The 121,896-nt window shown below is 47.2% G+C and overlaps 2 protein-coding genes and 1 non-coding gene across 5 annotated transcripts; all 3 read left to right on the top strand.

Annotated features, from left to right (window-relative positions):
• The first annotated feature begins 13,587 nt into the window (after positions 1–13,587).
• LOC140453999 (left-right determination factor 2-like) lies at positions 13,588–23,626 on the top strand. Its single transcript, XM_072548916.1, has 4 exons — positions 13,588–13,855; positions 17,738–17,981; positions 19,371–19,607; positions 23,283–23,626. Exons 1-4 carry the CDS (start codon positions 13,588–13,590, stop codon positions 23,611–23,613), a joined length of 1,080 nt encoding a protein of 359 aa, XP_072405017.1. The 3' UTR covers positions 23,614–23,626.
• Positions 18,105–18,187, top strand: trnas-gcu (transfer RNA serine (anticodon GCU)). Its single transcript has one exon. It is a non-coding gene; the product is annotated as a tRNA-Ser (tRNA).
• A 23,093-nt stretch (positions 23,627–46,719) lies between the features above and the next one.
• Positions 46,720–112,763, top strand: LOC140456880 (CSC1-like protein 2). Of its 3 annotated transcripts, none has more exons than XM_072550791.1 (23): positions 46,720–46,882; positions 52,391–52,543; positions 57,772–57,851; positions 59,185–59,254; positions 60,160–60,197; positions 63,868–64,010; positions 65,512–65,563; positions 69,633–69,741; positions 73,693–73,763; positions 77,098–77,178; positions 79,673–79,796; positions 80,802–80,935; positions 86,349–86,486; positions 88,733–88,886; positions 92,124–92,230; positions 96,615–96,701; positions 100,134–100,199; positions 102,122–102,284; positions 103,796–103,901; positions 105,069–105,236; positions 105,751–105,863; positions 106,908–106,970; positions 111,999–112,763. In XM_072550791.1, exons 1-23 carry the CDS (start codon positions 46,784–46,786, stop codon positions 112,182–112,184), a joined length of 2,505 nt encoding a protein of 834 aa, XP_072406892.1. In that variant the 5' UTR covers positions 46,720–46,783; the 3' UTR covers positions 112,185–112,763. The 3 variants fall into 3 exon arrangements, with proteins under 3 accessions (XP_072406892.1, XP_072406906.1, XP_072406898.1); XM_072550797.1 differs by having other exon boundaries at positions 46,794–46,882; positions 52,360–52,543; XM_072550805.1 differs by lacking the exon at positions 52,391–52,543.
• Positions 112,764–121,896: the final 9,133 nt, after the last annotated feature.

Raw genomic sequence — 121,896 nt, forward strand, 5'->3', positions numbered from 1 at the left:
AACATTCAAAGATATGGGACAGGTGTAGGAAATTGGGATTAGTAGACAAAAAAACGGCAGATGCTGGAATCCAAGGTAGACAAGCAGGAGGTTGGAAGAACACAGGAAGCCTGGCAGCATCAGGAGGTTCAGAAGTTGACATTTTGAGTGTAACCCTTCTTCTTCAGGACTTTAGTTATGTCATGCAGTCTCAATGGGTTGAATATCCTTGTTTCTGCTGCAGGATTCTATGACTTTATGACTCCATGATGTCCTCAAAGTTGGCACAGTAATCGCTCAACGTTCGTGTCACCCGGGCACGGTTCCTCTGAATGTTTGCTGCGGCATGTTCAATTGTCCTTTCGTGGCTATACATCGAGAGGCTTCAGGGGTTAAAGCTCACTCATCTGGCTAAGGCCTTACTTTTCAGACTTGAGAGCAAATTATAGAGTCATAGAGTCATAGAGCACAGAAACCGGCCCTTCAGTCCAACTCATCCATGCCAACAGACATCTCAATCTGACCTAGTCCCATGTGCTAGCAATTGGCTCATATCTGTCTAAATCTTTCCTATTCACATACCCATCCCTTTAATGTCTTTTAAATGTTGTAATTGTACCAGCCTAGACCATTTCCTCTGGCAGCTCTTTCCATACATGATCCACCCTCTGTGTGAAAAAGGTTGCCCCTCAGGATGATGGGGGTCATCTGTTTGGAACTTACAGATCTCTGAACGGCCTAGACAGAGTGGACATTGGGAAGATGTTTCCACTGACAGGGGCCTCATTCCTGATGAAGGGTTTATGCCCAAACCATCGATTCTCTTGCTCCTCAGATGCTGCCTGACCTGCCCTGCTGTGCTTTTCCAGCACCACACTTTTCGACTCTGATCTCCAGCGTCTGCAGCCCTCACTTTCTCCTAGGGCCCAGGGGCACAGCATAAGAGTAAAAGAAAGACCCTTTAGAATGGAAAAAAGGAGAAACTTCTTCAGCCAGACGGTGGTGAATCTATGGAATTCATTGCCATAGAAGGCTGTGGGGGCCAGCTCATTGAGTATATTCAAAACAGAGGTAGTTAAGTTCTTAATTGCCAAAGGGATCAATGGTTACAGAGAGAAAATGGGAAAATGGGGTTGAAAAATCGATCAGCCATGTTTGAATGGGCCAAATGGCCTAGTTTCTGCTCCTGTGTCTTATGGTCTTATGGTCTCAGGTCCCTTTTAAATCTTCCCCCTCCCATCTTAAACCTGTGCCCTCTAGTTTTGGATTCCTCCACCCATAGAAAAAGATCTTGGCTATTCAAGAGTTCACATTACCAAAGATGAGGTGCCAGAGGGCCTAAAATATGTGAAGGTAGGACAGCTCAATGGTTAGCACTGATGCCTCACAGCGTCCGGGACCCAGGTTCGATTGCAGCCTCGGGCGACTGTCTGTGTGGAGTTTGCACGTTCTCCCCCGTGTCTGCGTGGGTTTCCTCCGGGTGCTGCGGTTTCCTCTGTCAGCTGAAGATGTGCAGGTCAGGGTGGATTGGCAATGGGAAATTGTTCCCCCATTGTTCAGGGATGTGTGGATTGGCTATGGAAAATGCAGGATTACAGGGATAGGGTTGGTGGGGGCGATGGGTCTGGGTGGGATGCTCTTTGGAGGGCCACTATGAAATTATTGGGCTGAATGGCCTGCTTCCATACTGTAGAGATTCTACAAAATCCGGAGTTTCCTAGAACTTTGTGGGAGGCGGGGGAGGAGATTGCAGGGCCCGTTACTGAGATGTTTGTATCATTGACAGCCGCGGGTGATTGGACAGTGGCTAATAGAACATAGAACATAGAACATAGAAGAATACAGCGCAGTACAGGCCCTTCGGCCCTCGATGTTGCGCCGATCAAAGCCCACCTAACCTACACTAACCCACTATCCTCCATATGCCTATCCAATGCCCGCTTAAATACCCATAAAGAGGGAGAGTCCACCACTGCTACTGGCAGGGCATTCCATAATGTGGTGCCATTATTTAAGAAAGGCTGTCAGGAAAAGCCAGGGAACTACAGACCAGTGAGCTGCACATCAGTGGTGGGTAAGTTGTTGGGGGGGGGGGGGATTCTGAGAGACTGGATTGACATGCATCTGGAAAGGCAAGGACTGATTGGAGATAGTCAACATGGCTTTGTGTGTGGGAAATCATGCCTCACTAACTGGATTCAGTTTTACGAAGAGGTGACAAGGAAGATGGGAGACAGCTGAGAGGTAGACATTATCCATAAGGACTACAGCAAAGTATTTGACAAGGTTCTACATGGTAGACTGATTAGAAAGATTAGACCGCCTGGGTTCCGGGGAGCTAGCCAGTTCAATTCAAAATTGACTGGAAGGTAGAAGACAGAGGATGGTGGTGGAGGGTTGCTTTTCAGACTGGAAGTCTGTAACCAGCAGTGTGCCAAAAGGATTGGTGCTGGGTCTACTGCTTTTTGTCATTTATACAAATGGTTTGATTGTGAACATAAGAGGTATGGTTAGTAGGTTTGCAGATGACACCAAAATTGGAGGTGTAGTGGACAGTGAAGAAGGTTACCTCAGATTACAACAGGATCTCGATCAGATGGGCCAATGGGCTGAGCAGTGGCAGATGGAGTTTAATTCAGATAAATGTGAGGTACTGCATTTTGGAAAAGCAAATCTTAGCAGGACTTATACACTTAATGGTAAGGTCCTAGGGAGTGCTGCTGAACAAAGAGACCTTGGAGTGCAGGTTCATAGCTCCTTGAAAGTGGAGTCGCAGGTAGATAGGATAGTGAAGAAGGCGTTTGGTATGCTTTCCTTTATTGGTCAGAGTATTGAGTGCAGGAGTTGGGAGTCATTTTGCAGTTGTACAGGGCATTGTTTAAGCCACTTTTGCAATACTGCATTTAATTCTGATATCCCTGCTATAGGAAGGATGTTGTTCAACTTGAGAGGGGACAGAAAAGACTGACAAAGGATGTTGCTCGGGTTAGAAGGCTTGAGCTACAGGGAGAGATTGAACAGGCTGAGGCTGCTTTCCCTGGAGGCTGAGGGGTGACCTTACAGAGGTTTATAAAATCATGAGGGGCATGGGTAGGGAAATATTCAGCTGACCGTGCAGTGCCATCACTGAGGGAACATTGTCTCAGGTTCAGTGCTGAGTTTCAATGGGACATTAAGCCCAGGCATTACCTGCCATCCCAGGTGGAGGTAAAAGATCAAGGTACTGAGATATTCTTCTTGTTTCGGAACTAATATCACTGGCAGGCCACCGCAGAGAATGGCTACTTCTGATCTATGTTCATACATTTAGAGTTTTGCAAGAGGACGGAGTATGTCTCTCTTCACCTTTGTAGGAAGATGAGGGAATCAGAATGTTATTGAAATGTTGGTGTTCAGAAAGACCTGGGAATCCTTCCACACGAAACACAAAAGAAGTTACAGTAAAGCTCCAACAAGCAATCAGAAAGGCAGGTGGAGTGTTGGCCTTTAAAGCAAGGAGAGGAAAAGTAAGGAAGCCCTTGCTGTAAATGTATAAAGCTTTGATGTAATCTCATCTGGAAGACAGTGTGCACAGATTTAGTCTCTATGCCTGAGGAAAGATATTCTTGTTTGAGGGGCGTGTTGAGGGTGGAATGGGGTGAAGAGGGAGATACAATGAATGCTCACTGGGTTAGTTCCTGGGGTAAGATAGTTGTCCAATTGGGGAGAGATTGGGGCATCTATTGGCATGAAGAAAAGTGTGAGGTGATTTTAATGGACCACCACAGACTCTGAGAGGGTTTCACGGGGTCGATGGGAAAAGACTGCATCCCCCTGGCAGGGGCGTCAAGAGCCAGAGGTCATAGTTTCAGGGTTTGGCCACTCAGCACTGATATGAAAAGAAATTTCTTTAGCGGATTGTGTCTTTCAGTTGCAAAGTACATTCAAGTAGGTTAGCTATTTGGCCCCGAAGAGAATCAAGGGATAAAGTGATTGGGTGAGAAATCGAATTTGAGGTCAAGCATCAGCCTCACTCTCACCTAAAGGCATCCCCACCTTAATTCATTTGTTCTAATGTTCTTACGTTTATCTCCAAACAACTGTGGCTCAGTGGTTAGCATTGCTGCCTCACAGCGCCGGTGAAATGGGTTCGGTTCCATCCTTGAGCGACTGTCTGAGTGGAGTTTGCACAATCTCCCCTTGTCTGTGTGGGTTTCCAAAGATGTGCAGTTTAGGTGGATTGGCCATGCTGAATTACCCCACACGATAGCTGGGTTAAGGGTAGTAATTGTGGTTTTACAGGGATAAGGTGGGATGCTGTTTGAAGGGTCAGTGCAGACTCAATGGGCTGAATGGTCTCTATCTGCCCTTTAGGGATTATATGATTTTGTCAGTAGAATAGGTGCTCCCATCAGCTGTGGAAGCTTGGTATGTGTGATTTGGCTGTTGTGTCTCCTCATTACAACTACCCCTGTGCTTCACAAAGTATTTAACTGACTGTAAGGTGTTGAGGATGTGAAAGCTACTACAGAAGTGTAATTTCATTACCCCTTCTTCCTGTAAAAGTGGCTGACCTCAGGAATCAGAGGAAAGGGCCTATTTTCCTGAGGAAGCTTCCTTCCTCTGTTGTTCCGAGCTCTCTGCTGCTAAGATGGAAGCTTCATCTTGTCTCGGTCCACCGGTGGATCCATAGACTCCCGCCAGTCATTGGACTCGAACAACCCGGGCCTACGTTCTCAGAATTTTAGTCAAGAAACTGACTGGCTTCCATGAAAGGCAGTGGAGGCTGGGAACAGGGATTGTGCTCCTTGGGGTAGTTACACTATTGGCCTCACAACCTTGACTATGCCATCAAACAAAACATTGATGTTTATCTTTAACATTTCACGTGCCCTGATTTCCAGATTTCTACCATGTTTCAGGTGAGGAAGTACTTACTGATTTCACTCCCCAAAAAAAACAGGCTAGGCAAACTGAAAGATTACTCCCCTCCTCTCCCTATTCTGGATTCTCCCACCTGAAGAAGTGGTTTATCTCGATTTACCCTGAGATAGAATTAGGGTTAGGGTTTGGATTAGGATCAGGATTAGGATTAAGATTAGGGTTAGGGTTAGGGTTAGGATTTGGATTAAGGTTAGAATTAGGATTCGAGTTGCGGCTAGGATTAGAATCAGGATTAGGGTTAGGGTTAGGGTTAGGATTTGGATTAGGGTTAAATTTGGCATTAGGTTAGGGTTAGGATTAGGATTAGGGTTAGGGTAAGGTTAGGATTTGGATTAGGGCTGGGGCTAGGATTAGAATCAGGATTAGGATTAGGGTTAGGGTTAGGGTTAGGGTTAGGATTTGGATTAGGGTTAAATTTGGCATTAGGTTAGGGTTAGGATTAGGATTAGGGTTAGGGTAAGGTTAGGATTTGGATTAGGGCTGGGGCTAGGATTAGAATCAGGATTAGGATTAGGGTTAGGGTTAGGATTTGGATTAGAGTTAAATTTGGCATTAGGTTAGGATTAGGATCAAGGTTAGGATTAGGATTAGCATCAAGGTTGGGGTCAGGGTTAGGATTTGGGAAAAGGTTAAGGTTAGGGTTAGGATTTGGGTTAGGGTTAGGGTTGGGCTCTACGATGCTGTAAACCCTTTCATAATAGCTCTCAAGATTCTAAGCACTAAAGGAAGCCAATGCTGTTCATCCGTCTGTATCATTTAACACCTTTAACCCTGGGTAAAATTCTGACCAATATCATTTTAGTGAGGGGCGTGTGCAGAACTGAATGGAAACAACTCCTCAAAGAGCACTACAGGACAATACAGCGCTATGAAAATTCACCAGGGCCTTCATAATAATTAACTGGAACGGTACCCGCATCCGCCACTTTTTGGGAAGTTCATTCACGCACGAACCACTCTCTGTGTAAAAAAACATTGCTCCCCATGTCTCTTTTACATCTTTGTCCTTTCACCTTAAAAATATGCCCCTAGTCTTGAAATCCTGCACCCCAGGGTAAAGACACTTGCCTTTCATCTTATCAATGCTCCTCGTGATTTTATAAATGTCTAGAAGGTCACCCCTCAACCTCCTACACTCCACTGAGAAAAAGCTCTGCCTCTCTTTATAACTCATAGAGTGAGAGTCATACCCTTTGGTCTGACCAGTCCATGCCAAACATAATTCCAAACTAAACTAGTCCAACTTGCCTGCTCCTGGCCCATATCCCTCCAAACCTTTCCTATTCGTGTCTCCATCCAAATGTCGTTTAAATATAATTGTACCCACATCCACCACTTCCTCAGGAGGTTCATTCCACACGTGAGTCACCGTCTGTGTAAAACGTTTGCCTCTCGTGTCTTTTTTACATCTCTCTCTCCTTAAAAACACCCCCCTTGAACTTCCCCATTTTCGGGAAAAGAGAACTACCATTAACTCTGTCTATACCTCTCTCATTATTTTATAAACTGTCACCTCTCAACCTCCAGTGAAGAAAGTCCCAGCCCATCCAGCCTTTCCTTATAACTCAAACCCTCCACTCCCGGCAATATTCTGGTTAATCTCATCTGAATCCTCTCCAGGTTAATAATAAATAGTTCGATATTCTGTGGAGCCAGCTCCCCCTTGTCTCTGGGGAAGTGACCAGACTGAGGAGGGGTGGGGAGTGTTTGCAGAAGTGGTTGGAGGGTAAGCTCCTGGGCGGACAGGGGATTTCATTTCCGCTTCACATCAGGCCAGTGGGAACTCCGGACGGTGTGAATCATGAAGAGGTAGCTTTTCGAGCGCTCTCCCCTCACAGTCAGCAGGCTTGGCCTCGAGGGATCAAGGTGAGATTTGCACAAACACTTTCCTCTGTCGGTTGCCTGTTCGAAGGGGGTGGGCGCTCCGCATCTTTAATAGATACGGAGGAAGCTGAGGGTTTCACCTCACTGCTGGAAGGCTGAAGGTGTCAGGTGTGACTCCTTCCCCACCAAGAAGCAGCCAGCTTCCCCCTCAACACCTTTCTCAAATCAAGAGAGCACCACGCGGGGGACTTAAGAAGTACAAATGCATTCATGAATAAACATGGCTTTGGGAGGCCAGTTGGCCTCATCTCAGTAGATCTCAGGTTTAAGAAATCAAAGTGTGCCCACTGACAAATAGCTTCATTTACTTTTCCTGCCCTCACCTCCCTACCCCATTTCCTTCCACTTATTACCTGAAAGTACTTCTTTCTAATCAAGGAATCGCACAATCAAGAAAGCAGATCAAATGTTATCGTTCATTATTCATTCAACTCCTCTTGTAATAATGTGCCCCAGTTATACAGGCCAATACATCTCATATAATGTCTACATTATTTAAGGAGGTGGTTCAGAAAAGGCTTACTAGATTGATAGCTGGAATGAGTTTTATGAGGAATGATTGAATCATAGAATCCATACAAAGTGGAAACAGGCCATCTGGGTAATCCAAGATGGAAGACGGGAAAAAGTTGTGGTTGTAAGAGCTGCTCCTTTTCTGAGGTATTTTCAGTATTGGAGCTGATCTCCTCGAATTCTAAGAGCAGAAATTACTGTTTGATGAGCTGTTGACAATTACAACATTTAAAAGGCATCTGAATAGGAAGGGTTTCGAGGGATATGGGCCAATGCGACCAGATTTAGATAGGATATCTGGTCAGCATAGATAAGTTGGACCAAAGGGTCTGTTTCTGTACTGTATGACCCTCCAAAGAGCATCCTACCCAATCTGTAACCCTGCCTTTCCCATAGTCAATCCACCTAACCTGCACATCCCTGAAACCCTGCATTTCCCATGGCCAATCCACCTAACCTGCACATCTCTGGACACTATGGGCAACTTAGCTTGGCCAACCCACTTAACCCGCACAGCTTTGGATCGGAGGAGGAAACCCATGCAGACGCTGGGAGAAAGTAAAAACTCCACACAGTCACCCAAGGCTGGAATCGAACCCCTGGTCCCTGGTGCTGTGAGGCAGCAGTGCTAACCATTGAGCCACTGTGGAGTTTGGACAGGGTGGACTTGTTTGCTGTGGAGTTTAGAAGAGTGAGGATGATTTCATAGAAGGTCCTGAGTGTTCCTGACCAGGTGGATGTGGAAAGGATGTTCCCTCTTGTGGGTCAGTCCTGAACCAGGGGGCATCCTTTCAGCACCAGGAGGACATGAAATTCTTTCCTTCGGATGGTTGTGCAACATTTAGAATTAGAATCCCTACAGTACGGGAACAGGCCCTTCGGTCCAACAAGTCCACTCCGACCCTCCAGGGAGTGGCCCACCCAGACCCATTCCCTTATCCTATATATTTTCCCCTGACCAATGCACCTAACCTACACACCACTATTGGCAATTTAGCATGGCCAATTGACCTAACCTGCACCTCTTTGGCTTGTGGGAGGAAATCAGAACACCCTGGGGAAACACATGCAGATGCAGGGAGAACATACAAACTCCACACAGATGGTGACCCGAGGCTGGAATCGAACCTGAGGCCCTGGTGTTGTGAGGCAGCGGTGCTAACCAATGAGCCACCGTGCCGTCTCATTGTAGCTCTTTGCCTGGGAGGTTGGTGGGGTTTTTGAACACCTTAAAGCCAGAGGGGGGTTGATTATCATAGAATCATAGAGGTGTACAGCACGGAAACAGACCCTTTGGTCCATTTGTCCATGCCGACCAGATATCCCAACCCAATCTAGTCCCACCTGCCAGCACCTGGCCCATATTCCTCCAAACCCTTCCTATTCATATACCAATCAAATGCCTTTTAAATGTTGCAATTGTACCAGCCTCCACCACATCCTCTGGCAACTCATTCCATACACGTACCACACTCTATGTGAAAAAAATTGCCCCTTAGGTTTCTTTTATATCTTTCCCCTCTCACCCTAAACCTATGCCCTCTAGTTCTGGACTCCCCCACCCCAGGGAAGAGACTTTATGTATTTATCCTATCCATACCTCTCATAATTTTATAAACCTCTATAAGGTCACCCCACAACCTCCCGATGCTCCAGGAAAAACAACCCTAGCTTATTCAACCTCTCCCTATAGCTCAGATCCTCCAACCCTGGCAACATCCTTGTAAATCTTTTCTGAACCCTGTCAAGTTTCACAACATCTTTCCGATAGGAAGGAGACCAGAATTGCATGCAATATTTCAACAGTGGCCTAACCAATGTCCTGTACAGCCGCAACATGACCTCCCAACTCCTGCACTCAATACTCTGACCAATAAAGGAAAGCATACCAAACGCCTTCTTCACTACCCTATCTACCTGTGACTCCACTTTCAAGGAGCGATGAACCTGCACCCCAAGGTCTCTTTGTTCAGCAACACTCCCTAGGACCTTACCATTAAGTGTATAATTCCTGCTAAGATTTGCTTTCCCAGAATGCAGCACCTCACATTTATCTTGTCAGGCCGGGGAATTGAGGGTTATTGAGAGCGAACAAGAGTGTGGAATTCAAGGCACGAGCATGACCTTATTAAAAGGCAGAGCAGGCTCGAGGGGCCGAATGGCCTAATTCTGCTTCTGGTTTGGTTTATTCTAACTGAGATTCAGCTGCTAACCCACTGACTAAACCTAGACACTGAAAGTTTTGGCTACTCCTCACCCACACCCTAGCTGAACATTGTATACTGATTATCCACGAGTTGAATAAGCCATCTAATTTAGCTCCTTAACCTGGTTTACCCGTTGCCAAGTGCTGAATAAATTTGCATGCTGTTTTGTCTGTGAAATTGTACCCCAATAGCGAGGAATCAGGACTCAATCAACCCTTGTCTCAGTGAGTAACACTATCACCAAAAGGTAAGAGGACCGTGGATTTAGGTCCCACACCAAAGAGACATGCCAGCGGTGTCCATTCAGTCCTGAGGGAGTGCTGGACTCTCAGATAAGCTGTTCTCATTCCTGAAGAAGGGCTGATGCCCGAAACGTCGATTCTCCTATTCCTTGGATGCTGCCTGACCTGCTGCGCTCTTCCAGCAACACATTTTCAGCTCATTTATGAAATGCTAAACCTTGGCTCCACCAATCCCTGAGGTAGACACAAGCATTCCCAAAGGATTAATTAAAGGAGAGCAGGAATGCTCTGCCTCGATTTGCTGGCCAACTTGGAGCCCTCAATTAGCATCCCCATTATAATTGAAAATATCCATGTAAACATGTCACACTGTATTTATTCTATTCCACCACCACAAGTGGCGTCATTTGCTGGTCTCCCAATTCATAGACTCTCAGAATCCCTACAGTGTGGAAACAGGCTGTTTGGCCCATCGAGTTCACACTGACCCTGGGAAGAGCATCCCACCCAGACCCACCCTGCACTTCCCATGGCTAACCCACCCAATGGCAAATCCCCGGACACTATGAATAATTTAACATGGCCAATCCACCCTAACCTGCAAATCTTTGGACTCTGAGAGGAAACCCACCCAGACACGGTGAGAATATGCAAACTCCACACAGACAGTTGCCCGACACTCGAATTGAACTTGGGTCCCTGGCAACTGGAATTCCTCAACTGATGCTGCAGACAAATATCTATCCTCTACCTAGCTGCCCTGTAAACTTATGCTTAAATTTATAAACTAATTTAAACTGGAAGCATGTTATTTGCACCTAATGACAGGTGTGGCAGCCTATAGAGTGATGTCCATAAGGAGATACGACAGAAAGATTGGTCATAGAGGTAAGTTTTAAGGAGCATATTGACCGAGAGATGGATGGGTTTGGGGAGGGAGTTAGGAGCCCAGGTACCATTGTGAATGTGGAATGATTAAAATTAGGTGTGCAATGTTGTTATTCCTCATTCTCAGGTGTACGTTTCAAAAGTCTCTTTTCCAATCGTGCCAGTGCCTTGTACTCATACATTTCTCATCCACTGCCTACAATAGATCATTTGCCTATATTCATTATCTGATATATTTCCGTCACTGCACAACATGACAGTCTGACCTTCATAAATAGTGAAATTTACATTCTACAAGTGATTAGAATTGCCTGGATTTAGATAGCAACCAACTACATAGCTGACCGCAGGGTAAGAGTGAGCTGAGAGCACTCACTCTGCTTATTCCTGTCAAGAACACAAGAAGTCAAATTTTCTTGCAAATTCTGTATTATTCAAGTCAAGTGCTTGGTTACTTTCTTTAAAAAGTTTTGTTTGGAGTAAAAGGACCAAGTGCATAAGAACATTTTTGAACCATTCGGCCCCTCAGTAACTTAATGCTTGATCTTCCAACTCAACTGCACCCATCCACACTGTCACCTTCAACCTTAATTCCTTTAGTAAAAACACATGTATGAGAGTCACCGAGGCTTACAGCATGGAAACAGGCCCTTTGGCCATTCTTGTTCATGTTACCCTCTGTGTCTTTCTCTCTTTGTCTTTGTTTATGACACTTTGATCTTTGACTATAAATTCTGTGTCCTACCATCCTGCCCCACTAGCTACCTGGAGGAGAAAGTGAGGACTGCAGATGCTGGAGATCAGAGCTGAAAATGTGTTGCTGAAAAAGCGCAGCAGGTCAGGCAGCATCAAAGGAGCAGGAGAATCGACGTTTCGGGAAGGGCTTATGCCCGAAACGTCGATTCTCCTGCTCCGTGGATGCTGCCTGACCTGCTGCCCTTTTCCAGCAACACATTTTCAGCTCTGATTTTAACCTTGTCCACCTCAGTCCAACGCTGGCACCTCCACATGTTTGTTTATTGACTGAGCATCCATCGAGAATTCCCGAATGCGAAGCCGTCTAGTTTGTCCTGACATGATTAAGTTTGAATTAAACTCGAGGCCTTTTTTTCTTGTAACCCTGCCGCTCGGATTTGTTTCCATTTGCAACAGAGCTTCCTGAATAATAATTGTATTGGAGTCTTGTTCGTTGCCAATTTCAGGGTTTGTCACTGTGAACCTTTACCTGGTGACTTACCTTCCAGAAGGGGACAGATGGATTGTAGCCACATGGGCAAACTGTCTTGCTACCCCACTCCTGTCCAAATTGAGGATGAGTTGGGGGGGAGGGGGGTGGCTGGCTCCATGAATGTTGGCGCTGCCACTTCACACTCTCCTGCCTTTCCAGTCAGTCCCAGCTGGTCAGCGGAGATTCTTGTGACCATTTTACTCAGGCCTCAGGGGTATTTGAAATTCCCAATCCCAACTGAGTGCCAAGTCCATGCTCTTCCATCACCTTTGTGTCCACTGGCCTACTCTGGCTCCCTGTCTGGCAATGTCTCCGTTTTAAAATTCCGACTCGTGTCCTCAAGTCCCTTCATCGCCTCAATCGTCCTTATCCTTATAATGTCTGCCAGCCCACATCCCCATCCCAAACCCACATTGCCTCCATCACCTCCAACCTCCAAACTATTGGTGCTCCTCCAGTTCTGGCCTCTTGAGCATCCTCCAATTTTGACCCTTCAGTTTGAGGGGGGGTCTTCAGTCGTCCAGGCCCTGACCTCTGGAGTTCCCTCCCTACAGCTCATCAACCTTCTACACCTCTGTCCTCCAGTAAGATGCTAACCTCAAAACGTAGCTTTTGGTTGCTTGCCTCCTAATTGCATCATCGTTAGGTGACGCAATTTTGTTCTGTCTGATTGACGCTCTTGTTAAGGGCCTTGGGGGAGTGACGATTCACCATGTTAGAGATGCTATATTAATGTGGGTTGTTGTTGGTTTGACACACGGCCTACCAGCGACACAACCTAGGCGAGTCCACAAGTCAGTAAAGAGCGTCCTTTACTACCTCCTCGCCCCCCAGCTAAAATCTGAAAAATAGCTGGCGGTACTCAGCAGGTCAGGCAGCATCTGAGGAGGGAGAAGTGGGTGGAATCATTCAGATCAATGACCATCTAGCAGCCTTGAGCTTTAGTTTCCTTTCAGATGGCATCAATGTTTTACTCTTGCATCACTTTGAGTCATAGAGACGTACAGCAAGGAAACAGACCCTTGGGCCCAACCCGTCCATGCTGACCAGATATTCCAACCTAATCTAGTCCAGCACTTGGCCCATATCCCTCCAAACCCTTCCTATTCATATACCCACCCAGATGCCTTTTAAATGCTGTAATTGTACCAGCCTCCACCACTTCCTCTGGCAGCTCATTCCACACTCTCTTTGATAAGAGAGGGGGGAAATAGTCATCTTAATGGAGAAAGATTGCTTATTTTTAAAGAAAAAAGCTTTAAAAACCATCGGGGGCATTTTAAAAATAAATCTGTTTGAGAATTCAGCCTGGTTAATCTTCTTCAGTGAAAATTTGAACAGAGGCGTGTGATTAAGTTAATACTGAAGGATCTTCACAGAGAAGGTGAGAACTGTCAATCATTGGGTTTTAAGTGGGCAGTGTTGCGATGTTAAGTCTCCTGGCTCTTTGATGTCCCAGAGTCTCCTTTCAGTTTTTGTGTATCCACTGCTGTCTAGACTAGAGAGCACCCGCCCTTTTAAAGGCCAGTGCATCCTGCTCTCGCTCAGTCAGTCAGTGTCCAAATCCAACACTGAGTCTGTGCATCTCAGGAGCTGTGCCAGATTAGGCTGAGGTGGGGGCGAAGTCCACTCTCTCTCTCTCTCTACACCCGTGAGTGCTTAAAGGACAGTCCTGCTCGGTTTGAATAGGATGGTCAAAGGCTGGACAATGTTGTCCTTCGGAATGTTGCTCGGCTGTGTCCTGTGGCCAGTGCTAGCCGATGGGAACCAGCATCACCGACATGTCGAGGAGGTCAAAGCTGCCATGCTCAGGAAACTGGGACTGACCGAGGCTCCACGCCTCATCAAGAGAGACCTGGAGAACACTGTGGTGCCGGCCCATGTCAGGAACAAATACATCTCCATGCTGAAACTGTACAAGGACAAGGAGAGGAAGCGCAGAGCCCTGCCCAGTTTGGCTGGCATCTTACGGGGGGTGCCAGGAAATTCCGGTAAATTGTCTCTAATTACTTGTATGCTATACCCTGCCTCTGCATCGTCCCTTTATCTAGTAGGGGCCCACTGGTGAAGGGAGGGTTGACTCAGCTTTGCAAATCAACATTCCTGATGAAGGGCTTTTGCCCAAAACGTTGATTTCACTGCTCGTTGGATGCTGCCTGAACTGCTGTGCTCTTCCAGCACCACTAATCCAGTATCAGCTTTGCAAATGACAACGCCTGATTATTTTTATTTCCCCCCCCTTAAGAAGTTGCAGGAAACACAGTAGCAGGTCTGTGCACAGCAAGATCCCAGGCCAACAGCAATTTAACTCGGGGCTGGGAGAAATGCCAAAAATTAAACATATTGTGAAGGAATACCGGGGAGAGCCTTAAAATAAAAAAAAAAGTTGCTGGAAAAGCTCAGCAGGTCTGGCAGCATCTGTGCAGAGAGGTCAAGGATGAAGGTTTCGGCTCTGGTGACCCTTCCTCAGAGTTGATAATAGCGAGGAAAATGTCAAGTTAGGTAGGGTGGGGGTAAACGGTAGGTGAGGACAGAGCCCAGGGAGAGAGAAGAGCAGTTGGACAGATAAAGGAGAGTCTTTCTTAAGAATTTTCTACATCCACCTAACCAGGCAAAGTTCATCTGAAAGACAGCATCTCCTGCTATGTGCAGCACTTTGTCTGCATTGCACCTTTAGGGATTTGAAATCCCTGACCAGAGTTAATGTGTGTACTCTTGGAGAGGGAAGTGCATGCTGAAAGTTTGCAACCTTAGGCTGAGAAGCTGAGGCGGTACAGGACTGAGGGTGCTCAATTTCACCCTGTCCTTCAGTGTAGCACAGCTCGCCAGCTGAGATAGCTGATCTTGTAACCTTTAAAAACAATTTTTTTCCCCAGGTTGTCAATGTCCTGAGTTGATTTAAATTGTCACTTGCAGTAACAGTGTTGAGAGTGTGGTGCTGGAAAAGCGCAGCAGGTCAGGCAGCATCCGAGGAGCAGGAGAATCGACGTTTCGGGCCAGAGCCCTTCATCAGGAATAAGGGCTTTTGCCCGAAACGTCGATTCTCCTGCTCCTTGGATGCTGCCTGACCTGCTGTGCTTTTCCAGCACCACACTCTCAACATGGATCTCCAGCATCTGCAGTCCTCACTTTCTTCTGGTTGCAGTAACAGGTTCACACTTGAATGTTAAAATGCATTCAGCCCCACCTTCCTGCTGCTTAGGGTAATTCTAGGCTGTACCTAACAACGAGGTTTCATTTTTATTGCATTCTGATCAAATTGCCCAGAAAATTTGTCAACTAAATGAAGCCTCCACTGGTGAAAGTTAAAGGTCCCATACCAGGTTCATCCCAGTCCAACACCAATACCTCCATATCATGTCCTCTGGTGAAGAGAGAGTTGATTCATGTGGGGCTGGGAGTCTGTGTAGTAATCTCCTGCTATCCCCCCCCCCCCCCCCCACGGTTCACTTCAGAACACTCAGTCTAGGCATCACAGAGTTTATTTTCTTGTCAGTTGTTGTTGTTGTTGCCATGTGTAAATCTAATCAGTTACTAATAAACGTGTCCCACACGCCCAGCCTCAACCTTGTCTGAAAAGGCTTTACAATGATAGCTGCAAATTGTTAGTGATTCACACAGACTGACCGCATTACAAAGGGCTTCAGCACTGTCTGGGAATGCACAGTGAACACCCAGATTTTAACATGATGAAGTCTTCAGGACAGGAGGCTGGAACAATAAAAGCCAGAAACAAGATTATGGCCTGCCTGTCTCTTTCTCCACCTAACAGAAGGAGATCCCTGGGTCCATTAAAAGCCTGTGAAGGCTCTTGAGAAGAAATATCCAATTTGTCCCATTCCCCTTTGGTACTCCTCAGTCTGATTCACCATTGAAAGTTGTCATTCAATTTGCTTCCTCCACTTGCAATCCCAATTATACGAACTTGCTGAGTAAGAAAATGCTCTTTTTTTAATTCATTCATGTGATATGGGTGTCACTGGCTGGGCCAGCGTTTATTACCCATCCCTAATTGCCCTATGAGAAGGTGATGGTGAGCTGTACTCTTAAACTGCTCCACTCCATGTGCTGTAGGTAGACCCATAATAGAGTCACAGAGTAATACAACGTGGAAAGAGGCCCTTCGGCCCACACTGGTTCATGCTGTCCATGACAACTCAGCTAGTTCCAATTGTCTGCGTTTGGTCCATATCCCTCTAAACCTTCCCCATTCATGTACCTATCCAAATGTTCTTAAATGTTGCTATTGTAGCTGCCTCAGACACTTCCTCTGGCAGCCCATTCCATACATGCACCACTCTCTGTGTGAAGATGTTGCCCCTCAGGTCCTTCTTAAATCTTCCCCCTCTCACCTTAAAATCATGTTGTTAGGGAGGGAATTCCAGGATTTCAGTGACATGAAGGAATGCCGATATATTCCCAAGTCAGGATGGTGAATGCCCTTGGAGGGGAACTTGCAGATGGTGGTGCCCCCATCTATCTGCTGCTCTGGAAGTGGTTCTGAGTTAGATTAGTAGGCACTGACTGGGAATTTTTGGTGTATTTTAAGAACTCTCTGTATCCAACCGTCGCTGCTTTGTGAAGAGCAAACTCAGTTTCTCAACACAACCAAAATCCCTCGATGCTATCATTCTATAAATCCTTTCTGGACCCTCTGTAAATCTTTCCCAGTTGGGATTCCAGCTGTAAATCAACCTGTGATATACTGCTCCAGCCTTGAGTTGCTTTTATAGTCTGTGCCTCTGTTAATAAAACCATGAATCACAGAATCCCTACAGTATGGAAAGAGGCCATTGAGTCTGCATTGAGTCTGAAGAGCATTCCGACTGCACCCAGCTCCTCATCCTGTCCCAGTAACCCAATATTTCCCACGGTCAATCCAGCTAACCTGTACATCTTTGGACTGTGGGAGGAAACCCACACAAACACAGAGAGAATTTTTTTTTTAAGATTACTTACAGTGTGGAAACAGGCCCTTCGGCCCAACAAGCCCACACCGCCCCGCCGAAGCGCAACCCACCCATACCCCTACATTTACCCCTTACCTAACACTACGGGCAATTTAGCACGGCCAATTCACCTGACCTGCACATCTTTGGAATGTGGGAGGAAACTGGAGCACCCGGAGGAAACCCACGCAGACACGGGGAGAACGTGCAAACTCCACACAGTCAGTCGCCTGAGGCGGGAATTGAACCCGGGTCTCTGGCGCTGTGAGGCAGCAGTGCTAACCACTGTGCCACCGTGCCGCCACTGTGCCACTCGAAATCCTATCTTCTTTTGTCTTTGTACTGCCTTCTCCGCTCGTCCTGCCTCCCTCAGCGGTTAGTGAAGATGGTCCCAACCCCAGGTCACTCTGTCCCTCACCCACTTTTCAAACTGTACCACCCAATTATAAACAAGTGATGAAGGCTGTGAAAACTGGGGAAGGGCTATAGGGTGACTCGGGGGCTCAGGGGTTAGCACTGCTGCGTCACAGCACCAGGGTCCCAGGTTCAATTCCAGCCTCAGGTGAGTGTCTGTGTGGAGTTTGCACATTCTCCCCCGTGTCTAAGTGGGTTTCCCCCCCGGGGTGCTCTGATTTCCTTCCACAATCCAAGGATGTGCAGGTCAGGTGGATCGGCTGTGCTAAATTCCCTATAATGTTCTGGGATATGTGGGTTCATCATGGGTCTGGGTGGGACCCTCTTCAGAGGGTCAGTGTGGACCTGGTTCCACATTATTGGGATTCTATGATTCATGAAAGATTCAGATCAGTCACGTGTTGGGATTTGATGGGGGATGGCAGAACGCGTGTGAGGGGGCTGAATGACCTGTTCTAGCTTGTTTTGATATCGCCTTGTTTCATGTTGCTATGCTCTTTGCCTGTCCAGATACAAGGGGAGACATACTCTATTCAGACCCTGCCAGGCAGACACTGGTCTTTGATATGAAGGGGCTGATCCCGGAGAACAGCGAGGTGACCATGGCAGAGCTCAAGCTCTTCAAGAAAGGCGTTCACAAGGAAGATCTGCCCCCCAGGAGGCACAGTCGGCCGGTCAACAACGCCAGGGTCAGTGTGCACTGGGTCAGGATTCTATCGGATGGCAGCAACAGGACCTCACTCATAGACTCCAGGTAAAAACAACATTCATTTCCTGTCTTTCCCTCCTACCTGTCTGCTCTGTCACTTGGATATCACTTCCTACCCCTCGAAGGAGCCATTGTAGGGCAGACTGAGAGTGGTGCCCACTAAATATAGGACGAGGTGGCCGAGTGGTTAAGGCGATGGACTGCTAATCCATTGTGCTCTGCACGCGTGGGTTCGAATCCCATCCTCGCCGGGGTCTTCCACGTGCAAGTACCTCCATTAGGGCGGCACGGTGGCACAGTGGTTAGCACTGCTGCCTCACAGCGCCAGAGACCCGGGTTCAATTCCCGCCTCAGGCGACTGACTGTGTGGAGTTTGCACGTTCTCCCTGTGTCTGCGTGGGTTTCCTCCGGGTGCTCCGGTTTCCTCCCACAGTCCAAAGATGTGCAGGTCAGGTGAATTGGCTATGCTAAATTGCCCGTAGTGTTAGGTAAGGGGTAGATGTAGATGTAGATGTAGGGGTATGGGTGGGTTACGCTTCGGCGGGGCGGTGTGGACTTGTTGGGCCGAAGGGCTGTTTCCACACTGTAAGTAATCTAATCTAAATCCCTACACTGTGGAACCAGGCCATTTGGCCGATCAAGTCCATACTAACCCTCCAAAGAGCACCTTACCCACTACTCCCTCCATCCCTGCATTCCCCATGGCTAATCCACCTAGCTGTACGTCCTTGGGCATTATGGGAAATTTGGCGTGGCCAATCCACCTAACCTGCACATCTTTGGTCCATGGGAGGAAATCCACACAGACATGGGGAGAATGTGCAAACTCCATACAGACTGAGGGTGGAATTGAACCCAGGTCCCTGTCCCTATGAGGCAGCAGTGCTGACCACTGAGCCACCCACTGCTGGTGAGGATTGCGGAAAGAAGCAGGCAGAAAAAGGACCACAGTCCATCCAGATCTCCTTTCATCACTCTGATATTCACTCCATCCAACAATCATGAAATTATTGATGAGACACAGTGATTAATCTCATTTATCAGGTAATCTAGAACTTAGCCAGACATGAGGTGAGGAAATCTCCCAGTAGTGAGGAGATGGGAGAAATGTTCCCAAGGTCACAAGTACTTCCCAAGCCCTCTAAAGTATTATACACGTTCAATGTTCAAATTATACATGTACTGGCTCCTAAAAAATGTTATAATCTGGGAAGGAATCTTATCTCATTCACATTTGAAAGAATCAGTGAATAGCATACTTTTGGCTGTAACTTCTATGCAACCACGTCCGATATCTCCATGGAGACCATATTTTGGAGATGGACAAAGGCTCCCGGAAGTGCCATTCCTGCAGATTTATGTTGGATTGAAGTGCTGGCTTCTAAGTGTGAATGCAATGCAGTAACACTGTCCTCTCCCCCACCCCCGTGACAGGCTGGTCCCCATTCTCGACTCTGGCTGGAAAATGTTCGACGTCACCCAGGCTGTACACTACTGGCAGAACACTGGGGAGAGGGTGATGTACCTAGAGGTCTGGATAGAAGCTGAGCGACCAGGAAGGCATGCAGCTGAGCTGGCCAGGTTCGTCTCCTTCACCTCCCAGGGGCCAGCTGACCAGGACCTGCGAAAGCCTGAGCTTGTCCTCTACACCCTCAACTTCAGCGAGTATGGGTAAGGCTCCCTCCGCCGAGTTCACCTCATCCAGGTTCACAGCATAAAGCTCTGTGGGGCTATCGCAGGGATTGTAGACTCATGGAGTTATACAGCACAGAAACAGAACCCTCCTTTCAATTCCTTCCTGCCGACCAGATCTTCTAAATTAATTTAGTCCCATTTGCCAACACTTGGCCCATATCCCTCCAAACCCTTCCTATTCATATACCCATCCAGATGCCTTTTAAATGTTGCAATTGTACCAACCTCCACCACTTCCTCTGGCAGCTCATTCCATACACACACTGCTCTCTACTTGAAAAAGTTGCCCTTTTAAATCTTTCATCTCTAATCCTAAACCTATGCCCTCTAGTTTTGGACTCCCCACCCCAGGGAAAAGATCTTCTCTATTTATCCTATTCATGCCCCTCATGATTTTATAAACCTCTATAAGGTCACCCCTCAGCCTCCGACGCTCCAGGGAAAACAGCCCCAGCCTGTTCAGCCTCTCCCTGTAGCTCAAATCCTCCAACCCTGGCAACATCCTTGTAAATCTTTTCTGAACCCTTTCAAGTTTCACCACATCCTTCCTATAGCAGGGAGACCAGAAGTGAGCACAGTACTCCAAAAGTTGCTTAACCAATGCCCCATATAGCCACCACATGACCTCCCAACTCCTGTACTCAATGAACAGACCAATAAGTGTACCAAACCTTTTTCACCTGTCTACTTGCAACTCCAATTTGAGGGAGGGAACATTGATCCCTACATCCCAAGATCTCTGTGTCGAGCAACACTGCCTAGGAGCTCACACTTAAGTGTATAAATGTTGTCCTGATTTGCCTTTCCAAAATGCAGCCCCCTCGCATTTGTCTAAATTAAACTCCACCTGTCAGTCCTTAGCCCATCTGACCAAGGTACTGTTGTACTCTGAGGTAACCTTCATTACTCTCCACTGCGCAACCAATTTTGGAGTCACATGACCTCCCACCATGGGTTGGCGCCCTCTCCATATCCCCAACGGCCAACTGGAAACAGGATCAATTCACATCTCCCGAGTGGGGTCCCTTTCACTCTTTGTTTCCTGTCTGCATGGGTGGCCTGGTGGCTTAGTGGTTAGTACTGCTGCCCCCCAGCTCTGGGAACCTGGGTTCAATTCAAGCCCCAGGTGACTGTCTGTGTGAGATTTTTCCCATTGTCCAAAGATGTATAGGCTAGGTGGGTTAGTGGTGGGAAATGCAGGGTCCCAAGGATGGGGTGCATCTGGGTGGGATGCTCTTCGGAGGGTCGGTGTGGACCATATGGGATAAATGGCCTGATTCCACTCTGCAGGCATTCTATGACAGTGGGAAGGACACTGATTTTTGTTTACCCCCTAGTTGTTTCACTCCTGGTCTACTCACAGCATTGCCCTTAGTTTGTAACTCCTGCAGGCTCCAGGTCAGTCCGGGAGGATTGGCAAATGGATTGTTGGCCTTGATTTCAAAGGGAATGGAGTATAAGAGCAGGGAAGTCTTGCTAAGTCTATACCAGACTACAGCTGGAATACCACGAAGGTCCTTATCTAAGGAAAGGAATGCTGGCATTGAGGCAGCCCAGAGAAAGGCTGTTAGATATGGAGGGACTGTCTTGTGGCTGAATATTCATTGGAATGTGAGAGAGGGAGAGTTGGCCTAATGGAAATGAATTAGATTCTCAGAAGAACTGACAGGGTAGATATGGAACGGTTGCTTCCCCTTGTGAAAAAGGCTGGGACCAGAGGGCATTATCTCAGGATGAGGGAGAGGAGGAGGAATTTCTTTTCTTGGCGGGTAGTGAATCTGTGGAATTCTTTACTGCTGCTGAGGGCTCTAGAGGTCGGATCATTGAGGATGTTCAAGGCTGAGATAGTATTTTAAACGGTAAGGAGTCAGGGTAATGGGGACCAAGTGGAGTTCAGGATTGTCACCTTTGCCATGGGGTGGGTCTGGGTGGGATGCTCTTCAGAGGGTTGGCGTGGTCTCAGAGTGGGGATTATATAATCTAATGATCTCAGTGAGTGGTGGAGCAGACTCGATGGGCTGAATGGCCTACTACTGTTCCTGAGTCATGATTTGGAGGTGCTGGTGTTGGACTGGGGTGTACAAAGTTAAAAATCACACAACCGCACGTTGATAGTCCAACAGGTTTATTTGGAAGCACTAACTTTAGGACCACCTGATGAAGGAGCAGCGCTCCAAAAGCTAGTGCTTCTGAATAAACCCGTTGGATTATAATGTGGAGTTGTGTGATTTTTAAATTTGTAATCTCTGAGTGTTTGTGAAATCCTAGTATACAGAGACTAGTCAACAAGTCAAGTTTGGATAACAATATTAATGCGAAAGTACAGGTTAATATTAATGTATAGGTATTAATGTATATTAGTGGGCGGCACAGTGGCACAGTGGTCAGCACTGCTGCCTCACAGCACCAGAGACCCGGGTTCAATTCCCACCTCAGGCGACTGACTGTGTGGAGTTTGCACGTTCTCCCCGTGTTTGCGTGGGTTTCCTCCGGGTGCTCCGGTTTCCTCCCAAAGTCCAAGAATGTGCGGGTCAGGTGAATTGGCCATGCTAAATTGCCCGTAGTGTTAGATGAAGGGGTAAATGTAGGGGGATGGGTGGGTTGTGCTTCGGCGGGTCGGTGTGGACTTGTTGGGCCGAAGGGCCTGTTTCCACACTGTAAGTAATCTAATCTAATAAGTGTGTGATTACTGCTGGTGTCTATGATTATAAAGTGTGCAGATAATAGTGTACAAGCTCTGAGCATATTTGTGTTTTACACACGCATTGAGAACAGCAGCATAGGGGATTCTGACAGGTATGGAGTTGAAAGTCTCTTTGCTCAGAAAAGGCCCAAAATGTCACGCTGACCTGGATTTCACTGTGTGCTTTCTCCCAAAGCAGATATGGCACAAAATAAATCCAAGTACGTTACACTGTTGGCTGCAACTGTGCAGGGGTGGAGAGTGAGGGCTAGTTGGAGAGGCAGGGGGTAAGAGACACAGAATAAGGGGCACAGGGATCAGAAACTGAGGGATGGGAATCAGGGACTTTAGGGGAAAGGATGTTGAATAGCACTGGTTGGAATTATTTCCTTGACAGTATTCACAGGGAGCAGTCAGTCCAAGTATTTGTGTGGTGTGTTGTGCTGGGAGGGAGAACCATTTTGTTTTCTGTTGTGTGTTGGAGCGTTGGCGGAAGGTCAGTGTCATTGTGACATCAGTGACTGGCAATTCAGAAATGGTATGCTCAAGTCCATCCAGCTCAATAGAAGCAGTCTGTGGGAATGGTCATAAGGCCTAACCCCGTTTGGGGAATAACCTTCAGGAAAGGAAACTTGTCCCCCTTTACCCCTTGTCTAGACTTAAGAAATGTCAGCTTTGGTCTGGCCTCTGAGCTATCTTAAAGTGCAATTGGAAATGGGTATTAAATAGTGGCTTTGCAGGGAATGTCCACATCCCATAATTAATTCATAACTTGTGGGATCAGGCCATTCAGCCCATTGAGTCTACTCTGCCATTCAATGAGATGCTATATGAAAATAAGTGTCAACACACACAACTAATGTTCTTTCCATAAACTGCCACTAAACGTGACATCACTGTTTAAGTCACCCTGTTGTAAAATTACTGACTTTTTTTTAACAAACCCGCTCTTGTCCTTTTCTTTGTAGAGCTGCTGGGGACTGTGGTGGAAGCCGGACCCGAAGGAGTGGATCCTGCTGTAGGCAGGAATACTTCATCAACTTCAGGGAGCTGACCTGGACCCAGTACTGGATCATCGAGCCCCCTGGTTACCAGGCCTTCCACTGTGTGGGGGGCTGCAAGCAGCCACAGTGGCCCTTCGACTACGGAGAGAGGAGCTGCGCAGTGGAGGAGAGTGCCTCGCTGCCTGTGATGTACCTGGTGAAGAAAGGAGACTACACAGAGATCGAAGTGGCTGAGTTCCCCAACATGATCGTTGAGAAATGCAGCTGCTCTATGGATAATATCTCAATGATATAACAGGGACCGCTGGGGGCCAACAGGGCGCTGTGAGCTTGCTCCTGTCCTTTTCTTTGGTTCCCCCATGTCATGAAGGGCTGCAGCTCAGCTTGGTGTGGTGTCTGGAGTTATAAGTAGGCCCAGACCACGAGTCATGAGTAAACCCAGATCAGGAGTCACGTGTAGGCCCAGACCTGGAGTCACGTGTAGGCCCAGACTTGGAATCACGTGTAGGCCCAGACCTGGAGTCACTTGTAGGCCCAGACCTGGAGTCATGTGTAGGCCCAGACCAGGAGTCATGTGGTGGCCCAGACCTGGAGTCACGTGTAGGCCCAGACCTGGAGTCACGTGTAGGCCCAGACTTGGAGTCATGTGTAGGCCCAGACTTGGAATCTTGTGTAGGCCCAGACCTGGAGTCACGTGTAGGCCCAGACTTGGAATCACGTGTAGGCCCAGACCTGGAGTCACGTGTAGGCCCAGACCTGGAGTCATGTGTAGGCCCAGACCAGGAGTCATGTGGTGGCCCAGACTTGGAGTCACATGTAGGCCCAGACCTGGAGTCACGTGCTCGCACAAACCTTTCCGATAAACAAGCATCCTTTCTGACACATTGAGTTTTTAAATCGAGCAGTTTGATGTTCAGTCTTCCTGAAAGCCATCATAAATTAAGTCATAACACCCTTATGTTTTTTAGATATCCCCGATTTAAATTCTCAATCTGCCACATTGTGAGCTGTACTCTCCTTTACCTGGTACCTGGACGCAGCCCAGCCTCATGACCCCGCTCCTGCACCAGTTACCAGGATGGGCAGTAACGACAGCACTGTACGATATGTCTGAGTTCTAACGTACGTTCCCCGTTTGATCAGAGAGCAACCAAAACATTATAAAAGCACTTAAATCATATCAGGATCATTTAAAAGAAGTATCTTTTGTCACTTGGCAAGGATTTGAGAGGGGAAAGGAGGGAGGCATTGACCTTTCTGAGGGTTACAAGGATCATACAATCATGGATCCTCTGCCCCTTCTTCTTCTCCTGGACAATTGAGGGGAAGGATCACACAATTGGACAATGTGGACCCAGAGATTGTGGCCTGTCAGTTAAAACTGTATGAAAACTGAGGATTCCACGGTGATGTTCGTCAGAGAGACAATTCTGCTGCTTTGTGGTGGGAAATATTCCCTGTGTACGGAATCCTGCCTCTCGTTCATTGTGACTCTGTCGAGATTCCAAAACGTGTATGATATTTGTAAATAAAAAATGAAATAAAACTATATATTGAGGTAGTCCCAGTGGGGAGTGTGACGCTGCTCTTTATCATTTCGTTGGTACATTTATCCTCAAGGAAATCATGGATTCAAGTCCCATCCTAGAGACCTCAGCACCTGATGCAGTACTGAGGGAGTCAAAAAGGTGACCCAACAATAAACTTCAAAAGCGAAGTAGATAATTTCTGGAAGATGTTAAGATTTGCAGATTTAAAATAGTCATACAGCACTAATAGATCTCTCGGTCTGAATCAATCCATTATGACCAGATTTCCCAGACTAAACTAATCCTATTTGCCCATACTTGGCCTATATCATTGTAAACCTTCCCTAATCATCTACCTGTCCAAATGTCTTTTAAATGTTATACCTGTACCTGCATCCACACTTCCTCTGGCAATTCATTCCACATTTAAATATTCCTCTTTAAAGTTTCTCCTGTCACTATAAACCTATGCCCTCTAGTTTTGAATCCCATCTGCCCGAGGGAAAAGACCTTTGCTATTCACCTTATCTATTCCCCTCATGATTTTATGAACTTCCTCAACCTTCTATGCTCCAGGGAAAGAAATCCCAGCTCATCCAGCTTCTCCTTACTGCTCTATTGCTGCCTGACCTGTGCTTTTCCAGCACCACTCTAAACTAGACTCTGGTTTCCAGCATCTGCAGTCCTTATTTTTACCTTATTACTCAAACCCTCCAGTCCTGGTAACATCCTTGTAAATTGCCCAGTGTTCAGGTATGTGTAGGTTAAGCGCATTAGTCAGAGGCAAATGTAGAGTAATAGGGTCAGGGCAATGGGTCTGGCTGGGTTCTTAGGCTTAATGGCATGTTTACACACTGTAGGGATACTATGATTTATGTGATGATAAATCATTTCTGCGCCCTTTCCAGTTTAATAACATCCTTCCTATAGCAGGGTGACCAGAATTGTACACAGGCATTCCAAAAGCGGCCTCACCAATCAATGTCCTGTACAACTGACGTCCCAACTCCTAATCTCGATGCACTGACAAATGAAGGCAAATATGAGGAAAGCATGACAAAGATTTAAGAGCTTTCCAGAGCAAATCATAAAATAAAGGGTCAAGGCAGTTGAAATCATGGACACCAATGATGGAATAACTCAAATCAAGATGTTCAGGAGGTAAATGTCAAGCTAGGGAGGGGTGGGGGGTCTGAAGGGGATTACAGAGATAGGGAGGGGTGTGTGTCTGAAGGGGATTACAGAGATAGGGAGGGGTGTGGGTCTGAAGGGGATTACAGAGATAGGGAGGGGTGTTGGTCTGAAGGGGATTACAGAGATAGGGAGGGGTGTTGGTCTGAAGGGGATTACAGAGATAGGGAGGGGTGTGGGTTTGAAGGGGGTTACAGAGATAGGGAGAGAAGTGGGTCTGAAGGGGATTACAGAGATAGGGAGGGGAATGGGTCTGGAGGGGATTACAGAGATAGGGAGGGGGTGGGTCTGGAGGGGATTACAGAGATAGGGAGGGGAGTGTGTCTGGGGGGAATTACAGAGATAGGAAGTGTGTGGGTTGAAGGGGATGACAGAAATAGGGAGGGTAGTGATCTCTAGAGGGTTAGAGAGATAGGGAGGGGAGTGGGTCTGGTGGGGTTACAGAGATAGGGAGGGGAGTGGGTCTGGAGGGGGTTACAGGGATAGGGAGGGGAGTGGGTCTGGAGGGGGTTACAGAGATAGGGAGGGGAGTGGGTCTGGAGGGGATTACAGAGATAGGGAGGGGAGTGGGTCTGGGGGGGGTTACAGGGATAGGGAGGGGAGTGGGTCTGGGGGGGGTTACAGAGATAGGGAGGGGAGTGGGTCTGGGGGGGATTACAGAGATAGGGAGGGGAGTGGGTCTGGGGGGAATTACAGAGATAGGGAGGGGACTGGGTCTGGAGGGGGTTACAGAGATAGGGAGGGGAGTGTGTCTGGGGGGAATTACAGAGATAGGGAGGGGAGTGGGTCTGGAGGGAATTACAGAGATAGGGAGGGGAGTGTGTCTGGGGGGAATTACAGAGATAGGAAGTGTGTGGTTTGAAGGGGATGACAGAAATAGGGAGGGTAGTGATCTGAACAGGGTTAGAGAGATAGGGAGGGGACGGGGTTACAGAGATAGGGAGGGGAGTGGGTCTGGAGGGGATTACAGAGATAGGGAGGGGAGTGGGTCTGGGGGGGATTACAGAGATAGGGAGGGGAGTGGGTCTGGGGGGGATTACAGAGATAGGGAGGGGAGTGGGTCTGGGGGGGGTTACAGAGATAGGGAGGGGAGTGGGTCTGGAGGGGGTTACAGAGATAGGGAGGGGAGTGGGTCTGGAGGGAGTTACAGAGATAAGGAGGGGAGTGGGTCTGGAGGGGATTACAGAGACAGGGAGGGGTGTGGGTCTGGAGGGGGTTACAGAGATAGGGAGGGGAGTGGGTCTGGAGGGGATTACAGAGATAGGGAGGGGTGTGGGTCTGGAGGGAATTACAGAGATAGGGAGGGGAGTGTGTCTGGGGGGAATTACAGAGATAGGAAGTGTGTGGTTTGAAGGGGATGACAGAAATAGGGAGGGTAGTGATCTGAACAGGGTTAGAGAGATAGGGAGGGGACGGGGTTACAGAGATAGGGAGGGGAGTGGGTCTGGAGGGGATTACAGAGATAGGGAGGGGAGTGGGTCTGGGGGGGATTACAGAGATAGGGAGGGGAGTGGGTCTGGGGGGGATTACAGAGATAGGGAGGGGAGTGGGTCTGGGGGGGGTTACAGAGATAGGGAGGGGAGTGGGTCTGGAGGGGGTTACAGAGATAGGGAGGGGAGTGGGTCTGGAGGGAGTTACAGAGATAAGGAGGGGAGTGGGTCTGGAGGGGATTACAGAGACAGGGAGGGGTGTGGGTCTGGAGGGGATTACAGAGATAGGGAGGGGTGTGGGTCTGGGGGGGATTACAGAGATAGGGAGGGGTGTGGGTCTGGGGGGGGTTACAGAGATAGGGAGGGGAGTGGGTCTGGAGGGGGTTACAGAGATAGGGAGGGGAGTGGGTCTGGGGGGGGTTACAGAGATAGGGAGGGGAGTGGGTCTGGAGGGGATTACAGAGATAGGGAGGGGTGTGGGTCTGGGGGGGGTTACAGAGATAGGGAGGGGAGTGGGTCTGGAGGGGGTTACAGAGATAGGGAGGGGAGTGGGTCTGGGGGGGGTTACAGAGATAGGGAGGGGAGTGGGTCTGGAGGGGATTACAGAGATAGGGAGGGGAGTGGGTCTGGAGGGGGTTACAGAGATAGGGAGGGGAGTGGGTCTGGGGGGGGGTTACAGAGATAGGGAGGGGTGTGGGTCTGGAGCGGATTACAGAGATAGGGAGGGGTGTGGGTCTGGAGGGAGTTACAGAGATAGGGAGGGGTGTGGGTCTGGAGGGGGTTACAGAGATAGGGAGGGGAGTGGGTCTGGGGGGGATTACAGAGATAGGGAGGGGAGTGGGTCTGGAGGGGGTTACAGAGATAGGGAGGGGAGTGGGTCTGGAGCGGATTACAGAGATAGGGAGGGGAGTGGGTCTGGAGGGGATTACAGAGATAGGGAGGGGAGTGGGTCTGGAGGGGGTTACAGAGATAGGGAGGGGAGTGGGTCAGGGGGTGGTTACAGAGATAGGGAGGGGAGTGGGTCTGGATGGGATTACAGAGATAGGGAGGGGAGTGGGTCTGGAGGGGATTACGGAGATAGGGAGGGGAGTGGGTCTGGAGGGGATTACAGAGATAGGGAGGGGAGTGGGTCTGGAGGGGATTACAGAGATAGGGAGGGGAGTGGGTCTGGAGGGGGTTACAGAGATAGGGAGGGGAGTGGGTCTGGAGGGGGTTACAGAGGGAGGGGAGTGGGTCTGGAGGGGGTTACAGAGATAGGGAGGGGAGTGGGTCTGGAGGGGGTTACAGAGATAGGGAGGGGAGTGGGTCGGGGGGGATTACAGAGATAGGGAGGGGAGTGGGCCTGGAGGGGATTACAGAGATAGGGAGGGGAGTGGGTCTGGAGGGGGTTACAGAGATAGGGAGGGGAGTGGGTCTGGGGGGGTTACAGAGATAGGGAGGGGAGTGGGTCTGGAGGGGGTTACAGAGATAGGGAGGGGAGTGGGCCTGGAGGGGGTTACAGAGATAGGGAGGGGAGTGGGTCTGGAGGGGGTTACAGAGATAGGGAGGGGAGTGGGTCTGGAGGGGGTTACAGAGGGAGGGGAGTGGGTCTGGAGGGGGTTACAGAGATAGGGAGGGGAGTGGGTCTGGAGGGGGTTACAGAGATAGGGAGGGGAGTGGGTCGGGGGGGATTACAGAGATAGGGAGGGGAGTGGGCCTGGAGGGGATTACAGAGATAGGGAGGGGAGTGGGTCTGGAGGGGGTTACAGAGATAGGGAGGGATGTTGCATGTAGTGACTCTGAATTTTAAAATTTACATAATCCTGAGGACGAATATTCGAAACAAAATAAAACTCCAAATAGTCAATGGATTAGACAATATCTCGGGAAGGAAATGGAAACAACCACTTTAAAGCAATGGGGAAGGTGTAAATTTGACATCATCGTGTGAGCAGTGAGAGATTGAGGAATTCTTTGATGCAGAACATTAAGATAGCAGCATGTGAATAAGACAGACCTTCTTCATCCCCGTTCCCCTTCCCCACCATTTGGCTGTAATTGGCTGAATTTGAAAAGTTATGGATAGTTTTGGGTGAACAAGGTTCCCTCTAATTTAAAACGGGATATTATGGATGCTGAGTCAAACACAGAGAATACTGGAGAAACTACTGGAGGCAGGTCAGGCAGCTTCTGTGGACAGAGAGAGAAAAACAGACTTGAAAGTTTCGAGCCTGGAGCACTGGGTCCAGTTCTGAAAGAAGAGCTGTACCAAACTTGAAACATAAACTCTTTCTCTGCTGCCAGCCCTGCTGAATTTCTCCAGCATTTTCTGGTTTGTCTGAAAATGTGTCCTCCACAGATCCCACAGCTGCAGAAACTCTCATCCAGGGTTTCAGTTGCTGAGTCCACATTATTCCTCGAGCCTTCTGCCATCTGTAGATTTGATCTGATCTGAAACCTTCCTCCCGAGGCAGTCTGCACATTAGCAGGCTTTTGTCAGGGTGACATTAACAGTTGATTAGCATGACTGCATTGAGCAGGAGGAAATGTAATCATTCCTGTGCATAAACATTGTCTCCGTGCTGGACTGAGAGGTCAGTCAATGTGCAGACACTGCTAATGGGCAGACAACATTCTGTCCTCGATGGAAAATGAAAGATAGTGAGATCAGACTTGTAGCTGATTCCCTTCCAGTGTCTCGACTCAATACACGATTGTACTTTCACATCACTGTTAACTGCTGAGCCATCTCATATGGCCACAGAGGTGTCCAGTGTGGAAACAGGCCCTTCAGCCCAATTTGTCCATGCTGTCCAGTTTTCACAACTAAACTAGCCCCACTTGACTTTGTTTGGTCCATATCCATACCTATTCATCCACGTCCATTCCCAAATATTTCCTCAATGATAAAACTGTCGTCACCTCCACCTCTACCTCTGGGCAATCTGGCCCAGACAATCATCACTCTCTATGTGAAAAAATTACCCCTCTAAATCCTTTTGTGTCTCTCCCCTCTCACCTTAAACCCATGCCCTCCAGTTTTAGACTCCCCTGCCATCGGGAAAAGCTGTTGACTATCTACCGTACACATGCCCCTCATTGTTTTATAAGCCTCTATATGGTCAACTCTCAGTCTGTTATGCTCCAAGGTCCCGGCCTATCCATATAACACTAACCTCCCAGTTCTGATAGTATCCCTATCAATCTTTTCTTCATTCTTTCTAATTTAATGACATCTTTTCAATAGTAGGGTGACCAGAACTGCACACAGTACTCCAAATGTGGCCTCACCAATGTCTTGTACAGCTGCAGCAAGATCTCCCAACACCTATAACTCAACACTCCCATCAATGAAAGCAAGCGTGCAGAATGCCTCTTACATCTCGTCCATCTCTCACAGCCTCCTGAGTGACCACAAGGCATGTTGGCCGTTTGCATTGGAGGCAAAGAGCATTGGTGTGGGGACAGATGGAGCTCAGCTCTCCATGCACCACTCTTTGGTTGAATAGCCAGTGGACTTTGTCATGCAGCTGGGGATAGGCTCAAATGTTTCCACACCTCAGCCTCCAAGAAACGAGCAGAGGATAGAGCAATGTGTGGTTTTGAGGAAAGGGCAGGGCAATTGCAAAGTTGTTTCGAAACAGGAGGGGGCCATTCGGCCCACTGTGCCTGCACTGGCTTTTCAGTTGAGCATTATTACCTACTGCCAAGATCCTATCTATTCCCCACACCCTCGCACACTATTCCCATCCAAATAATCATCCAATGATCCTCTGGAGTGCCTCAGTTGAGTCTGCCCTACCACATTTCCAGACTCTAACTACATGCTATGTGAAAAAGTTTTTTCTCACATTCACTTTGCACGTCACTTTAAATGCAGTCACACACACACACACACATTCACACAAAGACACACACACACACGCGCGCTCCTACACACACTCTTTCACACACAAACACACTCACACACTCTCTCTCACACACACACAGTCACACACTCACACACACACACACCTACACACAAACACCCACACTCACTCCCACACTCATACACACACACTCTCACATACTCACACTCATACACTCGCACTCATACACACTCCCACTCCCACACACAAACACTCACACTCACACACACACTCACTCTCACACACACACACTCACACACTTCAGCATTGCACACTCACACACCTACACAAGCTTACACATATAACACTCAAGGAGCAAGTCACCATCCAGGACAAAGCAGCCAATTGACTGGCACTACATACACAAGCACCCACTCCCTTTTGGGTGGCACAGTGGCTCAGTGGTTAGTACTGCTGCCTCACAGTGCCAGGGACCTGGGTTCGATTCCAGCCTTGGGGGACTGTCTGTGTGAAGTTTCCTCCCACAGATCAAAGATGTGCAAGTTAAGTGAATTGGCCAAACTAAATTGTCCATAGTGTTCAGGGATGTGTAGGTTAGGTGCCTTAGTCAGGGGTAATGTAGAGTAATAAGGTAGGGGAATGGGTCTGGGTGGGTTACTCTTCGGAGGGTCAGTGTGGACTTGTTTGGCCAGAGGCTCTGTTTCTACTCTGTAGGGATTCTATGACACTCAGTAGCAGCAGTGTGTACTATCTACAAGATGCACTACAGAAGTTCACCAAAGACCCTTAGATAGAACCTTCCAAACCCACATCCACTTCCATCTAAAAGGACAAAGGCAGCAGATACATGGGAAAACCACCACTTCCGGGTTCCCCTGCAACACCCTGACTTGGAAATATACACAAACATACACAATAAGGGCAGTATTAGACTATTCACTCCCCCTAAAGCTCCTCTACTATTCAAATAAGGTATTGGCTGATCTGCTTTTGTTTCAAGTTCCACATTCCCATCTACCCAGTAACCTTTGATTTAGAGTCATAGAGTCATAGAGATGTACCGCATGGAAACAGACCCTTCAGTCCAAACCGTCCATGCCGACCAGATATCCCAACCCAATCTAGTCCCACCTGCCAGCACCCGGCCCACATCCCTCCAAGCCCTTCCTATTCATATACCCATCCAAATGCCTCTTAAATGTTGCAATTGTACCAGCCTCCACCACTTCCTCTGGCAGCTCATTCCACACACGTACCACCCTCTGTGTGAAAAAGTTGCCCCTTAGGTCTCTTTTATATCTTTCCCCTCTCACCCTAAACCTATGCCCTCTAGTTCTGGACTCCCTGACCCCAGGGAAAAGACTTTGTCTATTTATCCTATCCATGCCCCTCACAATTTTGTAAACCTCTATAAGGTCACCCGTCATTGCATATAAGAACCTACTTACGTCTGCCTTAAAAATATTCAAAGACATGTTTCCTGAAACAGAGTTCCAAAGTCACACAACCCTCTGGGGGGAATAATATCTACTCTCTGTCTGAAAAGGGCAAGCCTGAATTTTAAAACAGTGCCCCCTACTTGTGGCATCAGTAACATCACCGTTCCTTCCCTGTCACTGGGTTCAAATCCTGGAATTCCCTCCCCAGTGGCATCGTGGGTCAACCCACAGCACATGGACTGCAATGGTTCAAGAAGGCAGCTCACCCCCACCTTCTCAAGAGCAATAACCCCTCATGTCTTGTGAACAAATATTTTAAAAATATTTTTAAGAACAGACTGATAATTATTTTAATCAACCAGTTGAGACATGTCATTACACACCTCTGGGATAGGTGGGACCAGAACCCACACCTTCTGGTGCACAGATAGGGACTCTACCATTGCACCACAAAACTGTCATGCCTGCAATTATGTGCTTGTGTGATCTCTCTCATACAAAGACAGATATACACGCATACAGACACATGCGCATGCACACTCACACACACACATGCCCACACACTCAAACACACATACACATTCACACAAACTTCTGACGCACTCCCCCAGGGACCCCCCTGTAAATACTGACACACACCCCCCCTCGGATCTCCTGTAAATACTGACACACAATCTCCAGGGACACCCGTGTAAATACTGACACACTCCCCCTCGGGTCCCCTGTAAATACTGACACACTCCCCAGGGCCCCCCTGTAAATACTGACACACTCCCCCCAGGGACCCCCCTGTAAATACTGACACACTCCCCCCAGGGATCCCCTGTAAATACTGACACACTCCCCGGGACCCCCCTGTAAATACTGACACACTCCCCACCCGGGGACCCCCCTGTAAATACTGACACACTCCCCCCCAGGGACCCCCCTGTAAATACTGACACACTCCCCCCCCAGGACCCACCTGTAAATACTGACACACTCCCACCCAGGGACGCCCCTGCAAATACTGACACACTCCCACCCCCCCAGGACCCACCTGTAAATACTGATACACTCCCCCAGGGACCCCCCTGTAAATACTGACACACTCCCCCCAGGGACCCCCCTGTAAATACTGACACACTCCCCACCCGGGGACCCCCCCTGTAAATACTGACACACTCCCCCCAGGGACCCCCCTGTAAATACTGACACACTCCCCCCCCAGGGACCCCCCTGTAAATACTGACACACTCCCCCCCACAGGGACCCCCCTGTAAATACTGACACACTCCCCCCACAGGGACCCCCCTGTAAATACTGACACACTCCCCCCCCAGGGACCCCCCTGTAAATACTGACACACTCCCCCCCACAGGGACCCCCCTGTAAATACTGACACACTCTCCCCCAGGACCCCCCTGTAAATACTGACACACTCCCCGGGAGCCCCCTGTAAATACTGACACACTCCCCCCCACAGGGACCCCCCTGTAAATACTGACACACTCCCCCCCCCCAGGGACCCCCCTGTAAATACTGACATACTCCCCCCCCCCAGGGACCCCCCTGTAAATACTGACACACAACCCTCAGGGACCCCCTGTTAATACTGACACACTTGCCACCCTCCCCGTAAATACTGATACCCCCCACCCCCACCCCCGGACCCCCTTGTAAATACTGACACACTCCCCAGGGACCCCACTTTAAATGCTGACACACACTCTCCCAGGACCCCCGTGTAAATACTGACACACTCCCCCCCCAGGGACCCCCCTGTAAATACTGACACACTCCCCCCCCCCGGGACCCCCCTGTAAATACTGACACACAATCCCCAGGGACCCCCCTGTAAATACTGACACACTCCCCAGGGACCCCCCTGTAAATACTGACACACTCCCCCCAGGGACTCCCTGTAAATACTGACACACACACACACACACAATGACTCAGAGAGATTTACTGTGTGAGATTCTGGGTGAAGGCCAGTACAAAGGTTGAAGCCATGAAGATTGAAAAGGCTTTTGAGCCAAACAGAAGCCCAAAGATGCCACAGGTCTTGTGTTTTGGTGTCTTTGAACAGATGGGGAGGCTGACAGAGGTCCTCATGTGGTCCAACATCAGGACAGTCCTGGAAGATCTCAGGAAGTCTGCTCTGCGACATGGGCAGCATCTGCAGGGAAAGGGAGATCCTCACTGTCACAGTGGCTTCAAAAAGCAGTTCTCCTGCATCTTGTTTCCAGTGCCAGTCACCCTTATCCCCAGGATAACTGCTCCAACACCGCTGCACTCCCTCAGTGCTGCACTGAGAGTGACAGCCTGGGGGCTGCAGTCAAATAATAGCAATTAGCGAGACCCTGACTCTGCCGCAGAGGTGAGTGTCACGTGATTTTAACACAGAAGCTGCCAGTTGGTGTCTGGGCCACAGAAGGGCAGCGAAGTGTTTGTTGACTGGTGGATGTGACCTGTTTGCTCCCACAGGCACAGACAGTGTCAAGGGAAGATAGTTGCATGTTTTATCCCAGAGGATTAGGGTCTGCGTTGGAGCCAGACATTGTCCAAATGGCAGTCTGTGTGTTCAGTCTCGACGATATGAAACAACCAGACAACAAACACAGGAGTTTCTTCAGACGGTGCTGTCCTGGATAACCGGAGACTTTAGGGGCCTATTTATAAGATCAATTGGTTATGATACAGAATGTTAAACTTACCCCTCCGAGTACCCCAGAGAGAAGACACCACTGGATCCTGAGAATTCTGATTGCTGCGGATTAGGGGAGCAGTCAGTGCGGGAATAGGCTCAGAAAGACACAGTGAGGTTTACTCAGGTGGGTCAGTGGAGAGAGGGGACAGCTAGAACAGCAGCAACGCCACATTTATAGGACCCAGAATATTCTGATCTGGACCAGCTACCTCACAGTAAATAATGACAATCTTCTCCCCATGGGCACCCTATAAATACTGGCACACGCCCCCCCCAGGTACTCCCTGTAAATACTGACACACTCCCCTCAGGGAGCTCTGTAAATACTGACACACTCTCCCCAGGGGACTCCCTGTAAATACTGACACACTCCCCGGGAACCCCCCCTGTAAATACTCACACACTCCCCGGGGACCCCCCTGTAAATACTGACACTTTACCCCCCCCCCCCCCCAGGGTATTCCCTGAAAATACTGACACTCTCCTCCCGGGGACCCCCCTGTAAATACTGACACACTCCCCTGGGGACTCCCCTGTAAATACTGACACACTCCCTCCCCCCAGGGGAACACCCTGTAAATACTGACACACTCCCCGGGGACCCCCCCTGTAAATACTGACACACTCCCCCCCTCCCCGGGGACCCCCCTGTAAATACTGACACACTCCCCCGGGACCCCCCTGTAAATACTGACACACTCCCCCCCCAGGAACCCCCCTGTAAATACTGACACACTCCCCCCCCCCTCCCAGGGACCCCCCTGTAAATACTGACACACTCCCCCCCCAGGAACCCCCCTGTAAATACTGACACACTCCCCCCCCCTCCCAGGGACTCCCCTGTAAATACTGACACACTCCCCCCAGGAGCCCCCCTGTAAATACTGACACAGTCCCCCGGGACCCTCTGTAAATACTGACACACTCCACCCCCCCCCCCCCAGGGACTCCCCTGTAAATACTGACACACTCCCCCCCAGGGACCCCCCTGTAAATACTGACACACTCCCCCCCCCAGGACCCACCTGTAAATACTGACACACTCCCCCCAGGGAACCCCCCCTGTAAATACTGACACACTCCCCCCAGGGAACCCCCCTGTAAATACTGACACACTCCCCCACAGGGACCCCCCTGTAAATACTGACACTCTCCCCCCGGGCCCACCCCTGTAAATACTGACACAATCCCCAGGGACCCCCCTGTAAATACTGACACTCCCCCCCCAGGGACTCCCCTGTAAATACTGACACACTCCCCCCCAGGGACCCCCCTGTAAATACTGACACACTCCCCAGGGACCCCCCTGTAAATACTGACACACTCCCCCCCAGGGACCCCCCTGTAAATACTGACACACTCCCCCCCGGGACCCCCTGTAAATACTGACACACTCCCCCCGGGACCCCCCTGTAAATACTGACACACTCCCCCAGGGACCCCCCTGTAAATACTGACACACTCCCCCCCCAGGGACCCCCCTGTAAATACTGACACACTCCCCCAGGGACCCCCCTGTAAATACTGACACACTCCCCCCCAGGGACCCCCCTGTAAATACTGACACACTCCCCCCAGGGACCCCCCCTGTAAATACTGACACACTCCCCCAGGGACCCCCCTGTAAATACTGACACACTCCCCCAGGGACCCCCCTGTAAATGCTGACACACTCCCCCCCAGGAACCCCACTGTAAATACTGACACAATCCCCAGGGACCCCCCCTGTAAATACTGACACACTCCCCCCCCCCCCCCCCAGGGACTCCCTGTAAATACTGACACACTCCCCCCCAGGGACCCCCCTGTAAATGCTGACACACTCCCACCCGGGGACGCCCCTGCAAATACTGACACACTCCCCCCCCCAGGACCCACCTGTAAATACTGACACACTCCCCCCCAGGGACCCCCCTGTAAATACTGACACACTCCCCCCCTGTAAATACTGACACACTCCCCCCAGGGACCCCCTGTAAATACTGACACACTCCCCCACAGGGACCCCCCTGTAAATACTGACACACTCCCCCCCTGTAAATACTGACACACTCCCCCCCAGGGACCCCCCTGTAAATACTGACACACTCCCCCCAGGGACCCCCCTGTAAATACTGACACACTCCCCCCCCAGGGACCCCCCTGTAAATACTGACACACTCCCCCCCACAGGGACCCCCCTGTAAATACTGACACACTCCCCCCAGGAGCCCCCCTGTAAATACTGACACAGTCCCCCGGGACCCCCTGTAAATACTGACACACTCCACCCCCCCCCCCCCCCCAGGGACTCCCCTGTAAATACTGACACACTCCCCCCTTAGGGACCCCCCTGTAAATACTGACACACTCCCCCCCGGGACCCCCTGTAAATACTGACACACTCCCCCCAGGGAACCCCCCTGTAAATACTGACACACTCCACCCCCCCCCCCCCCCAGGGACTCCCCTGTAAATACTGACACTCTCCCCCCGGGACCCCCTGTAAATACTGACACACTCCCCCCAGGGACCCCCCGTAAATACTGACACACTCCCCCCAGGGACCCCCCTGTAAATACTGACACACTCCCCCCAGACCCCCCCTGTAAATACTGACACACTCCCCCCGGGACCCCCCTGTAAATACTGACACTCTCCCCCCGGGACCCCCCTGTAAATACTGACACACTCCCCCCGGGACCCCCTGTAAATACTGACACACTCCCCCCGGGACCCCCCTGTAAATACTGACACACTCCCCCCAGGGACCCCCTGTAAATACTGACACACTCCCCCCCCCCCCCACCCCCCAGGGACTCCCTGTAAATACTGACACACTCCCCCCCGGTACCCCCCTGTAAATACTGACACTCTCCCCCCGGGACCCCCCTGTAAATACTGACACTCTACCCCCGGGACCCCCCTGTAAATACTGACACACTCCCCCACAGGGACCCCCCTGTAAATACTGACACTCTCCCCCCGGGCCCACCCTGTAAATACTGACACAATCCCCCGGGACCCCCCTGTAAATACTGACACTCTCCCCCCGGGACCCCCCTGTAAATACTGACACTCTCCCCCCGGGACCCCCCTGTAAATACTGACACTCTCCCCCCCGGGCCCACCCTGTAAATACTGACACAATCCCAGGGACCCCCCTGTAAATACTGACACACTCCCCACCGGGACCCCCTGTAAATACTGACACACTCCCCCCCGGGACCCCCCCTGTAAATACTGACACACTCCCCCAGGGACCCCCCTGTAAATGCTGACACACTCCCCCCCAGGAACCCCACTGTAAATACTGACACACTCCCCCCCCCCCCCCCCCCCAGGGACTCCCTGTAAATACTGACACACTCCCCCCCCCCCCCCCCCCAGGGACTCCCTGTAAATGCTGACACACTCCCCCCCCCCCCCCCCCCCCCCAGGGACTCCCTGTAAATACTGACACACTCCCCCCCAGGGACCCCCCTGTAAATGCTGACACACTCCCACCCGGGGACGCCCCTGCAAATACTGACACACTCCCCCCCCCAGGACCCACCTGTAAATACTGACACACTCCCCCCCAGGGACCCCCCTGTAAATACTGACACACTCCCCCCCTGTAAATACTGACACACTCCCCCCAGGGACCCCCCTGTAAATACTGACACACTCCCCCACAGGGACCCCCCCTGTAAATACTGACACACTCCCCCCCTGTAAATACTGACACACTCCCCCCCAGGGACCCCCCTGTAAATACTGACACACTCCCCCCAGGGACCCCCCTGTAAATACTGACACACTCCCCCCCGGGACCCCCCTGTAATCACTGACACACTCCCCCCCGGGACCCTCCTGTAAATACTGACACACTCCCCTGACACACTCCCCCCTGGGACCCCCTGTAAATACTGACACACTCCCCCCCAGGACCCCCTGTAAATACTGACACACTCCCCCCCGGGACCCCTTGTAAATACTGACACACTCCCCCCCAGGGACCCCCCTGTAAATACTGACACACTCCCCCCCGGGACCCCCTGTAAATACTGACACACTCCCCCCAGGGACCCCCCTGTAAATACTGACACACTCCCCCCCGGGACCCCCCTGTAATTACTGACACACTCCCCCCCGGGACCCCCCTGTAAATACTGACACACTCCCCCCCGGGACCCCCCTGTAAATACTGACACACTCCCCCCCCCCGGGGACCCCCTGTAAATACTGACACACTCCCCCCGGGACCCCCCTGTAAATACTGACACTCTCCCCCCGGGACCCCCCTGTAAATACTGACACTCTCCCCCCGGGACCCCCCTGTAAATACTGACAAATTCCTGGAGACCCATCTGTGAATACTTGATTGTTATATCTGATCACCAACAAAAACACTGTTGGATCATTTTACCACAATGTTAGATGGTGAACAAAATGGAATTTGGTTTTTCTTTGAGCAGCACTTCCTATGTCTCTATGACAACCCCAGACGGGTAAGTTGTATTTTTGTGATGGGCTGGTTTTGCAGAGATTCATTATTTGATTGCTCACCTCTCCTCACTCACTGTTCTCCCTTACTGGTTTACTGCTCCCCAAATCCACATTCTCAATTCAGTTACCCGTGTAAAATACAAGCACAATACCATGGATGCTGGAAATCTGAAATAAAAGTCGAAAGTGCTGGACAAACCCAGCATCTGCGAGGAGAAGGCAGAGATAACGCTTTGGGGTGAATGAATCTTTTCAGGACATTCTGAAGAAACGTCATTTGGACTCAATTTCTCTCTCCACAGATGCTGCCAGAGCTACTGGGCTTTTTTCAAGCATTTTCTGCTTTTATATCTGAATTAGCGTGTTCAATTTGGATGGAGCTCTCCCTTAAGTTGGAAACTTGTGTATGTGAGACCCCCCCCCCCCCCCCGACAGAGTCTTGAGCACAGAAATTTAGCCTGACACTCCAATGCAGTACTTAGAAAGTGCTGCACTGTCACAGGCACTGTCTTTTGAATCAAACATTATCTGCCCTCTCACATGAATCCAATGATGCTGTTTTGATAAAGTACAGGGGCAGGGTTCTCACTGATGCACTAGTCAATGTTTATCCCTTCAGCAATGTGATTGAAATTAGAGCATCCAGTCATTACCACAGTGTTGTTTATGGGATCTTGCTGTGTCCAAACTGGTGTCACCTCGCAACAGCGGTGACAATTCAGAATCATTTCACAAAGCGTTTTGGGATGTCCAGGCATGGAGAAAGTTGCTATAGAAATGTCGCATTTACTTTCCTAGTGCGGGTGCTGTTCACTGCACTGTTTTGCCCGCTGTTAATGTTAGTGCTGTGTAAGCTCCTGAGACAGCTTTTTCCCACGAGGCTGGGAATCAGGTGGTTCTCACTGACACGGTGTTCGCCCAGGGAGAGGTACCATATTGCAGCGCGCTGATCACATCTTAGCAAGCACATCCTCTCTGGAATGTGGGAAGCAGCTATCGGACCATTCCCCAACTCCTTGGGCCTGTCTCACCACTCAGTAAGTCCATGGCTAGTCTGTCGCTGAATTCCATGGACCCTCCTTTGCCCATGGCCCTTAACAGAAATTGACCAATCCCAGGCTCAAAAGGAGCAAGAGCCCAGCATCAATCTGAAAGAATGTTCTAACATTCGGTGGCCCCCCCTTTTTGTGTTGAAATGCTTTCTATTTGTATCCCATCAGTTTGCTCGGTGTGAATTTCTCCAGCAAGGTTAGGGCAGGTGCCTGTCTGGTGAGAAATACACTCCTTTTGATATTTCATTTCCAAACTGTCCCCTACACAGCGTCATCAAGAAACAGCAGTGTTAGTTTTCATGTTTACACCAATTCCGTTCCTCTGCCAGGCAACTTTCTGAGGCTATAAACCAGTCCACACCAGCACCTCGCCTCCAGTCCACAGTGGGTCTTGACTCAAGTCCACACTAGCACCAGTGTGTCTGTGGGAGGGTGTGTGTGTGGGGTTGTGTGTCGGTGTGAGAGTGTGTGTGTGGGGGATTGTGTGTCTGTGGGAGGGTGTGTGTGTGGGGGGGATTGTGTGTCTGTGGGAGGGTATGTGTGGGGGGTTGTGTGTCTGTGTGAAGATGTGTGCGTGGGTTTGTGTGTCTGTGTGAGGGTGTGCCTGTTTGAGGTTGTGTGTGTCTGTGTGAGGTTGTGTGTGTGGGGGGATAGTGTGTCAGTGCGAGGGTGTGTGTGTGTGAGGGTTGTGTGAGAGGGATGTGTGGGTGGTTGTGTGTCTGTGTGAGCGGCTGTGTCTGTGTGAGGACATGTGTGGGGTGTTGTGTGTCTGTGTGAGTGTGTGGGTAGGTTGTGTGTCTGTGTGAATGATTGTGTGAGGGATTCTGTGTCTGCTTGAATGTGTGTGTGGGGTGTGTGCGTCTGTGTGAGTGCTGTGTGGGGGTTTGTGTGACTGTGTGAGGGAGTACATGTGGGGGTTGAGGGGGTGTGTGGGGGGTTGAGGGTGTGTGTGTGTGTGTGGGGTTGTGTGTCTGTGGGAGGGTGTGTGATCCGTTTGTGTGTCTGTCTGCGTGAGAGTGTGCGTGCGTGTGTGTGGGGGTGGGTTGTGTGTCCATGTGAGAGTGTGTGTGGGGTTGTGTGTCTGTAAGAGGGTGTGTGTGTATGTGGGGTTGTGTCTGTGTGAGAGTGTGTTTGCGTGTGTGTGGGGAGTTGTGTGTCTGTGTGAGAGTGTGTGTGTGGGGAGTTGTGTGTCTATGTGAGAGTGTGTGTGCGTGTGTGTGTGCCTGTGTGGGGAGTGTGTGTCTGTGTGAGAGTGTGTGTGCGTGTGTGTGGGGGTGGGTTGTGTGTCCATGTGAGAGTGTGTGTGGGGTTGTGTGTCTGTAAGAGGGTGTGTGTGTATGTGGGGTTGTGTCTGTGTGAGAGTGTGTTTGCGTGTGTGGGGAGTTGTGTGTCTGTGTGAGAGTGTGTGTGTGGGGAGTTGTGTGTCTGTGTGAGAGTGTGTGCGTGTGTAGGAGTTTTGTGTCTGTGTGAGTGTGTGTGTGCCTGTGTGGGGAGTGTGTGTCTGTGTGAGAGTGTGTGTGTGGGGAGTTGTGTGTCTGTGTGAGAGTGTGTGTGCGTGTGTGGGGAGTTGTGTGTGTGTGTGAGTGTGTGTGTGTGTGTGGGGAGTTGTGTGTCTGTGTGAGAGTGTGCGTGGGGAGTTGTGTGTCTGTGTGAGAGTGTGTGTGCGTGTGTGGGGAGTTGTGTGTCTGTGTGAGAGTGTGGGTGTGTGTGGGGTTGTGTATCTGTGTGAGGGTGTGTGGGGTTGTGAGGGCGTGTGAGCGTGTGTGTGTGTGGGGGTTTGTGTATCAGTGTGAGGGTATGTGTGTGGGTTGTATGTCCACGTGAGGGTGTGTGTGTGGGGTTGTGTGTCTGTGTGAGGGTATGTGTGTGTATGTGCGGTTGTATGTCTGTGTGAGAGTGTGTGTGTGTGTAGGAGTTATGTGTCTGTATGAGAGTGTGTGTGCGTGTGTGGTGAGTTGTATGTCTGTGTGAGAGTGTGTGTGTGTGTGGGGGGAGTTGCGTGTCTGTATGAGAGTGTGTCTGTGTGAGGGGGTTGTGTGTCTCTGTGAGGGTGTGTGTCTGTATGAGGGGGTTGTGTGTCTCTGTGAGGGTGTGTGTCTCTGTGAGGGTGTGTGTCTGTGTGAGGGGGCTGTGTGTGTGTGAGGGTGTGGGTGTGTGAGGTTATGTGTCTGTTTGAGGGGGTTGTGTGTCTGTTTGAGGGGGTTGTGTGTCTGTGTGAGGAGGTTGTGTATCTCTGTGAGGGGGTTGTGTCTCTGTGAGGGTGTGTGTCTGTGTGAGGGGGTTGTGTGTGTGAGGGTGTGGGTGTGTGGGGTTGTGTGTCTGTTTGAGGGGGTTGTGTGTCTCTGTGTGGGTGTGTGTCTGTGTGAGGGGGTTGTGTGTCTCTGTGAGGGTGTGTGTCTCTGTGAGGGGGTTGTGTGTCTCGGTGAGTGTGTGTGTGTGAGGGGGTTGTGTGTGCGTGAGGGTGTAGGTGTGTGGGGTTGTGTGTCACTGTGAGGGGGTGTGCCTGTGTGAGGGGGTTGTGTGTGGGTGTGTGGGGTTGTGTGTCTGTGTGAGGGTGTGTGTGGGGTTGTGTGTCTGTAAGAGGGTGTGTGTGTATGTGGGGTTGTGTCTGTGTGAGAGTGTGTTTGCGTGTGTGTGGGGAGTTGTGTGTCTGTGTGAGAGTGTGTGTGTGGGGAGTTGATTCTCTATGTGAGAGTGTGTGTGCGTGTGTGTGCGCCTGTGTGGGGAGTGTGTGTCTGTGTGAGAGTGTGTGTGTGGGGAGTTGTGTGTCTGTGTGAGAGTGTGTGTGCGTGTTTGGGGAGTTGTGTGTCTGTGTGAGAGTGTGTGTGTGTGGGGAGTTGTGTGTCTGTGTGAGGGTGTGTGTGTGTTTGTAGGGAGTTGTGTGTCTGTGTGAGAGTGTGGGTGTGTGTGTGTGGGGAGTTGTGTATCTGTGTGAGGGTGCGTAGGGTTGTGAGGGCGTGTGAGCGTGTCTGTGTGTGGGGGTTTGTGTGTCAGTGTGAGGGTATGTGTGTGGGTTGTATGTCCACGTGACGGTGTGTGTGTGGGGTTGTGTGTCTGGGTGAGGGTATGTGTGTGTATGTGGAGTTATATGTCTGTGTGAGAGTGTGTGTGTAGGAGTTATGTGTCTGTATGAGAGTGTGTGTATGTGTGTGTGTGTGGTGAGTTGTATGTCTGTGTGAGAGTGTGTGTGTGTGTGTGGGGAGTTGTGTGTCTGTATGAGAGTGTGTCTGTGTGAGGGTGTGTGTCTGTATGAGGGGGTTGTGTGTCTCTGTGATGGTGTGCCTCTGTGAGGGTGTGTGTCTGTTTGAGGGTGAGTGTGTGTGTGTGGGGAGTTGTGTGTCTGTGTGAGGGTGTGTGTCTCTGTGAGGGTGTGTGTCTGTGTGAGGGGGTTGTTTGTCTCTGTGAGGGTGTGTGTCTGTGTGAGGGGGCTGTGTGTGTGTGTGAGGGTGTGGGTGTGTGAGGGGGTTGTGTGTCTGTTTGAGGGGGTTGTGTGTCTGTGTGAGGAGGTTGTGTATCTCTGTGAGGGGGTTGTGTCTCTGTGAGGGTGTGTGTCTGTGTGAGGGGGTTGTGTGTGTGAGGGTGTGGGTGTGTGGGGTTGTGTGTCTCTGTGAGGGTGTGTCTCTGTGAAGGGGTTGTGTGTTTGAGGGTGTGTCTCTGTGAGGGTGTGTGAGTGTGGGTGTGTGAGGGTGAGTGTGTGTGGGGTTGTGTGTCTGTGTGAGGGTGTCTGTGTGAGGGTGTGTGTCTGTGTGAGGGTGTGTGGGGTTGTGTGTCTCTGTGAGGGTGTGTGCGTGGGGTTGTGTGTCTCTGTGAGGGGGTGTGTCTCTGTGAGGGGGTGTGTGTGTGAGTGTGTGGGGTTGTGTGTCTCTGTGAGGGTGTGTGTGTGGGGTTGTTTGTCTCTGTGAGGGTGTGTGTGTGTAGGGTAGTGTATCTCTGTGAGGGGGTGTGTGTGAGTGTGTGGGGTTGTGTGTCTCTGTGAGGGTGTGTGTGTGTGTGTGGGTGTGTGGGGTTGTGTGTCTCTGTGAGGGTGTGTGTGAGGGGTTGTATCTGTGAGGGGGTGTGTCTGTTTGAGGGTGTGTGTGTGGGGTTGTGTGTCTCTGTGAGGGGGTGTGTGTGGGGTTGTGTGTCTCTGTGAGGGGGTATGTCTGTTTGAGGGTGTGTGGGGTTGTGTGTCTCTGTGAGGGTGTGTGTGTGGGGTTGTGTGTTTCTGTGAGGGTGTGTGTTTGAGTGTGTGTGTGGGTGTGTGGGTGTGTGGGGTTGTGTGTCTCTGTGAGGGTGTGTGTGTGTGTGTGTGGGGTTGTGTGTCTCTGTGAGGGTGTGTGTGTGGGGTTGTGTGTCTCTGTGAGGGTGTGTGTATGTGAGTGTGTGGGGTTGTGTGTCTCTGTGAGGGTGTGTGTGAATGTGTGGGGTTGTGTGTCTCTGTGAGGGTGTGTGTGTGGGGTTGTGTGTCTCTGTGAGGGTGTGTGTGTGTGGGTGTGTCTCTGTGAGGGTGTGTGTGTGAGGGGTTGTGTGTATCTGTGAGGGGGTGTGTCTGTTTGAGGGTGTGTGTGTGGGTGTGTGGGGTTGTGTGTCTCTGTGAGGGGGTGTGTGTGGGGGTGTGTGTGAATCTGTGAGGGGGTGTGTCTGTTTGAGGGTGTGTGGGGTTGTGTGTCTCTGTGAGGGTGTGTGTGTGGGGTTGTGTGTCTCTGTGAGGGCGTGTGTCTGTTTGAGTGTGTGTGTGTGGGTGTGTGGGGTTGTGTGTCTCTGTGAGGGTGTGTGTGTGTGAGTGTGTGGGGTTGTGTGTCTCTGTGAGGGGGTGTGTGTGGGGTTGTGTGTCTCTGTGAAGGGGTGTGTGTGGGGTTGTGTGTCTCTGTGAGGGGGTGTGTCTGTTTGAGGGTGTGTGGGGTTGTGTGTCTCTGTGAGGGTCTGTGTGTGGGGTTGTGTATGAGTGTGTGGGGTTGTGTGTCTCTGTGAGGGGGTGTGTCTGTTTGAGGGTGGGTGTGTGGGGTTGTGTGTCTGTGTGTGGGGTTGTGTATGAGTGTGTGGGGTTGTGTGTCTCTGTGAGGGGATGTGTCTGTTTGAGGGTGGGTGTGTGGGGTTGTGTGTCTCTGTGAGGGGGTGTGTCTGTTTGAGGGTGGGTGTGTGGGGTTGTGTGTCTCTGTGAGGGTCTGTGTGTGGGGTTGTGTATGAGTGTGTGGGGTTGTGTGTCTCTGTGAGGGGTTGTGTGTCTCTGTGAGGGGCTGTGTCTGTTTGAGGGTGGATGTGTGGGGTTGTGTGTCTCTGTGAGGGGGTGTGTGTGGGGTTGTGTGTCTCTGTGAGGGGTTGTGTCTGTGTGTGGGGTTGTGTGTGTGTGGGGTTGTGTGTCTCTGTGAGGGGGTGTGTCTGTGAGGGTGGGTGTGTGGGGTTGTGAGTCTCTGAGGGGGTGTGTGTGGGGTTGTGTGTCTCTGTGAGGGGGTGTGTGTGTGGGGTTGTGTGTCTCTGTGAGGGGGTGTGTCTGTTTGAGGGTGGGTGTGTGGGGTTGTGAGTCTCTGAGGGGGTGTGTGTGGGGTTGTGTGTCCCTGTGAGGGTGTGTGTGTGTGGGGTTGTGTGTCTCTGTGAGGGGGTGTGTGTGTGGGGTTGTGTGTCTCTGTGAGGGGGTGTGTGTGGGGTTGTGTGTCTCTGTGAGGGTGTCTGGTGTAACCCCGAACCCTTACACCCTCGCTCAGTGTGGGATTTGCTGTGTTGGTTCGTGCCTTCCAGCTGCTCCCCGGCCTGACTTAGTTTCACTTTAACTCACGGGTTTGTTCTCTTTTGACTGGGTGGGGTCTGTTTTAAAAAAAAGGTCAATTCAAACAGGAAATGTTCATGAGGCAAGAGGCTGAACCGAGGGAAGGTGCTGATCGGGAATCTCTGGGAGATGAGCCACTGACTCCAGGGGAGGGGAATATTCCTCTGCAGGTGGGTTTCTACTGACAACTTTACAGGGATCAACAGTTCACGCAGCTCTGAGAAACTCTCTCCTTACTTCTTCTTGTGCACTTTATCGCCACGCTGGCCATTCCCGACTTAACCATCCCCTGTCCCTCTCTGTGGTCAGTCCCCTCACAGCCCTGTCCCAGTCTGTGGTCAGTCCCCTCACAGCCCTGTCCCAGTCTGTGGTCAGTCCCCTCACAGCCCTGTCCCACCCTGTGGTCAGTCCCCTCACAGCCCCTGTCCCACCCTGTGGTCAGTGCCCTCACAGCCCTGTCCCATCCTGTGGCCAGTCCCCTCACAGCCCTGTCCCACCCTGTGGCCAGTCCCCTCACAGCCCTGTCCCACCCTGTGGTCAGTCCCCTCACAGCCCTGTCCCACCCTGTGGTCAGTCCCCTCACAGCCTTGTCCCACCCTGTGGTCAGTCCCCTCACAGCCCTGTCCCACCCTGTGGTCAGTCCCCTCACAGCCTTGTCCCATCCTGTGGCCAGTCCCCTCACAGCCCTGTCCACACTTGGTGTCATTAGTTGGGTGAATTGTAAGGTGCTTCAGAGGCCATTGTAATCTTGCCACATGTACTGAAGGACAGTAACTTGAAATGAGTTAATAATCTCATCAAAATGAATCTGTTCCTGGGTAAAGATTGATGGGATACTGCTAGGTGCCTCTACACTTCTCTCACATAGCGCCGGTCCATACCATATCTTCTCCTGAGATTTCTGTTTAAAAGCCTTGGCTCTGACCAAGCAGCTGTCTCTCAGCTCTCCCCTCCCTTGCTGTTATGCATCTTCTGTGCTGTCCTCCCTCAGTGCAGCACTCCCTCTGCATAAGACCAGAAGGTATAGGAGTGGCTCAGTGGTTTAGCACCGCTGCCTCTCAGCACCAGGGGGGTCTAGGTTCAAATCCACCCTTGGGTGATTGCGTGGAGTTTGCACGTTCTCCCTGTGTCTGTGCGGGTTTCCTCTGGGTGCTCCGGTTTCCTCCCACAGTCACAAAGATGTGCCCGAAACGTCGATTCTCCTGTTCCTTGGATGCTGCCTGACCTGCTGCGCTTTTCCAGCAACACATTTTCAGCAAAGATGGGCAGGTCAGGTGAATTGGCCATGTGAAATTGTGCAGGCTAGGTGGGTTAACCATGAGAAATGCAGGATTACAGGGAATAAGGTTGGGGGGGATGGGTCTGGGTGGGATGGTCTTTGGAGGGCCAATGGGCTGAATGGCCTGCTTCCACACTTTAAGGAATAGATGCACTGAGTCTGCTCAGCCATTCAACCATGGCTGATGTGCTTCTCAACTCCCATTGTTCCTTTGAGCCCCTTCCTAATGAAGAACCTGTCTGTCTTGGTCTTAAATACAGGGTGACCCCTGTATCCATGGGTCTGGTTTCCGCGGTTTACCATGGCCCAAACATATTATAGGGAACGTTTCAGAACTAGGGACCAGGAGACTGTTTCAGGCTTCCGCGGTGGGTCTTGGAAGGTATCCCAGCGGCTATGGGGGGACTATTGTACACTCAGTGACTTGGCCTCCACAGCCCTATGTGGCAATGAGTTCCACACAGTCTGTGCTGTGCACAGCACTGTGCTGCCTCTGCATTGAACTGAGAGAGAGAGAGAGAGAGAGCCTGTTTCTGACTCACTCTGCTTCAGCTGCCATTCCTTATTGCATTACCCTGGAAGTTATTTCTGAGAGAGTTGCAGGGAGGGACATCAGAATTCTCCATGGGTTTACTTTCACTTTCTCACCACAACTGGTACTTCTGCGAAAATTAGAGTGACGATAGAAATAGTGTTAAGGAACCATTTGAAGGTTGAAAGAAAAGAGTTATGTGAACTTCTCACGTGCCAGTGTTTCACAGTGAATTAGCCGTCCTGGTTGTGGGTGGATATGGAAAACGAAAGGAAATGCTGGATTTGTAATTGTCCGAAGTCACTGTGCTCTGGCTTGACTGTAATGGACTGTTTGAGGATTCCTGATGAAGGGCTTTTGCCCGAAACGTCGATCTCGCTGCTCGTTGGATGCTGCCTGAACTGCTGTACTCTTCCAGCACCACTAATCCAGTATTTGCTTTCCAGCATCTGCAGTCATTGTTTTTACCTGTTTGACAGCGATCAGATCAAGATCTTTGAAAAGCTCAGATTTGATTGTTTGACCAGAGACTCCTTCCTTGGTGATCTCCAGAACAAGGAAGCCTCAGTATTGACTGTTCAAGGGTGAAATTAGGAGAATCTCAAACTGTCTCCGTCAAGAGGCTACAGATCCTGGGAAGTTAGAGACGGGAGGTCTGATTTTTGGCTTGATCTTTACCCAGATGACCTGCCCTAAGCCCACTCCCATTCAAAGTTCCTCTCCCAACAGGTTTGATTTCCTCTCAATTACCCCATTGCGATTTCTAATGTCCACTTGATGGGACTATGTCCTTATTGCCATATCTAGAAGATGGCACGTCAGGCAATGCTGTACTCCCTCAGTATACACAACCAGGACCCAAAGTAGACTATTCAGTAGTCATTCACCAAGATCATGGGCTGTTTGTGTTTCGAACTTCCCATGTATCTCTTTGATTCCCTTGTCTCACAGGAATGTACCCACTTCAGGCTTAAAAATATTCGCCGCCACCACCACTCTCTGAGGCAGAGTTATAAAATCACAAAATGAGTCAGTCACTCACCACTTGACTCCCCAAAGTCTGTCCATCATCGACAAGCCACAAGTCAGGACTCAAGAGCTTTGACACCATCCGGGACAAAGCAGCCCACTTGAGTGGCACTATATCCACAAACATCCACTCCCTCCACCACCCATGTCTCAGTAGCAGCAGTGGGTACTATCTACAAGGTGCACTGCAGAAATTCATCAAAGATCATTAGACAGCACATTCCATCTTGAAGGACAAGGGCAGCAGATACATGGGAACACCCCTCCACTTGCAAATTCCCCTCCAAGCCCCTCATCATCCTGACTTGGAAATGTATCGCCGTTCCCTCACTGTCGCTGGGTCAAAATCCTGGAATTCCCTCCCTAAGGGCATTGCGGGTCATCTTACAGCAGGTGGACTGCAGCAGTTCAAAAAGGCAGCTCACCCCCACCTTCTCAAGGGGGCAACTGGGGACGGGCAATAAATACTGGGCGGGCCAATGCTGCCCACGAGTGAATAAGTTAAAGTCTCTCAATCTCTGCGAGAGACCATTTCTCCTCATCTCTGTCCTGAAGGAAGGATCCTAATTTTAAAGTAAAAAATCACACAACACCAGGTTATAGTCCAACAGACTTAATTGGAAGCACTAGCTTTCGGAGCGCCGCTCCTTCATCCACACAACCACCTGATTAAGGAGCATCACTCCGAAAGCTGGTGCTTCCAATTAAACCTGTTGGACTATAACCTGGTGTTGTGTGATTTTTAACTTTGTACACCCCAGTCCAACACTGACATCTCCAAATCCTAATTTTAAAGCACAGTGCCCCCTGGTGTTGGACTCTCAGAAGATAAAGAATCTTCTCCTGATTCCTTGCTGTATTTAGTTGTGTTTACCATCTGATTATATTGAGCCAGTTGGTTTCACCTTGCTGGTGGGAAAGCTTTAGCATTGAAAATCTGGAAAAGTAAATTGCTTGCATGAGTGCAGATTAATGAGAGAAAGCCAGCGGCGGTTAGTTTCGGGTGAGTCATGTTTAGTTGAAGTGGTATTTTCTTGGTGATGTTGACACCTCGTATGTGGATTTTCAAAAGCGGTTTGCTGAACAGTCACAAACAGACTTGGCAGTCGATGGCAGAAACACGTGGGAGAAAAGGAACAAGTAGTCGCTTTGATGCAAAATCAGCTGATTGAGAGGAGACAGAGAAGTAGTGGCGACTTCTAAACAAAAATTTAACAACAGAGAAACTCAGCAGCACTGGCAGCATCTGTGCAGTTCCACAGCATCCGCAGCCCTTTTTACTTGTTAGTGAGGGGAGTAAAGATTTCAGGAGGATGGAAGCAGGCTGGTAGAATTGTCAGACACATTGGCCAATGAAATTTAACATACACGAGTTTGAAGTGGTGAGTTTGGACAGGCAATGTAAAACAAAGGGGTCCTGTTCGCCGAGCTGGGAATTTGTGTTCAGACGTTTTGTCCCCTGTCTAGGTGACATCCTCAGTGCTTGGGAGCCTCCTGTGAATCGCTTCTGGGGAAAAAAAACCTTGTCTCTTTACCCCCTCCGTTCTCCTTATGATTTTATAACCCTCTATGAGGTCGCCCCCTCAGCCTCCAACGCTCCAGAGTAAACAGCCTGTTCAGCCTCTCCCGATAGTTCAAGCCTTCCAACCCTGGCAACATCCTTGTAAATCTTTTATGGACCTTTTCAAACTTAACAACATCCTTCCTATAGGAGGGAGACCAAAACTGAATGCAGTATTCCAAAAGTAGCCGGACTAATGTCCTGTACAGCCACAACATGACCCCCCAACTCCAATACACATTGCTCTGACCAATAAAGGCAAGCATACCAAACGCCTTCTTCACTAACATATCTATCTGCAACTCCAATTTCAAGGAGCTATGAACCTGCACCCCAAGGTCTCTTTGTTCAGCAACACTCCCTAGGACCTTACCATTAAGTGTACAAGTCCTGCTAAGATTTGCTTTCTCAAAGTGCAGTACCTCTCAATTATCTAAATTAAACTCCATCTGCCACTCCTCAGCCCATTGGCCTCTGAGCTTAAGCTGTTGTATATAAGAAGGAATTGAAACTGGGAGGAGAAAAGAAGCAAAATTCTGCAGATGCTGAAAATCTGAAAGGGAGCACGCTGCAGAAACTCAGTAGGTCTGGCAGTGTCTGTGGAGAGAGAAGCTGAGTGAACGTTTCAAGTCTGTGTATGAGTTTAGAAACAAAAACCGCAGTTGCTGGAAAAGCTCAGCAGGTCTGGCAACATTTGTGAAGAGAAATCAGAAGTTACCGTTTTGGGTTCGGTGAGAGAGTTGATTTCTAGCAACTTTGTTTTTTTTTGTTTCTGATTGACAGTATCCGCAGTCTTTTCAGTTTTTATTTGGTGTGAATTTAACCCGTTTGGAATGCATATCTCTCTTTATTCATTCATGGGATGAGGGCGTTGCTGGCTGGGGCAGCATTTATTGCCCATCCCTAATTGCCCAGAGGGCAGTTAAGAGTCAACCATATTTTTGTGGGTCTAGGAGTCACACGTAGGCCAGACCCAGGTAAGGATGGCAGATTCCTTCCCTGAAGGAATATCTCTGTCAATAAATGCTAGTAAAAGTCCGTGCAGATTGGCTTTTGTTATATCCTTCACCTCTGGGCTTTCTGGGGGGGGGGGGGGGGGGCAAATGTTCTATGTTCTGTTCTTTCTCGCAAAAGTCAAGCCCTTCATCCTTTTGGGGGTGAGTTGTTGTCGCTGGGTAAATAATGTTTATTGAAGGACAATGAAGAAGTCGCTATTTTTGTTGATCCTTTTGGCATCGCCTTCTAGATGAAATTATTGGGAGCTGTTTGCTCTCTAGATCCCGCCCACCGTGATGGGCCGAGTGCTGAGGACAACTGCTGCATTTAATAGCACCAACTGCTTCAACCTCGAGCGGGGATCCACGGTGCTGCAGGGTAACAGTTTTGGAGGAATCCCCACCGTCCTGCTTATCTACTTTGTCACTTTCTGGGTAAGTGGAGTCAGTCTATTTCGAAGGTGCTCCCGCGTGCCACTGACCAAGAGTCGCCCCACAGAGTGATGGCTTAATAGTGCAGAGCCACTAAAGGTGCTTCACAAATGCAGTTATCAAACAAAGAACGATGATGAGCCTCATTTGAGGACCGATGGTGGCCAAAACAATGGCCTACCCAAGGAGCAGGAGAGAGACTGAGATGGCAAGGTTTAGGAAAGGGATTGGGGTCTGGGCAGCTAAAGGCAGAGGAATACAGATAGAGGTGAGGGAACAAAGCAATTTGAAAACAAGAATGCAGCTCAGACTCGCTGCAGGTGTTAACGCTGCAGAGAATGAATTTGTTTAAAAATCCAGATTGTATAAAAACTAATCTCACTTTGGCATCAAATGCATCATGCCAACTGCAGAGGTAAAGATGAACCTTTGTTTTTTTTTAAATTGCATCTTTGGAGGCAATACTTATGATGATTTATAAAGCTCTTGCAAAGTGCCTCGATATGTTTCATGATGTTAAAAACTGCTACATGAATTCAGGTTGTTGTTGAAACATAGTGACTTTGTGACTCAGGCAATGCAATGGAAACCAAAGTCACTCACTTTATGTTAATGTCTGACGCTGTAAGAATGGAACGTGCCAGAGGGCGGAACTTCTAATTGCTGTACTTGATGTCGAGCAACCTCAGTATTTAAAAAAAATCTTTTTGGTTCAATCATGTATAAACTGGAAGCTGAGCCGATGAGGCCAAGTCAGTCCATCGCCTAGTTCCTACTGACCTCTTCTCTACTTCTTTTATTCTTCAAATATTTATGGACGGCACGGTGGCACAGTGGTTAGCACTGCTGCCTCACAGCGCCAGAGGACCCGGGTTCAATTCACGCCTCAGGCGACTCTCTGTGTGGAGTTTGCATGTTCTCCCCGTGTCTGCGTGGGTTTCCTCCGGGTGCTCCGGTTTCCTCCCACAGTCCAAAGATGTGCCGGTCAGGTGAATTGGCCATGCTAAATTGCCCGTAGTGTTAGGCGAAGGGGTAAATGTAGGGGAATGGGTCTGGGTGGGTTGCGCTTCGGCGGGTTGGTGTGGACTTGTTGGGCCGAAGGACCTGTTTCCACACTGTAAGTAATCTAATATTTAGACAATTTAAAAGTATGTACACAGGTAGGCACAGCAGTCTCCATCTGCTACTTGAGTGCGTGTTGAATTCATGGGAGAGCTCTCCCCTTCATTTCAGGCTGCTGTGTTCAGGGTTTCTGGCAGAGAGTGATTTCACATCCTCGCAACCCTCTGTGTTTTCCAATTCTGCTTCTCTTTCTCTTTTTTTTTTCTGGTAATGGAGTCATCATGGTCAGCAAGCAGTGCAAACAGCTATTCCTTGTGTTCGGTTTCCGAAACTCTATTAACGTCAAAAAGCTTGATCACGGTGTCATTCACCTCTTCAGAGAACGGCAGCTCTTCGTTTTTATTCTCTCCTCCTGTTTAAAGCTTCTCATCTCTGGCCGTAATTCCATCAATCACTCCTTTCCGTAATGGTGTCACCTATCCCAGCATCCTCTGGTGCACCTGTACCCATGGTCACCGGCCCCGACATCAGGTCAGCCTTTGAGGGTGAACCCACAGAAAGTGACTGGTCCGGATGGAGTCTCCAGTCATGCACTCAGATCCTGTATGGACCAGACAAACTAATTTAAGGACAAAAGGGTAACTAGGGAGAGAATAGGACCCCTCAAAGATCAGCAAGGCGACCTTTGTGTGGAGCCACATGAGATGGGGCAGATACTAAACGAGTATTTTGCATCAGTATTTACTGTGGAAAAGGATATGGAAGATATAGACTGTAGGGAAATAGATGGTGACATTTTGGAAAATTAGGGATAGTCAGCATGGTTTTGTGCGTTGGAACTCATGTCTCACAAACTTGATTGAGTTTTTCAAAGAAGTAACAAAGAGGATTGATGAGGGCAGAGCAGTAGATGTGATCTATATGGACTTCAGTAAGGCGTTCGACAAGGTTCCCCATGGGAGACTGGTTAGCAAGGTTAGATCTCACGGAATACAGGGGGAACTAGCCATTTGGATACAGAACTGGCTCAAAGGTAGAAAACAGTGGGTGGTGGTGGAGGGTTGTTTTTCAGACTGGAGGCCTGTGACCAGTGGAGTGCCATAAGGATCGGTGCTAGGTCCTCTAATTTTGTCATTTATATAAATGATGTGGATGTGAGCATAAGAGGTATAGTTAGTAAGTTTGCTGATGACACCAAAATTGGAGGTGTAGTGGACAGTGAAGAGGGTTACCTCAGATTACAACAGGATCTTGATCAGATGGGCCAATGGGCTGAGAAGTGGCAGATGGAGTTTAATTCAGATAAACGTGAGGTGCTGCATTTTGGGAAAGCAAATCTTAGCAGGACTTATACACTTAATAGTAAGGTCCTAGGGAGTGTTGCTGAACAAAGAGACCTTGGAGTGCAGGTTCATAGCTCCTTGAAAGTGGAGTCGCAGGTAGATAGGATAGTGAAGGAGGCATTTGGTATATGAGTACAGGAGTTGGGAGGTCATGTTGTGGCTGTACAGGACATTGGTTAGGCCACTGTTGGAATATTGTGTGCAATTCTGGTCTCCTTCCTATAGGAAGGATGTTGTGAAACTTGAAAGGGTTCAGAAAAGTTTGGCAAAGATGTTGCCGGGGTCGGAGGATTTGAGCTACAGGGAGAGGCTGAACAGGTTGGGGCTATTTTCCCTGGAGCGTCGGAGGCTGAGGGGTGACCTTGTAGCGGTTTATAAAGTCATGAGGGGCATGGATAGGGTAAATAGACAAAGTCTTTTCCCTGGGATGGGAGAGTCACGAACTAGAGGGCATAGGTTTAGGGTGAGAGGGGTAAGATATAAGAGAGACCTACGGGGCAACTTTTTCACTCAGAGGGTGGTACGTGTATGGAATGAGCTGCCAGAGGATGTGGTGGAGGCTAATACAATTGCGACATTTAAAAGGCATCTGGATGGGTATATGAATAGGAAGGGTTTGGAGAGATTTAGGCCGGGTGCTGGCAGCTGGGACTATATTGGGTTGGGATATCTGGATGTTGTGGACGGGTTGGACCGAAGGGTCTGTTTCCATGCTGTACATCTCTGTGACTCTATAATCTGTAAACTCCAAGGTATAGGTCTTGGCACCCCGCTCTGTAACTTGATCCTTGACTTCCTGACCCACAGACCACAAACAGTAAGAATAGGCCACAATAGCACCTCCATGATGATCCTTGACGCCAGTGTCCAGCAAGGCTGCATACTCACCCCCCCCCCCCCCCCCCACTGTACTCCTTACACATATATGACTATGTGGTCAAATTCCGCCCCAGCTCTACTTACATGTTTGCTGACAACACCACCCTTGCAGGTGAGATCTCAAACAATGACAAGACAGAACACAGGGAAGAGTCTGAGTGCTTAACAGCATGGTGTAAAGACAACAATCTCTCCATCAACATCAGCAAACCAAAGGAGCTGGTCATTGACTTCAGGAAGCGGAGTGGAGGGCATGCCCCCGGCTATATCAATGGTACTGAGGTGGAGATGGTCAAGAGCATCAAGTTCCTGGGAGTGATGATCACTAACACTGTCCTGGTCTTCTCATGTCAATACAACAACCGAGAAAGCACAATAACCTCTCTACCTCCTCAGGAGGTGAAGGAAATTTAATCTGTGCACAGGGATACTACCGAGTTTTATTGATGAATCATAGAAGGCATCCCATCTGGCTGCATCACAGCGTGGTGTGGCAACTGCTGTGCCCAAGACTGCACAAAACTATAGAGAGTTGTGAACACAGCCCAGTCTATCACGTGAACCAGCCCTCCATCCATTGACTCCATCTATACTTCCCATTGCCTCGGGAAAGAACCAACATAATCAAAGACCGCTCCCATCCCGGTTATACTCTCTTGCATCCTGTTCCATCAGGTTGAAGATATAAAAGTTTGTATACACGTACGATCAGATTCAAGAACAGCTTCTTCCCTGCTGTTATCAGATTTTTCAACCATCTTCTCAAATGTTAATTCTGATCTCTCTCTCACTGCACCTTCTCTGCAGCTGTAACACTGTATTCTGAACTCTGTTCTGCTACCCTGATGCACTGTGTGTGGTATGATCTGCCTGCAGAGCGTGCAAAACAACACCTTCCACTGTATCTTGGTGCATGTGACATTAATAAAACAAACCAAATCCAAATAGATCATGTCCACTTTTTCCAACTTTCTCACTACCTCCTCAAAGAAATCTAACAGATTTGTCAGGTATGACCTCCCCTTAATGAAGCTGTGCTGACTCAGCCCTATTTTTTTTTCATGTATGTCCAAGTACTCCGCAGTCTCATCCTTAATAATGGACTCTGAAATCTTACCAATGACTGAGGTCAGGCTACCCGGCCTATAGTTTTCTGTCTCCTCCCTTCTTCAACAGCGGTGTTATATTAGCCATTTCCAGTCCTCTGGATCCCTCCTTGATTCCTAGAAGATCACTAGGTATGTCTCCACAAACCGCTCCGCTATCTCCTTCAGAACCCTGGGGTGTGGTCCATCAGGTTCTGGAGTAGAGTGGTGCTGGAAAAGCACAGCAGTTCAGGCAACATCCGAGGAGCAGGAAAATCGACGTTTCGGGCAAGAGCCCTTCATCAGTGATCCATCAGGTCTGTGTAATGTATCCACCTCCAGACCTTTTCAGCTTCCCCAGTACCTTCTCCAGAGTGATGGCCACTACACTCACCTCTGCCCCCAGACTGTCTTGAAGTTCTGGTATGCTGCTGGTCTCTCCCACTGTGAAAACTGATGGAAAGTACCTCTGCCATTTCTTTGCTTTTCACTACTACTTCACCAGCCTCATTTTCCAGTGGCTCAGTGTCTATTCTTGCCTGTCCCTTCCCTTTTATATATCTGAAAAAAACTCTTGCAATCTTCTTTAGTATTACTAGCTAGTTTACTCTCATATTTCATTTTCTCCCCTCTTGATGTATTTTTTGTTCCTTCTGCTGGTTTTTAAGGCTTCCCAATCCTCTACCTTTGTGTCTGTCTTCCTGCGCGTGTCTAATACTTGATTTCCACCTTTCTCAGCCTGTTGAGCCTTTGTGCTTTTTTAAGAATTTTAAAACTTTAATACCAGTCCTTATTTTTAATTGATTTTTTTTTTGTTGTGTTTAACAGTATTTGGAATGATTTTTATAATTTTCTTTTCCAGGTCTTGATCTTGTTGTTTTCTATGCTGAGGAAGACGGCGTGGGATTACGGGCGCCTTGCCCTGGTCTCTGACATCTCGAGGTGATTCAGTTCTTTATCTCCAACGAAGGGAAGTTTCCTCTTCCATCGTGGACTCGCCGCCTCCCTCTGCTGGCTCATTCAGTACACACACCGGGTCATCTCACATTTCAGCAGAATTGGGTTGACCGAAGGGGGAGGAGCTGGCCTCAGTACCAGTGGAATTAGCTGATGGGGTGATATCACCTGTGATTTATTTTCAGTGTTATCCAGTAACTGTGTGTGTGTGTGTGTGTGTGTGTGTGTGTCTATCAGGGTGAACAATGCCTGATTCAGTGGGACTGCTGTGTTTGCACTGGCTAATCCTGTGGCTTAGGTTTTGTGTCACTGGGTAAGACGGGACAGTTTGTCCTATCTTCGTGATCCTCTATAGTCTCCTATTAGTGCTCACTCCCCAACATTAGACTTTCATATCACCTGGGCCCTCCCTTGCATCTGTCACTTACGCACCAGCACCCCTGGTCACTCTCTGTCTTGCCTGCATTTTCCCCATCCATCTCCTCTCACAGGCTCACCCCTTACAAGTCGAAGTGTACCATCATTTATTCCCCAGGACTTGGTCACTCTGGGTGAGTGTGTGTGTGTGAGTGAGAGAGAGAGCGAGAGAGAGATTCTGTGTCTATCCCCTCGTCTGTATACCCCTTTCATTTCACTCCCTCTGGGCTCTGTCTCCACCTGTCTGATCACAGTCCCCCATACCCCCTGAAAAAACCCATCTTCATCTGAAATGGCACCTTTTCCAAGCTGCTGTCAGGTCTGACAAGCAAATTCTGTTTCGGTTTTAGATCTCATAATCAGCAGTTTTTTGTTTTATTTAATTGTGTTTGTGTGTGAGAGAGAGATAGAAGAGAGAAAGTGAGATTCTGTGTATGTGTATCTATGCCTTATGTATGTATTTGTTTGTGTGAGACATTGCGTGTTTGTTTGTGTGTGTGTGTGTGTGTCAGAGACTATATGTGTGTGTGTGTATATATGTATGTGCCTTTGTCTGTGTGAGAGGTTGTTTGTGTGTGTGTGTGTGTGTGTGTGTGTGTATATATGTATGTGCCCATGTCTGTGTGAGAGGTTGTTTGTGTGTGTTTGTGTTCAGTTTACGACACCCTCCGATGTCGACTCTGCCGTTAAGAGCCCTGGCTCCTGTAATGGACGCCCCAGTCAGAAAGGGCCTGTGAAATCATTTATCCCCAACCCCAGCCCCGGCCTGACCTTGTGCCTTTTGGAAGATGAGTAAGGGAGGGCAAATGTGAAACTCACTTTGGGTTGGTGTAATTAAGTAAATAATGGCTGACCCCATGACGTCACGCTGTCACTGAACTTGAGCCGTTCTGTTTTACAGTGAGGCCGAGGGTTCACCCAGAAGATACAAAAGACACTCTTCATTTACGGAACAAAGTATCAAAGATGCTGTGAGTAGTAAGGAGTCACTTGTCCTACCCTCACTTTGGATATTATCCCCTTTCCCTCTTTACACTTGAAGAGGTTCAAAGAATGAAATTGAGAGAATTCTCACAGAGTGACCGAGTGGGTGAAAGCAATAGGGTGTGTCCCCTGTCTGGTGACTCTAGTACCAGGGGCATCATCTCAGGAGGTTTAAGACTGAAACGACGAGAGTGGTGAATCTTTGGAATTTTCTTTGAAAACATCATCAATTGAGCAGGTTCAAGACTGAAATTGATACCCCTCAGAAAGGCTAATGACACTGAGGGATATTGTGAGGATGAATGGGAATCGCGATGATCAGCCATGGTCTAATTGACTGATGTAGCATTCATGTTGGGCTGAATGGTCTACTCCCACTCTTACATAGACTGTGCTGTGGCATCGAAAATGAGGCAGCCAATGCACGCACAGAAAGCTTCCACAAACAGCCACGTGTGGCCAGGTCATTGTGTTTTTGTTTTGTGTGATGTTGGGTGTAGGATCAGGAGATTGCAGACAGCTTCTCTTCAACGCTGGTGTTTTGGCGTGTTTGTCACATCCACTTGAGGGAAACAAGACCAGGTCCTGTTGTAATCCCTCCTCTGAGCGATGTCAACTTCAATTCAGACCGGTGCCCACCTAACCTGATCAGGGGGGCTGGGGGTGGGGTGTGGCATGTAGGGATTAAGCTGGCCTCTGAGCCATGACGGGTGAATGTTAGGCCTTAGGTCCAACCTGCTCCTGGGCTTGTGTCTGCACGTGAGGGATGAGCTACATTTACCTTGCTGTCTTTGACCCTGTGGCCTGTACCCTCACACTCTCAGTGATCTGTCGGGTGTTCTGAATCTCGTTGTGTGATAAATGCTTGAGCGAGTTTTGTTTTCACTTGCAGGGTTTCTGCTCGTGGCTGACTAACACCTTTACCATGAAGTGAGTGTCTGACCTTCTCGTCCCAATGATGACCATCTTTTTATTTTGGAGTGATGGGGGTGGGTAGTGGGGGAGAGGTGAGGACGTGAAAAGCAGCACATTCAGTACAAAGTTGCTCAGTGTGAAGTTATGCACTCGGGTTTATACCAGAAAGGTGGAGTCATATTGAAATGCTGACACATTGGGAAATGTAAATATACAAAGGGATCTGGGTGCCCTTGTCCACTAGTCAATGAAAGTAGACAAGTGCAGCAAGCAATTAGGAAGGCCAATGGTATATTAGCCTTCATTTGCAAGCGGATTTGAGTGCAGAAATATGCATATGCAATTTTGGTCTCCCTGTGTAAGGCAGGATGTCCTTGCCTTAGTTTGGGTGAAGCAGAGATTCACTTGGCTGGCACAAGTTCTGTCCTATGAGGAAAGATTGGCCTGTATTATCTAGAGTTTAGACGGATGAGAGTGATTCTTATTGAGATATAAAATTCCTACAGGGTTGGACAGACTAGATGCAAGGAGAATGTCTAGATGGAGGGGTCATAGACTCAGGACCATTTAGGGATGAGATGAGGCAACATTTCTGCACTCAAAAGGTAGTGAACCTGTGGGGGCCAAGTCACTGAATGTACTCAAGGAACAGTTGGATAAATATTTAGATTTTAGCGGCATCAAGAGGCATGGGGAGAAATTGGGAACATGGCATTGAGATGGAGGATCAGCCAAGATCATACTGAATGATGGAGCAGGGCTGAATGGTCTACTGCAGCTCTGAGTTTCATAGAACCTAGAACATTACAGTGCAGTACAGGCCCTTCAGCTGTTGATGTTGCGCCGACCTGTGGAACCAATCTGAAGCCCATCTATAATACATTATTCCTGTCCCAGTCAAACAGCACATCAACCATTGGACTCCAGACACAGATGCACAGACACATATACACAGACACATACGCACACACAGACACAGACACACACACATACATACAGACACACATACACATAGACGCACAGACAGAGTGACACACGTGCACACCTGGCTCAGCTGAGGGAATGTCACTCAGGACGAGTCAAAGTCAGTGGGAAGCTCCACTGCTGGAATGTGACTTTGGTGGAATGAATTGGGAATATAAGAGTCATTCCCTCAAACCGGAATGTACGTGGTCTATCAGCTGTTCCACCACCCACAAGAAATGTGACCATCGCAGATCTCAAGTGTGGAACTTTAAAAGTAGGGGGGGGATCATGGAAATTGGTCACTACCATTGAAGATGTTGGTGGAAGGTGACCCAGGGTAAGACCCTTTCTCTCAAACCCGCTGTCAGTACAATTGATATGAAGCTTGTTGGTGCAGAGGGATCTGGGGGTCTTGGTACATGAATCACAAGAAGTTAGTCTGCAGGTACAGGTAAAGATTAGGAAGGCAGTTGAAATGTTGGTGTTTATTGTGATGGGGGTAGAATGTAAAAAAAACCTGAGAGATTTACTTCAGCTGGTGAGGCCACATCTGGAATATTGTGTACAGTTTTGGTCTGTTTTTCCTTGTGAAAGGACATGATTGCATTTGAAACAGTTCAGACAGAGCTCACTGGATTCCTGTGATGGAGGCTGTGCGGTTACAATCATACAGTCATAGAGCTGCACAGCATGGAAACAGACACTTCGGTCCAAATCATCCACACTGACCAGATACCCTAAATTAAGCTCGTCCCATTTGCCAGCACTTGGCCTATATCCCTCCAAACCCTTCCTATTCATATACCCATCCAGATGCCTTTTAAATGCTGTCATTGTACTAGCCTCCACCACTTCCTCTAACAATGCATTCCATACACGTACCACCCACTGTGTGTAAAAGTTGTCCCTTAGGTCTCTTTTATATCTTTCCCCTCTCACCCTAAACCTATACCCTCTAGTTCTGGACTCCCCCACCCCAGGGAAAAGATCTTGTCTAATAATCCTATACATGCCCCTCATAATTTTATAAACCTCCATCAGGTCATCCCTCAGCCTCCGACATTCCAGGGAAAACAGCCCCAGCCTGTTCAGCCTCTCCCGAAAGCTCAAACCCTCCAACCCTGGCACCATCCTTGTAAATCTTTTCTGAACTCTTTCAAGTTTCACAGTATCATTCCGATAGGAGGGAGACCAGAACTGCCCTCAATATTCCAAAATCTTTAAAGGAAGGCTCAGATAGGTCTTTGGAGTTTTGACCTTTTGAGTAAAGGAGTTGAGATGTTATGTTGAGGCTGTACAGGATGTTGGAGAGGCCTCTTCTGATACATGGTATTCAATTGGTTGCCTGTTTTGCAGGTACAGTTATAACATTTAAAAGAGATTTGGATGAGTACAGTATATGAATAGGAAATGTTTGGAAGGATATGGGCCAAGCGCAGGCAGGTGGGATTAGTTTAGTTTGAGAACATGGTTAGTTTGGACTGTTGGACCCAAGGTCTGTTCCCGTGTTGTGTGACTTTAGAAGAATGAGAGGCGATCTTTTTGAAACACACAAAATCTTGAAGGGACTTGACAAGGTAGATGCTGAAATGGTGTTTCCTTGTGTGGGAGAATCTAGAACTGGGGACTCTGAATGTCACTGAATTCTTTGAAGGCAGAGGTAGGCAGGTTTGTGACTAACGAGGGATGCAAAGGTTTTTGGGAACAGTCAGGAAAGTGACGTGAAGGCCATTCCTGATGAAGGGCTTAAGCCCGAAACGTCAATTCCCCTGCTCCTCGAATGCTGCCTGACCTGCTGCGCTTTTCCAGCACCACTCTGTTGACTCTGATCTCCAGCATCTGCAGTCCTCATTTTTTCCATTATTAGATCAGTCATGATCTTATCAAATGGTGCAGTAAGCTGAAGGGCTGGATGGCCTCATTCTGTTTCTAATTCACAAATGGTTCATTGACGTCCTGTTGGGAAAGGTAACTGTTGTGCTTAGACGATCTGCCTTGAACATTGTTTAACTCCCCACCCTCAAAGCGGTGTTTAACCTCAGAGTAAGGGGGGGAGGGAGCAGACTTAGGGCTGAGTTGAGGAGGAATGTCTTCACCCAAGGGGTTGTGAATCTGTGGAATTCCCTGCCCAGTGAAGCAGCGGAGGCTACACCGTTGAATGCTTTTAAGGTAAAGATAGATTTTTGAACAGAAAAGGGATATAGTGAGAGAGCGGGTAAGTGAAGCTGACTCCATGAAAAGGTCAGCCATGATGTTATTGAATGGTGGAGCAGGCTGGAAGGGTCAGGTGACCTACTCCTGCTCCGAGTTCCTATGTCCTGTGAAATTCCTGGGCCCAACAACTAGAGGAGAATTCTTCCATTTTCTTCTATGGAGGCAAGTGAGGGACAGATACCAAATGTGAATCCTTCTAATGAAGCCAACGTGTTGAGAATATAAGTCAAAGAGTGTGGTGCTGGAAAAGCACAGCCGGTTGGGCAGCATCTGAGGAGCAGGAGAGTCGACGTTTCGGGCCTAAGCCCTTCATCAGGACTATGGGCGACGCAGGGCGTACAGGGGCTGCAGAGTGCTAGCACTGAGCCAACATTGACAGTTCTAATGGCTGAATCATTGAGAGGGTTTTTGAGAGGTTAGGTAAGGGGTAGTGGAAGCAGAGCTAAGTCTGCCTTTTGGTTCTCCCAGGCTCTCGTGACCCCCTCTGTTTTTGTGTTTCTTGCAGGGACAATGAGATGCAGGAGAAATGTGGAGAGGATGCCATCCACTACTTATCTTTCCAACGTCACCTCATCGTCCTGCTGGTGGCAATAAGTGTCATGTCTGTGGCCATCATTTTACCCGTGAACCTCTCTGGCAGTTTGCTGGGTAGGTGGGGTTTGATGAACGGAACTGACTGAGGTTCCTTCCTGCAGAAAAGACAAGGCTGAGCAGTGAACTGACAGAGGCCTTCCCATTTCAGAAAGGGTCCAATAGGGTGGGTGTCTCACACAAAGATGGATACTTAAAAGATGTTCCTCTTTGTGTGAGACAGACCATGACCACCAGCATTAAAGATAAGATATCATTCCAGTGGGGAATAAACTTGTTTATCCTGAGATTATGAGCATTCTAATGAGTTGTTGAACTTGAAAGGGTTTAGAAAAGATTTACAAGGATGTTGCCAGAGTTGGAGGATTTGAGCTACAGGGAGAGGTTGAACAGGCTGGGGCTGTTTTCCCTGGAGCGTCGGAGGCTGAGGGGTGACCTTATAGAGGTTTATAAAATCATGAGGGGCATGGATAGGATAAATAGACAAGGTCTTTTTCCCAGGGTAGGGGAGTAAAAAACTAGAGGGCATAAGGTCAGAGGACAAAGTTTTAAAAGGGACCAAATGGGCAACCTTTTCACACAGAGGGTGTATGGAATGAGTTGCCAGAGGATGTGGTGGAGGTTAACATTTTAAAAGACATCTGGATGGGTATATGAATAGGAAGAATTTAGAGGAATATAGGCCAATATGGGCAAATGAGACTAGATTAATTTAGGATATCTAGTCGGCATGGATGAGTTGGATTGGAGTTGTTGTACAACCCTGTGACTCTAAACAAATGGGAGGAGTCCATTGGCCCTGATCTACCAATCAATACATTGCACTAACATTTCCTAACATTGTATTGGCCGATGCTTAGCTGTCTGCTGAAATGGCCTCATTCAGGATACAGTTAACCTTTAGGGATGGCCATTAAATACCAATCTTACTAGTAATACAGGTAAGGGCAAGGTGAAATGCTGGAGCATTACCAGACCATAGGGCATTAGAGGGAGATGACTAGTGGAAGTTTAACCTCAGGGCCACCGTGCCTCAGGTGGGGGGGGGAAACTAGGTTGAGAAGGAGAGTCGTTCACGGTAACCTCAGTTGGTGATGGTATTAAAACCGACTGTTCTAATGTCACTGTATCGCAAACTAGGTGTCCAGCTAACTGAGTGAATCAGTCCTCAGAGCACACAGAGTAAAAACAATGACTGCAGATGCTGAAAACCAAATACTGGATTAGTGGTGCTGGAAGAGCACAGCAGTTCAGGCAGCGTCCAAAGAGCAGCGAAATTGACGTTTCGGGCAAAAGCCTCAGAGCACACAGTAATGAACACACTATATATGAATTAAAAACCCTTAATTAGCTGTCGGGTGCTTTGGCATGTGTGGAGATTGTGAAAAATGCTATATGAATGCAAGTTCTGTTGTTCCTAATTGTTGTTCGTTTGTACAGGGTGATGATACTAATTGGTGTGAACTCCAGTTACTGTCATTGCAAATTGCTCTGTGTGTTTGACATGGGATAGAATGTTGGAAAAACACAATTCCTATTTTGTTTTTGAAACTTGCAGACCAAGATCCTCAAAGTTTTGGAAGAACAACAATAGGGAACATGAAGACCAAGTAAGTGTGGAGTTGGGACTGAATGACCGAATGTGAATGATGTGGTTTTGCTGCTGATGTTACCTAGACCTGTCATCACTTATTTGACTCGAGAGATTTGGCCATGGTTTATCAGTGAAGTCCATCTGTGCGTGTTACAGGTTATTCCAACTTGTAGTGTGGCATTCTAGCCTGTGTATTGCTGATAGTGTCAAAGTTGTTCAGCTTGCACACATCAGGACAAACACAAGAATGCCAAATTTCAAACAATTTTAACTGCAAGACAAAAAGGTGCTGATTGACTCTAGGTGTCATGGAGATGGCAGTGAGGGAATTATTGGATTTAGAGTCATAGAGATGTACAGCATGGAAACAGACCCTTCGGTCCAACCCGTCTTCTGGGAAATTTAAACAAAAACTGCAAGCCTGGCCATATTCCTTTTGTTTGCGGAGAATATTTGTAGTTCCCTTTTCAGTAAAATGGTCCAAGTCTTTATTTATACAGTCATATAGCACGGAAACAAACCCTTTCATCCAACCAGTCCATGTCAACTATAATCCCTAACTAAATTAGTCCCAACTGCTTGTGCTTGGCCCATATCCCTCCAAACATTTCTTACTCATGAACTTCTCCAAATGTCTTTAAAACCTTGTAACTGTACCTGCATCCACCACATCCACTGGAAGTTCATTTCATGAACAGCTCTCTCTGTTAAAAAAAAAATTGTCCCTTGTGTCTTTTAAAAATCTTTTTCCTCTTAAAAGTGTGCCCTGTTGTCTTGAAATCACCACCCTAGGGAAAAGATACACAAGGGGACATAAATTTAAGGTGAAGGGTGGAAGGTATGGGGGGAGTCAGGGGTAGGTTCTTTACCCAGAGCGTGGTGGGGGCATGGAATGCGCTGCCTGTGGGAGTGGCAGAGTCAGAATCGTTGGTGACCTTTAAGTGGCAATTGAATAGATACATGGATAGGTGCTTAAGCTAGGACAAATGTTCGGCACAACATCGTAGGTCGAAGAGGTAAAAACAATGACTGCAGATGCTGGAAAGCAAATACTGGATTAGTGGTGCTGGAAGAGCACAGCAGTTCAGGCAGCATCCAATGAGCAGCGCCGAAGGGCCTGTTCTGTGCTGTATTGTTCTATGTTCTATACCTGCCATCCACCTTACCTATACACTGCATGATTTTATAAACCTACAAAGCCATCTCTCAACCTCCTATGCTCTAGTGAAAAAGCTCCCAGCCTATCCAGCCTCTGTGATTACTCCAAGTCTGTATGTTTCACCTGGGAGATTATAACTATGTGTGACCTTTATTGAGTATGTCGGCAGACAGTGAGTTCTGGTAGATTAGAGACATTAAAGTCAGTTAAAGGCAAATTTAGGATTGATGTTAGGAAGCTTATCATCACACATGGTGTGATCAAGACATGGAACTGATTACTAAAGGAATAACAGAACCAGAGATCTTGTAATCATTTATCAATCATCTGAATTCTGAATATGAGGGGCAACCAGAATGGATGAACTAAGATGGGCTAATTTCTCATGTTGTGAAATGAGGCAGTTTGTCATTTTGTGACAATAAGAAGATATTAAAAAAAACTATCTCCCTCCCCTCCCTGCAATCTTCTGAGATCAACCAATTGCGTACAGACCAGAAAACATTGGAACAGATATAGATGGCCATTCAGCCCATCGAGTCTACTCCCACCATTGAATGAGATCATGGCTGGACTGTTCATCTTCAATTTCACCTTCCTGCGTTTTCCAAGAATCAATTCTAGAAAGTTCCGTGTCAGGAGAACCTCATTGAGAGACAGTTTGGTGCTTTATCTCTTGTTCCAAGTTTGTGGATGATACTGAAAAGGGCAAACACATTACCCTTCTCTAGTTGCACTGAGTTCATTAAAAACTGATAGTAAACTTTGGAGTCTCACATAGCCAGACCAAGGTGATGTTCATAAACCCATTGTGTTTTAATATTATCATTTTCCGGTCTAGCCAATACTTCCTAAATAAAGTTTTCTAATATGCCAGAGTGAGATTTGATCTCTTCCCCTCTAGGTTCAGATTGCCAACTGTCATTAATTCTTCTTGTGTTAGCATCGTCACATGACCCCCTCCCACCCCCAGTTCCAGCCCACACATGGAATCTTGCCGATGTCCAATGGAAACCTAAAAGTCTCATTACCCAACTGACTGATGCTTGAGCCTTCACCTATTTCCAATATTTTTTAAGCGTAATGAAGGAAACTGTTCAAAGAAAGTGACAATATTTAAAAATGTCCCCTTATGACGTTCCTCCAGGGCTGCCATGTCCTGGAAATGGATGTCCATTTGGGAACCCTCCTGTGGGTCTTTGAGGTCCAGGACTATTAGACCCAAGTTAGTTTGGTCTCCTACTGCTAATTGCCATCTGGTGGTAAAGTCCCTGTGAATTTAAACAATTAAATGATTTTTAAAAACCTGATTTATAAACTACTTGATTTTTTTTCAACAAAACTAAGGACTAGTAGTAATTGATATTTCTGAAAAGCCTAGGCTCTCCCGTCAGTGCTGCCCTATATGGTCCTGAAACCTCCTGCCATTACTGCTTGTGCAGACCCTTGGCTTCCTGTCAGTTCCGTGCTATACAAACCCTAGTCCTCCCATCAGCCCTGTCCCATACAGGCCCCAGGCCTCCCATCAGCCCTGTCCCATGCAGACCCCAGGCCTCCCATCAGCCCTGTCCCATGCAGGCCCCAGGCTTCCCATCAGCCCTGCCCCATGCAGGCCCCAGGCCTCCCATCAGCCCTGCCCCATACAGGCCCCAGGCCTCCCATCAGCCCTGCCCCATACAGGCCCCAGGCCTCCCATTAGCCCTGCCCCATACAGGCCCCAGGCCTCCCATCAGCCCTGCCCCATACAGGCCCCAGGCCTCCCATCAGCCCTGTCCCATGCAGGCCCCAGGCCTCCCATCAGCCCTGTCCCATGCAGGCCCCAGGCCTCCCATCAGCCCTGTCCCATGCAGGCCCCAGGCCTCCCATCAGCCCTGTCCCATGCAGGCCCCAGGCCTCCCATCAGTCCTGTCCCATGTAGGCCCCAGGCCTCCCATCAGCCCTGTCCCATGCAGGCCTTGGGCCTCCCATCAGCCCTGTCCCATGCAGGCCTTGGGCCTCCCATCAGCCCTGTCCCATGCAGGCCTTGGGCCTCCCATCAGCCCTGTCCCATGCAGGCCTTGGGCCTCCCATCAGCCCTGTCCCATGCAGGCCTTGGGCCTCCCATCAGCCCTGTCCCATGTAGGCCCCAGGCCTCCCATCAGCCCTGTCCCATGCAGGCCTTGGGCCTCCCATCAGCCCTGTCCCATACAGGCCCCAGGCCTCCCATCAGCCCTGTCCCATGTAGGCCCCAGGCCTCCCATCAGCCCTGCCCCATGCAGGCCTTGGGCCTCCCATCAGCCCTGTCCCATGTAGGCCCCAGGCCTCCCATCAGCCCTGTCCCATACAGGCCCCAGGCCTCCCATCAGCACTGTCCCATACAGGCCCCAGGCCTCCCATCAGCCCTGTCCCATGTAGGCCCCAGGCCTCCCATCAGCACTGTCCCATACAGGCCCCAGGCCTCCCATCAGCCCTGTCCCATGTAGGCCCCAGGCCTCCCATCAGCACTGTCCCATGCAGGCCTTGGGCCTCCCATCAGCCCTGTGACGCAATGATCTCTAGGATTGGTGTCGAGTCTCCAAGTCACTGCTGTGTACAATCTTGGATAAAAATTATTAAGAGTACATTTTTTTTTCAGTTTCCTTCCCAGATCTATAAGTGTTGATAAAGGGAGGAGAGGTTGTCTGGGTAGTGAGTTGATTGTTCTCCAATTGGTTTATGAAGGCAGTATGTCACAGGACAAGAATCCTGGGAGAAGTCATGTGATTGAACCTCTGGGAATAGACTTAATCCCAGTTGGCAGTCCTTCGATCGTGTGTGGATCAGATTACACTGGGCCTGACTGGCATAACACATAAAATTGAAACCACAGTTTTACAGCCACCGTGACTGTGAATTGCCTGTGAAATGCAATGATTTCTGTGGTCTGACTTTTCGCATGATGTTGCAGGAATAACTTGCTGTGGCTTCACACCATTTTTGGTGTGATCTATCTGCTCCTCACCATCTTAGTCCTGAGGCACCACACTTCCAGTTTGCAGGACAGAGAGGATGACGTGGTAAGTTCATGCCCTCAACTCTTTATTGCTTCCTCGTTATCCCTACGGACTGATGTTTAAACCTCTGACATCTTATCCAGTTGCTCAGCCTCATCAGGTTGTCTCTTTGAATTGATTTGAATTGAATTTGTTGTCACCTGTACCGAGGCACAGTGAAAAGCTTTGTCTTGTGAACAACACAGGCAGATCACAGAGTTCAGTAGCATAGATAAGTAAATAATAGGTAAACAGCACCAAAATAAAACCACAGGTACAGACAAATGTGAAGAGTTTGTGAGTCCATTCAGTATTCTAACAACAATAGGGTAGAAACTGTTTTGAAATTGGTTGGTGCATGTGTTCAGGATCCTGTACCTTCTCCACAGTGGTAGAGGTTGCAGGAAAACATTGCCAGGGTGGGATGGATCTTTGAGGATGCTGGCGGCCTTTCCTTGACCGAGGACCTGGGAGATGGATTCTATAGATGGCAGATTGGCCTTTGTGATTGTCTGGGCCGAGTTCACCATCTCTGATCTTGAATGGTACAGTTGCCATACCAGGTAGTGATACATCCAGACAGAATGGTCTCGATGGCGCACCTATAAAAATTGGCAAGGGTATTCACCACCATGCCACATTTCCTCAGCTGCCTGACAAAGAAGGGACGTTGTTGGGCCTTAGTAACCAGTGAGTCGACATGAAGAGTCCAAGAAAGCTTGTTGTGGATGACCACTCCCAGGAACTTTACACTTTCCACTCGTTCCACCTCTGTGCTGTTAATGTGTAGGGGGAGCATGAGTAACATCCCGCCGAAAGTCAATAATGAGTTCCTTGGTTTTGCCGGCATTGATAGTTAGGTTGTCCTCAGACTACCATTTTTCCAAGTCTTCCACCTCCCGTCTGTAGTCTGTTTCATCGCCATCTGAGATTCGATTGATTATAGTGGTGTCATCAGTGAACTTGTAAATGGCATTAGTCAGGTATTTGGCGACGCAGTCATGGGTATACAGTGAGTACAGTAGGGGGCTGAGTACACACCCCTGGGGGGCTCCAGTGTTGAGTGTTAGTGAGAATGAAATATTGTCCCCAATCTTCACTGATTGTGGCCTGTGGGTCAGGAAACTGTTGCAGAGTTGCAGAGAGTGGGGCTTAGTCTGCAAGCTGTGCAAGGCATACAAGCCTGTACTTGTGCCTGGATCATTTGTGCTACACCTCAGCAACATTTTTCCATAGCTCTGTGAAGATGAGGCAGCTGGCCTCCCACAGCTGCAATACTCTGCGATCCATTTGTTGAAATCCCATTCTGTTCGACCTCCGAGGATATTTGGCAGAGGTTTACAAAATCCTCTCGCCACTGGCTGTTGTCTGCTTGGAGAAAGAGTTTCTGTAGCAGCTGGTTTGGAAAACACAGATTGAAGATGGAGACGCAGTGGCCTAGTGGTATTATCGCTAGACTGTTAATCTAGGACTGGATTAGTGGTGCTGGAAGAGCACAGCAGTTCAGGCAGCATCCAACGAGCAGCGAAATCAACGTTTCGGGCAAAAGCCCTTCATCAGGAATAAAGGCAGTGAGCCTGAAGCATGGAGAGATAAGCTAGAGGAGGGTGGGGGTGGGGAGAGAGTAGCATAGAGTACAATGGGTGAGTGGGGGAGGAGATGAAGGTGATAGGTCAAGGAGGAGAGGGTGGAGTGGATAGGTGGAAAAGGAGATAGGCAGGTAGGACAAGTCAAGGAGACAGTGCTGAGCTGGAAGTTTGAAACTAGGATGAGGTGGGGAAAGGGGAAATGAGGAAGCTGTTGAAGTCCACATTGATGCCCTGGGGTTGAAGTGTTCCGAGGCGGAAGATGAGGCGTTCTTCCTCCAGGCGTCTGGTGGTGAGGGAGCGGCGGTGAAGGAGGCCAAGGATCTCCATGTCCAGAGTGGGAGGGGGAGTTGAAATGTTGGGCCACGGGGCGGTTTGGTTGATTGGTGCGGGTGTCTCGGAGATGTTCCCTAAAGCGCTCTGCTAGGAGGCGCCCAGTCTCCCCAATGTAGAGGAGACCACATCGGGAGCAACGGATACAATAAATGATATTGGTGGATGTGCAGGTGAAACTTTGATGGATGTGGAAGGCTCCTTTAGGGCCTTGGATAGAGGTGAGGGAGGAGGTGTGGGCACAGGTTTTACAGTTCCTGCGGTGGCAGGGGAAAGTGCCAGAATGGGAGGGTGGGTCGTAGGGGGGTGTGGACCTGACCAAGTAGTCACGGAGGGAACGGTTTTTGCGGAAGGCGGAAAGGGGTGGGGAGGGAAATATATCCCTGGTGGTGGGGTCTTTTTGGAGGTGGCGGAAATGTCGGTGGATGATTTGGTTGATGCGAAAGTTTGTAGGGTGGAAGGTGAGCACCAGGGGCGTTCTGTCCTTGTTACGGTTGGAGGGGTGGGGTCTGAGGGCGGAGGTGTGGGATGTGGACGAGATGCGTTGGAGGGCATCTTTAACCACGTGGGAAGGGAAATTGCGGTCTCTAAAGAAGGAGGCCATCTGGTGTGTCCTATGGTGGAACTGGTCCTCCTGGGAGCAGATACGGCGGAGGCGGAGAAATTGGGAATACGGGATGGCATTTTTGCAAGAGATCGGGTGGGAAGAGGTGTAATCCAGGTAGCTGTGGGCGTCGGTGGGTTTGTAAAAAATGTCAGTGTCAAGTCGGTCATCACTAATGGAGATGGAGAGGTCCAGGAAGGGGAGCGAGGTGTCAGAGATAGTCCAGGTAAATTTAAGGTCAGGGTGGAATGTGTTAGTGAAGTTGATGAATTGCTCAACCTCCTCACGGGAGCACGAGGTGGCGCCAATGCAGTCCCCACCCCCACCCTCCTCTAGCTTATCTCTCCATGCTTCAGGCTCACTGCCTTTATTCCTGATGAAGGGCTTTTGCCCGAAACGTTGATTTCGCTGCTCGTTGGATGCTGCCTGAACTGCTGTGCTCTTCCAGCACCACTAATCCAGTATTTGATTTTCAGCATCTGCAGTCATTGTTTTTACCTTGTTAATCTAGGTAATGTTCTGAGGACCCAGGCTCAAATCCTGCCAGTACAGCTGGTCGAAATTGAATTCAATTAAACAAATAATCCGGAATGAAAGGTTTAATGATAACCATAAATCCATTGTTGATTTTTGGGGAAAACCCATGTGGTCCTTTAGGGAGAAAATCTGCCATCCTTACCTGGTCTGGCCTACATGTGACTCTAGACACACTGCAATGTGGTTGACTCTTAACTGGTCTCTGGGGCAATTAAGGATGGACAATAAATGCTGGCCTGCAATAAGTGATGTCCTCATCCTGTGAATGAATACAAAAAGTTTGCAAGAGACCAGTAGACAATGTGTTATCTCTTTAATATCAGCAGCTGTTACAATCTAGAATATTTTTTATTTTTTATTCTTTCATGGGATGTGGGCGAGGCCAACATTTGATGCCCATCTCTATCTGCTGAGGGGCTAACTGGGCCATTTTGGAGGGCAGTTAAGAAATAGCTGCATAGGGCTATGGATCTGGAGTCACGTGTAGGTCAGAATGGGTAAGAATGATAGACTTGGATTGGCCGAGGTACCCATCTGTGCTGCAGACCTTTGTGCCCATGACTTGCAATATGAACCAGATGGGTATTTGCAACCATCAGTGATAATTATGGAGTTTGCTGAGAGAAGCTTTCAATTTAGCATTCCTCTCCAGTCCTGGCCTTGAGGTGAGGCACACCGTTCAGAGAAGACCCTCACTAACTTACGTTGCTGCTACCAACTCTGGCCATGTTGACTGTGAGAAGCATACCAATCTCAGACCCTACAGATTGCTCCAAATATTGAACTTTCGCTGATCCTAAGGCCTGGTGCAGTTGTAACAATACACTCCTTGTTTACAGTGAACTGGTATGTGATGTTTGAAGAGTATGAATGTTTGACCTGGATGTCCATTCTAACCTGGCCATGTCTCTCCAGGTGAAGTCCACTTTATTTATAAGCAGAATTCCTGAGGAGGCTAGTGAGGAGATCATCGCTGGACATTTCCGGTAGGTAGCCCTATAGGTGTGTGTCTTATTGTAAATGGAACATTGTCGTTTATCGGTGGAGTGGGTCATAAAAATCGGGAGGTTTTGCTACAGACGTACAGGACGATGGTCAGACCACATCCGGTGTGGTCTCCTTGTATTAGAAAGGCTGTAATACTTTAGAAGCTGTTCAGAGAAGGTTTATGCAACTGATCCCTGGGATTGGGGGGGTGGGTGGGGTGGGGTGGGGGTGTGGGGGCGTGGGGGCAGGGGTTTGGGATTATCCTGCGCTGGGATTATGGAGGTATGGCCACAACCAAATCAGCCAAGATCTTGATAACATTACATGATTACGTTCAGTTTGAGGGAGAGAAGAATGGGTCCAAGACTAGTATTTTAAACTTAAATAAAGACAATGATGAGGGCTTGAAAGTGGAGCTAGATAAATATGACACCACTGTTTAAAAAAGAAGGGTAGACAAAAGATGGGGAATTGTAGACCGGTTAGTTTAGCTTCTGTAGTGGGGAAAATGCTTGAGTCTATTATCAAGGAAGGAATAGCAAGATATGTAGATAGAAATTGTCCCGTTGGGCAGTGACAAGAAGGGGTTCGTGGAGGGCAAGTCATGCTTAACTAATCTACTGGAATTCGATGAAGACATTATGAGCACAGTGGACAATGGGGGTATGGTGTATCTAGATTTCCAAAAAGCATTCAATAAGGTGCCACACAAAAGGCTGCTGCATAAGATAAAGATGCACAGCCTTTCGGGCAATGTGTTAGCCTGGGGAAAGGATTGATTAACCAACAGAAAGCAAAGAGTACGGGTGAATGAATGCTTTTCTGGTTGGCAATCAGTGATTGGTGGTGTGCCTCAGGGATTGGTGTTGGGACTGCAATTATTCACAATTTATATAGATGATTTAGAGTTGGTGACCACATGTAGTGTGTCAAAGTTTGCAGATGATACTAAGATGAGTGGCAGAGCAAAGTGTGCAGAGGACGGTGAAACTTTGCAAAGGGACATCGATAGTTTAAGTGAGTGGGCAAAGGTCTGGCAGATGGAAGACAATGTAAATAAATGTGAAGTCATCCATTTCGGTAGGAATAATAGTAAAAAGGACTATTACTTGAATGGTAAAAATATTCCAGCATGTTGCTGTGCAGAGGGAGAAAGTGAGGACTGCAGCTGCTGGAGGTCAGAGTCGAGAGTGTGGTGCTGGAAAAGCACAGCAGGTCAGGCAGCATCTGAGAAGCAGGAGAATCGATGTTTCGGTCATAAGCCCTTCATCGGGAATTGGACCAGGGTGTCCTTGTGCAAGAATCACAGAAGGTTGGTCTATAGGTACAATAGATAATTAGGAAGGCAAGTGGAATTTTGACCTTCATTGCGAAAGGGACTGAGTTTAAAAGCAGGGAGGTTATGTTGCAGTTGTATAGGGTGCTGGTGAGGTCACACCTGGAGTACTGCATATAGTTTTGGTCTCCTTACTTGAGAAAGGATGTATTGGCACTGGAGGGGAAGCAGAGCAGGTTCACGAGGTTGATTCTGGAGTTGAGGGGGTTGGCTTATGAGGAGAGACTGAGTAGACTGGAATTATATTCATTGGAATTTACTAGAATAAGTGGGGATTTTATAGAAACGTATAAAATTATGAAGGGAATAGATAAGATAGAAGTAGAGGGGATGGATCCTCTGACAGGTGAAACTAGGACAAGAGGGCATAGCATCAAGTTTGGAGGGAGCAGATTTCGGACTGAACTGAGAAGGAACTTCTTCATCCAGAAGGTTGGGAATCGATGGAATTCCTTGCCCAGGGAAGCAGTTGAGGCTTCCTCAGTAAATGTTTTTTAAAGCTAAGGTTTTTTTTGAACAATAAAGGAATTCCGGGTTATGGTGAGAGAGTGGCTGAGTGGAGCTGTGTCCATGAGAAGATCAACCATGATCTTATTGAATGGTACAGCAGGCTTGAAGGGTCAAATGGCCGACTCCTGCTCCTCCTTCCTATGTTGTTATGTGCTAAAGCACACTGCTGAATTGGATTAAGGGATAGATCAATAGAGACACAGAGGCAGATGTTTGTGTGTATTTTAGAAAATACAGGATAAATACATTCCAATGAGAAGCAAAAATTCCATGGGGAGTATACAACATTTATGGCTACTTAAGAAGTTAAAGCTAGTATCAAACTTAAAAAGAAAGCATTTGATTATATAAAGATGGGTATCCGGTCATAAAATTGGACAGAATATAAAACCAGCAAAATATGATAAAATGATTAAAAAGGAGGGAAAATGATTTTAATAACTAGAGAAAGCAAACCAAAAATATAAAAAGTAAAGTTTCTATAGGTATGGAATAATAAAATAAAAGAGTTAAAGCGAATGATGCACTGTAAAAAGTGTGTCTCGCAAATTAATACAGGGAATAAGGAGATGGCATTGAGGTGCATTGAGCAGGTAATATTGTAGCTGAAAATGTGTTGCTGGAAAAGTGCAGCAGGACAGGCAGCATCCAAGGAGCAGGAGAATTGACGTTTCGGGCATGAGCCCTTCTTCAGAAATCCTGAGGAAGGGCCTATGCCCGACACGTCGATGCTCCTGCTCCTTGGATGCTGCCTGACCTGCTGCGCTTTTCCAGCAACACATTTTCAACTCTGATCTCCAGCATCTGCAGTCCTCACTTTCCCCAGGTAATATTGTATCCATCTTCACTGCACCAGGGGAGGTGGGACTGGGCAAAGTGTTGGAGCTGGGTCCTGATAGATTTCAGCATCTGGTCTGAACAGAATTGGTTCGTGAGATTGTAAATGCATTGGTTTCAATTTTCCCAAACTCTCCAGATTCTGAGAATGTTACATCATTACATTAGAATAAGATTACATTAGAAAATATTTATTCAGAAAGGGAAAAATCAAACCAGTTAGCTTAACGTCTGTCATTTGGAAGATTTAGCTATTATTCAAGCTGTTATAGCAGGGGACTTGGAAAAGTTCAACATAATCATCAAAGTCAACGTCCTGCAGATGTTTTGCAGAAGTGACATGTGCTGTGGATGAAGGCGAACCTGTTGATGTAATTAGATTTCCAGAATAAGGGGTCACATCAAAGGTTATTATAGAAAATAAAAGGTCATGGTGTAGGGGGTAACTAATTGATGTGGATTGTGGATTGGCTGGTTAATGGGAAACAGAGAGTAGGTATAAATGGGTTTACTTATTGCTTTGCAAGATGTAATATGCTATGGGGGTCAGCACTTAATATGTTACAACTTGTATAAATGGTGAGGGGACTGGGCTATGGGCAGACCCAGAGGTGGACTTGTTTTTATTTCCCTTTGTTTCCTGTTTTCAGTGAAGCCTACCCTACATGCACAGTCCTGGAGGTTCAACTCTGTTACAATGTGGCTAAACTAACAGAACTGGATGCTGAGTGGTAAGAAATCTAAACAGTGGAATCTGTTAACGATGAGTGTTTTGCTGACCTTAAGCACCGGTGGTGTTCCCATAGCCCTGCTGATGGGCTCCACAGCTATTGTTTAGTTGCTGCTCCCTTTATGCTAAAAGAAGCCTAGTAACTAAAGCTGCCTGTTCTGAGGAAGGGTCACTGGACCCGAAACGTTAACTCTGATTTCTCTTCGGATGTGCAGAGGTTTTCCAGCAATTCCTGTTTTCATTTCAGATTTCTAGCATCCACAATTATAGAGTCATAGAGATGTACAGCATGGAAACAGACCCTTCGGTCCAACCTGTCCATGCCGACCAGACAGCCCAACCCAATCTAGTCCCACCTGCCAGCACCCGGCCCATATCCCTCCAAACCCTTCCTATTCATATACCCATCCAGATGCCTCTTAAATGTTGCAATTGTACCAGCCTCCACCACATCCTCTGGCAGCTCATTCCATACACGTACCACCCTCTGCGTGAAAAAGTTGCCCCTTAGGTCTCTTTTATATCTTTCCCCTCTCACCCTAAACCTATGCCCTCTAGTTCTGGACTCCCTGACCCCAGGGAAAAGACTTTTCCTATTTACCCTATCCATGCCCCTCTTAATTTTGTAAACCTCTACAAGGTCACCCCCTTATTTTTTTTCCTTAGAGCTGTCTGTTGATTGTTGAGATCAATAAAGTCAGACTGCACATCAACAGTACACCAGTGTGAAGTTCCCTTTCCTCACTGTCTTCGTGTCAGCCCGGTGTGTAGTATATATGAGCTAATGTTGGACTCCCCTACCCTGGGAAAAAGACCTTGGCTATTTATCCTATTCATGCCCCTCATGATTTTGTAAACATCTATAAGGTCATCCCTCAGTCTCTGACATTCCAGGGAAAACAGCCCCAGCCTGTTCAGCCTCTCCCTATAACTCAAACCCTCCAACCCTGGCAACATCCTTGTAAATCTTTTCTGAACCCTTTAGTTTCACAACATCCTTCCTATAGCAGGGCGACTTGAATTGAATGCAGTATTCTGAAAGTGGGCGAAAGTGAGGACTGCTGATGCTGGAGAGTAGAGTCAAGAGTATGGTGCTGGAAAAGCACAGCAGATCAGGCAGCATCCAAGGAGCAGGAGAATCGACGTTTTGGGCAAAATCCAGGAATTCTGAAAGTGGCCTAACCCATGTCCTGTACAGCCACCATATGACCCCTCAACTCCTGTACTCAGTGCACTGATCAATAAAGGCAAGTGTACCAAACACCTTCTCCACTATCCTGTCTACCTGTGACTCCACCTTCATTGAACCTGCACTCCAAGGTCTCTTTGTTCAGCAACACTCCCCAGGACCTTACCATTAAGTGTATAAGTCCTGCCCGAAAAATGCCTTTCCAAAATACAGCACCTCACATCTATCTAAATTGAAATTTGTCAATTCACATTGACAGGGGTCTGAGTGTCCCTTTAACATCCTCGTGTCCCAGATGGAGTGGTGGGTGGAGCTACAGGTTCAGCCTTGATTGATTGACAGGTCAGTTAACTGGGTGCCCAGTGTGGTTTGGTTGAAACAGACCAACAGAGAGCACTCATCCACTACTCAGCATCTGTAAGCAAATGCCTGGACAGGTAGAAAGTGGAAATGATCCCATTGTTGGATCCTCTCCTGTGCTGGGAGATAGCAGGAGCTGGGTTTAAGTGGAATAGAAAGGATGGTGTCATGGCCATATGCCCTCCAGTGGGTCAAATCGGTCACCTTGCTACTGTACTGACATCGTCTCTTGTAAAATCACACCAAGGCACCAATTCCCAAATTTCCTCCTGATCCCACTTCCCTGGTCTGGGAAGGTGGTAGTGTGTGAGGAGGAGGGGGTGGTAATGAGACCTGATTATAAGTATTGAGACTGACTAAATGCTGTGACTCCTGGTCTGCGGATCAGATGGGGAGATTGAAATCTGGGGAAGCTTTCCCAGAGGTTTTGCCGCAGTGTGTTTTATTCCCGATTGCTGTGTCGCCAAACCACAGGCCCACTCTTGTCATCCAATTGGCAGAGTCCCTAGAAGGTCCCATAAACCCACTGGAGAGCTAACCCACCTTGTTACCTGCTCTTGACTATCAGTCGGCACAGCCTTTTTGTCCCATCTTCAACAAAACAAACAAAACTAGCTAAAGAAAATGAAGAGTACATGATTATTTTGAAGACGTCCCTCTGATCTTGCTCCTGGGTTCACTCTGAGGTTTCCAGCAGATTCATTTCAGCACTGTTCCACAGCAAGAACTGGATGGGCTGAATGGCCTGCTTCCACTCTATGAGGATTCTATCATTCTGTTGGCAACAATGAGAGTGTGAGAGGATCGAGTTGGTGGGGTGTTGGGGTGCGGAGTTGGGGGAGGGGGGTAGTGGGGACGGGATACTGAAGGGTGGGGGGAGGGGGAGGTGGTGTGAGATTTGCCAAACTGATGGGGGAAGCTCTGATGCGGTGCTATTCCAATGCAGGAGGAAGGCGGAACGTGGGCGGAGATACTACACCAAGCTGCTCCAGAGTGAGGGGAAGCGAGTCTCCATCAACCCGCGGCCCTGCGGCCACTTCTGCTGCTGCAGCTTCAGAGGATGTGAGCAGGTGAGGAGGTCATCTCCAGTTCTCGAGGTCCCGGGAGGAACGGGGAACCTGCTGGAGAACTACCCGTCTGGCTCCTCATGCTGCTGCCAAATGAAGATGGGCTTTCAGAGAATGGCACATTACTTCACAATCAGACTGAAAGGGGAGAGTGACAGTGGGCAGGGACCCGGGGGAGTGGGCAAGCGCCTGGCAGGTGGACATGTGCTGGGTTGAGGGCAGGTACCTGGACCGAGGGCAGCATATTTTCTCTCTCGCTCTCGTTTTATCTCCTCATCTCATATTTTTCTGTATTTATCCTCGGGTGTTGAAGCTGAGGGGCTGGACTGCTGCCTTCATGGTTTGCAACATTAGGTTGCCCCAGCAGGTAATGGAAACTGCTCAGTTTTGTTCCAGGTGGTCATGTATTTCAGTAACAGTTTTATCAAACGATGGTCTGGATAAAGGAGTCGAGCACAGCCAACTTTATCTGATTCCAGTAATGTGTCAGAATTAGTAGCAGATGTGAAGATTTTCCAGATTAGCCTTGAGGTGCACTCAGAATTCCTCTCTTCAGTCAGGCTGCTCTACAGTAGAGGTATCGACCTTCTTCCTGTTGGACTTTGGGGCCTCATGATGTCCAGGTGCTGAGAGGATGTTCATCACTGATTGAACAACTCAGTAGACCCTTATTCCCAGCTCTCAAATAGATTGGGTTGTACAGCTATCACTTGAATCTTGCAGCATGAGTGTAATTCATTGAGGTGACAGAGACATAGCCGGTCTTTCCTGGTGCTGTCATTTCTGATATTGAGATATAGATATCTGTATCATCTATTTAACTGTTGCTGAGGCAATACTATTATTGTTCCCAGCAGTAGATTACTGGATCAATAAATATTTCTAAGCGATTCCTGTAATATGATCTGAACTGACAGGTTTCAGCGAATAGATTAGAGCCCTTTGTGTCAGTCAGAGAGTGCTCCTGAGCGGCTAGTGTATCACACATCTCTCGTCCTGTTCTGACAGGTGAATGCAGTGGAGTATTACACAAAACTCGAGGATGAAATGATGAGTGAGTACACTCGGGAGAAGGAGAGTTTAGACAAGAAATCGCTCGGACTGGCCTTTGTTACCTTGCAGGACGAAGCCATGGCGATGCTGTAAGTTTAGACCTTTAACGGGAGAAAGTCTGCGGTCGATTTATTTTTATCGGGAGTTTTACTGTGTGTCAATCACGTGACGTGCTCACCTCTGTATTCCATAGAATTACATAAAGCCTCCACCATTCCTAATTTACATGTATCTCTCCCACATCTCTTCATGTTAGCCTATTGGCCAGAATAATCTTTTCTATCCCTTTCTCCCTTGTATGTTTATCTAACTTCACCTTAAGTGGAAGAAAAGCATTGATAATTATGAATTGGCAAAATTCAGCTATACTGCCTTTAAGCTTAAACTTGCATATATTTATTCACAAGCAAGATGCATAGGACAGATGAGGTCCACAGTTATGCAGCAATTTTGTCGGTAGAAACTATAGGGCAGTAGGGAATCAAATGTTCATAGCACAAGGGGAAATGAGGTGACTTTCCAACAGTTTGTTAGTTTTTGGCGATGATCTCACATCGAAGATTGTGCTGATCCTTAATTCTGTGGCCGGACTGTTAGACCTAGGTCTTGTTTTGAGTTACAAGTTTTTCTCCTTCTTTTAGTGTTGGTTTTCTTCCACTCACAGGGGAGCGATCTGGGTTCAACTGCTTTCTCGCTGTCATAGTTCTGTGACAAACCATACCTTCTAACCAATCCCAAAGCTGTTGCTGGGCAGGTTTGATTTGAACTCTCAGACTCCTGGTGACAGCTTGTCTCAATAAAAAAAGCATCAAATACGGATTCATAAAAAAAAAGTCTTGTGTTTGTGTGAACAATAGGTGACGATATAGTTCCTTTCCTCTTGTCTAAAACAAAATGCATTGTTGTGATAAACATTCAACTGCCCACTTTCCAGATTATATTTCAAATATGTGCAGCCCCAGCATTGTTAATCATATGTCTTTCCAAATAGCTTTTTAAAAGAAAGTCCTTTGTGAAATAAACTTTACTATTCTTTTGTTAAAAGTAGGAGCAGCCTCTTGTGAATATGTTCAGTGATTGACCACCATGTTGCAAACAATATCAAACTTGTGGTCCATCAAGCTAGGTTTCACTCTGGGAATCTTACTTGTCCAATATGACCAGCAGCTGGGATCATAGAAGTATGTTGAAATCCAAATCTCCTAGCTCCTCCACAGCTCCTGGGGTCTGGATTGAAAATTCTGGTCCAAAGTGACCCTCGCATTTTGCCTAAATTGCCGCCCAACTGTCACAGATTTTCTAACTCCCTTCAGTTTGTCTGTCATCTGCCAATTTGTAATTTCTTGCTCACAAAGTGAACTCCGCACGCCTGTATTTATCTGCACTCAGCTTGTAAGCTTGGGATGAGGGTGTCGCTTGCTGGGCCAGCATTTAATGCCCATCCCTAGTTCCCCAGGGGGCAGTTAAGAGTCAACCACATTGCTGTGGGTCTGGAGTCAGTGGTTTTCCAACAATCGACAATTGGTCATCGTTAGATTCTTAATTCCAGATTTGAATCTGGATTCGAACCTGAGTCCCCAGAACATTGCGTGGATCCCTGGATTAACAGTCCAGCGATAGTACCACTTGGCCATTGCCTCCTCTCTAAAAGTGCATATTTCTAGAGGACTTTTCATTCCCTGTTGTGGATGTCCTGGGTTACTTTCCAGGTTACAATGTGCTTTCGAAGTGCAGTTGCTGTTGTATTATCGAATGGTCAGCTTTCGCCCCTAAATCTGATTCGTCGCAAAACTTCGGGAGCTCTGTAGCAAAGTCGTGTCACGCTGAATTGATCTCATGGGGAGAGTTTCCGCTCTCACAGTTTCTCCAGGGGATGCGTCAAAAGAACAGAGTTTAATGTAAATGAAGAAAAACAGCAGAAAGCTGCAACTCAGAGGGACTGGGGGTATGTGTGCACAAAACACAGAAAGCTAGCTCACAGGAGCAGCAGGGAATCAGGAAGGTGGAGTGGAATGTTGGCCCTTATTTCGAGGGGGTTGGAGCATAAGAGTAGGGAAGTCTTACTGAGAACAGTCTTGCTCCCCTTATTTAAGGAAAGATTATGTTGCATTGCAGACAGTTCAGAGAAGCTTCACTCAGATGATCCCCGGTTTGTAGAGTTAGACAGGTTGGGACTCTACTCGCTGATGTATGGAAGACTAAGAGGTGATTAGATTAGGTTCGATTCTCCACAGTATGGAAACAGGCCCTTCGGCCCAACAAGTCCCCACTGCCCCACAGAAGAGTAACTCACCCAGACCCATTCTCCAACCCTATATTTACCCCCTGACTAATGCACCTAACACTAAGGGCAATTTAGCATGGCCAATTCACCTGACCTGTACGTCTTTCGATTGTGGGAGGAAACCAGAGCACCCGAAGGAAACCCACGCAGAGGCGGGGAGAATGTGCAAACTCTACACAGACAGTCACCCGAGGCTGGAATCAAACCCAGGTCCCTGGTACAGTGAGGCAGCAGTGCTAACCACTGAGCCACCGTGCCATCCCAAGTGATCCCATTGGAATATGTGGGATTCTTAAGGGCCTCGACAGTCTAAGTGCTGAGAGGATGTTGTCCCTCATGGGAGAGTCTAGAACCAGAGAACACAGTCTCTGAATAAAGGGGAGCCAAGTTAAGACTGAGAGGAGGAGGAATTTCTTCTCTGAGGGTTGTGAGTCTTTGGAACTCCTTTCCACAGAGTGCTGTAGGGGCAGAGTCCTTGTGTATATTTAATGCTGAGATGGCCAGATTCTTGGTCAGTCGGGGAATCAAAGGTTAGAGGGAAAAGATAGGAAGGTGGACATGAGGAACGTTGGATCAGCCATGATTCTATTGAATAGACCAGCAGGGGCTCGACAGGCCAAATGGCCTACTCCTGTTCCTATTTCCTCTGGTTTTAAGAGGTGCTTTCAACTAGACGTAGTGACTGAGGTGAATAGTTTCAATGAGTTATAGAGTTCTACAGCACGGAGACAGGCCCCTCAGCCCAAACTGGTCCATGCCGACCAAAATGTCCGTCCATGCTAACCCCATTTCCCTGCACTTGGCCCATATCCCTTCTAAACCTTTGCTAACCATGTATTTGTCCAAATGCCTTCGAGTCATAGAGTCATAGAGATGTACAGCATAGAAACAGACCCTTCGGTCCAACCCGTCCATGCCGACCAGATATCCCAACCCAATCTAGTCCCACCTGCCAGCACCCGGCCCATATCCCTCCAAACCCTTCCTATTCATATACCCATCCAAATGCCTCTTAAATGTTGCAATTGTACCAGCCTCCACCACATCCTCTGGCAACTAATTCCATACACGTACCAACCTCTGTGTGAAAAATGTTGCCCCTTAGATCTCTTTTATATCTTTCCCCTCTTACCCTAAGCCTATGCCCTCTAGTTCTGGACTCCCTGACCCCAGGGAAAAGACTTTGTCTATTTATCCTATCCATGCCCCTCATAATTTTGTAAACCTCTATAAGGTCACCCGTAAGCCTCCAACGCTCCAGGGAAAAAAGCCCCAGTCTGTTCAGATCCTCCAACCCTGGCAACATCCTTGTAAATCATTTCTGAACCCTTTTAAGTTTCACAACATCTTTCCGATAGGAAGGAGACCAGAATTGCATGCAATATTCAAACAGTGGCCTAACCAATGTCCTGTATAGCCGCAACATGACCTCCCAACTCCTGTACTCAATACTCTGACCAATAAAGGTCAGAGACCTGCACTCCAAGGCCTCTTTTGTTCAGCAATTCTCCTTAGGACCTTACCATTAAGTGTATAAGTCCTGCTAAGATTTGTTTTCCCAAAATGCAGCACCTCGCATTTATCTGAATTAAACTCCATCTGCCACTTCACAGCCCATTGGCCCATCTGGTCCAGATCCTTTTGTAATCTGAGGTAACCCTCTTCGCTGTCAACTACACCTCCAATTTTGGTGTCATCTGCAAACTTACTAACTGTACCTCTTATGCTCGCATCCAAATCATTTATGTAAATGACAAAAAGTAGAGGACCCAGCACCGATCCTTGTGGCACTCCACTGGTCACAGGCTCCAGTCTGAAAAACAACCCTCCACCACCACCCTCTGTCTTCTACCTTTGAACCAGTTCTGTGTCCAAATGGCAAGTTCTCCCTGTATTCCGTGAGATCTAACCTTGCTAACCAGTCTCCCATGGGGAACCTTGTTGAATGCTTTACTGAAGTCCATATAGATCATATCTACCGCTCTGCCCTCATCAATCTTCTTTATTACTTCTTCAAAAACTTGTAAGTGTTGTTAATGTACCCCCCTCCACCAATTCTGTTGGCAGTTCGTTCCATATGCGTACCACCCTCTGTGTAAAAAAAAAAGTTGCTCCTCAGGTTCCCTTTTATTCTTTCCCCTCTAATCGTAAACTGATGCCCTCAACCCTGGGAAAAAGACTGAGTGCATTCACCCTTTCCATGCCTCTCATGATCTCATATACTTGTATAAGATCTCCCCTCAGTCTCCTATGCTGTAAAGAAAAAAAAACGGTAGCTTGTCCAACCTCTTCCTATAACCCAAATCCTTGAGTTCTGGCAACATGCTTGCAAATTTCTTCTGCACTCTTCCCAATTTAATAACATCCTTCCTCTTGCAACGTGACCAAAACTGAACACACTACTCCAAGTGCAGTCCTGTACAACTGCAACATAACTTCCCAACTTCGACACTCAGGGCCCTGACTGATGAAGGCTAAAAAGCCTTCTTCGCTGCCCTGTCTACCTGTGACTCCATGTTTGAAAGCAAGGTGACTACGTGAGAGGAAAGGGGAAATGGAGATCAGACTGAGTGTGGGCCCCTTTGGGAGTGCACTCGCATCTCTGTCACAAGGTCTGGGGTCTAAGTTACATTTCGGGCTGGAGTGCACAGTGTAGGCTTCCCCTGTAGCTACTGAAGGAGCCAGCCAGTCGGCCAGTAGTGGTGCTGGATGAGATGTTGAGCTGAGGTACCGCCTGATGAAGAAGATTGGCAGAGTTATCCTAGAGCCCTGGGTAATAATTATTCATTTCAGTCCGCATTGCGATACGGCAGATACACCGGTCTTTCTGACAGTACTGTTTGTGGGATCTTGCTGTGCACAAGTTAGTTGCACGTTTCCCGCGTTATGAAAGGTAAGGCTGTAAAAAGCTTTGAGCTGGTCTGGTCATTGCAGATCGAGCCCGCGTCACATTGAAGTCTTCCTTTCCTGGAAGGCTGAGCTGAGATAGCTGGAAACACCCAGATTGTAAACACCAGCAGGAGCAGGGGGATAGGAATCCCTGGAGCCAGTACTGTCCTCATTCTAGCTCCTCAGCCCCAAGTTCTTGGAGCCTGATGCAGGCCGTGTCATGTCATGGGCCCTGAATACAAGTGTAGACAACGGGGAAGAGTGGTCTCTGCTGCAAATCTAATACGATTCTGTGTAACATTAAAAAAATGCCTGTTCTGTTTCTTCAGTATCCTGAGAGATTTCAACACCTTCAGGTCCCAGGGTTGTAAGTGTCGAGGAGAAATGCAGTCTTCATGTTACAGCCATAGCCTCGGAGTTTCCAAGTGGAATGTGGCCTATGCTCCAGATCCCAAGAATATTTACTGGTAACGTACAGCAGCTCCCAAACATTTTGATTTTCCTCCGATCCCACCTTTCCCCGAAATCCCCCCAACAAGATGTCTGCCTGAAATTCTCATAAACTGCAGTGCAGGGTGCTATCTGGCCCACCAGGTTTGTACTAGGACCCCTGGTCGCCACACTATAGGAAAGGTGGGGAGGCTTTGCAAAGGAGGTTTACCAGCATGTTGCCTGGATTGGAGTGTATTAGCTATGAGGAAAAATTTGGATTGCTTTTGCTACAATGTTGGAGGCTGAGAGGTGACCTGGTAGATGTATATAAAATGATGAGAGGCACGGATGGGGTGGATAGTCGGACTGATTTTTTTAATCCCCAGAGTAGAAAAGTCAATTATTGAGGGACAAAGCTTTAAGATGAGAGGGAAGAAGTTAAAAGGAGAAAATCTTTTACGCAGAGGGTGGAAGGTGCCTGTAACGCATTGCCAAAGGAGGTGGTAGAAGCAGAAATTTTAGCAACGTTTAAGAGGCATTTAGACAAACACATGAACAGGCTGCGAATAGAGGGAGATGGACCATGTGCTGGCAGATGGGATTAGTTTAGAATGGCATCTTGGTCAGCACAGACAAGCTGGGCCGAAGGGCCTGTCCTTGTGTTGTACTGTTCTATGTTCTATCCTTTCAGCATTTGCCCTGTCAAGTCCCTACAGGTTTTCATGTGTCTCAATAAGGTTGCTAATTTTCTAAAACCCAATGGCTACAACCTGCTCATCCTTTCCTCATAAGATAAACTCCTCAGCAGCCTGGCTCGTAATTGGGTGAAGCTCTTCTCAACTGCTTCTACTGCCCTTAGAGGCTACGTTGGGAAAACCAGAGCAAAGCTGTCTGCAGATGTGACCTCACTGATGCTCCATAGGACTGTAGCTCCTGTCCCTGTTATTACATGAGCTTAAAACTTTGTGGACAGGCCCATGTGCAGAACTTTGTTGAACACCTTCTGGAAGTCTAATGTACGTTCTGTTGACAGGTTAACATTTATCAAGCCTCTCTGCTTCTTCATGGATAAAATACTCAAGCAAGTTAATTAAACCCAATTCAAATAAACACAATGCAGCTCAATTCAGCAAAGCTAGCAATGATTTCAACAAATAGAGTCACGGAGATGTTCAGCATGGAAACAGACCCTTCTGTCCAACCCATCCATGCCGACCAGATATCCCTCCAAATTAAATTAGTTTTGACTCAAATTCTGAACTGAGTGTATTGAGCCCATAATTGCTGGGCTTATCTTGACACTTTTTTTGAACCAGGGTGTAAAGTTTGCAATTCTCTAGCCCTCTGACACCACCGCTGAGTCTAAGGAAGGTTGGTAAATTATGACCAGTGCCTCTGTTGTTTCTACCCTCACCTCTTCTTGGTATCCTTGAATGGATTTCACCCAGTTCTGGTGCCTTGACCACTTTAAGTACAGTCGCTTATCCAATGCCTCCCTCCTAATTCCAAGTTCCTCAAGTGATGGAAATATATCTCCTCACTGTCACCGAACTAGCATTTGCTTCCTTTGTACAACAGAAGTGTAGTGTTAACTTAATACTTTAGCTATGTTCTCTGTCTCTGTGAGTAATTCCCTATTATGGTCCTAATTGACCCATTCCTCCTCTTGCCATGCTCTTACCATTTATAGACCTATAGAAGACCTTTGAATTGTTTTTTATGTTAGTTGCCAGAGTTTGGTCATACTCTCTCTGTTTCTGCTGCTAGCTTTTAGAATTCCCCTCTGAACCTTATACATTCCGTAAAGTGAATACAATTCCTCATGTCACTTGTGCTTCTTTCCCAAATCCTTTTAACATTTGGATGTTGACCGTTCAGCATTGGGAAAAGTTCTGTTTATTCAAAAGCCATTGGAAATGGTGGCAGCCATTGGGTTATGTGACGTGACAAATGATTTGGAGTTTAAAATCCCATTGTATTAATGAGGAGAGTCTACCATTCAATTAAAATGGAATGAATCTGGAATTTAAAACATTGCAGTGAATAGTGGGAACCATGTGACTGGTGATGTGATACTGCCCCAGTGTTTTGTGGGATTGTGAGCATGAAGTGTTGGCAAGCGATCACAGGTGGAGGTGAGCAGGGAGAAGCTTGTTGTGTTGATTTGGAGGAAGCCATTGCTGAGACAGACGGAGAGGAAGCAGGAGGGAGTGTATATTTTGGAGGGGTGGGGATGTTGGTTGGCAATTTTAACTTTATCCTTTCTCTTGTCCTCTGACAGGGAGAACATCTCCATCCAGGGAATTCGCTGGTGGAGCCGCTGCATCATAGTCAACTTCCTCCTGTTTATTTTGCTGTTTTTTCTCACCACTCCGTCCATCGTGCTGTCCACCGTTGACAAGTTCAACGTCACTCGACCGATCTACTACCTCAATGTAAGTCTGTTCTTCTGACTCGTTTCTTCCTCGTCCAGTTTGGTCCTCCCTCCTGTAGGAGGCGCTGATTTGATGTGTGTTTGAGAGCGGATGCTGGTTCCTACTGAGGACGGGTGTCATGGCTGAGTCCCCTGCAGTTTGCCTCACATGTGCTTTCATTTCCAGAAGGTGGAAATCCTACCTGACGATTCGACAGACAGATCCTTCCAGCTATGTTTCACCTGTTGAGGCCGGTCAGATATTCCTTCTCAGGCTGAGGATTGAACCTGGGGTCCTCCTGCACTGTAGGGGGCAGTGCCACAGTGAGCCATCTGCAGGAGCTACCAGCTCCCCTTTGTACCAATCAGATTGAAACTGTTAACACCAGATTCCCACTCCTTTATCTTCAATACTGGGAGTTATACAACATGGAAACAGACCCTTCGGTCCAACTCATCCACGCCAACCATGTTTGCCAAACTAAGCTAGTACCACTTGCCTGCATTTGGCCCATATCCCTCTAAACCTTTCCTATTCATGTAGCTATGCAAATGACTTTTAAATGTTGTAACAGTGTCTGTCTCTCTCACTTCCTCTGGCAATTTGTTCCACACACGAACCATCCTTTGTGTGAAAAGGTTGCCCCTCATGACCTTTCTAAATCTTCCTCTTCTCACCTTAAGAATATGTTCCCTAGTTTTGAACTTCTCTACCGTAAGGAAAAAAACCTTGGCCATTCACCTTACCTATACCCCTCATAATTTTATAAACCTCTACCTCTTACACTCCAGAGCAAAAAATTCCAGTCTAGCCTTAAAACTCAAACCCTCTAGTCCTGGCAACATCCTGGTAAATCTTTTCTAAATCCTCCCTGATTTAATAATATCCTTCCCATAGCAGGGTGACCAGAACTGGACACAGTACTTCAGTTATATTACTGGCCTCACCAATGTCCTGTACACCCTCAACATAATATTTTGAGGTGTGGTGCTGGAAAAGCGCAGCAGGTCAGGCAGCATCCGAGGAGCAGGAGAATCGACGTTTTGGACGTAAGCCCTTCAACGTGGATCCAGCACCGATCCTTGTGGCACTCCACTGATCACAGGCCTCCAAGTCTGAAAAACAACCCTCCACCACCACCCTCTGTCTCCTATCACCAAACCAATTTTGTCTTCACTTGGCAAGCTCTCCCCGAATCCCATGTGCTTTAACTTTATTAATTAGTCTATCGTGGAATCTTGTCAAAGGCTTGACTAAAATGCATGAGCACACAACTTCCTTTAACCAGACGCTCTCGCTTCCCACACAATCCTTCGTTGTAATGAATCTCCAGAGCTGAGGTAAGAGTGACAGCCTTTGGTATCAAGGCTGCATTCAGCTCAGCAAAACTGGAATCAATGGGTATCTTCGCTGGTTGGAGTCATACCTGGCACAAAGAAAGATGGTCATTGTTGTTGGAGGTCAGTCATCTCAGCTCTAGGATATTTCTGCAGGAGTCCCTCAGGGCAGTGTCCTAGGCCCAACCATCTTCAGCTGCTTCATCAATGACCTTCCCTCCATCATAAGGTCTGAAGTGGGGAGGTACACTGATGATTGCGCAAAGTTCATCACCATTTGCAAATCCTCAGATAGTGAAGCAGTCTGTGTTCAAATGTAACAAGGTCTGGACAATATCCAGGCCTGGGGCTGACAAATGGCAATGTAACATGCACGCTACACAAATGCCAGGCAATGACTGTCACCAATAAGAGAGAATCTAACCTTCACTCCTTGACAATACCATAATTGCATCCCCTATATCAACACCCTGGGGGTTACTATTGGCCAGAAACTTAGCTAATCTCACCATATAAACCAGTGGTTACAAGAGCAGGTCAGAGGCAAGGAATACTGCAGTGAATAACTCATCTCTTGACTGCCAAAACCTGTCCATCATCTACAAGGCACAAGTCAGGAGTATGATGGAATACTCCCCACTTGCCTGAATGGATACAGCTCCAATAACACTCAAGAAACTTGACAATATTCAGGACAAAGCAGCCTGCTCAACTGGCACCAAATCCACAAACATTCAATCCCTCCGTCATTGGGAGTTACCAGCAGTGTGTACCATCTACAAGATGAACTGCAGAGATTCACCAAAGATCCTGACAGAGTACCTTCCAAACTCATGACCACATTCACCTAGAAGGAGAAGAACAGCAGGTACATGGGAAGCCCACTCCCTGCTAGTTTCCCTCCAAGCCACTCACCAAAATTACTTAAACATATATCACTATTTCCTTACTGTCGCTGGGTCAAAATACTGGAATTTCCATCCTAAGGGCATTGTGGGTCAACCCACAGCAGGTGGACTGCAGCGGTTCAAGAAGGCAGCTCACCCCCACCTTTTCAAGGGGCAACTAGGGATGGACAATAAATGCTGGCCCAGCCAGCGATGTCCATATCCCATGAAAAGATGGAAAATAACCCACCCAAACTGAACCAAATGAGTTTGGAATTTGAAGAGCCTACATTATGGTATGGGATAAATGCTCACCTACTTGTGACACTGGTCAGCCAAGTGGATCTGATAGAATATGAGTTCCCTGATTGAGGCTGTTAATCTGGTCCAGTCAGGGAGTCCTGGCTGACAGGTGTAAACAGGTGTCTCAGAAGTTCTGCTTACTCTGAGACCTGGCTGTGAGGGAGCTGCATCAGTGTCAAGGATTTTCCTGATGTAAATAAAGGGGTACTTGGTGATGGGATACCAGCCCCTGTGGAGTTATTTCAACTGGGCTGCGTCTAACCTGTTTGAAATCACAAGAGCAGTCACACAGGAGGAGGCCATTCAGCCCCTTACATACACTCTATTGTCATGGCTGATCTGAATGTGGCATCCACTTCATGTCCCTGTCCCCTCCCGACTTAAAACTTGGAAGCTTGCTGTGTACAGTGAGACATGAGACAGACAGAGCACATGCCTGCCTTGGGCGGTTAGCTTTTCCTGGGTCAGATTGGTAGCGTGTCAGTGTAGACTATAGCCCTCTAGGAGTGGAATTCTGTGAAGCATGGCTGACCCAGACTCTCCAGCTCTTACCCACCCTCACCCACTTGGTTGGTGTTCTGGAAAGATTTCCAGTTTATGATCACTCCTTCGGTGGAAGTAACATTCTGGAGTGGGACTCGAACCTAGAATTTCTATCTCTGAGACACAGCCTATAGGACTTTCTGTTCGATCCTGTCAAGCGACAATTAACCTTCTCATTGTTGATACAGGATCCTGTCATCAGCCAATTCTTCCCCACACTCCTGCTGTGGGCCTTCAGTGCTCTCCTCCCAACCATTGTCTACTACTCAACCATATTTGAGGGCCACTGGACAAGGTAGGAATGATGTGCTCATACATGAATATTTGTGAGAATATTGTAGGGCTGTGTGCTTTGTGTAGGCTTCATGACAGGCCATGGTACACTTGGTCTTAGAAAGAAATGGTACTCTTTGGCTCTCGAAACAGGAGCTGTTCGAGCCCTTGTTTAACAAACCTTGGGAGTTTGGGAGAAATCTGGGAAGACCCTGCCGAGTCCCTTCAGGCAATTGGGGGGGGGGGGATTCGAGCCCAGCAGACTAGGCTGGCTGTGAATGGTGCCTGCCTTTTGCCTTGTGATCACCTCTGTACCAGCCAGAAACAGGTCCAGCTCCCATTTAAAGGAATTTGGTGAACTGCTGCGTCAAAACATTGACTTTTCATCGAGGAAAAGTACCACCTTCTGAGCTCTAACCTCGGCCTGACCTCCTAGAGCCTCTGGTCATAGCGTCATAGTTATAGAGTTGTACAGCATGGAAGCAGACCTTTCGGTCCACCTCCTCCATGCTGACCAGATATCCTAACCTAATCTAGTCCCATTTGCCAGCACCTTGCCCATATCCCTCTAAACCCTTCCTATTCATATACACATCCAGATGCCTTTTAAATGTTGTAATTGGGAATTGGTTTAACTCAGTTGGCTGGATTGTTGGAGCGTGATGCTAACAGCATGGGTTTAATTCCCACCACTGGTTTGAGATTACCATGAAGTACTCTCCTTCCTAACCTCCTCCCTCACCTGAGGTCTGGTGGCCCTCAGGTTAAATCCACCACCAGTCTCTTCCCTCTGACAGGAGAGCAGCTCCTATGGTCTGCTAAGCCTATGGCAACACAACAACAAATGTAATTGTACCAGCCTCCACCACATCCTCTGGCAGCTCATTCCGTACACGTACCACGTCTGTGTGAAAAAGTTGCCCCTTAGGTCCCTTTTATATCTTTCCCCTCTCACTCTAAACCTATGCCCTCTAGCTATGGACATCCCCACCCCAGGGAAAAGACCTTGTCTATTTGCCCTAACCATGCCCCTCATAATTTTATAGACCCTTAAAAGGTCACCCCTCAGCCTCTGACGCTCCAGGGAAAACAGTTCCAGCCTGTTCAGCCTCTCCCTATAGCTCAAATTCTCCAACCCTGGCACCTTATAAATCCTTTCTGAACCCTTGCAAGTTTCGCAACATCTTTCCGATAGGAAGGAGACCAGAATTGCACGCAATATTCCAACAATGGCCTAACCAATGTCCTGTACAGCCGCAACATGACCTCCCAACTCCTGTACTCAATACTCTGACCAAGAAAGGAAAGCATACCAAACGCCTTCTTCACTATCCTATCTACCTGCGACTCCACTTTCAAGGAGCTATGAACCTGCACTCCAAGGTCTCTCAGCAACACTCCCCAGGACCTAACTATTAAGTGTATAAGGCAAAAGTGAGGACTGCAGATGCTGGAGATTAGAGTCGAGAGTGTGGTGCTGGAAAAGCACAGCAGGTCAGACGGCATCCGAGGAGCGGGTGAATCGAGGTTTTGGGCAAAAGCCCTTCATCAGGAATGACTGATGAAGGGCTTTTGCCTGAAATGTCGATTCTCCTATATTAAGTCCTGCTCTGATTTGTCCTTACTAACTGGAAAAAATTACTAACTCTGCATGCCCGTCCACTCTTTTTGTTATATCATAAGTCTACAGTGTAGTCTGGACACTATCAGGTACAGATGTGCTCCTTATTTGATGGGTTCCTGTGACTCCAGGCTAACCAGGGAGACAAAGATGTGTAACTAATCAGATTCAAAGCATTTCTCCAAAATTCCACTCTGTAAAGATGAACCGGTTACTGTCCCCAATGTCATCGCCCTTATGCTGCGTCTTTGCAGTGGTCATTCAGAAAATCAGTGAGGCTTGGAAAGGAATGGATTCTCACTGGCCTGTGAGGTTTCCCACCATCAATCTCAGTCCTTTAGCTGAGAAAGACAGCCTTCACTCACTTAGAGCTGTTAGGTTGAAGAATCAATCTCAAACCGATGGATTAATAATGCGGCAGTGTTGTATAATATAGGAGTGCTGCCTGTAACGAGCGTTTGAAGAATGTTTGGAAATGCAGGTCTTTCTCTTACAAAGCTGGCGGTTTTTGTGCTACCCCTTTGCAACCCCCCACCCCCCGTCCCTGGGTGAGGCTGGGAGATGTGGGGAGTGCACCCTACACCCACTTCTCTCCAGCCATCCACCTGTAAGGCTGGCACTGCTGTCATAGAACCCTTGGCGAGACCCCAGGCACTTGTGGAAATCTCCCTTAAACAGTCCACTTGTGGCTTGGCGAAAGCGAGCATAATGTTGACCATTACAACTAGACAACTCGAGACTAGTTCAGAGTCAGCCCATTCTGGCAGCACTGTGTGGGTGTCCCCACATCCCAAAGACAGGCAGCTCTTCAGCACCCTCCAGGGCAATTAGGGATGGGCCCCAGCCAGCGATACCCACATACCTTGAAAGAGTTTTTTTAAAAAGAAACTAGTAGAGGGGGTGAAGCTTTTTCCTACAGATACACAAAGTCTTGATTTGACCACACTGAGGGCTGTTTTCAATACTAGGCACGCTGCATCTTAGGATTTATTGTTGGTTTTGGAAGGAGTGAAATGCAGATTCACCAGAATCTGAGCTGCACTCCCACCCTTTCCCACTGAGTCACAGTACATGCTAATTCCATCAATGATTTACAATCCGAAGTTAACGGATTGTAGCCAGCCACACAGTACCCTCACAGCACTGGAAGGAAGAGGGACTTCTGAATTAGTCTTGAGTGGTCTGGTTATAATGGGCTATAAAGGGGTATGGAACCAAGGCCAGATTTTGAAGTTGAGATATAGATCATCCATTGAATTACAACATGACTTATATCTGTTCTTATAATCTCAATACTCTTTATTGATTTTATTGATTGGGCTCCTGAGTTTGATTGGACCACCCAATTTTTCATCTGTCAATGTGATTATTGCTCTACCTGCAAACCCCTTCAGTTCATTAATAAACAAGTAGGGACTTAACATGGGGCAGTCAGGAATCATATTACAAACAAGACCTCACCAACGAAGGGAAAACAATGGTATTTGTACAGGACTTTATCCAATTAGTAATAGATTTCATAAAGCTCCCCTTGACAGAGATATATTAAGGCGGTGCGGTGGCTAAGTGGTTAGCTCTGCTGCCTCGCAGCACCAGGGACCTGGGTTCGATTCCAGCCTCGGGCGACTGTCTGTGCAGAGTTTGCATGTTCTCCCTGCGTCGGCGTGGGTTTCCTCTGGGTGCTCTGGTCTCCTCACGCAATCCAAAGATGTGCAAGTCAAGTGGATTGGCCATGGGAAATTGCCCATAGAGTTTAAGGATGTGTGGGTTAGCCATGGTGAAATGCAGGGTTACATGCATAGGGGGTCAGGGGAGGGTGGGTCTTAGTGGGATGCTTTGGAGGGTCAGTGTGGACTCAATGTGCTGAATGGCTTGTTTCCACAGTGTAGGGATTCTGTTGGTGTCTGAGGACATGAATCACAGAAGGTTAGCATGTTTAAATCAGTAATTAGGAAAGCTAATAGAAATAGTAATGTTAGCATTTATTGTAAGGGAAATAAAAATCAAAAGTAGGGAGGTTATGCCTCAGTTTTACAAGACATTGATCAGACCATATCTGTGCACAGTGAGAAAGGGTGTGTATTTACTGGAAGCAATTCAGAGAGGGTTTACCAGACGAATACCTGAAACGCAGGCTGGGGGAGGGGACAGGTTGCGCTGTAGGGAAAGGTTGGACAGGCTGAGCTTGCATCTGCTGGAGATTGGAACAACAAGAGCTGACTTGATTGAAACACAAAAATCCTGAGGGGTCACGGCAGGGTCGATGTGGAGAAAACGTTTGCCCTTATTGTTTAGAATGAATGGTTACCATGTAAAGATCCGGGGGATCCCCCCGCCCATTCGGATTGGAGATGAGGTGAATTTCTTTTCTCTGAGGGGGAAGAGGCTCTTTGGAACTCTTGGCGAAAGCAACGTATGTTTAAGTCCGAGGTCACTTCTTGCTAAGCGATCGGTTGAAGGGTTGCTGAGGGGAGGCAGGAAGGCAGATTTGAAGTTATAATCAGATCATCCAAGATCCTATTAGACAGTGATACAGGGTCAAAGGACTGAATGGCCTGCTCCTACTCCTAGTTTCAATGTACATATGACACGATGGGACTTCATTTCAACCTAACAAGAGCACGGGGAGCTCCCCGAACCGCCGGTTTTAAAACTTTTGGGAAAGCAACATGCTCCTGTCTGTTTTCCGAGGCTGTGAGTATTCACCGCTCCCTGGCAAGGCAGAGGGCCTGGCCCAGGAATAAGCAGTTTTTCACTTCTCTTTCAAAATCCTTGTTTTCCACAGGTCTTCAGAAAACCGTGTCACAATGCACAAACTCTACAGCTTCCTCATTATCATGGTGCTCATACTGCCTTCTCTGGGTCTCACTAGGTAAGGCATTTATTCACTCTGAACCAAAGGCAACTCATTGTTAAAGCATTATCTTTTGTGGTATGTGCAGTGCTGTAAGTCTGGTGTTTGCTATCCATCCTGAGTGCATCGATACAGCTCACTGGCCACCAGAGGGCGGGAAGGAGTAGTTGTGGGACAGCAGTTGCAGGTAGAAAGTGACCAGGTAAGGACAAGCATCCTATCTGAGTTTTTGGTTTTTAGGCACAGGCCCGTTAATGTTAAGTACGCACAGGCCCGTTCTGGATTGCTGTTCAACCACAAAAGTTTGTAGTTTAGAGAGAATACTGGTAAAGGAGGGAGCGCTTTCATTCTTAAAAGGACATATGCAACCAAATATGGTTTTACCACAGATTCAACAGATTTATGCTCATTTTGCACTGTTAATTTTTCAAAGAAAATGAAGCTCACATTCAGAGACTCTAATCCTATGTCCCCAGTCCATCCACCAAGTAATATGGTAGTTTATTTTATGAAATGTGTTGGGGTTTTGAAGATTGGAGTAGATGTAGGTAAATGAAAGTTAGGCATTAATTGGTAAAGGAATAGGGTATAAAATGAGGGAAATGTTGCTGAAACTGTACAAGGTATTAGCGAGACCACAGCTGGAGTGCTGCATAGAGGTTTTGGTGTCCTTGCTTGAGGAGGGATGTAGTTACGTTTGGAGGTAGCTCAGAGCAGGTTCATGAAAGTGATTCCAGATGTGAGGAGTTTGTCTTATGAGGAGACATTGGGGAGTTTAGGCCCGTATTGTGGAGAAAAATGAGAGAATATCTAATTGAGAAGCTAAAGGGGATTGATAAAGTGGAGATAGACAAGATGTTTCCTCATGTGGAACAATCTGGAACGAGTGATCATAGTTTTAGGATAAACGGTGGCAGGTTTGGAGCAGAGATGAGGAGAAATCATTTCTCTCAAATGGTCACGAATTTATGGAATTCACTCGCCCCAGAGTGTGGTGGATGCTGGGACATTGAGTAAATTTCAGGAGGAGATACAATTTTTAAAATTTGCAATGGGTTAAAGGGTTATGGGGAGCGGGCAGGAACATGGAGATGAAGCTGAGATGAGAGCAGCCATGATCATATTGAATGGTGGAGTAGGCTTGAGGGGCTAAATGGTCTACTCCTGCTCCTGGATCTTATGATAAAGTGCTAAGGAATATATAAACAAATTTTTAAAAATACATAGGAAGAGATTGTAAAAGCTTGGGTTTAAACAAAAAGAGTAAACAAAGAGAATTGTGAAGAGAATTACAATGGAAAACAGGAAATGGTACAGTCATTAAATAAATGTGCATCTGTCTTCATGGTGGAAGGTATAATGAAACATTACAGAAGTAATGGGGCAATCGAGGGTCACATGTAAATGGAGAACTTATGGATATTTAGTATTCATGAAAAAATTGGACATTTCAAAATAAATGGGACCAAAATCCAACAGATGTTTGGGATATGGTGGCTGATATCTCAGGGGTTTGAAGAGCTGTGGCCTACAAAAATGTGGCCGATGGACTGATGGTATTTGTCTAAGTCTCTCCTTATTCCAGAATGGTCTCTGTGGATGGGAAGGTTGAAAAAAAAAGATTATTTAGGAAAGGAGGAAGAGGGCTAAACTGGGAACTATTGGCCAGTTAGTCTGATGTGTGGAGCAGGGAATATGCTCAAATCAATTATTAGGGTTGGGGCATTCAGACAGACACCTAGTGGTGGCACAGAGTCAGTACGGGGTCAGAAATGTTGTTTGAGGCTGCAAATAGCTGGGTAGATAAAGGGGAACCAATAGATATAGAGCATCTGAATGTTCAAAATTATTCAATTAGATGCAGCACAGACAGTTTTCATATAATTTGAACTCTTGATAGAACATAGAACATAGAACAATACAGCACAGAACAGGCCCTTCGGCCCACGATGTTGTGCCGAACTTCTAACCTAGATTAAGCACCCATCCATGTACCTATCCAAATGCCGCTTAAAGGTCGCCAATGATTCTGACTCTACCACTCCCACGGGCAGCGCATTCCATGCCCCCACCACTCTCTGGGTAAAGAACCCACCCCTGACATCTCCCCTATACCTTCCACCCTTCACCTTAAATTTATGTCCCCTTGTAACACTCTGTTGTACCCGGGGAAAAAGTTTCTGACTGTCTACTCTATCTATTCCTCTGATCATCTTATAAACCTCTATCAAGTCACCCCTCATCCTTCGCCGTTCCAACGAGAAAAGGCCGAGAACTCTCAACCTATCCTCGTACGACCTACTCTCCATTCCAGGCAACATCCTGGTAAATCTTCTCTGCACCCTCTCCAAAGCTTCCACATCTTTCCTAAAGTGAGGCGACCAGAACTGCACACAGTACTCCAACTGTGGCCTAACCAAAGTCCTGTACAGCTGCAACATCACTTCACGACTCTTGAATTCAATCCCTCTGCTAATGAACGCTAATACTCCATAGGCCTTCTTACAAACTCTATCCACCTGAGTGGCAACCTTCAAAGATCTATGTACATAGACCCCAAGATCCCTCTGTTCCTCCACCTGACTAAGAACCCTACCATTAACCCTGTATTCCGCATTCTTATTTGTTCTTCCGAAATGGACAACCTCACACTTGGCAGGGTTGAACTCCATCTGCCACTCCTCAGCCCAGCTCTGCGTCATATCTAAGTCCCTCTGCAGCCGACAACAGCCCTCCTCACTGTCCACAACTCCACCTATCTTCGTATCATCTGCAAATTTACTGACCCACCCTTCGACTCCCTCATCTCAGTCATTGATATTGAGGTTTATATTGAGAGTGGCACAGGGGTATTGAGGGTATCAGTCATTTATAAACTGTATCAATGGTTTAGATGAAGAGACCAAGTATAATGTATCATGAGGTCCACACTCAGTGTCACACACTGCTGCATGCATAGTCTCAGGTTAAATTCACCACCAGTTACCTCTCTCAAATGACAGAGCAGTCCTATTATTTGGTAGGAATATAGTGACTTTAACATTTTTAGATTGATAGCAAATCCCTATAAAAGAACACTGTTTGTGTGAGTGTAGTTTAGAAGGAATGATGGTTACTAGATTAACACCTGGGATGAGCTGACATTTCTGTGAGGATAGATTGAGCAGACCAGGATTATGTTCAATAGATTTCCAAAGAACAAACATTGAAATTCCTTAAAAGGCTGGACTTCCGCTTGTATTATTGTATCTCTGTGAATTTCTTGGGGATATGGTTTAACCATAAATCATTTTGATTTGATAAACTTCCAGAAAGTTTGTTAAATCTCATATTTATGGTCTATAACAAATTGAAGTCCTCTTGCTCTGAAGCCTTTAGAACCTCCTGTACCATGGCTCGTCAAAACAGTGTCTGAATGGTTTGACTCCCTGTGCCCTCTCTGTGTTACAGTCTCGATGTCTTCTTTCGATGGCTATTTGACAAGAGTTTCCTGGAGCGAGCCAGAATTAGATTTGAGTAAGTATCCTGTCTGTCTTCGATGCGTAGGAATGTGTTATCACTTTGAAAGGGATGAATTCATGGCAGAGATGTATCTGTAAGTGATGCATCGGCATATGCCAGTGATGAATATTTGTGTATTACACGTTTACGAAAAGCATTTATGGGTGTAAATCTATAAGGGATAGAGTTGTATCTTATGAATATATGGGATAGGTGACACACAGGCTGATGGGTGTCTGTTTATGGACACACTGTATATAGGACGGATGGATAATAAATATATGAAGATTTGGGCGTTGGGTTGGGTTTAAGTGCGTTTGTGAGTTTGAAGAATAGATGAGCGGGGCAGCAAGGTGTACTCGCAGGGCTTTATGAATGGATATGTAAGGGATCTCTGTGATGTGGTGTTAATAAATGAAGGGGCTGGATAAGTCATAGTGTGCAAGGACATTGGGGGGGCGATGGGAGGTGGGGGGGGCGGATGGCTGGAGGTTGGCACTAGATTAGATCACTGCTGAAGTGATGCCCAGTTTGGGCTCCACCTCATTCCAGCTTTGGTTCAAACTTGGACAATGGAGCTGAGTGCCAGAGGTGAGGTGAGAGTGACAGCCCTTGGCATCAAGATGGTGGCGACTTTGCTAACATCGAGGGAAAGATTGTTACTTTACACAATGTCAAGAAACAAGCTCTTTCCTGCACTCTGTCTCATCGTTGTTTGACACCACCACTACGGTGGTGTCAGCAGCAGATTTATAAATGGAGTTAGAGCTAAATTTAACTACACAGTTGTGAGTGTATAAGGAGTATGGGGAAAGTGAGGACTGCAGATGCTGGAAACTAGAGTTTAGATCAGAGGGGTGCTGGAAAAGCACAGCAGGTCAGGCAGCATCCGAGGAGCAGGAAAATCGATGTTTCGGGCAAAAGCCCTTCATCAGGAGTATAGTTAGGGGCTGAGTACCAGCTGTGTGGGGGATGGGGGAGGGGGGGTTACTGGTGTTGAGGATCACTATTTATTGTATTGCTGAGCAGGTGCTGCTTGATAGAACTGTTAATGACACACCTTCCATCACTTTACTGATGATCAAGAGTAGACTGATGGGATGGTAATTGATTGGGTTAGATGTGTCCTGCTTTTCATGTACAGGACATACCTGGGCAATTTTCCTCATTGTCAGGTAGAAGCCAGTGTTGTAACTGTACTGGAACAGCTTGGCTCGGGGAGCGGCGAGTTCTGGAGCATAAGTCTTCAGTACTGTTGCTGGAATGTTGTCAGAGCCCAAAACCTTTACAGCATCCAGTGTCTCCAACCACTTCTTGATATCATGTGTGGAGTGAATCGAATTGGCTGGAGCCTGGTATCTGTGATGCTTTGAAGCACTAGAGGAGGCTGAGATGGATCATCCACTCAGCAATTCTGGCTGAAGATTGCTGTGAAAGCTTCAGCCTTACCTTTTGCTCTGATGTGCTGGGCTCTCCCATCATTGAGGATGGGGATATTTGTGGAGCCTCCTCCTCCAATGAGATGTTTAATTGTCCACCACCAGTCACAACTGAATGCGGCAGGACTGCAGAGTGTAGATCTGATCATTACTTGCAGGATCCTTTAGCTCTATCTATCACTTGCTGTTTATGCTGTTTGGTGGCTTCAGCAGGTTGACCCCTCACTTTCAGGTATGTCTGGTGCTGCTCCTGGCATGCTCTCCCACACTCTCCATTGAACCAAGGTTGATCCCCTGGCTTGATGGTCATGGCTGAGTGGGGGATATGCCAGGCCATGAGGCTGCAGGTTGTGCTGGAGTACAGTTCTCCTGCTGTTGATGGCCCACAGCACCTCTCAGATGCCCAGTCTTGAACTGATTGATCTATTTAAAGTCTGTTTCATTGACTGTTTGACTGTAGCTCCCTGCTAGATGCTGCCATTTTGTTTTTGTGTGCAGGTGTGTGTTCCTTCCTGACCAAGGTGCCTTCTTTGTGAACTATGTTATCGCATCAGCCTTTGTGGGGAACTCCATGGCTCTGTTACGCCTCCCCAGCCTGCTGCTGTACTCCCTGCGGATGCTGGTGGCCAGATCTGCCGCAGAGAGGAAAGTCGTCAAGCAGGTGGGTCCTGGTCCTCTCTGCGGATCCGCCAGGGTCCTAGCTTCACTCCAGTAGGTTTGATGTGGAGCAAAAGGAGACCATTCGGGTTCCTGTCCCTGAGCCTTGAACCCCACTCCACTTCTATTCCACCAAACAGGACGGGTCCTGGGCATCTAATTCTTTTGACTCTTCAGCCTCTGTACCTGGCTTGAGACAACTTCTAACATTGTCAAAGCTTTCAGAATTTGTCATTTGCTTTCTCTGGCATTCCCTCTCATTTGACCTCACTCCATTCAAATGCTGTTTCTCGAAGACATGTGTTCAAACCTACAGCGAAACCCATGACGGCACAATGCAACCTGCCTCTGTCTGAAAACCATCGGTTGCTATTGCAGTGTCACCATCACCAAAATCTCAAAGCTCCATGCCGTGATTGAACATTTGTGGGCAACATTTTCTTAAAAAAAAATTATTTCCTGTCCCTGAGAATATATCCTTTTGTATAATGAATTACTTTGATGTGCATTGACTTATGCAGGTGAGTGCAGCAACCAGTTACTGCAGAGCAAGCTTCAAGGCAGACAGCAATGAGAGAAATGATTTAATCTAGTTTTGGTTGCCTTGGTGGAAGTTCATAGGTGCTGTGTTTTTGCAGCATCCCCAACTGTCCCGTGGCTCAACACTGCAACTCCCCCTCCCACTCCACCAAGGACATGCAGGTCCTTGGCCTCCTCCATTGCCAGACCCTGGCCACACAACGCCTGGAGGAAGAGCGCCTCATCTTCTGCCTAGGAACCCTCGAACCACAAGGGATGAATATAGATTTCTCCAGCTTCCTTATTTCCCCTCCCACCACCTTTTCTCAGACCCAACCCTCGGACTCAGCACTGCCTTAGTGACCTGCAATCTTCTTCCCGACCTCTCCGCCCCCACCCCCTCCCCCCTATCGTATTCCCAGCATTCCCCCCCACCCCACCCCAAACACCTTTTATCTCAGGCCACTTAGCATACCAGCCTCATTCCTGAAGAAGGGCTTATGTCCAAAACGTCGGTTCTCCTGCACCTCGGCTGCTGCCTGGCCTGCTGTGTTTTTCCAGCACCACATTTTTCAAATCTTGCTGAGTGCGCCTCAGTTTGTGTCCCTGCCAACAAAACCAAGCCTTCACATGAACAAACGGATGTGAATGTGGACTTTTTTTTTTGTTTACTCCTTTTATTTGGCCCTCCCTGACCCCCAGATATGCATTCTCTGCCAGTTACCTTGTTTCCTCGATTGAGGTTGCCAATGGATGCTGAACGAGTTGGAGGTCTGAGCTGTTGAGTGGGGTGAAATCCATGCCACAGTGCACTCTGAGATTTCCAAAGAAGCTTTACATGTGGTGTCTGTGCTATGTTCTACTCCAAAAGGAAGTGGTGGTGTAGACCAGTTGGGCTGAATAGCCTATTGCTCTGCTCTTACCTTCAATCCAACCAACTGTTTTAGACAGTGGTTCTTTACAAACATTATTGACGTACATTTCATTGCCTTCCAGAATCAAGCATATGAGTTTGAGTTTGGAGTGAATTACGCTTGGATGCTGTGTGTCTTCACGGTGGTGGTAGCTTACAGCATCACCTGTCCCACCATCGTTCCCTTTGGTAAGGACTTGCTGCCTTGGTGAATCCATTTCACAGAACAGTCGGCTACCGCCGTTGGCTTTCAACCGAAGGAAAGCAACAAGAAAGCGCACACTTCTCTCTCTTTTACACAATCTCTGAAAGCCTGTCACAGCAACTGAAGTAATTTTTGAAGTGCAGTTCCCCCCCACTGTAACACAGGGAGACACAGCAATCAATTCACAAGACAGCCTGCTCCCAGTCACTGAGATAGTATGACTGGGTATTCGATTCCAATAAAGTTGGGAGAGAGATAAAATGTCATTCAGGACCGTGGACAAAACGCTCCTGTTCCTCTCTGAAATAGTGCCACAAGACCTTTTACGTTAACCTGTAGACAGGCAGGAATTCTGCGTAACATTTCTTTTGAAGGACAGCACCTCTGACAGTGCAGCACTCCCTTGGTACTGCCACGGATTATGTGGCCACAGCTGTGCTGTGGGCTGCTTAAACTCACAACCTGCCATCGCCGAGGCAGAAAGTTTCCTGTTTTTATAAAAAACGGAGGACGGGTCAAAAGGAAGTTAACTCTGATTTCTCTCCACAGTTGGTGCCTGATCTGCTGAGCTTTAACAGTGATTTCTTATCTCTGTTTCTGCTTTATAGCGGCCGTACTTCTTTTGATTTTTTTATTTGGAAAGTTCCCAGTGCTGCCAGGTTTCACACTCAGTCACTCACCTTGACTGCCTTTCACGAAAGTTCATCATCTTATGGAAGTCAAGCTTGTGCCTAAAAACTGCACAGTTAATGCAAAACGCATTGTGGTGCTCACCTGTACAAACTAGAAAGATCCCCAGATCAAACCTTAAATCTGAGCTGGACAGCTGTAGTTAACCTTCACCGACTCAGAGCAGGGGAGGTAGCATTCAGGCAGGGGTTGCTGTTGGCAGTGATGCTGACAGCCTACGAGATGAATGCAGGTGGTTAGGAGGCTGCTGGTTGCTGTTCTCAGCATATTGTTGAATGGGTGGAGAGCTGGGATGCTGACTCACACGGCCCAAGCTGGAAGGAGCAAGGAGCCAGAGCAACACATTAATGTTCCCGAATGAGTTCCAAGCTGTGGCTCAGCAGGTGAGGGGCAGTGGCTGAAGTCTGTCCCACTCAGCATCTTGTGCGTTTTGTCATGGGTTTTTCCCTTTTGAACCACAGGTTTGATTTACATCCTACTGAAACACTTTGTGGACAGGTACAACTTGTACTATGCCTACCTACCTGCCAAACTCAACCGCAGGATCCACGCTGCTGCTGTCAATCAAACTCTGGCAGCCCCCATCATCTGCTTGTTCTGGCTGCTGTTCTTCTCTGTACTGCGAGGAGGTAAGTCCACTTGCTTCCATTAACCATTCACCTGGTAATCTCATCCCACTCCGCGACGATGGTGGAAATGCTTTGAAGAGTCAGGAAATGAGTTGCTTACTGCAGTATTCCTAGCCTCTGTCCAGCTTTAGTTTTCACTGTATTTATATGGCTAGTCAAATTCAGTTTCTGGTCAATGGTGAACTGCAGGACGTTAGTGGCAATGGTGACACCATTGAACATCAAAGGATGACCATTAGATGGCCTCTGCCTGGTTCTTGTACAGCGTGGACATAACTTGCACTGGATATTGTCCAGGTCCTTTTAGATCTGGAAATGCACTGTTTCAGTATCTGAGGAATTGCAAATGGTGCTGAACAGTGAACAATCATCAGTGAATGTCCCCACTTCTGACCTTGCGTTAATGAAGCAGAAGATGGCTAGCTGAACGTAAACAGAACTCTCTTCACTCTACTTTCTCTTTAGTTATGAACCTTTCCAGTTATTGTGTATCTCCTGTCTCCCTGTTGTGTAGGATTATCTGCAGCAACATCGATCTTCACCCTGACTGTGGTGCTGACCACCATTGCTGTCTGCATTGTTTCCAGTTGCTTTGGCTACTTCAAGTACTTCACTGTCAACATGATGGTGAGTTTGCACCTTACACTGATTCCCAATATAGGGTTCAAGCAGCATAGGAGAGGGAGGGATTTGAAGGCCTGCCAGGACATTCCCCCACTGTTGGACTGTGTATCAGATTCTGGCAATGGCTAGACTGGTCTCCTGTCAATGGCTCAGGCTAGGGTCAGGAGGTGGGTTGACTTCCTGGAAATCCCTGTCTGGTTGCCAGGGTCATAAGCAACGGTAGAATTCCATCTCCAGAGAGTGTGATTATCCTTGCTGGAATGAACAGAGGGTAAATACCAGAATTGACCAAATGCATTTAAACTGGGGAGGGTGAGGAAATGAGAGACTGAGCACTGGTCTGTGCTCCTGCTCTGTGTAATGGACACTGCAAATCCCCAGCAGCATGAGGAGAGTGGAGGGGGATTTGGAGCATGCCTTAGAGTATTCATGGGGAGGTAATGGCACGGTGGTCTAGTAATAAAAACAAAACCCAGGCTAATGTTGTGGCAATGTGGGTTCAAATCTCACCCTGGCAGATAGCGATATTTGAATTGGACAACCAAAATAATCTCAAAGTAAACACTGTCTATTTAACCACAATCAATTGTTGCAAAAACCTATCTAGTTTACTAAAGCCCTTTAGGGGAGGAAATCTGCTGACCTTACCTGGTCTGGCCTACATATGACCCAACTGTAACAATGAGGTTGACACCCAACTGCCCTCTCAAGTTGTCACTCAGTTCAAGGGCAATTAGGATTGGGCATTTGCTGCCCATCTCTATGAATAGGATGCCAGAATGGTGGTATCATAATGAGTCCAATCAGTCTCTCTGCTGGATCCTTAAGAGGCAAGTGTAGTGTACTTTAGGATAGGAAGATGGAAGAGGGACAATAAGCTGTGGACAGAGTAGACACTTGCTAATGTGAGTGTTGGCTTGGCTGAGGGAGCAAGTAGTCACACTTGTTTTTCAAGACCATAACTGCAAGTTGAACACGGCACTGATGTGAGAGCTGTTGCTGGAGAAGTATGACTAATTGGAGTGTGACCATGTTTTGCTACCCCAGGGTAAGAAATTGGCAACTGAGGAAGCAGAAGCAGATGCTGCAGCCCCTGCCTGGCGATCAGAGGTAAGTAACACAATGGTGGGTTTTAACATAGACAAACAGGGAGGAATCTTCCACCAGTCAAAGGACTATTTATGTAAGTCATGAAACAGGCATCATCTACACAGGATATTTAGACATAGCCATGGCTATGAAAGGTTTCGGGGGATTACGGGGCAAATGCAGGAAATTCATAGAATCTGTACAGTGTGAAAGCAGGCCATTCAGCTCATCAAGTCCACACTGGCCCTCCAAAGAGTTATACAAAATAGACATTCTATTGACCTCAGTACAGTGCACAAGTTCAAAATTTGTGGATGATTCAAAACTTGCAAACTGTAATAGGAGAATGTGAGAGAACTTCACAAGGAAGTAGGCTATGGGAATGAATGGACAATATTTAATGGAGAGAAGAATGAAGTGACTCCTTTTGAAGGAATATGCAGAGACAAGACAAAGTAAAAACTACAACTCGATGTGATGCAGGAGTCCTGGGAACTCGAGCTATAGGAGTAGTCCAGCAGATTTGTGTGGAAGCATTAGCTTTTGGAGTGGTGGAAGAGCACAGCAGTTCAGGCAGCATCCAAGTAGCTTCGAAATCGACGTTTCGGGCAAAAGCCCTTCATCAGGCTTTTGCCCGAAACGTTGATTTCGAAGCTACTTGGATGCTGCCTGAACTGCTGTGCTCTTCCAGCACCAGTAATCCAGAATCTGGTTTCCAGCATCTGCAGTCATTGTTTTTACCTCGTTAGCTATTGGAGTGCTGCTTCTTCAGCAGGTGGTTGTGAAGTTTAAGATCAGAAGACAGAATTTATAGCAAATGTTAATAGTGTGAAGCAACTGAAATTATATATTGAAAAAACCCATATTATTTGTTAAGTCTCTGATCTTTCAGAATTATCATGTTTCTTATGTAAATGCCAGAACTTTTTTTAAAAAAAGTTACATTCTCAAGTGAACTTCAACAACAGGTGCCATGTGGTCTCAGATAATGCACTGAAGGCGTGAGGTGCTCTGCGTGAGGCTGTCTGTACCCCAATGGTCAGACTGATGCTATTTCTAGAAAAGGGATTAACAGAATCTGACACGGATTCATGCTGTTTTACAGCAAAATACATTATTCTACAAATTCATTCCACAAACTTGTGTGTGTGTGTGTGGGGGGGGGGGGGGGGGGGGGGTTCAGTTTGAAGGGGTATACGTCTGCGCGAGAGAGAGAGAAAGAGAGGGGGGGCGCGGGCGAGAGGGAGGTGGGCGGACAGAGAAGGGGAGAGAGCGCGCACATGAGAGAGAGAGAGAGAGAGAGAGAGAGCGCGAGTGTGTGTGTATATATATGAAATCATTAAAGGTGGCAGGATAGTTTGAGAGGAGTAGAGGTTGCCTTCTGCTTTAGCAATGGGGCATACAGTACTTGAGGGAGAGGGAGAGGGGGCAGGCGAGAGTGGGGGGGCGGGAATGGCAAGGGAGTGAGGTGAGTGAGTGAGGGAGAGAGAGAGAGAGAATATATGAAATCATTAAAGGTGGCAGGACAGTTTGAGAGGTGTTAACAGAGTAGAGGATGCCTTCTGCTTTAGTAATGGGGCATACAGTACTTGTAAGAAACATTGGATCAACCTCAACTGGACTATTGTTTCCAGGTCTTGGTGCCACACTTCAGGCAGGGTACAGAGATGTAGGAGAAAATGCAGAAATGTTTAATCGGAATGGTCCTAGTGATGAGGGACTTAATTCACAGCGTAGTTCAGAAACAGACCCTTCAGTCCAATTTGTCTATGCTGACAGTTTCCCAAACTAAACCATTCCCATTTGCCTGAGTGTATCCCATATCCCTATAAACATCTCCTAGACCTGTCTAAATGTCATTTAAACGTTGTAACTATACCTGCATCTGCATCTACCATTTCCTCTAACAGAGAGTGGTTCGTATGTGGAATGAACTGCATGAAAAGGTTGCCCTCAGGTCCCTTTTAAAGGTTTCTCCGGTCACCTTAAAAATATTCCCCCCGTAGTTTTGAACTCCCCCACGCTGGGGGAAGAGAACTTGGCTATTCAGCTTGTCTATACCCTTCATGATTTTATAAACCTCTAAGGTCACCCCTCAACCTTCTGCACTCCATGGAAAAGTCCCAGTGTATTTTTATATCCCAAACCATCCATTCCTGGCAACATCCTGGTAAATCTTTTCTGAACACTCTCCAATTTAATAACTTTCCTATAGCAGAGGCCAGAACTGCACACAGTACTCCAGAAGAGGCCTCACCAATATCCTGTACAACCTTAACATGACATGATGTCACTTGCCCTAAGCAAAGATTAAGTTTTGCATCTTCTCTAATAGGTACATCTACATATTAAGAAAATTTTCTTGAACACATTTTACAAATTCCTCCCCATCGAATCCCTTAACACTATGACAGTCCCAGTCTTCGTTTGGAAAGTTAAAATCCCCTATTATTACAGCCTTATCACTCTTGCACATATCTGAAACCACCCTAAAAAATGAGCCCCACAGTATCCTGCTGAGTGAGTGAGGGGCCAATACTACAATCCCATCAAGGTGATCATCCTTTCATTTCTGGGTTCTACCCTTATAGTTTCACAGGACAGTCTCCCAGGAATATCCCAAGTACAGAAGAAGTAAGGTTTTCCCTGATCAAAAAATGCCACTGCTCCTCCTCTCTTGCCTCCCTTTCTATCCTTCCAATAGCATCTAAACCCTGAAATGTTAAGCTGCCAGTCCTGTCCCTCCCTCAGTCATGTTTCTGTAATAGCTGTGAGGTCTCAGTCTCAAGTTCCTAGAGTTCATCCACCTTGTCTATCAGGCCTCTTGCATTGGTGCACACATACATAAGTTGGAGAAGTTGGGACTGCTCTCCTTGATTAAAGTGAAGAGGCAATTTGATCAAAGGGTTCAAAATCACGACTCTACACAATAGGTTGGGAGAAACATTTTCCCCTGTTGGTGGAAGGATTGAGAACCACAGGGCACAGATAAGGTCATTGGTAAAAACAGCACTGGTGACAGGAGGATAAGTGTTTCCACACGATGCATGGTTAGGACGTAGACTGTCGTAGGATTAGCTGAGATGGTGGTGAAGGCAGGTTCAATTAAGGCATTCAGTAGAAACTTGTCCGATTTCCTGAAAAGGAAGGATGCACAGGGATGCGGAGAGAAGGCAAGGCAATAACTCTGGGTGAATTACTTCTTCACAAACACAACAGACATGATATTAAAAAAGGGCAGTTGCTAGAACTCAAAATTAAGTGGAGAGAACTCCACTTTCATGCTGTAGCTGTACAAACCTGATGCGGCCAAAGTCGGAGTATTGTGTACACCAGAAAGGATGTGGAAACTTTGCAAAGGGTTCAGAGGAGATTTACTCGGATGTTGTCTGGTATGGATGAAAAGGCCTTACGAGGAAAGGCTGGGAGACTGGAGGCTACTTTCATTAGAGAGAAGGTTGAGAGGTGATTTATTTGAAACATAAGATAATCAGAGGGTAAGATAGATTGGATAGGGAGAGCCTTTTTCCTGAGATGGTGATGGCTAGCACAAGGGGACATAGCTTTAAATTGAGGGGTGATAGATATAGGACACATCAGAGGTAGTTTCTTTACTCAGAGTAATAGGGGCAACAGTAGTAGACTCGCCAACTACTGGATGAGAATGGAATAGATTTAGATTTGATTGGCCCAAATAGCGTAGGTTAGATGGGTTTCATATTGCGCCAACCTCTGAAACCAACATCAAGGGCTGTACTGCACTGTAATGTTCTATTTTCTGGAATGGACAAGTCAGTGTTCCAGTGTGGACCATTTAATTGCATTGATGAAGAGTTCACTCCTGCAAATATAACTTAGCACACGGTGGATCTCTCACATCTGAGTGTTCAGGCATTTTCATGTTCTGTCCTACACTTGCTCTTTAAAATGAGTTTTGCTGGAAAGTGCGGACTCTCCTGCAATTGCCTTGAGATTTTCCCATATTTCATTAGCCTGCCAACACAAATGCCTCTACTTGTTAGGCTCAGACACATTATTACGTGGAGATCTCCTAGCAGTTGAAACCCTCATTCTCCTTTGCTGGAAAGCGCAGTTAACGTAGGAGAGGATATCATCAGCTATAACTCTTGCCCTTTCAGTACAAACTATCCTGCAGGTGGTGATGATTAACGGACTGTTGTACAAGCAACCAGAAATTGGAAATAGCTTTATAAAGCTCTCCAGTGGAAGCACAGGTGTCTTTAGCAGAGGAATAAGCTGAAAACACATCAGCCTTCAATAAAATGGTAGTGATAACATTCATCTTTTTTCCTTCTGTTCACTGGGGAAGTCAGCTCAAAGTTAAAGGCTCACTTACAGCTGTACTGATCTCAGTTGGAACGGTACCAGTAAAACACAGATAGGGATAGTAATAGAAAATACTCAATGCAGTACCTCCTGCTGGTAAGCTTTGCCTCTAGAACTGCCTATCAAGGATAGAATTGGATTGGTTTGTAGAGTCTCAGGGACACTTAACTCAAAATCATTTGCCGTCTGGAATACCAAATGGAGAATAGCCAGTCCTTTCAGGACACTGGTTAGGCCACTTTTGGAATATTGTGTGTAATTCTAGTCTCCTTCCTATTGGAAGGATGTTGTGAAACTTCAAAGGGTTCAGAAAAGATTTACAAGGATATTGCCAGGGTTGGAGGATTGGAGCTATAGGGAGAGGCTGAGTAGTGGAGGGAGAATCCAGAACTAGAGGGCGTAGGTTTAGGGTAATTTTCCCACAGAGGGTGATGTGTGTATGGAATAAGCTGCCAGAGGAAGTGGTGGAAGCTGGTATAATTACATCATTTAAAAAGCATCTGGATGGGCTTATGAATAGGAAGGGTTTGGGGGAGGGGCGGGGTGGGGGAAAAGAGAATGCTGGCAATTGGGACTAGTTTAGGTTAGGATCTCTGATTGGCATGGACGAGTTGGACCAATGGGTCTGTTTCACTGCTGTATATCTCTGACTGTTACTTCCAACAATCTTCTGATCTTTGACATCAATTTGAATCATGACAGGCTTATCTCCCAAGAGTCTTACGTGAACCCAGGTCTGAAAACAGCCAGCTGGAGTACCATGACCAGCCATCCTATGGTGCCTTGGAGGATAGCAATCAGCTAACAGAGGACAGGTCTCCTCTTCCAGACAACGGTCAAGATAACGATCAAGTATATTTAGTGGATACGGGAGCTACTGAGATCTAGAAATCTAGATGATTTTGCACTAGTCACCGTGTGGTACTGTTACAGTTCTATGGGAGCACAAGAGGAATGAATATTGTTTAACAGCTCATTTACTTGCATTTGACCTCTTAATAGCCCTTCTGAATAGGGAATTTTGATTTTGCTAATTTGAGTTTTTTGGAATAGGTGTTTGGTTACATCAGATCTTCATGTGGCAACATAGGAATGGATTGTCTTGACGACTGATCTCGATTGGAGCTGGACTCAATGTTAACTCTTTCTCCCCACAGATTAGTTTCTCCATCAATTTCTTTTCAGTTCTCAGTCTGCACTCTGATTGTGGTTTTAGAACACCTTTCTTGTAGAGCTTTGAGTCACTTGAGCTTTACTTCCTACTGCAGTAATCACCACCTTCTGCAGGAAAGGGTGTTTGACAGATAATTGCCACAATCATGATGTGGTCTAGTTTAACTTAAGACTCAAGCCTCGAACTAACAGCCTTTGAGTCTGACTTTTATTCTAAAATTGTACTTGAAAAAGAATTTTACCAGTTGAATTTACACTTTCTATACACTCAAATGAAGCTCTAAAGTTTGTTGAGCACCTCGCCTTTTCATTCTATACTCTGGTAGGTAATGACGTGCTATGCATTAGAACAGGTTTCTCCACCTCTCCTGCAGGTAACCTACTTTTACTTGGGCTGAGGAAAGGAATGGAACATTACCTCACGGGCTACTTTTCTGTGAAAGCCTATGAAGCTGTTGTCAGCTCAACAAAGGTCGTCACTGACATACATAAAATGGAAAAGTGGTTACAAGACACAGCAAGAGGAGAAAATGGCATACTGACATTTGTAAAGCTCCTCGGTGCTAAAATCATGAATAGCACATTATGATGTGATGAGGTGAGGCCAAGACTGAAAAAGTATATGGATATTGCCAATGGTAAAGCAGACTAAGGCTATTGCAGTGGCATCAGCACAAGAAGCAAGATAGAAACAAAGGCAATGTTTCAATGCAAAAGACGTTGCTTTACAATTTGAATAACTTTGTGGTGATTTTGGTCCTGTCCTCCGAGCAATAACTTAATCAGCTGAGACACCAAATCCACCAACACCGACATGGGTATAATAGTATAGGAGAAAGTGAGGACTGGAGGTCAGAGTAGAATGTGGGGTGCTGGAAAAGCACAAAGTTAGGCAGCATCCAAGGAGCAGGAGAATCGATATTTCAGGTATAAGCCCTATATTACAGGAGGACTGTTATTCAATCATGCTTGAGCTGGTAAGTTTAGTTTCACAATCTACCTTTACCCATTACAACATGCAAATTCAGAGCAAGAGGAGTAGGACACTCAGCCCCTTGAGCCTGCTCCATCATTCAATAAGATAGCGGCTGATACGATGACAGGTGATGTCAAGGGCTGTCATTCTCACCTTAAGATTGCACTCGACAGCGTGGCTTCAAGGAACCTGGGCAAAACTGGAGTCAGTGGCTATCAAGGCACAAGCTCTCCAGTGGTTAGAGTCATACCTGGCACATAGGAAGCGGGTTATAGTTGGAGGTCAGTCATCTCAGCTCCAGGAGATCTCTGCAGGAGTTCCTAAGGGTAGTGTCCTAGGCCCAACCATCACAAGGGAGGATGTTCACTGAAGTTTGCACAATGTTCAGCACCATTTGTGGCTTCTCAATACCGAAGGAGCCCAATGTTCAAAAGCAGCAAGATCTAGACAATATCCAGGCTTAGCCTGATAAGTGGCTCTTAACATTCACACCACACAAATGCCAAGCAATAACCATCTCCAATAAGAGACAACCTAATCACTGCCCTTTGACACTCAAAATTGTCACCATCACTGAATCACCCATTATTAAATTCATTGGGGTTACCATTGACCAGAAAATCAACTGTACTCACCACATAAACACAGTTGCTATAACAGCTGGTCAGAGGCTAGGAATATTGCAGTGAAAAACTCACCTCCTGATTCCACCATCTACAAAGGTACAAATCTGATACATGATGGGATACTCCCCACTTGCTTGGATGGGTGCAGCTCCAACACCACCCAAGAAGCTTGAATGACACCATATCCACAAACATCCACTCTTCCACCACTGACACTCAGTAGCAACAGTGTGTACTGCCAGGTGGACAGCATGGTGGCTTAGTGGTTAGCAGTGCTGCCTCACAGCACCAGGGACCTGGTTCTATTCCAGCCTCTGGTGACTGTGGAGTTTACACATTTTGCCAGCGTCTGTGGGTTTCCTCCGGGTGCTCTGTTTCCTTTCCTAGTCCAAAGATGTGTAGGTTAGGTGGATTGTCAGTGGTAAATTACCCATCGTTTTCAGGGATGTGCAGGCTAGGTGGATTAGTGATGGGAAATACAGGGTTACAGGAATTGGGCAGGGGGGTTCTGGGTGGGATGCTATTTAGAGGGTCAGTGTGAATTCAATGGGCCAAATGGCCTGCTTCCACACTGGAGGGAATTCTATGATACTAACAAGATGCATTATAGAAATTCAAAGATTCTTAGACAGCACTTTCCAAAATTATGACCACGTCTACTTGGAAGGACAAAGGCAGCAGATACATGGGAACACTACCACCTTCAAATTTCCCTCCAAGCCACTCACCACCCTGACTGAGAAATATATTGCTGTTCCTTCATTATCATGTATCAAAATCCTGGAATTAACTCCCCAACATTGGTGGGGTTCAACCTTTAGTTTAGTGGGTTGCAGCGGTACAAGAAGGCAGCTCACCACCACCTTCTCAAGGGCAACTAGGGACAGGCACTAAATGCAGGCCCAGCCAGCGATACCCACAATTTGAGTGAACAAAACAATTACCTGCAGTCCTGCCTACCCATGGTAACCTAGCATCCTGTTGCTTAACGAGAAACTACTTATCCTTAAAAAATACTGAAGGACTCTCCTTCCAACATCTTTTCAAGAGGTACTCCAAAGTCACTTGGTCCTGTCAATACTTTTTTTTGCCTTATTTCGGTTTTAAATGGGTAATACTTTGTTGTTAAAGCAGCCATTCCTCATTCTAGATTCTCAAAACAAAGCACATCCTTTCCACATCCATCTTGTCAAAACTTCTCAGGATTTTGTATACTTCAATCAATTCACTACATAGTCTTTTCGAAGTCTGGTGGATATATGACTAGCCTGTCAACACTCTGAATTAGACTAATAAACCTTCTCGAAACTACATCTTTCAAGTAAGATACAGATACAGACCTATTCCAGATGTGGTCTTACCAATGCCTTTTTGGTTGAAGTGCAATTTTTGCATTCAATTTCCATTAGAATATAGAGATTGTAATTAGCTTTCCTAATTGCTTGCTGAACCAGCATACAAACTTTTGTAATCCCTGCATTAAGACACCCAGATCCCTCTGCAATTTCTCACAATTTAGATAACTTTTTAAAAAATTCTCATGCAAACATGGACAGGTTCAAATATTCCCAAACGATACTATTTTCCACTGTTTTACTGATTCACTTGACCTATCTATATCACTTTATAGATTCCTTCAGTCTTCACAAACTTACTTTACAACTTATTTTGTGTCATCAGCAAATTTAGCAACACCACCTTTTAACCCTTCATCCAAATTATTTATATAAATTGTAATACTGTGACACATCATTCAATACATGTTCACAAGAAAATAACCCATGTACCTACACTTTCTTATTAACTAGCAAATCGTTTATCCATGTCATGGTGTTACCAACTACATCATGAGCGGTTATTTTCCACACAATAACCTTACACGTGGCACTCTATGAAATGCCTTTTGGAAATCTAAGTATGGTACATTCACTGAATAAAATGCTGTGGATAAAGGAGAACCAAACCGTAAGATAGTTATTAATTATTTTCCTTTCACAAAACCATGCTGGTGTTGCCTGATTACCTTGAAACATAAATACCCAGTTAGATCTTTAATAATAACTTTCAACATCTTCTCTACTGCAGAGGTCAAGAGAAAGTCTGTAGTTTCATGCTTTTTCTCTTTCCTTTTTGAGTACAGAAATTAACTCTGCAACTTCATCCACTCCAACTGCCTTGAGATTCTTTGGAATCTTAATATGATCCAGATTTTAATAACCCTAGATGAAGAAATTACTCTAATTTTTCTTTTTTCATTCATGGGATGAGGGCATCGTTAGCTAGGCAGTATTTATTGCCCATCCCTCGTTGCCCAGAGAGCAGTTAAGAGTCAACCACATTGCGGGTCTGGAGTCACATGTAGACCAGACTGGGTACGGATGGCATTTTCCTTCCCTAAGGGACATTAGTGAACCAGATAGGGTTTTCCTGACGATCTACAATGGATGCAGGATCTTTAGATGCTTAATTCCAGATATTTAATTGAATTCAAAATCCACCATCTCCCATGGCGTGATTCACATCCAGGTCCTCTCAACATTACCTGGGTCAATGGATTAACAGTCTAGCGATAATACCACTATGCCATTGCCTCACCACTTTCCTACTGGATTGGTGCATATGCAGATAGGTTCTGATGTCTGCTATTTGAACTGGTAGCATTCCCCCCAGCCAAGGAAAACTTGGGACATCAAGTAGGAAACTTCTGTTTCTAGATTCCCACAGGAAAGCTTAGGTAGCAATCATTCCCTACACCCTGACTGTGAGACTATGCCAAAGAATGACCCATGAGACTCAGCGTAGTGCCAGGATCTGTAACTGGAGTCCTCAAAAAGGTGGTAACTTGCCGCATTTTGGCCTTTTAGCGAGAAACCAGGGTTTGTATGGGTGAGGCTTGAGCTCATGGTGCCAAGACTCTCAACTCCCACCTATCCGACCCACCAGGTCAAAATCTGATTTCTCATGTCTAAAAAGGTGATTGCAATCACGTTTTGAAATCGTAGATGCACAGATAAAGATTAAGTATAATAACTTGGAGAAATTTGAATTCAATCTTGTGTTAGGTAGCACAAACATCCAGTGATATTGGTGGTTTCTGCACATCCACTTGCAAAACCCAAAATTTTGCCCAGGTTTTGATAACTTTTGTTATTTACTGAACCTCATTAAACACTTTGTAAATTCTCTAGGATGGCAAAAACAAGAAACCTGACAGTGGTGACAGAAGCATCTTTTACAATTTCCCTTATAAAATATCTTGGAAAGTTGATCAAAAAGGTTTTGCATATTCTTCTTCATCTTCTGGCAAGTTTTTCCAGTACATTAAAAAGTCTCCTGGCCAGCACATATTTATCACGTACCAAATTGGAAGATGTATAAAAGTCTTTTATATGAAAGTATATAGATTTTCACAACTGTTGAGTCTCAAGTTTACAAGCAGTGTGCTTTGATCTCAGGTATTTTAAAGCTACAAATTTGGTTTGGTTATTGTTAGCTGTGGGCTCAAATGGACAATTAGTAGCCACAGCAAAGACTTCTCATAAGCAGCTCCACAGGAGACCTACTTCTAGAAGCTTATAGAAAAGAATTGGGAAAATCAATGGTAATAGGACATGAAAACAAATTTACACACATTAACCAATACACACATACAAGCATAGTGTGTTGCATATAAAAAATTTATACAATCAGAATATTTACAGTTTTGGGTTGTTCAAATTGTTCTGAGTGTCACATGTCATTGGAAGTCTGCTATCCAGCACTGGAGATAGAACTCCGACAAAACGTTCTGACTTACCACACTCTTGCCAGTCTGTGTAGACTGTAACTGCAAAAGAAAATCTGTCCCATTTGTCATGACAGAGCCAAAAATCAAGTTTTAGCCTGGGTTTGCTTCAGTTTTCTTTTCCAGCCCAACGCTAAATATAAATTAATCTGGAGAATTTGCTAAACTCCTTGCTTAGATTCTGTGACTCAACAGCTCACTTGGCAAAAAGGTGGAAGCGTTTGAATCTCTGGCTGTTTGAGAACAAATGGTGTGGCAGACCCCTCCCCGGAAAAGGTAGGTAGGTAGGTTCCATTTATATTACCTCAAAGCCCCTCAAGCAAAGAATTTCCAGCATTACTTTCACTTGGTGTACTTTGCAGTCCCTCTGAACAGGACTGTTGAGTTTATAATTGCAGTCAGGTCAGTTTTCTGCTCATGGACTGTCCTGCTGTTCAGTTGTAACTCTTGCAAAGGAAGTGAGCTGGAATAAAAATAAAGAAAAACAAACGAGAGGGCATAGGCTTAGGGCAAGAGGGGAAAGATTTAAAAAGGGACCTAAAGGGCAATGTTTTCACCCAGAGGATGGTGCACGTATGGAATGAGCTGCCAGAGGAAGTGGAGGAGGCTGGTACAATTACAGTTTTTAAAAGGTATCTTATAGGTGTATGAATAAGAAGGGTTTAAAGGGATACGGCCAAATGGGACTAGATTAAGATGTCTGGTCAGCATGGATGGAATGATCTGCTGTACATCTGACTCGAAGTAAATGGGTGATAATATCTGTCAACCAAAAAAGAAAGAGATTGTCCATTATAATGCCAAGATTGAATCTGTCCCATCCTTTTAAAGTTATGATTTAAATGTGGGGTTTGAGCTCAGTTCTAAAAAGACCTTTCAAGAAATCCAGATTTGATTTGTATGCAGGAGGCACTGCGCTATAGGTAAGCCAAGCAAGCACAATTCTTACTGTACACTAGGTATTGAATAAGGATGCCAAGATGTGCATCTGAAGACGGTAAGCAAAGAGAAACATCACATAACACTTTCTGAAGACATTTGCAATTGACAAAGATCTGGTCCATCATTAGAGATGAATGATCCTTCTCAAGCCAGGGAAATTCCTCAGCATTTTCCTAATCGCAGCTCATTGAAAAGTCCAAGCAGATTAATGGCATATGCATCCATCATTCCTGCATCTACTCGATTATCAAGGTGCTATGGAAAGTAGTCCAGCCTGTGATTTCAAAAATAATGCTTCACGAATGAACCATCGTAGTTCTCCGAATCGTTTCTCGAGTGTAGATTGGTGGTGTAAGCAGTCTGTCTCCCTACTGATCTAAAGCTATGCTAACATAATCCATGTACTGTGCAAGGCACACACCACAACCTACCAATTTGAAAACTTACAAGATAGTGATGAACTTTGACTAGAAGTTGACATTGTTGTATATTGGAATAAGGCAACTCCACTCTCAAGAACTAGTTTCCCAGATTGATTGGAAATCATAGTACAAGTTTCATTCAGTACCATCACTTGAGCTGTTTTAAGTACACTGAACCAGATCTACTGTACCAAAAGATGCAAGCACAACTTCTATAACTGCAATATTTGTTTATATAATTACATTCTAATCCAGAGTCAAGGCATATATTGCATTCAAAGCAAACCAAATTTTTGTCTCTTGTATTAAAGTTATTCCATTAGGAACTCCAACCAGTTTGCGGGCCTAAAATGATAATTCTCTCAAGAACACACTACAAAATAAATGGACAGCACACACCACAGCTCACCACAAATTAGACTTATGCATGTCCATATACACACAAATAACACTACCCTGGGAACAGCTATTTTTTACGTTTGGTCTTCCACATAATGGGCACAGGATAGAGATGGAAGTCTGCAATTTTCACTTGTTATCAATTTGCATGCTTTTACACCATCAGCAAATATTTTATACATTAAGTTCTACAGAGACTGACAGGAGATGCTGGTTTTCTTTGAAGTTGACAAAATCCTCTATCATATTGCACATGACAGAGCTTCAGGAGATGGGAAGGATTCACAAAAGATGCATTACTTTTGACAAACATGCAAAATTGCATGGTGCATTTTAAAAATAATAATTTAACACCAGTTATTTTTACCTTCTACATTTTAGAACCTGTTGCTCCTATACCTCATTTAATTTTCTCTCTCCACTCAAGTTGGCAAGGCTTCTAATTTCAAGTAGACTGATCTGGAGGAACGACGAGGACTTCATAATGAACTGCTCAAAAAAAAAAGACAAACAAAATTTGCCCACACTGACTCATTTGTGAAGTTATGTGCACAGAGCAGTGACTTTAGTAGTTAAGGCTACATAGTCAAAATTACAGGCTTTTATGAGCCCGAATACCCAGATTTAATATAATTTCAGTTTTTAGAAAGGATAACCTTTGGTTAACATTTGAACCTTTAACCAAAAGGACAGAGAGAAACAGAAGAGATGGACTCCTACACAAACATCAACTTAAGTCAGTTGAATTTAAGTTTGTATTCATGCCGTGGTACTGATATTTTAAATCACTTTGTTTTGCCCCCTTATTTACTCTTCTTACCATCAAAGCATGCATTTTAACTGGTCAAGAGAGTCTTATAGAAGGTTTGGAAAATCTAAGGTGAAGGAGGTATATGAACTAACATGTTATTGGCAGTCAAAAGACTCATTCAGATCAGGAGTGTACAATCACCAAATGCAGCTTTCAATTGTTGCACACTAGAGCATGAGGAAACAAGTGAGGCAATACAAAAATGCAATGGAATTTAATATATAGGTTTACACATTAAAGTAGTTCAATACACTTCTGAATCTATCTTTTGGATCTTTAGCCACATTAACCTCTAGTAGCCAATACGTTGATGGTAATTTCAAGATGAGTCAAAAAGTGTGAAGCACAGATCAGGCAGCATCCGAGGAGGAGAGAGAAATAGGAAAGTAGGGGTGGGGCTGGGAGCAAAGGTAGGTGGGAAGGCAATAGGCATATGCAGGTGGGAAGTAATTGTGATAGTTCGGTGGGAAGGGTGGAGGGGATAGGTGGGAAGGAAGGTGGACAGGTCAAGAAGGCGGCCAAAATTCACAAAGGTCAGAGGTCTGATGCACATGGTTCACACACATCAAGTTCTCTGAAAGATCCACTGTACCCCACCATTCCTCCTTATGGCTCTTCACCCTCCTCTTAAATTGGCTTATTAACACAAAGTCAAAAAGTTTTTAGGGGGCGAGCGAAACACTGGCCAAAAAGCAAATGCTATCAGTGTCAGGCTGCCTTCTATTTGGCAGGTTTTAAAAAGTGCTGATATAAATACAATATTTTTAACTTTCTAATACAGGAAGCCTAGTTTTACATCTATACAATTTTGCACTTCAAGTCACATGTGGGACATGGGCATCGCTAGCTGGCCAGCATTTATTGCCCATCCCCAGCTGGCCTTGAACTGAGTGACTTCAGAGTGTAGTTGAGAGTTAACAACATTGCTTTGGGTCTGGAATCACACGTAGGCCAAACCAGGTTAGCATGGCAGATTTTCTTCCCTAAAGGACATTGAGCCTGATAGGCTTTTCCTACAATGGTTTAATGGTCATCAGTAGATTAGTTCCAGGTTTTTAAAAAAAACTTAAATCCAAAATTCCACTAATTGCAGTGGTGGGATTTGAACCCAGGTGGTCATTCAGAGATTCGGGATTAATACTTAGCAGAAATACCACTGGGCCATTGATTCCCCTTATTGGAGGCATTAAATATATGGCCCTATGTTTGGTTCAGGATGGATTCAGAAGGTGATGGGAGGGTGAGGGCAGATGTGCTACTTTTAATAAGTGGCACTTGGTGTACAGAAAACCTGACATATATGTCTCAGTGCACCCCTGAAGGACATCCCTTTGTTAAAATCAACATTTCATTCCATTCTTGGAATTTTGTTTTTATGTCTTCCCTAAATAGAATGCCAAGTTTATAATGTCACCCAGAGATGATTAAGAACTGGATTATGAAGCTGCCCAAAATTATTTAAATTGG

Source organism: Chiloscyllium punctatum, chromosome 3 (genome assembly GCF_047496795.1).
Source record: "Chiloscyllium punctatum isolate Juve2018m chromosome 3, sChiPun1.3, whole genome shotgun sequence".
Lineage (NCBI taxonomy): Eukaryota > Metazoa > Chordata > Chondrichthyes > Orectolobiformes > Hemiscylliidae > Chiloscyllium > Chiloscyllium punctatum.

What these genes read in the sequence shown, in the direction of transcription:
- LOC140453999 (XM_072548916.1), top strand. Translation starts at nt 13,588, where the DNA reads ATGTTGCTCGGCTGTGTCCTGTGGCCAGTGCTAGCCGATGGGAACCAG. An exon ending in GGGGGTGCCAGGAAATTCCG is followed by an intron (nt 13,856 to 17,737) that starts GTAAATTGTCTC and finishes TTGCCTGTCCAG; the next exon opens with ATACAAGGGGAGACATACTC. An exon ending in CTCAACTTCAGCGAGTATGG is followed by an intron (nt 19,608 to 23,282) that starts GTAAGGCTCCCT and finishes TTTTCTTTGTAG; the next exon opens with AGCTGCTGGGGACTGTGGTG.
- LOC140456880 (XM_072550791.1), top strand. Translation starts at nt 46,784, where the DNA reads ATGTTCATGAGGCAAGAGGCTGAACCGAGGGAAGGTGCTGATCGGGAA. An exon ending in ACTAACACCTTTACCATGAA is followed by an intron (nt 60,198 to 63,867) that starts GTGAGTGTCTGA and finishes TGTTTCTTGCAG; the next exon opens with GGACAATGAGATGCAGGAGA. An exon ending in GATCCCAAGAATATTTACTG is followed by an intron (nt 86,487 to 88,732) that starts GTAACGTACAGC and finishes GTCCTCTGACAG; the next exon opens with GGAGAACATCTCCATCCAGG.